General features: G+C 41.1%; 3 protein-coding genes across 4 annotated transcripts; 2 read left to right on the forward strand and 1 right to left on the reverse strand.

Annotated features, from left to right (window-relative positions):
- Positions 1-771: 771 nt before the first annotated feature.
- dtx3lb.2 (deltex E3 ubiquitin ligase 3L b, tandem duplicate 2) lies at positions 772-4,438 on the forward strand. Its single transcript, XM_074667339.1, has 9 exons — positions 772-832; positions 1,119-1,156; positions 1,251-1,292; positions 1,615-1,798; positions 1,982-2,118; positions 2,195-2,320; positions 2,409-3,593; positions 3,680-3,897; positions 4,000-4,438. Exons 2-9 carry the CDS (start codon positions 1,130-1,132, stop codon positions 4,067-4,069), a joined length of 1,989 nt encoding a protein of 662 aa, XP_074523440.1. The 5' UTR covers positions 772-832; positions 1,119-1,129; the 3' UTR covers positions 4,070-4,438.
- Positions 4,439-5,396: 958 nt separating this feature from the next.
- On the reverse strand, positions 5,397-109,056 carry LOC141788454 (low-density lipoprotein receptor-related protein 1-like). Of its 2 annotated transcripts, XM_074667337.1 has the most exons (90): positions 108,427-109,056; positions 89,989-90,111; positions 73,907-74,044; positions 69,341-69,460; positions 68,630-68,758; positions 68,253-68,516; positions 58,433-58,595; positions 57,001-57,223; positions 54,908-55,097; positions 54,662-54,805; positions 52,709-52,945; positions 52,374-52,554; positions 50,021-50,243; positions 49,249-49,438; positions 47,771-47,896; positions 47,145-47,285; positions 46,567-46,692; positions 46,362-46,478; positions 45,503-45,583; positions 44,409-44,576; positions 43,128-43,310; positions 42,840-43,037; positions 42,478-42,723; positions 41,592-41,789; positions 39,938-40,142; positions 39,593-39,757; positions 39,191-39,435; positions 38,865-38,996; positions 37,801-38,028; positions 35,506-35,680; positions 31,636-31,730; positions 31,406-31,555; positions 31,121-31,261; positions 30,799-30,924; positions 30,558-30,689; positions 30,288-30,422; positions 29,870-29,999; positions 29,641-29,767; positions 29,397-29,548; positions 29,157-29,281; positions 28,675-29,049; positions 24,793-24,982; positions 24,490-24,694; positions 24,101-24,293; positions 23,046-23,171; positions 22,460-22,588; positions 22,241-22,360; positions 22,033-22,146; positions 21,799-21,948; positions 21,439-21,561; positions 21,225-21,341; positions 20,833-20,961; positions 20,557-20,679; positions 20,297-20,437; positions 19,762-19,949; positions 19,471-19,654; positions 19,304-19,389; positions 19,078-19,197; positions 18,598-18,785; positions 17,318-17,523; positions 17,035-17,223; positions 16,793-16,941; positions 16,608-16,701; positions 16,384-16,500; positions 16,169-16,288; positions 15,528-15,650; positions 14,796-14,921; positions 13,597-13,713; positions 12,875-12,981; positions 12,649-12,781; positions 12,403-12,525; positions 12,167-12,289; positions 11,890-12,030; positions 11,664-11,801; positions 11,447-11,566; positions 10,304-10,569; positions 10,019-10,200; positions 9,775-9,881; positions 9,557-9,676; positions 9,188-9,364; positions 8,954-9,094; positions 8,689-8,862; positions 8,348-8,509; positions 8,011-8,194; positions 7,814-7,921; positions 7,613-7,686; positions 7,421-7,514; positions 7,232-7,270; positions 6,326-6,470; positions 5,397-6,236 (listed from the first exon to the last, which is right to left on the reverse strand). In XM_074667337.1, the coding sequence occupies exons 1-90, from the start codon at positions 108,521-108,523 to the stop codon at positions 6,096-6,098; spliced, it is 13,710 nt and encodes a 4,569-aa protein (XP_074523438.1). In that variant the 5' UTR covers positions 108,524-109,056; the 3' UTR covers positions 5,397-6,095. The 2 variants fall into 2 exon arrangements, with proteins under 2 accessions (XP_074523438.1, XP_074523439.1); XM_074667338.1 differs by lacking the exon at positions 7,232-7,270.
- LOC141788497 (somatostatin receptor type 5-like) lies at positions 27,007-28,068 on the forward strand. The gene has a single exon (XM_074667340.1). The coding sequence runs from the start codon at positions 27,010-27,012 to the stop codon at positions 28,030-28,032; it is 1,023 nt and encodes a 340-aa protein (XP_074523441.1). The 5' UTR covers positions 27,007-27,009; the 3' UTR covers positions 28,033-28,068.
- Positions 109,057-112,020: the final 2,964 nt, after the last annotated feature.

A 112,020-nucleotide genomic window follows, 5' to 3' on the forward strand; every position in this document is an offset into this window, starting at 1 on the left:
AACCGATAACCGATATTATATGGCTCAGCTGACGTGTGTGTGTGTGTGTGTGTGTGTGTGTGTGTGTGAGTGTGAGTGTGTGTGTGTGAGTGTGAGTGTGTGTGTGCGGGGGTGGGGGGTGGTATCCTTTTAATTTTAACAAAGCAGACTATCCAGGTAGCTCCTGACCTCTTGGCCCTCTGATGACAGGAACTCAGAAATTCGCCTTTGGTGAGGTCACTACCCAAATAATCCAGGTTATGGGAGCATACAAAACATACCACAATTGTTGATATGTAAATGTATTAATGTGAAACATTTACTTTAAAACTATAGCACGTAAAAGTGAGGCTCACCTGAACAATTGCACATTTTCTCCACTGCACCTGGTTTTCTTGATGTCTATGTAGACTGCACTATTTAACTCAAATGTAAAAGAGTCCATTCAAACATGTTTCTAAATCCCTTTTAGTTTTGGATATTAAAGCGCGAGCGCGTGTGTGTGTGTTACGCAGGTGTCAAGATTCTTGTATTTTTTGAAAGATACCTAAAGGCCTTTCTGATTTTGAACGGTGGTTTGCTGCTACTTGAATGATAGGCTATATGTATTGTCCTAAAGCTTTCTGTGTCAACCCTATTTCAGAAAAAAACGTGATTATCTCTCAAAAACGGGGCGTATCAAATTAGAGTAGATGAAAGTGCAACATTTGCACTTTTGGTCGGCCTTTCTCCGGCTTGTTTTCTTAAAAGGGTACGCCTACAGCGTGACGTCACATGTCTCGAGGACGGGGCTTTCGCTTTCATTTCAGCGGAAGAGTCAGCGTTTACAGACAGCGGTTAAAGCCTGGTGAAGGTAAGAACGTCATACAACCATTTCTGTTCATTCGTAAGTTTTTATATGATTCGATAAAGCTGTCAGAATATGTTCGGTGCATTGTCGAGTCAAACATGTTTGATTTAAGAAATTGTAAAGCGAAGTATCCTTTAGAAGTTTGTATCGGCCTGTCCTATAACCGTAAATCCAGCCATTGCTTTCACTTCTTCGTTGGTGTTTCATCGAATTTTAAAAGCAGATTTCTATAAGACAATTCACTTACACAGGATCGTTTTATTTCACTGACATTGTATTTGTGTTACAGTGACTGTCAACATGTCAGGCGGTGACGAAGAAATGGAGGTAAGTGTATCCCAAACAGCAGAATGACGGTTAAAAATTTTATTTGCTGAAGCGATTTTATTCATTTTAAACATCTTATTGTGTCTCATAACAGTGGACCCCATCACAAGAAACTTCTGGTGACCCCAATGCAGTGGTAGGTTGTATTTGTTTTTCGTGCATTGCCTTCGTCAAAGTGAAAGTATAAAGTAATACTTCAGGTCTGTGTTAGGGCCAAGTTATGACAGCTTCCTGTTGCTCTCTGCTGCACTGAGGCTGTCTGTGCTGTTCCTAATTGTCACAGAGGTTCTTTCAATACATTGTCACACAGCAATGGTGTAGTCCGTCTTTTATTATCAGTCTTTACGCTACCAAATTTAGTTTATTTACATCAGCTATTTGATACGGAGCATTTTTAGCTTGTTTGGTTTTAAAGTGTCATTGACTCTAACATGTCCCCAAAGTTTGTTTTACCACAGACCAAAGACGAAGTTGAAGTCACCGTATCCTTTAGGTGGTTTGAGAGTCCTCCACCACAGAAATGCCGTGAAAAGCTGGAGATGGCTGTTCAGACATGGGCATCCAGAGCATTCAAAGGAAACTGTGATGTCACAGACGATCCGAAAAATGGAAAGGCGAAGATAAAGATCGAGCCTGCTCCAGGTGCAGTATGACTCAATACCAAAGTGATAATTGAATTGCAAGTCTGTCATTACAGGATCAACTGTAAACAAATGCTTTCTAGGATCATTTTGTTAGTTTGTTGGTTTGAATACTAAGAACAATACTGCAACTTCTTTCTAAGGTGGGTTGATTCTTCTTTTGTGTCTGTTTTTTTTATTCCAGACTTGAAGATTCTTCTGGATCTGTGTGGAAAAACACTGACAATCAAAGATAAGAAAACCGTCACAATCCTGAGTGTTACTCTAAGTTCGCCAGAGTCAGAGACACAGATGACAGACAATGCTCCAGAACCCCAAAACGTATGTTAAGTGCAGTTGGGAATTGAGAGTGAATCACTCTAATTAAGTTTAATTAATTCTCTGTATTTGTGTCTAGGGAGCTGGACAACTGGTGGAACAAAAGGATGACATGACTACAAATGTCCCTCCACAGCCAGAAACACCAAGTGCAGCCGATACATCAAATACTCCTCCCTCTTCATCTGGGTCAAAGTCACAAGATGTGTGTAAAATGTCATTAAACAGTGTTTATTAATAACATTCAAGATCAAAATCGTTAAGAGGTAAAAATGTATCTGTATTTATTGCAGGAGCAACATGTCAAACAAAATAGTTCCAGCAGTCCAGCAGCAGGTGAAAAAACAGAAACCGGTATACTCCCAGTGAGCCAATTCATGTATTTGAACAACATGTACAAGAAAGAGATCGATTACATTGTGAAAAAGAATGGAGTCACCATGACAGCAAACACACATGTGGCTTTTTCAGCTGCCAAGGAAGCTGGAAGCCCAGTAAAAGCTCTAGGTGAGTTCACTGATCTTGTCCAGAAGGTTGAGTACAGTGGTTCAGACTCCACTCTGAAGAACAGAAATCCCTTAGAGCTCATGGATGCTCTGCGAATCATCCTGACAAAGGAGAGCAAGCTTATGCTTACTTTGTCTTCAGAAGAGATTGCCATATGTGGGCCAAGTCAGAGTCAAGATGTTATCAAAAAGTCGCTGAAGATAACAGATAACAACCTCTCTGCTGATGAGTCCACAGTGACCCCGACCCCTCAAGACTCACCACCTAACATTGACATGAGCATCAATGATCCTTTTCTCACCACTGGGCTCATCTTTGAAGAAAACCACTGGAAACTGATGAAGACTTCCTTCCATCAGGAACTGAAGAATATCGAAGCAAAATTTGGAGTAAACATCAAAATGTCAGAGATGAGTCGTGGTAAAGTTGAAATCAAAACTTCCTACAAAAGATTTGGAGGGAATGTGTCAATGGAGAGCCATGCTCTCAGAGCTCTTCTTCATCTGTACCAAAAGATTGCCACATCCCCTTTTAACTTCAACCAGCCTCATGGTGCTGCAGGATTCAATGGCTCTTTGATGAAATTAGGCGATGTTGATGAGTCAAAGGGGGCCTCTGGTGGAACTGAGTCAGACAGCAAACCAGGATACAACATACACTACCCTGATGCATCCAAGGGTGAGGGAGCCACAGCAGGTGACAACAAAGAAGAAACCTGTCCTATATGCATGGATACAATCTTGAAGAAGACTCAGCTCAACTGCAAACATGAGTTTTGTCAGGAATGCCTGGAACAATCAAAGAAAAGTATGGGACCAATGTGTCCTGTGTGCAAACATGTCTATGGAAAGATAGAGGGAAACCAGCCTCCTGGATCGATGACATGGAGGTCTTGTGGCCAGTCCCTCCAAGGATTTCCAAACTGTGGCCATTTAGTCATCACCTACAATATTCCAAGTGGAATACAGACGGTAAATTCCTGAAGAATAATTCAGTTTCGTAATGCTTCATTTCTTTTAGAAATGTCAGTTTTTGCTGATGTGTCACTCCTCTGCAGGAAAATCATCCAGATCCTGGGAAGTACTACCACGGTACCACAAGAACAGCATTCCTGCCAGACAACAAAGAGGGCAGAGAAGTGCTGCACCTGTTAGAGAAAGCTTTTAATCAGAAGCTCATTTTCACTGTTGGTACCTCAAGAACAACTGGGGCTGAAAATCAGGTGACCTGGAACGACATTCACCACAAAACCTCGATGACAGGAGGAACAACAGGGTACAGCAGCTAAATCTTTATTGTTTTCATTTCATCTGTGTTATGGTAAAAATGTTGGTTGCACTGAAATGTTAGACACTAACTTATTCTCTCTTTGAACAGTTTTGGGTATCCTGATCCTCACTACCTGAGCAGAGTCAAGGAGGAGCTAAAGGCCAAAGGCATCGAGTGAAAGCTGAGAATATGTCACAACACCTCCCCAAACACTCAACAGAGTCTATGTGATATGACTCTGTCCAGGCTTCTCTTCCAGGCTTTTCTTTAGTCTTCCTGGGTTTGGAAGTTGTGTTTAAGCATGATGTACTATCTTTACAGATCAATCAAATTTTTCTTTGAATTTTTTTTGTGTTTTTCATTTTAAATGATTGAGTTTCTAAAAGTAAAAGGATGATATTAAGATACACTGATTGAACGTTGTATTCACACGCTATATTTGCATGTTTAAATGATTATGGCCTCCTAAATTTTCATCTACTAATCAGCAAATGTGGAAAAAATACAAAGCAAACTGTTTTGTTTTCTGTACAATTTTTAAAATTTTATTTATAACAATATCTGTTATTTAGTTTGTAAAGTACTCCAGCAAAAATTAAACATTATTCTCTTTCCAGAAGAAAGACTGAGCCTCCATGCATTGTGTACTATAAAAGCTATGTGTCATTTTTCATTAAAAAACAAAACAAGGACTAATCAGGAAAAAAACAATTTTGAAAATGCATGTATGATTTAGCAAAAATGTTCTTTTGATAAAATGATTGTACTTATCTCTCAATTAAAGACAAAACATATACAACAGCGTAAAATAACACTTGCTGACAGGTAAGCAAAATAAAAACTTGTTACTGTAGTTATATCAGAGATTGGTGTTACTTTTCACATGCATTAAGATATGGCTGACACATTTTTGACAGAAGCAGCATTTTGGGACAGAGGCTGAGCGTAAGGACGTGTCAGAGCAACCAGAATGGTAGCATTAGCAGCAGCAGGGCACAGAGGAGAGAAAGAGATTAGAAAGAGCAGAGAAACGGCAAAGAATGAACATAATGCACTTAAGACTGAGTCATTACGAAACTGTGAACAAACAGACACTTCCCTCTACAGGTAGAAAGATAGAACTGCTCACAAAGTCAGATGTCATCTGGTCTTCACAAAGAAATGGACAGGAGAAATAAAAGACAACCAAAAAAGTCCAATGTTGATCACATTTCCTTCAGTTTTTACCGTAACTGCAGACAACTTCCTGTCAGAAACTAACCGCAGACTCAATATTAGACTTAAAACTGAAGCAACTCTTCTGTTTTCATCACTTTCCAAAAGTATCATCTCTTATCATCTCTACGTTTGTAATCTCTACCCACCACCCTGCCCGGAATGTTTTGACCCATGATCCACTTCCTCACTTTCTGCAGTCTCAGACTGAAACATCACTCATCCTCTCACGTCACGAGCTTCAACCTGTCATACACGGTGATTCAAACAAACATGCCTGTTATACACCTTGCAGTATAAAGCCTTCAGTTTACACTATACCATGAAGTATATAGCCTGTGCAAGGAAGACAACACAATCATTAGATGAACATTGTTCTCTGAGGAAAAAAAAATATGTGGAAATACTGTAGTTGCCATCTGGTATTGACATTGTACATGTGCTATACACAAACGGTGCTATCACAAATCTGTCTCACACAATCTCGCTAAGACACCCAGCGAGACATCATATGTACCGATTTAGAAATCTTTGAGTTTTACCTTCCCCACTCAAAGTCAACACAAACAACAAACAGTTGGCACTGGTGAAATGGAACAATGTTTTTTTCTTTTCTATACAATTCATACAAAAATAAAAAATTAAAATTGCTCCAATGATAGCATCTTTTCTTCTGATTTTTCTTGTTTCCATTTCATTTTGCACAGAGGTAGTGGCTATTTAGGTAAAGGGTAAGGGACAGAGAGTAAATTAAAAATCTCTTATAGAAAATGTTATTCATTTTTGACCAGAGGAATCTCAAAAGAACAAAATATAATACTGCAATCACATACAAAAGTAGTCCTTCATTTTTGTACATTTTATACAGTGTTCACACTTTTTATCAGTTTTCTCTTACACTTTTTGAAGATTTTTTTTCTTTTTTTTCTTTTTTAAAAGGCAAGAAGAAGGGTGTGTTTGGAATATCGTGAGTCAGGCCTATGGACAGTCTATGCCAGGGGGTCCACGAGGGGCTCCTCGTCTCCACGTGATAGCAGCTCCTTCTTCTCGTCTGTGCTGGCCAGAGAGTTGCGACTGTTCTGAGCTCCCATATACAGAGTGGCATATACTGGGTTTGTAAAATTGGTGGGCTGGGGAGGGGTGAACAAAAAGTGAATTTCAGTAATTAATATCTACAGAACCACTGATGATTGTGTACATATTGTTATAATGCACTCACCTTGTCTGGGTCCAGCGTGAAGTCTACATCTAGCAGCTCTCCTGCATCATCATCAGGCTCTCCCTCATAGATCTTGTAGGCTGGATTTCCAATCTCAACATTCATTGCCCCGTTGGTCATCCTCTGGTGCTGGAAGCCCTTCGCCCTGCATGGTGATATCAAAAATAGAGTTCAAAATTTTGTCTCTAACAGGTTTGAATGAGCCAAAAAAGGGCAAGCAGGGACACAGCCACATTATATAGAGAGCGAAGAGGCATCACATGACTCTCACCACTATCCAGGCTGAGAAAAGAAAGCCACGGCACAGAATACAAAACCAGCATTCATGTAACCCATAACATAAACGGTGAACCTGGATCATTTTGTTCATGTAACACACTTTCCAAAATAAATCCACAATAGATCATCTAAGCTGTTAACACTGACAATGGTATCAGCCCCTGAGTAAATGCTGGGTTTTTCACAATGCATTCTTCAATCTGAGCTTGAAAGAATGTTGTTACAATTTTCATTTCTACCACACTTTCACAATACAAACCACAGCACAAAACAGGAAGTAAAATATGGCACGATAAAATGGGCGACACTATGGCACATTTACGGAACCAGTAAGTGCATAGACAGATCTATTTAATGCATCTGTTCAATAGATCCGCACAGCAGCAGCCCTGGAGAGGGCCACTGGACAGAGGAGACTCTGGGAGGAGCAGGATGAACTACAGTTCCCATGAACTGAGAGAATGGTGCAACATTCACCACAGGACCAAACACTGCACAGCAATCAAGACTTATGGGTAAAGACAGAAACAGAGAGAGGGAGAGAGACAGAGACAGAAAGAGAGCATAAGGATGCAGAATTGAATGAGGTTGTGGAAAGAAGGAGAGAGTAACCCTGGCAAAAGTTACCGCAAGCGTCTGGAGCCGGTTTTGCCGGATCGACTAGACCTATGGAGCAGAGGAGATGCCATTACAGGGAGGAGAGGGAGAGAGCAAAGAGGAAGCAGAAAGGAAGGAAGGAAAAGAAGAAGGGAATCAAAAGGCAAAAAGAATTCTTCTTGACTGCAGTTTTTTTTTAAATGTGATGCTGAAACTCACCCTCTGATCCTTTTTCTGTACCAGAACAGCGCTCCAGCTGCCAGCAGAACCAACAGCAACAGCAGCAGCACTGGGATCACTATGGAGGCTGTTCCTACAAACACACACAAATACATGATTTGTATCAAAGTCCTCATTAGTCTTTAAAAAGAAGAAATGTCTGTTATTGATGTCATTAAACAGTTTACTTACGTCCACCTGAACCCGGTTCAACATCGATGCTGGCCACAGACTCACAGCGATGCCCCGACCAACCAGGTGGACATCTTCACAGACATAAAAATATGCATAAAATAAACTAGATTAATACAGATTTGAGCATTCTATGCTGACAAAACCAAAACTTAACTACAATAAATATTACGAGTCACTGAAGAAAACTTTTCTCCTCACCTGCACTCTGGGAGCCGGGTTAATGTGTTGATAGAGCACTGCCCGTTTGCACAGTACTCATTTGTATCACATGTGTAACAGCTCGGTTGAATTCTACCATTTGAGCATCTTCAGGAGACAGAAAAAAGATTTAGTTGATATAAAAAAGAAAAATGACACATCCAGATTTGTTTGTGTGTTCCTGTGTGTGCTCCTACCGGCAGGTAAAATCTCCTGCAGACATAAAACTGCTGCTGGGTATACATTCTCCATCTCGACAGTAGTGACACTTGTCAATCTCACACTTGCTGCCACTGAACTGAGGCAGGCAGCGGCACAGTTTGGAGCCATCTTCTCTCTGCAGACATGTTCCTTTGTTCAGGCAGTAGCCTTCACAGCCCCCTGCTCACACAAACACACAGAAACACAAAAGAGAAATGCTGATGCTTCACATTCATTAAAAGCAACTTGATTAGAGTTTTCACTTATTAGACGGCATGTTGCATGTTGCATGATACATTAGTCAGACTTTAGTGGGACAGCAAAAACACTCACTGTATTGGCACTGGTCACCCTGGAATTCAGCAGGACAGCGGCAGATGGGCTGGTTTCCGGGGCTGACTGAGCAGTTGCCATCGTTCTTGCAGTAATCCCCACATGTGTCCAGGTTACAGTTTGGTCCTGTGAAACCTATCAGGCATCGACAGGTAGGAGAGCCTATGGGGGAACAGAAATATGTATGGTGTAAGCAGATAGAGGCTCAGCAGGAGTTCAAGAGAGAAATCATGAGCCATGCAGAAACCAACATGTGAATGTCTCCAACTATAATAACACCTTCATGATCGGCAAATATTAGATTGTCTAAAGAGGAAAAAACCTGGTCCTCCTCTTCTTACCTGTGGGGGAGGGTGTGCATGTGCCTCCATTCTTGCAGTAGTCCCTACACTGATCAATCTCACATCGATCTCCTCCATAGTTTGGCTGGCAGCGGCACTTGGGCTGTTTGTGAGCATTCAGGAAACAGCTGCCACCATTCATACACTGTACCAAGCAGGGACCACTGGGTGGAGCTGTGGACGACACGTTGTTTCAGTCATTCAGACTGGTTTTAAAGACCAGCACCTGGGTGTATTTTGAAGGTTGAAACCTGTGTTTACTCACAGATAGGTGACAGTGTGGGAGGGGGCAGCTCCACACATGTGCCGTTGTCCAGTGTGCGTCCATTGGGACAGATGCAGACAGGTCCACTGGGGCTCAGCAGACAAAGCCATTCACATTTCTTCCTGTCGCATGGATTAGTCACTGGGGAAGAAAGAGAAAGGTACTTTAAATGAAGAAAAAACTATCCACCTGCTGTTTTCCTTTCTTTTAGCTCTCACTGGATGTTTTACTTACTCTCAGGCTGCTTATAGCGGTGGTAGAGAACTATATCTGTGGCGTGGTTCATCCCAGTGGTCAGGTTCTCAACCGGACCTTTACCAAATTTATTCACTCGGAAAACATAGTTGTTGGAGTAGGTGACACCATAGATGAAGTCCTCAAATACATCAATGCTGAATGGGTGTTGGAGCTCTGCATAAAAAAAAAACATAAAATCACATTAAGAAAACAATGCTCTGTGCTGGTTTATTAAAAAATATCCCTCTCATGTTCATTTGAAAGTTCATTGCTGGGCTTTATTTTTTAGATGCTTGGCTCAAATTATTCTCTAAGAAGTCAAAATTTGTAGTCCGTGTCCAGGACCCCCTGGATATACCACTCAACTGTTCTTAAAGCTGTTAACCGCCACCACTGCATCGCTGCCGTTCAGCCTCACACTGCAGATCTGGGAGAGTTTAGCGTCAGCCCAGTACAAACGCTCATTGAAGTAGTCCACAGCAAGACCTATAATGTTCAAGACCAGCACAAGAAAAGCTTCAGAACATTAAGAACTTTAACTCTTTATGTGTGGTTTTTTTTTTTTTTGTATTTGTATGTTTTACCAGTTGGCCACTGGATGTTTTCTTCCACCAGCGTCTCTCTCATGGTTCCATCCATTGCAGCTGTCTCGATCTTCGGATGGTTCCCCCAGTCTGCCCAGTACATTTTCCTAAAGAAAGACGTTATGAAAAGCTACATGAATCAGTGCTGTTAAAACCATTTATTTGCATACTGTTAAATTTTACAAGTAGTTAAATTTGCTGATGTCACTAGCTCTTAGTCTTCCATGATCCTTGATCCTCTTACCCTCTCACGGGGTCAACTACAATGGCGTAAGGCTCATCTATCATGCCTGAGATGAGAGTTTTGCGATGGCGACCTCCACTCAGCTGAGCCACCTCAATGACGTCTCGACCAGAGTCAGTCCAGTACAAGTTCCCAGCAACCCAGTCCACCGCAATGCCTCGAGGCATCTTCAGATCAGGGATCTGAAAATATACAGACATAATAAGTAAACATAAAAACAGCAATTAGAGCTTCACACTTGAGACACATTAGCTTCTTTGGAGCTCATTTTGTTTACGTGCTCACCTCAACATTTGTGACCCTTGAGTCACTTTGACGGCGGTTACGGTTGTTGTTTGGGGAAGAGGATGAGGGTGGCAGTTCATAGGAGGAAATTCGTCCTGTGTGCCAGTTTGTCCAGTAAATGCGGTTGGTCTTGACGTGCAGGTCCATGGCATCAATGCGCACATTGGCATCGCCCTGGAAGATCTGCTCATAGCGCCAGTTAGGCATGGAGGGGTCCAGGCTGCGGATCTCATTGTCATCAGCGATGTAGAGCACTTGTCTCGGAGCTGAGGATGAAGAGCAGGATGATATGAAGAATGACGGCAGGTTTGAAAATTCAGTGACAAGAGGTTCATTATCTGCACAATCTGATGGGGACTCCTGAAATTTTCAAAAAGCCTCCAGAGGATAGACAGGGAACTGAAGCCTTTACCCCATGTTGGGTTAGTTTTAATTTTCAACACCTAAAGTTAGAGGTTGGTGAGTCCAGAAAAAATGTATTTAAGTTCAAGCAGAGAGCCTGATGTAAACCTCAGTTCATGGGAAGGTTAGCTATGTTGTACAACACAGCTACATCTGCTTGCGGTGGAGTTCCCCCTTACTTGGAAACCTGGGTTAGCCTCAGCTTAAGTTAGTTTACAAATCATGTTGAGCACAAGGTTCATAATCACACTAAGACAAAAATGTTTCAGTGATGAAAAATAAAGCTGAATGAAAAATGCCCACATTTGGAGATTTTGTAATTTAAGGCATGATTTAACCCCAAAATACAGCATAAATTAACCCTAAGTGACACAAAATGGGGACTGCAAATCCAGCGATCGTTGCCTGGATTGTCTCTATAAATTGCAGTGATCCATCAGTTTCTCTTCTCTTTGTCTTTCAGTAGCCTGTCAAAAGAAAGCTCTGACTGCTTTTCAAACATGTTCGTTCAATCATCACGCAGCTCTTCCCCATTTTTTTAATTTTGTTTAGGAGTTTAGACGGTATTTAAGCCAACACTGCTCTCATCTCCCTCTTTCTTCCACTCAGTGGGCGAAACCGCAGTGACTTCCACTTGCTGTGACATCACGTGCATACCCTCTATACTGCATGTTGATGTATATACATACATTAACATACATAAAAAGGGGAACATATGCCACTTGTGGCAGAGGTACCCACCATCAGCCTTGCAGGTGTCGTTGATTCTGATAAAGTACTTGTGGCAGCTGCACTTGTGGGAACCCTTGGTGTTGTTGCAGATGTGGGAACAGATTCCAAACTGCTTACACTCGTTCTTATCTGTGAAACATCCCAAGGCCACATGATGAGTGTACTCACTTCAACAATCTCAGTTATCAACAAGCAAAATAGTTCACAAAGCAGCACTGAAATGTACCTGCACATCTGTTTCTTCCATTGGACTCGAAGCCGGGTTTGCAGGAACAGAAAGAGTCTGTGCCATTCACCACGCAGTGAGCTTCATCCCCATCTCCACAAACTGTCCTGTTGCTGCGACAGTCATTCAGCACGGTGTCTGCGAGCAGGCAGATCAACATGCTGTCACACTTGTGATCACACTGAGTACACTATAATTCAAACAGCCACACTGATGCACAACACACCTTTCTTATTGCAGTTGACTTCATCAGAGCCGTAGTCCTCACAGTCGTTGAAGTAGTTGCAGCGAAGCACGGAGCTGATGCAACGGCCATTGGAGCACTTGAATTCATCTTTCTGACATATTGGTGTAGAAGGAGGGAGCTCTGGAGGAGTACAGAGGTCAAAGGGAGGTTAAAGCTTGTGCGAACATCATCATTAAACATCATTGAGAGTGCAGAGAGCATCTAAATGCAGCTTCAAAAAAATGTGTCAAATTGTCATTTTAACAAACAAACTCACGGCAGTTGACTTCATCGCTGTTATCGCCACAGTTGTTGACACCATCGCAGCGTTTTGATAATGGCAGACACACCCGATCATTGCGACAACGGAACTGCCTTGTAGGTGGGCACTGGAATTTAGCTAAAAGACAGGAGTAAAAAAGAAAAATGACACAAATCAGAGTTCGATCAAGTGTTAGATCAATCCTCAGGGACCTCGAGAGCAGGGGAAGTTTTCAACAAATGGATTCTCACCACACTCCTCTGAATTCTCATCCGAGTTGTCGCCACAGTCGTCCTCACCATCACACTTCCAACCCAGAGGTTTACACAGAGTGTTGTTACACTGGAACTCATCCAGGGGGCAGTGTCTACCCACTGAAAATTACAGTGAGAGATGAGAAAGGAATGACTTCTGCATTATAATCAAGTGTTAAGTTCATCACATTCCTCAGCATAACACTGTTAGCTTTTTTTCCTTCCTCTCATTTTTCCTCTTACCACCACTGTCACATTTCTCCTCATCGCTGCCATCCACGCAGTCAGCATCAGCATCACACCTCCAGCGGATGGGGATGCAATGGCCGTTTTTGCACTGGAACTGATCACTGTCACATTTCACATCACAGCCGTTCTGGATCAGAAACACATTATTATTCTGTTAGTGCCCCCAGTGTGTCAAATTCAAAGCAGATGGTTCATCAGGGAGGAAACGGTTGAGTGATACCTCATCAGACCCGTCGGCACAATCGTGGTCCCCATCGCACTTCCAGCGCCCAGCAATGCAGCGGCCGTTTGTGCAGGAAAACTCACTCTCTGAGCATTGACGAGGCACTGAGGACAGAGAGAAGACAGCTTAGAAGACAAGCGTGGAAAGTTAAGGCAGGGAGAAAGGAGAGGTGGAAGGGAAAGGAAAAGAGAAGAGAAAAGGGGGAATAGAGCTGACTGCTAAAAGAACACATGATGCTGTGCTGAAGGCATAAATATAAGAGCAAAAGGAGATTGATTATTCATACCACAGGACTGACTCATGGGGAACAGAGGTGGGGATGGTACAACAGACTGCAGGATAGCGGAGGAGCTAGTGGGATTTCGAAGGAAAGAAACGGAACAGAAGACAAGCTGGGAACATGGGGAGGACTGCGTAAGCTGAGGTTGTGGATGTTGGAGCTGAAACTGTGAAAACACCTACCTCTGGCTCACATCAACAGGCCAGTGTGAAATGCAAAATAGACATGAGATGATGTGAGATGTGCAGATGATAGAACCAATTAACGCAAAAAGAAATAAAGTCTTAACAGATGAACACACAGTGATACAGGTGACACAGTTGATACAAAGCTTACCACTCTGACTCCATTGCATGTGGACATTGTGTATCTAAATCTGACATCGTGCTTTTCAGATGGACAGTGATAGTTTTGTGTGAGAAAAACAGAGGGAACATACCACACTTGTCTTCATCAGAGTTATCCCCGCAGTCATTGTCGTAGTCACACTGCCAGCGCCCTGGCACACAGCGGTTGTTCTTACAGCGGAACTGGTATGGCTCACATGTCCTTTCATCTGAGCATCAAACAGAAACAGTAAGCACAGAAATGGCACTGTTTCAGGGTATATGCTGAAATCCTGAGTTTAAATTCAATAACTTTTTAAGACTTTTTTTAAAAACCTTTCAAAAGTCTTAAGACCTTATCGTGGCTTTAAGCTGTTGTAAGCAACCAATCTTTGATGATTGTAGTTTTCATTTTAACATATATTAGGTAATCTGTGAAAGAATAAAGCTTGAAAGAATAAATGAAACTAAAGGCAGGTTAATTGACATTCCCATTACCACAACATACAACAGTTATTTAAGGCCAACTTGCATAAAATACATATGGATGGCTACTAAACTACTGTATGAACTGAGTTTGTTGTCACATTAGCCTACGGATATGTTAGGCTGCTATCGATACATATACCCCGCACCTCACAAAATTGCAACTTTGCTTGTTGTCACGTCTCAAACAACAGCGCTTCATAACTGTAATGGTAAATACCTTATCTCATTGCGTTGTATCCAGTAAAAAGGTGATTTTAACAAAGAAAATTTGTTCCAAAACAACTGAGATCAGGGGAAACTGGGGGAAGCCTTCTCTAAATCGTAAGAATCCAAAATCCCAGGTCATCAAAAGTCCGAGAATTTTTTTCAGGAGGCTTGAGAAACTCTTATAATCTAGAGTGAAATATTTTGAGATGCTAAAGCTTTTTCCAGATCCTCACGCTGGTCTGTGATGAGTGTGACGAGCAGAATGATCGTCCAATCACCAGGTGTGGTTATTTTTGAGAGTTCAGACCCTGAAAACATTTTCAAACCAGATGGACTATTTCTGTGGCGGATATGTGGAATTGTCTGTCTGTCGTGTCAGGTGAGTTGGTAACAGTCGCAAGGAGGAAAATAAATATTCATGGATACTTTTGGAGTCAAAGCTTGAATACCAATAAAATTTAATACCTCTTAACATTACGATTAAGACTTTTTAATACTTTTTAAGGGCCTTAATTTTCCCACAATTGATTTATCAACTCTTAATACTTTTTAAGACCCAGCGGACACCCTGTGTTTCCAGTTTCCGTTTTTTCTCCAAGCAGCACTCTGTCCTTACCACACTCCTCCTTGGGTTCATCTGAAGCGTCTCCACAGTCGTCCTCCCCGTCACATTTCCAGCGTGCTGGTATGCATCGGCCTGAGTCCTTACAGCGGAACTCATCCACCCCACACGTCATTTGAGCTACAAACAAAAAGATTTATCACATCGAAGAGCATTGTAACGTTTGATCTCCAAAGCCTTGGTTTAACACAATTAGTGTTTTATATTTTTTGTAATAATTGACATAGTTTAGCATTTTAATCTAGTCATATGCTGAGTTCAGGGTTGATGTATGTTTATCTGGCAGATAGAAGAATAGCTTCTGTCTCCAGCTTTTGTCTGTGGGGTCTCTCCGACCTTGTAAACTCCTGACTCCATGCTCTGATTCAACAGTCACACACTACGAGAGCACATATCTCTGAAAACTGACACCAGCTGTGGGTTGAGACAGTGGTGTCAGTCATGTTTTTTAGCTGATTACTCTCTGGTTTTTAGTTTAACTCAACCTCTGTAGAAGCTGTTATAAAACTGTATTGCTCCCCAATATCTGGGCTGATTCGTTTGTGACCAGCGCTGTAAACTTTACCCGTGATCAGTGTAAATGCAGAACTGAGAAATAGCTCCTCTTTGGGTGATTTTTGGTTAGTGTACGACTGAAGAGCTGGGTGGGTCTTCAAATGTTTTCATGCTTTACATGAGGCATAGTTCTTGTTCCTGTTTTTACAGCAACACAGAGCTGTGTCTTACTGCAGTTGGCAGGCTCATCAGATCCATCCACACAGTCATTGTCCCTGTCACACACCCACACCCGTGGGATACAGCGCTTAGTGATAGCACACTGGAACTGGTTTGGAGCACATGTCACTTCCGCTGCAATAAAAGGAAAAAAAAAACAGACAGGTATTTCAATCAATACTGAAGGCACACAATTACACAAGCTACAAATGTAACCCAAGTGCTGAGACCTTCTTTACAAAATAAACATGCTGTTTTTGTTATTCTACAGCCCTGCCGTTAAAGGTGCTAACATGTAAATTTTGACCTCAGGATGGCACGATAAAACAGTTCACGTATATTCCCTCTGTGGAGGATGAATGTGCACAGCAAATGTCATGGCAATTATCTTCTGCATCATCATCCGGCCTGAGGGTGTCCCTAAAGGAAAGGTCAAAACGGGCAAACATCTTCTGGGGAGAGTTTTCATCAATTTCCCATCTGCTCAGTACAATTTAAGGGAAAGTATGCAAGAGGAAACTTTTGCTTTAAGGAGATGATAGCGGGATGATGATGAGATATCTTTCACCGGACAAAAGTGTTTATACTCCTCAAATCTGCAACGAGAAACGGAAACTAGGAACCTGAGAAACTAGAAGTGCACAGAAACTCACGGCAGTCTTTCTCATCCTCGCCCTCTCCACAGTTGTCCTGTCCATTGCAGCGGAAGATGCCGGGGATGCAGCGACTTGGGTGAGAACATTTAAATTGACTTGGCAGGCACACATGGATGTCTGCAGACAAGCCAGGGGTAACAGGGAGATAAGGTTATGCTGGGCACACCAGAGAGACGGATTTAAATGATGCAAAACTGTCTCACTCTGCTTACCGCAGTTAGCCTCATCAGAGTTGTCTTGGCAGTCGTTGTCTCCATCACAGATGTAGGCTGGGTTGGTGCAGATACCTGTACCGCACTGGAACTGGCCCGGTCGGCATTTAAACTCAGCTACAATGTCAACACACAGCACATCATTAACCAGAACTAACAAAAGTAACATCTTTCTAAAAGATTAGAGATGTCATCAAGACTATTAGATTAAAATCATCGCTCACGGCAGTCTGCAGGCTCATCTGAGCGATCCCCACAGTCATCCTCGGTGTCACATTTCCACCAAAATGGAATGCACTTGTCATTTTTGCAGACAAACTGAGGAGAAAACATTCAATATGCATTAAATTAGTTTGATCAGGTTGTTATTGAGGTAAAAGACTAAAGAACAAGCTGAAAAGTATCCCACCTGGCTTGCAGTGCAGTTTGACAAGCACTGTCTGCCATCAGCTGCAAGATAGAAGTTTGTGGGGCAGGCACACTTGTAGCCGCCTCCAGGAGAGAGCAGACACAGATTACTGCAGCCTCCATTGTCCGTTTGACAGGGGTGACCGGCCACTGAGGAAGAAGAGGAAGAATAGGAGCTGAATCAGACAGGAACAGAGATGAATGTTTGCATGTGTTCATGACTGACAGGTGATGTGGTTTTACCTTCAGGTTGGCGGTAGGGGTGATAAATGTGGACGTCCATGGGTCTGTGCAAGGTGCTGATCAGCACCGTTTTGTTGATTCCCAGAGTTTTGTGAGCTCTGTTGATTGACTTTGTCTCCCAGTCCGTCCAGTAGATGTACTCCTCAAACAGAGTCATAGCGAAGATGTGGGGGATGTCTTGAACTAGGACTACGGAGGGAAAGCAGTGTGAACAAAAGCGACGACAAAAGAGCTGGAAGAGTGCACAAAGGAATGATAGTTATGTTTTAGCAGTCTGTGTCACCTGTGTGTCTGTTGGTCCCATCCAGGCTGGCAAACGCAATGTAGTCCTCACGAGCATCAGCCCAGTAGATGCGGTCGTTGACAAAGTCCAGGGTGAGACCATTGGGCCAGGTGATCTTATCCTCTACAATGACGCTCCTGTTGGACCCATCCATCCCAATCCTCCCAATGTGGGGGCTGTCACCCCAGTCTGACCAGTATAAGTACCTGTCAGGATAGTGCTGCATTAGTTTGGTAATATGACCCAATAAAGCAGATCCACTGGATGCATGACATCCTAAAGGTAACTAAGGTCAAAAGAAGAACAAGTACTAAAGTAGAAAGACAGTCTAACTCAGCACAGATAGGGAGTAGACATGAAGGCACTATGGCTCAAATGCCTTAAAAATACATTCAAATGCAGTTTCTGCAAGTAGTCAAATTCTATCAAACCACATGAATAAACTATCTTCTGTTTATTCTTTTTGCCTTTGGTCTCCATCAGTTTGATATATATGGACATTTCTTAAAAAAAAATCTGACTTTAGAGACAAAAATTTGAGAAATCAATGTCAAAATTCTGAGACTGGAGTCAGAACTTACAGAAGTTGAAGTCAGAATTCAGAGAAAAAAAATAGCAAAGATTCTGAAATATAAAAAAATTGAAGTTTTTCAAACCAGAAAAGTAGTCAAGTTTTTTAGTCCACCTCTTTTAAAAAGTCCATGGACTGACTGTCTAACTCAGGAACTTTTGATTCACATGGATTTTTCACCCCTCTCTGGACAAAGCATTAGGTCTTATCTCTTCACTAGTATTGTCCTCTACATGCATTTGCTGATTTTTTTTCAGGGGTGCAGTGGGAAGACATGTAGCACCTACCACTGCACCTATGACCATAGCCTACCTACATGGGGTGTGCCTAAACTGTGAGGCCAGCTGCACTCTTGTTTCAATAAAAAAATCCTCCTGCTGTTTTTGACAATCCTGTGACTTCTTAAGAAGCTATGATGTTGAAAATGTAAAGAAAAGCATACATCTTTCTCAGTCTAATTCCTTTTGTTTGAAATTTTCGACATTTTCAGTCACAATAATATAAAATACTGACACAGGTGGAGACATCAGTATTGATTCCTTTGTTTCATAACCAGCAGAAAACTTCTCACAGCAGCTTTCCACCATGCCGTTCATGAGTTAATGGTGTTAGTGACAAACACATTTGACATTTTAACAAGATAAAAAACTTTCCTGAGCTCATAGAAATTCTGCTTTAAGACCCATATGAGGGAAGTTCACATTCTTACCCATAGCGCACGTCCACAGCTACTGCACGAGGCTCCCTCAGGCCACTGTTGACCAGAACTGTCCGGTACGCTCCATTCAGCTTTGAAACCTCAATGGTATCCCGCCCCTTATCACACCAGTACAGGTTTCCTCCAACCCAGTCCACTGCCAGACCATCAGGGTTGCTGAGTGATGTGCGATGAAGAACCTATGAAATGAGCAGGCAGGAAAAACTCTTCATCTCTTGCTTCAAAGTTAAAAAGTAAACTTTTCTGGACTTGCAACACACACACACACACACACACACACACACACACACACACACACACACACACACACACACACACACACACACACACACACACACACACACACACACACACACACACACACACACACACACAAGCAGGTCAAGATAAGGTAACCAATTTAAGCTTTGGGATGAAAACAGCCCCATCACCACTCACTATCCACCTCTGATGAAATGTTCCAACACTAACCTGAACATCGCTGCCGTTGATGAGCATGCGCCGAATCATGCTACCCTGCGTGGTAACATCCGTCCAATAAATCATCTGCTGTCGGTAGTCAAAGTCCAGAGCCACAGCATTGTTCAAGCCCTGCCACAGAACAGAAGCTGCATCACACTGGGCCAATGATAAGCCCTTGCAGGATCGTTTGCAGGATTTACAAGCGGCTTGGAAGAACCCTATCTGCAGGTCTCACCTGTTTGAGCAGTGTATAGTTGGAGCCGTCCAAATTAAGCTTTCTAAGGTAGTAACGGTTGGCGAAGATCAGGAAGGGTTCCTCCTCTGCAGGGAGAGAGAAATCACTGTTGGGTGGATTTACGTTTGAAACCCCCTGGGAGTCATAAATCTTGTCATGTTTCTTACCAGAGGTGGATTTACATATGGTGGGGTTTTCAGGACTAAGCCTGAAACCCTCCACGCACAGACAGTGGAAGCTGCCGTGTGTGTTGATGCAGCGCTGCGTGCAGGGATAGGTGGTTGTGCACTCATCTATGTCGACACATGTCTTCCCATCATCCTTCAGCCGAAAGCCAGGGTGACACCTGCACTGTGAGGGGGCAAGGCACAGACAGAGCAGGTAAAGGGCACAGCGCGGGCAGATTCGACTTCCATCTCTTTCCGGAAAATTCAAGTCGGAATTTTCTGCTCGCTTACCTTGAACCCAATCTTTAGGTCTTCGCAGAGCTGGGAGCAGCCGCTCAGTTTTCTGTTCAGACACTCGTTAATAAAGCAGTTCAGTTCATCTGAGCCGTCGCCGCAGTCATCCTTGTGGTCACAGAGCAATGTCTCGTTCACGCAGTTTCCATTATTGCAGGCGTATGCTGTGTCATTGCATTTCTTTTCTATTCCACAGCAGGAAGAAATGAGATGAGGAGAAAATAAAGAGTAAATGTCAACCAGTGCAGCCAATAAAATTTCACTGCTTCAGGGATTTACTTCAGTCACAGCTATTGACAAAGCTTTCTGGTTACCAAGATAATAACAAAAATGGTGATATATATTTCTAACTTTTTTATTTCTGTATGTGAGGTCTTCTTTGTCTTTTCGACTGGCTGCATTTTACTTTCTTATGTCATTATGCTCAAGGAGGACAACAAAGAAAAGTAGCAACAAGAGGAAACAACATTTATTTCACTCTAATGTTGATCCATATTAGTATTAGGATTAGGAAAGTCTGTGTGTATCTAACCTGTGCCAGTGCAGCGAGGGTTCTTTGGGGCTTCGTCTGACTGATCGTGGCAGTCAAAGTCTCCATCACACTCCCATGAACTCTGGATGAGGCAGCGCCCGTTGGCACAGCGGAACTCATTTGCTCCACATGTCGGGTACTCTGCACACAGAAACATGGCAATGGTGATGGAAGAGCGTTGTTTTTAAAAGCAAGAGCGAGGAGGAGAGAGCTTTTTAAAAGCGGTCCCATCAGGACCAAGGGGTCACGGCTCTACTCACCACACTCCTGGGACTCGTCTGAGCCATCGCTGCAGTCGTTGTCATGGTCACACACAAAGTGTTTGGGGATACACTGCCGGTTCTGGCACATGAACTCATTGCTGCCGCAGGTGTTGTTGAACACTGAGACATAAAAATAGTGAAGTGAGTGAATGAAGGAAATAAGTTTTACAACTCATCTGGTGCAAAATAGAATCACTTCTCTCTAATTCCCCTTTGGGCGATTAAATGTAGTGTTTAGATTGTTGATCCAATCCAACCAAAGCGAAAACTCACAACAGCCAGCTTTGACGCTTTCGTCAGCCCCATCAGGGCAGTCGTTGTCTCCGTCACACTTCCAGCGCTGAGGGATACACACATGTGATCCTGGGCACTGGAACGCCTCAGGGCTGCAGGTTTTGGTTTCTAAAGTGTACAGACATTGAAGAGATTTTTTCTTTTTTAAAAAGTGAAACTTGATGGTTAAAGTTATGAAACACTTTGCATAAATGCCAATATGCACACCCATATTGCATTGCACCAAATAGGAATACCACCTTGTTAAATTGATATTTAAATGAGTAAAACATAAATCTTTATATTTTTAGTATCTCCAAAGTCTGAGTATAAATATATATTTTTTTAATCATAGGTATTTTGACAGTCATTTGAATAAACACAACACTTACTGCACTTGCTGTCCTCATCACTGCTGTCGCCGCAGTCATCAGCTCCGTCACACACCCAGCGGTTGGGGATGCAGCGATGGTTCCCACACTCAAACTGAGAGGCCGAGCAGAATTTATCTGGAAAACCCAGAAAGAATGTTTAAAATGCAAAATAAAACCATAGTTTCAATCTGTGGCAGCTCAGCTCGTCTAGGATTTGTAAATCCAAACTTACCACAGTGAGCCTCGTCTGCACCATTCTCACAGTCGTTCTCCTTATCACAGGTCCAGCTCATTGGGATACAACGACCACTCGGACAGGCAAAGAAAGGCGCTGGGCACTTTGTTTTTCCACTCCCTGACAGAGGGGAATAAATGAGAGAGAAAAACAATGATAATGTAAACACAGAGATTTAAAGTGAGAAATCGATGGAAACCTCAATTTAAGGGATGGGAAAGTTTTTCATTTTACTTAATTTTAAATCATCCTCTTTAGCCTTTGCTCTAAATTATTTCTGAAACAACTGCCTCGATTTTTTTACAATGGAGGAAGTAAAAACAAAAGTTGTGTGTTTTCCAGGATGTGCTAAAGTACCTGGGCAGTTCCTTTCATCTGAGAAGTCTCCACAGTCATTAGCTCCGTCACACAGCCATGAGGGGGCATAGCAGAGTGTGGTGAACTCACACTTCTGAAATGTCACTCCCTTCACTCCCAGGTGGAAATAGCTGGAGCAGTCGGTGGCAGCTTAACAAAGAGAGCAGCACTATTTAACACCTCAGCCAAGGAAGAAGATGTCATTCTGACTCAGTCTGATCACCCTGAACTTACTGCAGTTCATCTCATCACTGGCATCCTCACAGTCCACTTTCTGGTTACACTTGCTGGAGTTTGAGATGCAGCCCCCGTCTCTGCACTGGAACTGATCAGCTGTGCAAAGTGTGGCTGAAGGGAAGAAGGGAAGGATTGAAACTTGAGTCAGTCTTCATTTGAAAACCTGAGAAGTCTGCAGGTGAGATAAACCGGTTTCATGACTCACTGTTACAGAAGACTTCATCAGAGTTGTCTCCACAGTCATCCTGCCCGTTGCACCACGAGCTGTGCCCAACACAACGGTCATTCACACACCGTCTATATCCCTTCTTACACACACGGTTTGCTGTGAACAAGACAGTAAGTGATTCAAAGTCAAATTAAATATGTCAGTAACAGGAGAAATTCAGCTTTTGTGTATTTCAGTGACAAAGATCTCAATTACCACAGTAGGACTGCTTCTCATCAGACTTGTCTTTGCAGTGGGCCCTGCCGTCACAAGTGAGAGTGTAATTTATACAGTCTCCATTTCCACACTCGAACTCGTCGATGTTGTTGCATGTTGTGTTCAGAGCTGTGAGACAAAAACAAACAGTACATTTAGGAACAGTTTCCACAGAAACAATCAGCATGGGAAATATTCAGTGATCGTTCTGATCTATTCAGTTTCTGTTTTCAGCCCTAGACACATTTTTGCATCTCTATTTGCCGACAGCTGTTGTGAGGCACCATCAAGTTATGTTGATTTAGGCGCCCCCTGTTGACAGAGCAGAACAATTCTTGCCTTTGTGTTATGCCAGTTACACACGAGAAAACTTTTAGGTATTAACCTTGAGGACACATGGATGCACTGGTATTCATTTCAGTCTGTTAGTTACCAGTTGAAACCTCCTCACAAAAGCAACTTTGCACAACAGTTTCTGCAATTTTAGTTAAAATATCCAATACATTACTTTGGTAAAATAGTGTGCATAGTTGATGTGGTCCCATAACACCATCTCTGCACAGCTTTATTTCGTCTCATATGTTACCTATGCATGTGTTGTCTTCCAGTAGTTTCCTGTCTCCACGGCAACTGCAGTTGACCCTCCCCTCAGAGGTCAGCAGACACAGATCCTGGCAGCCACCGTTGTTGACACGGCACAGAGAGAACTCACCTATGCAGGGGATGATGTTAGGAAAGGTCAGCTACACAAACAAACCAACACATGCACACAAACACACATGAGAGGCAGGGATTGTTGATGCACTGACCTGATGCAAAAAGCCACCCCTTACCCCGAGAGTGTGTATTCGCATGAGCAGACAGATACGTCTGTGTGGATTTGCCTTCACTGAATGCATAATTCAATAGGACTCCATCTAAATGGGATTTGCAGTTCTAACCACAGACTCTCGACGTGTATAGTTGCTGTGGGCATTGGAGTGCAAGAGGATACGAATGAGGCAAACTAAGGGAGAAGATGTCTGGAGTTACAGACGTGAAAAATGCACAGTTGGGTCGATTCACAAGGCTGAGGATGATGAGAGCTGAGAACAAGAGTAGTTGAAGGCAGAAATTAAGACGTACAGAGGTAGTGTTGCCCCTGGATTATTTGTCATCTCTTAACTGCTTTTCTGGGGAAATAGATCTTAATGATCTCTGTTTTTGTGTTTGTAAAGAAATTTAAAGGCAACACTTAATTTAAGAAGTTTGTTTTTATGACTTACTTAGATTTGCCACGTCCCACCCTGATCAAGATGTTATCATAAGTCATGTAAGGCTCACTTTTTGTAAACATTTCTTTTTGTATTCTGGAAAATTTTGACTTTCTTGAAAAGCTACAGTCATTTAAAATTACTTTATTCTTTTTTAATCTTCCTGGCTTTCAGTTTTACTTTAATAATTTGAAGAAATTTAAAAGGTTTATTTATTTATCTTGCATCTCTGAAAAGATGGTTTGATGCCTCCCTTTTATCATCATGGCTGCAGCACCCTTAGCATCCCTGCTTACCATTGATAAAAAGTAATAACCTGCACCATTACCAACAGGATATAAATCTATTTTCAGTCATTATGGATCTCTTGCACTGTGTTCAAACTTACAGTTGTTGGTGTCGTTGGCTACAGCAATGATGCCCATTGGCTGCTGAGGAATGTCGGCCCGCAGCACTTTCATGTCTCCTCCAGTGTACTTGTCCGCCCTGAGCACAGCCCTCCTCACCCAGTCAGTCCAGAAGATATAGTCCCCATACACAGCCAGGCCAAACGGATGCACGGGCTCATTCTTCAACACCACCTGCAGGGGGAGACACAGCAGCAGTCATGACCTCACCCATTCAGGAAATTCCAGCCTTGCAATGAGCTTTAAGGGATAAACAAAGCTGATGGTTGTTATTAAGCAACATCAGAATACAATCAAGCTGCAGTACAATACTTTTTATCAGGCAGCTTGAGGTGCTCCGTGTGAATCAGTGTGTGTAAGCCTCACTCACGTAGCGTCTGGTGCCGTCATATTCGCAGCGCTCAATCTTGTCCAATGTGGCGTCGGAGAAATAAAGCTTTTCAGCACGGTGGTCAATGGCGAGGCCATTGGGTGTTCTGATGTCACTTCCAATGATCACAAGGACATTTGCACCAGTCAGGGTGGCACGCATGATACTGGGGGACTGCTCGTTCCAGTTGGTCCAGAACATGAGGCTGTAGGACAGAATACAAGTCAGTGATGTGCTCGTGCAGAAATGTGTGAATAAGAGGCAGGTGAACTCTGAGTTAACATGTGAGAAGTTGAATCTGACCCCTGACACTCGTCCAGGACAAAGGCTCTGGGGTGGTCGTCTCCAGACATGGTGACCACAGTGTGTCGGTCCACGGCGCCCCAGCGGCTCTGATCAACTGTGTGCCGGGTGATGGTTGAGGTGGTGTAGCTGGTCCAGTACAGCATATCCCAGCCTCTGTGGTAGGCCAGGCCCTCCACTGAGCCCACATCTGACAAAATACGAGGGGAAAGGCAGAGGATAAAAGCGAAGATGAGTACAGATAAAGGGAAAGAAGTGAAAACAAAGAAGAACAGAGGGACATTAAACCACAAAGAGCACAAACGCAGGCGTCAAATACAGAGGAAGGAAAAGAAGCACGTCAGTCCCAGTGCTGTGTTAAAAGGCCAAGTGTGGATTCTCTGGCGGCAGCTCAGTGCTGGCAGACTGTTATGTTTCAGCACAGAGTCAGGGCTGTGGACTTGACAGCTTGGTATTAATGACCAAGAACACAGTGTGATTCAAGGCTTTTATCCAGCAAATAGCTTACTAAAAAGGTCACATTAACAGTTGCCGGCTATCGTATTATTTTCCATCACACTACCTCATCAACAGATGAGAGGTAAGAAGTCATTCTTTCTGATCCTCAGCGATGAAAAAGCACTCTCTGCCTTCACAGAGGCAAGTGAACGGACAAGAGCAAGCCAAAACAAAAGAACATCAAGTTCTGTCAGGGCATAAAGACGACAGCTGCTTAAATGTTGAGAAACTTACAAACAGAGGAGGTCACTAAAAAACAGAATGAACAGTGAAGGTCTAAAGATTACAACAACAGCGCTTTTCCAGGCATGTATATGACCTCACTCTATCCCAGATGGGGCGCAGGTTCGGTGAGGTTCACCACCAGGTGGGACTCTTAACACTACACCTCAACATCTCTGGTGCAACGCAGACCGGCGTGCATGAATCAACATTTGTCTGGCTTGTGCTAAGAGGCTGTGAATGAAGCAAAGCATCTGGAGAGTGCAGCAAAGGCATGCAACGCAAAAAAAAAAAAAAACCGTGCTCATAAATAAACGCCTTTAAAAAAATCAATGAGGAGCAACATGTCATCCATTCACCCCTGTTTCCTCTTTCTTTGGAGCTGTTAATGAATTGTAAATCACCACTACAGCTATCTCCACTCAAATTCTTAGTTTTCAGTTCTGTTTATGTTCACTTTGTTGACCTAAGCCAATCTCAGTGCCTCTCCATTTTTTGCCTTTTTGTTTACTACAAACAGAAGAGCTAGATTTATAGCTCTTGAGCTCAGTTGGTTATACTGACACTGATAGTTTTTATTGCACTTATCTACAGTAGGTGCGATAGCAGTGCAGTGTTCGCTGTCAGTTAGGTGGTCAATAATTACCCTGATTTCTGAAAGCAAACAGTACTTTACTCAGTTCTGTTTTTATATCTGCACAGATGACACTTCCAAAAAACCTCTGGATACTTTCAGAAGGAAAATAGAAATATTGGACCATGGGAAAACTATGTTTGGCTCTAATAGGCCCTCCCACAGAGAACAGGCCGGCCCATCCCCTGCCTGCACTGTGATAGTCAGTCCAGAGTTCACCTGCCGCTCACTCCGTTTATCTGCTCCTACTGTCGAGCTATTCACCTCTCTTTTTCCTGCTCTGCAACACTATTTTTCTGAGATCTCTTCCTCAGAGGCTGATTGTGGACTGTTGAGCACCGGTCTGATTGAGATGTCCTGTGGAGTAGCTCCCGTCTCTGAGGTGACAGGAAATCACACAGTCGGCGCTGCTTATCTCCCATCGCTTGGGTCCAGAGAGAGGGATGAAAATCACCAGCAGCAGAGAAATCAGGAGGGTCTTGACTTCTCCTAAGGCGTCCGGTGTTATTTCCGTCTCGACACCACCCTTCGGCCAATCGGAGGTGGGGCTGATTGTGAGGACTGAGGATTCACACACCATTCACTGAGAACTGCTTTAAATCAACTATATAAGTCAGTTTAAAAGTCAGTATAAGCTTTTTCAGTCCTTTTTTAAGTCTAATTTACCACTGGCTCAAAAGAAACTAAAAGAAACCAGTGTGCTAGTGATTTATGAGAAAAATGCTAATGACTGTATGACTTATCATTCCCACATGATTTATCAGCAGTTTAATGACCTGCTCAGACATATTTGACCAACCCAAAAGCAAACTGTGTTTACAGTAGCAGTATGACTGGGAGAGATATCAACAGCTAAACACAGGATGCTGCTGAGGAACTCTACAGGCTCAGAGGAGCTGTTGGGAAACAGCAGCGACCCCGGGCTGAACAATGTGGAGCAGGTCCTGGTGCCAGTCCTGGATGTTTTGATTCTGCTGCTGGGGGTCGGAGGACACACCATGGTGATGGTGATTCTGTGTGGGAGGCGGAGGAGAAGGGCAGGACAGTCTGCTCAGAGCTCCCTGACGGGCACAGGAACAGACGCCCTCCTGCTGGCTCTGAGTGCTGCCGACTTGCTCCTGCTCGCCATGCTCCCCTTTCACACCGTTGCCATAGCAATGCAGCAGTGGCCGTTTGGGGACATTATGTGTCGTCTGGTGGGATTCTTGGGATCTGCCTGCTCATCGGCCAGTGTTTTCACTCTGGCTACACTTGCAGTTTCTCGCTATCTGACTGTGGTGCACCCTGCCAAAGCTCACAGCCTCCTCTCCCTTCGCCGGGTGTCTGTTGCTGCTGCACTCCTCTGGGTGCCCGCCTGCTGCCTAGCTGCTCCCCAGCTGGTTTTCCGCTATGTGGGGACCCCAGGTCGAACCCCTGATGGCCTTGCTTGCTTTGCCTTCTTGTCCCATCGAGACCAGCTGATCTACGGATTGGTTCACTTCCTGGTGGCCTTTGTGTTTCCACTAATCACCATCGCAGCGGCGTATGGAAGGATCTACATGTTTTTGTGGCTGAGTAAGCAAGCCGGCAGAGCCCCTCAGGTGGAGCGCTACCAAAAAAAAGTGACTCAGACGTCAGCCATGTTAGTCTTGGCTTTCACGGTGTGCTGGCTGCCATCCTATGGCCTCACATTGGCCTTATTGGCCGATGAAAGCTCAGGGGCCACAGGCTCCTCACCACGTTATGGCCCCTTCAGTGTGTTTGCACGTCTAATGGCGTCTTCCTCGACTGTGATGAACCCCATTCTGTATGTATTGATGTCCCAAAAGTTCAGACAAGACCTGCTGGGGCTGTTCAAGAGGGGAGAGCAAGGGACCAGTGGGGCTGTGAATATGGCTGCTGCCTGACTTAAAAACTATACAGAAACACTTGACAAATGAAAACTTTGAATCATGACAATCTGAAACTAAAATAAAACACTAATGTTGCTTCAATAGAGAACTGGTATGAAAATAGCTGAAACAACTATAACCCTCATGAAAAGAGGCTTCTCAAAATGTTAAGAACAGGATGTAGTCTTTGTCTTTGCATCACTTCTCACTGAAAGTCAGGATTAATGTACGAAAAGATCAAACCAGTAGCTCTGGGACATGGGGGATCACGAGACAGATAAACTTGAATCACACTTTTCTTGTAAAACAGTTAACAGTAAAGGCACTTTGGTAAAACATTAACTGTGCACCTGTGTTTTGTTGTGCTGAGACAGAGGGAATGCAGATCCATCTGTGCTCAGAGCACACATGAAAAAAGGTATTTCATTTTGTTTGTAGCTTCAGAGTAAAAACTTCCTGGTCTGGTTTAGATCATTGAGAGTGTTTTTTGGACTTCTAACTGTTTTCTTCTTAGGGAAAACTCACCTGAGGGGTCTGTTATTCACAGAAAAGTGTAGGAACAAAAATTAGAGACTCACTATCAAGTATGGGGATACGCTGGTTGATCACTGAGGGAAGAGTGAGTGTTTAAAAGTGTTAAGTAGGAGGTACACTCACTCTCAACCACCGTCTTCCTGTCCGACCCGTCATCACTGATCCGCTGGATGTTGCCAAAGTGAATATCACTGAAGAAAATCTGGTTAGCGCCCTTTCCTCCACCTCCTCTGTAATCAAACGTTAGCGCTATGACATTCTTCATGTGCTCCGGGTCCTCGAATGGTTTTATCGGTGCATTCAGGTTGTTTTCATCGGACAGGTGGACACTCTTTAATATCGTGCGTTCTGAGTAAAGCAGGTAGCCATCATAGTCACGGCAGCCACGGCCATCTTCAGCCAGCATGCCATGAGCACAGGCACATGTACGCCGACCGTTGCCGCTGAAAAGACAAAGCTGCTGGCATCCGCCGTTTCTGTCTTTGCACACGTTTGTTCCTGCAGATCACAAGCAATCAATATAATTATAATCATCAGTATTGATTTGTTAAATGTAAACTTGAGTTTTAACTTTTAAGTTTTACAATAAACCATTCAGGGCTTACCTTGCTGCCTTGCCCTGTTGAACACCTTAATGTCTTTGAGCTGCACTCCAATACCAGTCCTGAGAGACACAGAGTCTGTGGCGTTGTCCTTACTACCTCTCTTTATGGAGCCATTAGCATGAGTCCTAAGAAGAGAGACAAGAAAAATGTTAACAGAGGCTGAGGCTTGCAGATGAGATAAATATTAAGACTATGGTGGAGTATCACTCTTAAATAATCAAAAGAAAGAGTTTATCATACCTGTCACTCCAGTAGATGTAGCTCTCAAACACAGACACAGAGAACATGTCCATGTTGTTGTTGGCCAGCACCACTTCCCTGTTCTCTCCAGTTTCCAGGTTAATTCTCTCGATTTTGTCCGTCCTGGCATCACACCAGTACAGCAGATTCTCCTACAAACACACGCAGTAACGGTTCTCATAACGCCCACTGTTTGTACTTAACCGCAGTGATAAAAATGCAAGAATGGTCTGTTATATTGCACCTCGTAGTCAATGGAGATACCGTTGGGCCAGCTGATGCTGGCATTGACCAGGACAGCCCTCTGAGAGCCGTCCAAACGAGAACGTTCAATACGAGGGTACTGGCCCCACTCTGTCCAGAACAGGTAACTACACACACATCAACACACACAGAGCAGAGGTAACTTAGTGATCAGTAATGTGAAAAATTACAGAAGCAGAACAAAGACAGCCACAGTCGTTTCTTCTCACCCGTTCTCAGGGTGGACGGTGATGGCTCGTGGTTTGTCCAGGCCCTGTGAGATGACAACGTAGCGGAAGGAGCCGTTTAGTCTGGCAACCTCAATCACATCAAAGCCTTGGTCCGTCCAGTAGATATTCCCTGAGGTAGACAGATGTAAACCATTAAAGATCTGAAAGGTTTTCTGCATGGAATTCCAAGAGCTAGTATCCTTGTGTGACATCCGTTCTGTCAGCCAATACAGTGTTCTCAAAAAAAAGAAGCTCTCTCTTGTGCATTTCTTTCCTGTTTCTCACTTAGAACAATAGATACTCTTGTTACTTTTAACCTATGCTCCTTCCTACTCTCCTCTGGGCAATGATTGAAAATACACTAACAGCTGTGACTGATTTTGGTCCGTTACAATTTGGTCTGTAAGGGATCTCTCACCTGCTATCCAGTCCACAGCGATACCCTCCACCCTGCCGATTCCATTGGTGACTACGTCTTCTCTCCAGGTCTGGTCCCTCTTGGCTCTGCTGATTGTGCTCAAGCCCATGTCCACCCAGTAGATGGTGTCATTGTCTGTGAAATTTATGCACATAATCGAGAGTTTAGTATTTTTCACGCAGCAAAACTCAACAAAATTCAGTGGTAAATCAAACACTTTATGCTTTCATGCTGGGAGTATTTTTTATACATTAGAGGATCAAATCTTACCAGCATGGAAATCTATGCCCACAGCCAGTGATGTGCCTGACACTGGTACCAGGGCATCAGACTTGTCTGATGGATCCAGAGGAATACCTCGTATACCCTCGTGCACAGAGTACAAGAGGAAAGAGCCAACGCCTGCAGAAAACCAATCGAATACCCAAGTCTTTAAAAAGTTTGAGTTGCATCACACGTGAATGGTTTAACTATTAGCCTTATCATAAATGTTTTCTTGGCTGCATCTTACCCTCACAGGACTGTTGCCCTGTGCGCAGGCTGTATCCTGCAGTGCACATGCAGGCTCTGGTGGTTGGGGAGGTGGGGAGGCACAGCTGGGAACAGTCTCCATTGTTATTACTGCAGAGATTGGTGCCTGGAAACACAAAAGAACAAGAAAAAACATCAAAGAGGAACTAAAAAGGCATAAACAGGTGTGCTTTGGTAAAGATAAACAGGCTCAGAGTAGCTAGCCAAACAGAGCTTCAACAAGACAAGGAAATGTTTTTTTCTGCTGTTTTGCTGAATGATTTAATCAAAATCTTAAAAATGTTATGAGTATGGCTGCCAACCTTTCTGTACAGTTTCATTGTAGATTTTCATGTGCATCATTGGGGATGTGCTATTTCTAAGGATTTTCCAGCTACCACCATCCTTCTTATCACAGGTTCCGATCTGGTCAGTTCCCTGATCTGCCCACCACAATTTGTCCCCTAAGGCAGAAAACACCAGACAGAGGGTTAACATTTTCTGGAGTCAGACACAGCTGTACTTGAACCACAGAAGCTTGGTTGTTATTGACTGTTGCTGTTATATTTCAAGGCTCACTGGTTAAACTGATTACTCCTGAGACCTACCCATGATAGCCAGAGCAGTAGCTTTGGTCAGCTTGCCCTTTACCCCCTCGAGCACTTCAAGACCAGAGCCATCCAGTTTGCAGCGATTTATGGTGCTGTTTCCTGAGCTAATCCAGTACAGCTGCTCTGTGTCGAAGTCAATGGAGAGACCTGGAAGACAAAAAGAGCTCAAGTGTAGTGAACTGCCCTGTCACTAGGATGTGCTGTCTGTTGTGCAGAATGTGACTCACCAACAGGGCCTTTCTGGTTGGTGAAGAGGACACTGCGGTTGCTGCCATCTGTGTTGGCCATGTTGATGGTGTCCCCGTCAGTCCAGTAGAGTTTACTGGAGGAGTCAAGGGAGAGAATCAGCAAAGTTAGATTGTCATCTGTGTTTTCAGAACAGAACATTTCATCTTGATTTAAGAAAAATCAATCAATAAGCCCTCTGAAGACACTTATGAGCTGAAATAAAAAGCTCATTGCAAACTCACAGTCTGAGGTCCCTGCAGCTTTGAAGCATCACTTCTTTTTTATTTAACCGAAATCCATAGTGGATCTAAAATCTTCATCACAAACTGCAATCCTTTCTTAATCCTAAATGTCTTATATTTAGTCTCTGATCTTATCAGAACCGGAAATAAGCACTGTGCAAATAACAGAAAGATAGGTAAAAATAGTGGAGCTCCCAAAAATCCAATTCTTCTATTTTTTCAGCCAGGCCCACTCTCTTCAAAAGAAAGAATGGGTCAGATCTGGGAGCTCTCTGCTGTTCCACATGTCTATGTGGAATGCCAATGACTGAGGTGGGGAGGGCACATCTACCCTCTACTTCCTGTATAGAACATACATTAAAGGCAAGTGTAGGGAGGGTAGCTTCAAAAACTCCAGAGTTAAACCTGAACAAGCATCAGTGACAATTTATGTGACACGGAGCTGGGATGGCGTCGGGTTGCAAAATAGTTTGCAAAAATACACAGACTAAGGCTGTGCCTGCCTGAACTAATGCTATGTGTAAGTTTTGAAATCCTTAAAACTTTTGTGACTCAATAGACTGGCTGATTTTTAGATGGCTGCATTAACATTTGTTGCCATCAGTTGTGGTTTCCGGTTAACATTAGAGTTTACCAAATATTTACCCCCTTAAAATATTAATCTGGGAGGCCAGTACTTCTAAGCTGAATCAGCCTCAGGTCCAGCATTCTTACAATATAGGGATGGGTACTGAATTAGGTATTTCAGGGTATATGCTAAAATCCTGAGGTTGATTTCAATACCTTTTTAAGACTTTTTCAAAAACCTTTAAAAAAGTTTTAAGACTTTATCCCAACTTTCAGCTGTTGTAGGCATCCACTTTTTAACAGTTGTAGTTTACATTTTTACAGAAATGCTGTAAGCTAAGGAGGAATAAAGCTTGAAAGAACAAATGAAACTAAAGGCACTCCCCCAACAAGAAACAGCAGTTATTCAAAATGAGAAATTATTTAATCATTTTTAAAAGTTAGGACACGTGCCGGACATTGTGTGATTTGCTTTAATGCTGTATCTAATTTCTCTTTATGAAACTAGAAATGGCGTTAATTTAAAGCTGGTGTTTATACCACTCACAATCCTTATTGTTGTATTTTATTGTAACTAGAGTCTTTATGTATTTTTTGTTATTTTATCCTTTTTTATTTTGTATTTTTCTACTGACTCCATCAATATCTGTTGTTATCACAACAATTTCCAGTTTGGGATCAATAAAGTAACTCTACTCTTTTCTATTCTATTCTATTTTAGAACTTTATCGACTGAATGTTCAACGTCCCAATCAGGGGACAGCTGCAAGGAGGAAAATAAATATTCATGATATTTTTTGGGTCAAAGCTTGAGTACCTATGAAACTTAATACCTCATAAAACCACAATTAAGACTTTTTAATACTTTTTAAGGCCCTTAATTTTCCCAAAATTGATTTATCAACTTTTAATACTTTTTAAGACCCCGCGGACACCCTGTATTTTTATAGGTACCGACCAAGTTCTGTCAAAAGTACAGATTCATGTAAAATCCAAAGGTACCATGTTTACCAAAATGCATCCTTGTGATTCTAAGGGAGTGGAAGAGTTGGGGATTTTCCATGCTGACATGAACACAGCATTGGAAGGTTATGTAGTTAAGAATAAATATGTTAATAAAAAAAAACCAACATATTTTATTATTAAACAAATTGATATTTTTTACCACATAGACACAAAAAAGTACCAAAAATTGGTACAGCGTACCCATCCCTATCACAATCCCATCCCCCCAAAAACGCTGAGGTCAACACTTATTTCTGTTTGTAATTTAACCCCTTGATGCCTGTTGTCCCAAATTTAAGACAGACCCTGCCAGGTCTTGATGCAGCAGAAATGACCTTTGTATCTCATTGTTACCTATTGATTCATATTCTACTCATACCAAAGATCATATCAGATCCACTTTGTCACAATATATTGGTCAGTGAATCAATTTCTCATATCCATTAATATAACTTGGTTATAGCTATTTTGTGTACTATACTTAAATTTAAAATCTCCAATTAATTCAACATCTGTAAGAATGCAAAAACACATAAAAACAATCTATTCTTATAATTGTTAATTATTCAGGCAGTAATGGGTGAATCTGGGTGCAAACAGGCGTGAAAGAGTTTGATCAACCTAACCTACCCTTCAAAATTGATTTCATTTACAAATTTGAGAATTCCAGTTCACAGTAAGACAACATGACGACATTAGTTAATAGATAAAATATCTAAGTGTTCACAGCATACTCCTGAATCTGTGTTGAATGTGGTGTTTACATGACACCCAACCACAATTGACTTTAGTGGGTCTTTAAAAAAAGGCTTTGTCTGTTTTTAACTTGTGAAAAGTTGTTCAAAATCTGTTGAAGCACAAATAAGCTGAGCTGGCAATTTAGGTGTTGAGCAACCTTTGATTAGACCACATAGCAGCTGAAATATGATCTCTTACTTGCCACCCATCACAAACACCCTTAACCTCTTGCCACACACACACACTCGCCTTCTCCTGAAGAGTATATGAGACAATGAGATTGTACTTCACTGTTTAGACTACATGAGGTCTGTTTATAGCTTTCTATCCTCTGCCCCACTCAACTACTTCCTGTTACCACATCCACCACATCCTTCATGTGTTTGTTCAATTGCCTTTAAATAAGTTTCAGTATCATTTAAACAACCACATTCTTCTGTTTTTGTGAAGCTGTCCCTCCCTGACTCCCTTTGCCCCCGCCCACCCCTTAGACGTAATCTGGGCTGTGTGCATGTGTGCTAGACAGAGGAGACAGCCCCAGCATATGGATCCAGCATCTGCTTCTCATTTTCCCCCTCGCCAACAATGCTCTGATCGGAAACATTCCTCCGCTTAAGTAGGCTAACTCTTTGAAAGAGAGGAAGGAGTACACAAAGAGGCAAACACATCTTAAGGAAATGTCCTTTCTTCATCCACCTTAAATATTCCAAGGACACATATTCCTGCAGGACAGAAGCAAATCTAAAAATACAGATGGTCTGTCTTTGCTCTTTGTGGACACGCTGAGGCCATGCTCTGTTTGAGGGGCTGAGGGGAATGAAGTTTCCAGAAGGGAGGCAAGAAGGAGAAATGGATATTTGCTAAACACGACAGAGGAGGAGGAGGAGGGGGAGGAGGGCAGGATGTAAGATCAACACAGGCACAGAAATAGCGACAGAAAGCGACAGAGATGCTGGCTGTGAATAATTTATAGATAGTCCAACCAGGCTCTAAAGCTATCTTTCAGAATAAAAGTGGAAAGAGGTGGTGAGAGCGTCAGAAAGAATGATGACACAGGGGGCGAAAAATTGGAAGCACTTCCTGAGTGAAAAACAGTCAGAGGTCAGTGATCATCAATAGCAAACTACTCCGTCTGTCATTCCTGAGTGCAAACAAAAAGGAGCCTGACAGCCCTGAGTGTGTGTGAGCTCAAATGTATGTGTGTGGAGGTTAAAGTTGAAATCAGGAGGGTGTGTGAGAGCAGTTTCTGAAAGCTTCATTTTGACAAAGAGAGGCTGCTGTAGTGTGTGACAGTGTGTCTGTGAGAGAATGACATACCCGAGTATTGGATGCAGCACCAGACAGTGTGGTTTGTCCAGGCCCTGGATGACAGCATTTTTAAAGGAGCCATCAAGTCTGGCAACATTAATCTGCTTCTTATTGGCATCATAACTGGTCCAGAACAGGTTTCTGGACACCCAGTCCACTGCCAGGCCGTGAGCGTTGGGAAGATCTGAAAATAGATATCAAATTATTCCAGTGATGATACTTTTAACTCAAGTTGTTGATAGTCTAATTTCAGAATGATGATGGGACAAAACTCACTGTCTGTAAACACAGTAAAACTTATTGAACAAAGGTATGAGCTGCCAAGCTGTGGTTTGAAAGCTGGTGTTTGGAAGAGGAGTTCAGCTGAGTATAACCAACTGTCCAGATTCATGAGTTCTTTTCACTGTAAGTCAGATGAGTTTTGTTATCATAATATTTACTTTTACGTGATTTTAATGCTCTGTGATGGCATTACAGCGTTCAAATTTGTAAATACTGAGTATATACAATACTGTACATACAAATTTCTATCTATCCCATGTTTCTAACGGTAGTTCAGGTAGCAGTAGGGCTGAGCCACTTTTTTATTTCCACATTTATTTCTCTAGTTTTCCATCTTAAAAGTAGGTATTAACATCAATTTTTTTATCTGGAAAAAAAAGGAATGTCAGTTACTTTGTTCTGAAGTTAGTTTTTGGATTTGTGTAGCAGCACAAAAAAAAAAAGTTACATTATTTGATGTGAGGATATTTCATTAATACAAGAAACTAAACCAGTAAGCTGTCATTGAGAGAATATTTTAACTCCTTACAAGCAATTCAGGCGTCATTTTTGTCTTTCAATATTTTGAAAAGGGACATTTTCCTTGACTTGTCAGGTGAATGTGGCTTTGTTTTTGGTCTAATGAGACATTTGTTACTAAAAATTAGGCAGAAACGCTTGCTTGGTTTTCTGTTTTTGCAGCGTAGATCGAGAAGTATCTCCATTTACTTTGAATTAGGGCTGTCATTTTGACGCAACAATTAGATTAATTAAATACACCGCAAATTAATGTGTTATAAAAATTAACAGGATTAACTCATTGGCTGCCAGCTTTTTTCAGAGCATTTTAAACAATTTTTCAAGACCCAAAATATATTGTTTTTAATAACTATGTAAACACCAAAATTACCTAAGAAGAGTCCGCTCTCTTCTTTTATGCTTTTCTTCTAGTTTTTGATCCAAAAAACAGACAAAACGTACTGTTTTTTGATCAAGTTCATCTCAGGCGCTCCATCCTTTGATTCTCTCTATGATCTCTGTCATCTTTTCTCACGATCGCACTGCTCTTTCTCTCTGAACTACCGAGACGCATCCTCATTTGGAGCTGCCTGAACTTTTCTGACTTGCAGCGTCTCTCTATGCCTCAGTCATCTCACAGCTTTTCCTCATATCCATGCTGAGCTCTCATCCAAAGAGCGCACCGCTCTCACTGACAAAAGTTTATGAGCATGATTTTGATTGTTAAGCTCTGCCAGACCCCTGCCTCCCCCAGCTGAATAACATAATTTACTTCTGTAGACGCAGTAAACAGTTGTACAACGTCAATGGCAGCGAACACGGACATTTTAATATCAGCCAGTTGAAAAAGATGTGGATTTACAAATCTTCTCTTCTTCGTGTTTTCATTTGATTAGTCATGCACTACATTTTTGTAATGTCCTAGAATTCAAATTCTTTATTTGGGGACCTTAAGCAGATATGTGATTAAATTACAATTAATAAGATTAATTAATTACAAATCCTGTAATCGATTGGATTATTTTTTTTAATTTCTTGACAGCACTACTTTAAATATCTTTAAAAAAAAAACAAGCAAGAAAATCAAGAGTGCTAAATTTAGGCGTAAATCTAATATGTAGTCAAAGATTTTAAAACGAAAACTGAAAACCATTGACAACCAGTTGCACATCTTGGTTTGTTACTCAACTTTTCTTTTTAGCAGCTGAGAACAGAAGTGTTTTTTTAAGAGTGGGAATTACACATTTCAAAACCAAATGACAAAAATGATCGCTGAAAGCTGTTAACACATACCTTCCAGTCTTTTGTTAACAGAAAAATCAGAGAACAAAAAGCCCAGACTCATTTGTTTTGACTGGCCTTTTCTGTTTGACTGTGCCATCAGCACTTCTGCTGTTTGTTATTTTTATGTAGCTGATTTTGTTTCGTTTTTCCCTGATGCTTTTGCAGTGTTTGTGAAGTGACCTAAAGCGACATGAAGGGCACTCATTGATTAAATGTTTTATTTCGCAGTCTGCTTTATACCTGCAGAAACGACGGTCTCCACTCCGGTGCCGTTTATGAAAGCCCTCTTTATGGTCTGTGTGCGGACGTCTGACCAGTAGATTCGGTGCTCCAGAGCATCGTAGTCCACAACAGTCACATTGTCAATATCAGGCACCGTGAAAGAGATGATATAGTTGTAGTATGGGTTGTCGATGTCCACCCCTCTGATCTCGATCTGGCGAGCGTACAGCAGGAACTGGCGGGACTCTGCAGGATTGGGAACATGTTGACATGCATCCTTCAGTAATTCAGCAAAGCTCTAGCCTTCAATTGGAGTAATCAGGAGTAAAATGCAACTTCAAGTCAAAAGTCAAATGCTTGAGTGCTCACTAATGCTAGACTTTGTAAGGATAGGTCTTTGCAGCACGGATGGGTGAGCCTGTGTATTATTACTGCCTCTTGAACAAACAGTTAATCCAATTGCATCGTTGACTCTAATGATTGTGTCTAGCCTGCTAACTCAATAGCACAACCATGACAGCGAGCGTGAATTCAATCAGTGCTGATGCATTACAAATGCATTGGTCTCAACAGTCCTATCATCATTCAACTGTGTGCAGCCTAAATGATGGACAAGAAGAATGGGAAAGAGACAGAAAGAAGATGAGAGTAATGACAGTGTCAGGCTGCAGCGGCTGGGGCCAGACTAGGTGGTGGATGTGGAGAATTGTGGCTGATGCCTGAATCAGAGAGAGCGAGGTTCTCTATTCCATTACCCCCAGAGATAATAGAAAGAGGTGCCCTGAATACTAAACTCTTAACTGAATAAACAGGCCCACTCTCTCTTTTCACAGACAGGCACTTCAATGTGCTCCTAAGCTGTCATGGCAATGGCACGTTAAAGTGAAAAAATACACATTGTTTTTCAACCTTCTCTTTTTTCCCTCACTCACAAGAAAACACAAACAGACAAATAGGAAAACATCATTCAGAAGGCAACACACAATGATATGAATATGACAACCTGGCGGAGGGGTCATAGTCTGCTGGCTCAAAAGGTGCTCAAACAGGATCTTATCAGATTCATGTGTCTTTTTGCTTACCGTAGCAGGTGCGTTTGTCGGGGCCCAGCTTCATGAGGTGAGGGCAGGCACACGAGAAAGTCTGATTGTAGTTGATGAGGCAGAGATGTGAGCAGGGCTCCTGGCCATTTTTTGCAGCACAAGGGTTTGGAGCTAGGGAGACATTTAGATTAATATAACTAGTGTAAATACCTCAAGAATCAATTCATAGCTTTCACAGAGTCATCACTCGTTCTTAAGCAACAAACTGTTTACTTCTGCAGCTACAATGACAAGCTCCTCTGAGTTTTAATCAAACTACTGCAGTTTGACAGTGAGTGAATGTTGATGAGAGTATTTCTCCTCACCCTGTGGCTGCCTGGATGGATGGTAGACCTGAAGATCAAAAGGTTGTGTGTTGGTTCTCTGGACAACAGTGACGTTACTTCCCGTCCACTTGTTTGCTTTGGCCAGAGTGTTGGTCCTCCAGTCTGTCCAGTAAACCTCTCCACCATACATAGTGACAGCAAAAGGATGCGATAGGTACTCGTGTCCACGCAGGACCTCGATAAGTCCAGAACCATCGTATTTGGCTGAATAAATGGCATCCGACCTGCATAATGAACAAACCTTGTTTAAATATTGATATTGTTTGAATCAGATCAGAAATAATTTATTAATAACAGGGGGGTATGGGTAATCCCAAGAGGAAATTTGGTTTAAAAAAACCCTAATGACCTTAAAAATCAATTGCATATTTATTTTCTTACCTGGCATCAATCCAGAGGATGCGGCGCTCCAGATAGTCCACAGTGAGTCCATTTGGCCAGCCTCCATTGCCTGTTTCCTTGTGGATGGTCTTCCTGCCTTCTCCGCTCATGGAAGCTGCTTCAATCCTGGGCAAGCTGGCATCCCAATCTGTCCAGAAGAGGATCCTGCAAACATTGATATGCAGTTATTTTAACACTACAGTACATCTCTGTAGGTTCACTGTCAGTGTGTGTGGATAGGCCTGTGATAAAGAAAACATTCATACTTTAAAAACCATTGCAGTAATTTATCTAAATGCCTTCTGTTTGGTACCAGCGGGGGGTACAGGGAGGACTGTTAGTTACCCATCGCGAGGATCCAAGGCAATAGCTCGAGGGTGCTCCACCTCTCCAGCTAGCAGAGTAGTCCTCATGGTGCCATCCAACTTGGCCACCTCTATCTGATCCAAGTTGCTTTCCACCCAGTAAATGTTTCCTGCTATCCAGTCCACTGCCAAGCCCTCAGGGGTCGCCAGCCCGTACTGGATTACCACGTCGAAGCTGGTTAAAGCTACAAGAACAGATAAAAGGAGAGCTTTGAGTCTTTGAAGCTGCCTCACTTTCTTTGAAGAGATCTAGACTTAGCTTTGTCCAATTCTAACAATGACAACAGTGGAGGTTTAATGTTTTATTGTGTCTAACTAGTTATCTTAACTAGAAAGGAGGACAAGCAGGGTGTTGAATTCAAGTGCAAAACTAAATGTAACGTAATGCCTGTTCTACACTTCTCTCTTCACAGTCAGACAACTCTAATCTCATCTTTTAATATATGATGTTACTCAATAAAACAAACAGCCCTCTGGGGCACTAAGTTTTTTAATTAATTCACACAGTGTTTCAATATGTACGCATGAAGGCTTCGAGGACTGCGATTTGCTCATGGCAACATTTCAGATCGCACTGCACTGATCTGCTTTGCCTCTGTGCTTTAAAGTTATGCAAATGAGATCAAACTATTTGGATTCAAACAGAGGCTTGCATAACATACTGTAATTCTTTAATCAGAGGGTTAGCTGATATTTTCATGATAAAAACACAAGTCAGTACAATGGATGGAAACATAAATACAGTAGAGGCTCAGCTGTGGGTGTTGTGCTACAATTACAGAGAGGGCTTTTAAAAAAATGAAGAAAAAAAAAAATCAAAAATAGACTAAATTTGTGGTGAACTGCACAGCTAAAAGGGCACATTTTCCAGCCTTGTCCTCTCTCTTTCATTTACTACCGGGGCCCTAATCAGAGGGAAATATCTAATTATTCCAGCTGAGTCATTATCCTGTCTGGAGCAATGAAAACACACATTTTACAAAGCCTGTTGACAAACGTGGCACACACAACAAACTGTACACACAAACATGCACACACATGTAATTGTTTAAAACACAAGTGCAGAGCTGTACACATAATTTTCTCATCATGACTGCTTCAGTGATGATAGAGCAGATTACTCATGACAGACTGGTTGGGCCTTTCAGAATCACCTGACACAGGAACAGGACTGAATGTTTTTAAAAATGTGTATGTCGTGCTGAATTTCCTCACCTTGACAAACATTTTCAGGTATAATAATGTGAACTTGACTGAAACTTCAAAAAGTCCAAATGATTTAAACTTAAATATTAAACCCCAGTGTGCAATATCATATTTGGAGATTAAAATGTTATGACTCTTAAAAGTCTCTCTAATCCTGTAAAACCCAATACAGTAAATTGCCCCTGACACTTCCAGGAGCTTAATTTTTTAACAGAAAGCCACCTTCACCGCAAGTCGAACACACAAAACATCAACCTGGACTAAATCTAATGGCTTTTGGTTTAAATTTGACAGTAAATTTGATGATATAATGTGCACTGATGTAAATGTTATCACTTGTGTGTGGTTTAAAACTTTAGCCCTCATCAGGTAAGTGGAAGCTTATTCTGAGTCTTAACACGTAAAGGAAGCAGTGTTAAAGAACTCACCTCCATTCTCAGAAAGCTTTCCGCGATAAATCTTGTCCTCCACCACATCTGTCCAGTAGAGGGCGCTCTGGCTGAGATGGAAGTCAAGTGCGATGGTGTTCCTCAGGCCTGGTACCAACACGCTGAACTCTCCTTTGTTCAGATCGATGCGACGGATCTCATGGCGATTTGAGAAAATGATAAAGGGTTTGAAAGGATCTGTGGGAATAAACAGGTAAGAACAGTGGTCAGGAGGTAAAGGGTTAAAACCTCGGCTTAGTCGACATTGATTATTACACAAAAGACTGCAGAGAGGCTCTGCTCCACAGCATGGAAACCCTCACATCTACGCCTCACTGCAGTCCAGTGAAAGAGGTGCTGCGTTCAAAGAGGCTCTGATCTGCGGTAATTAAAACACAGTGTAAATAAGACAGGAGATATCAGGAGCCAACAGGCAGCCAGACAGGCAGCAGGATGAATAACAGAAGGTGGTGACTGGGCTCTCAGACCTGACAGTGAGGTGCATGATCATAAATTCATGCTTCCTACTGGCTGATAGATGCAGGCAAAAAGCTAAAAGTTGATAATAAAATTTAATGTCCCTAAAGAGTGTCTTTTTTTGTCTTGTCCTCTAGCTGCATGAAAGACATTAAATTCATGCCTCATCCTGTTTCCATGTTAGCTCTTGTAGGAGTTTTGTATTTTGGCACAAACCACAGTTTCCGGCTCAGGCAGCCTCTCCTTTGCTTGATCCCAAACCCACATCACCCTTCTTGATTCTGCAGTCCTGAACCAAGTCATTATTCCTGATTCCTCCCTCACCGTACAGCTACCACCTGTAAAATGTTCAAATTCTCCAACCCTCGACTATAATTCTCCTTCTTGAGCTGGTTTCTCATTTTCTTACCAGTGCTCTTGCAGTTCTCCATGTCTGGCTCCAGCTCCCAGCCCTCGTAGCAGGAACATTTCACACTGAACTTGTCTTGTTCACAGCGCTGACTGCACTTCAGGTGTTTGGCACAGAAGCTTTGGATTTGACAGGTCTTGTTGTCGACCCCTAACTCCATGCCCAGTGGACAGGAACAGATCACCCCCTCGCCAGGGGCCACTGTGCAGTTATGGCTGCAGTCACCATTGTCCAGTGAGCACAGGTCTGTCAAAGAGAGAGTGCTGTTTATGTGTATGTTATGAGATCATGCTTTCAGAGTCTTGCTTGCTGTTTTGGCGTGCCCTGTTCTAAAATCTAGCCTGGGATCTGTGGTCTCTTACCGCAGAGTTTCTCATCAGAGCCATCTGGGCAGTCATAAGTGCCATCACAAAGTTTCTCTGCAGGCAGGCAGATGGTGGAGTCGTTGGCACACACATGATGGGACAGCTTACACGCCAGCGCCTCACAATTGTCCTCATCCGAGTTGTCCTCACAGTCACTGTCTCCGTCACACACCCAGGCTTTGCTGATACAGCGGGCTACAGCCAGACAGCAGCGATTACTTAAATGATAAAAAATTAAACCTGCTATGCCTTATTCACATGCTTTTTAGTTAGGACTGTTCTCACCAGAGTCTCTGCAGCCAAACTTGACAGCTGGATCGCACATGTGCGTGACGCCCTCACAGTTCTTCTCATCGCTCAGGTCCATGCAATCAGTGTCCCCATCACAGCGCCAGCGCAGAGGGATGCACAGGCCGTCCATTCTGCACTGAAACTCATCTGTGTGACAACCTCCAGGGGGACGTGTTGCTGTGGAGAGAGAGACATAATCAAACCTTAGGACAACATCTTCTTCAGTCTCCGCCTACTTTAATCACATCAGGACACAAGGCATTGTGCAACATCAAAAGACACAAAACTAATGAGATGCTTGTTATAAAACTGGATGGCAACAAGTCTTAGCAACAAGAAAGGCAAAACAAATTCAGGTGTCTATTCTTGTTGTTGTGGTCATAAACACAGCTGCCACTGACTTTAATTTCTTATTCTGTCAGCAGTGAAGGAAATATTAACCAATATAAAACTATAAGTGGTTAAATAAACCATGTGTCTTTATGTGAGAGTTATTTTTTACTAGCTTATATTGAGTGTTAACAGTATGTATAAGACAGGTCGGTGCCAGTGTGACTGTAAGCACCAAGGACCTTTTAAATCCAATGACTGTACATGAAGTCTGGACATGGTTTTAGTATCTGGTGCACGTCAGGAATTATATGACAAAACAATACAGAGTTGTAACCGTCCAGTAGTATGAAAACAAGCATGTGTTACAGCTGTGCTCAATATTTAATGTAAAATATGTTACCTGTGGCTTTTTGTGAGTAGCTTTAGTTTTATTGTTCTCCAAAGTGTTGTTTTCATGCACCAACGTAACAAACAAGAGCCCAGATAAACCGTCAACAGTCTAAAGCAATTGGAGCAATGTAAAGTCGGGCATTTCTGACCAATTTTCAATGATAAATAGGCAAAGGAAGTAAGTGGTAGGGTTAAGTCATGGTTTTTGTATTGAAAAGATATGTGTGTAAAAGTATATAAATAAAGTATGGAATAAAATATATAATAAAATAAAAAATGAAATAAAACAAAAATAAAATAAAATAAAAAAAAGAAAATGTATAAAGTATATTCTATTTGATTCTAAATCTCCAGAGAGGAGTTTTTGTCTGGTTATAATGTATATTAAAAATGAGCTTTCTCAAGAAATGTAAGAGTATAGTTAAAAGATGGTGGTCTTCTTTGAAAAGGTCTATGTTTATTTCTCACACATAAAACACCTGCTGCAAGGACAAGATTATTAACCGTAGGTAGGTTGAGTAAAACCTGACTGACTGTCAGGATAATACTGACCCTGATTGGTGCAATTTGCATGGGTCTCATCACTGTAGTCCCCACAGTCATTATCCCCGTCACAGGTCCAGTAATCTGGGATGCAGCGGCCGCTGTTACACTTGAATTGAGCGCTTGAGCACGAGTGACTACAGCCTGCCTCATCACTGTTGTCCCCACAGTCGTTATCTGAAACACAAACACAGTCAAACAACACTCACTCTCTCACATTATGAGGCACCCGCTGCCTCATGGGGAGCAAATGTATATAAATATGCAGACAGAGTCACAGACAGTGAAAACAATGAAATACAAATGAAAGTGGGTGTAAAAGGGTAAATAATGGCAGAAACTGCATAGATCACACCATGCACCATGAGGGAATGTACCGAGCGGTGATACATTGAGCTTGGCAGCAGAGCATCATAAGCACTTTGTACCCATACTAATGTGTAAGGGCAGCCTAATGTATTTCTTTAGCACTTTTTAGAGCAGTTTATTTCATATCCATCAGGGACAAGAAAATCTACTCGGCAGTAAAACTGTGTTCCCTCATTTATGATTTGATTGCCTACACATCTACACTTTGGGTTCCCCTTTGAATTTGGATGCTATTTGAAAGCAATGAATGCAAATAATCAAATTTACATTTTCTTCAAATTTTATTTCGCAGAAGCTTATTTATAGCAGCAGTTTTGGGCTCAGCTTGTGGCCAAGTGAAATTAGCAGAGAAGCAAGCCCTAACTGATGCTCTTAGAGCTCAGCTAGCGTCACGGCTGTTTTGGTGCATGTTGATCTATGCACTAACCGGTCAGGTTTGGACAATTCAACTCATCAGAGCCGTCCCCACAATCCTTTTCTGAAAGACAGAACCAACGGAAGACAGAAGAGTGGGCAAACAGAACGACACAGGACAAAAAAAACCCAACAACACAGAACAACAGAAAAGACAGGACCGAAGAGTAACAACGTACAACAACAACAAGGTGGCAAAAAAAAAAAAGGAAAGTGTCTGCAAAACATGCACAGCAAACTGTGACAAGAGGAGGCAGGGAGTCAGCACTCAAACAGGCACAGAGAAAGTGAAGAGGAGATAAGAAAGAACAGATACTAACCATTATCACATCTCCAGTTTATGTTGATGCAGCGGCCATTGTTGCAGGTAAACTGAGTGAGGGGGAAACAGGTGGGGTAGGCTGTGGACAGAACAACAGTTTAGACTTGTTGCTTATGCCTCTGGCTAAACTAAACACTGAGGAGGGAGTTCACTAAATATGGACTGAGGCCATAAAAGCATCATTTGCCTCAGCTATTTTCTTCTTTTCAAATCTGATTCACAAAGTAAATTGCTCTGATGATATTCAAGCACAAAAATGCCCACATGAGTTCTGCAACTCTGAGCGGTCTGTACCTACACCTCGGACTGAGATCGTTTGAGAGTCTTAACCATGAGTGGTGTTGATTGATGACCGATTTTACACAAATTATGAAGATTATATCAACCTGCCTATAGCGAGCAGGCAAATAACAGCTCATTCAAATTGGAAAATAAACAAATATGTAATCAAATACTCCATCTTGCTGACAGAATGCATGTTCAGATTTGTTGCTTTTAGGCCCTCCAGATGTGGAAGTGTTGTTTTAACAACACCTATTAACACTGTGGCGTGGTTACCACCAACTCTCACCTGGCAGAAAATATTTCACTCTTACTGCTCGTAGCTTTTAGCCCCAGTGTGAGTGAATTAGGTGTTATTTGCAGTGAGGCTTATTTGAATAAATAAGAGCCTGTTTGATGCGTAATGGCTTGTTTAAGTATATGTAAACAGCACTGACGCACAGAGGTGCCAACTGCTCTGTAGCGCAGTTTGTGGAGCATTAAACCCTTTGCACATGCTTTGTGAATCAGACAATGTCTTTTTTTTCCTCATATGCACTCATCCAAAACCAGACCACAAGTATGAATCGACCAACCGCAAGATGCAGGCTCATCTGAGCGATCCCCACAGTCATCATCCAGGTCACAGGTCCAGGAAATAGGGATGCAGCGCCCACTAGCACAGGAATACTGGTTAGGGGGACAGGTACGGGCTAGAAGACAGCACAGAGGAACTCATGAGAGCAAAGAACATCAAACAAGCAAGTTAGATTTCAATTTCAAACATATTTGTCAGGGTACCAGAGCAGGTGGTGTTTGATTCATCCTCATCGTTCCCGCAGTCATTGTCGCCATCACACAGCCAGCGCAGAGGGATGCAGCGGTTGTTCTTGCACTTAAATCTGTCCGTGGGGCAAGTGTGCTGGTCTGGAGAGAAGGGAAAACGCATTGAAGAGCAGAAAGAGAACAAAGAATATTCAGACATAGGAATGAGTCAAAGAGAAGAGTTGTTATATTTCATGAGCTTATTTCAGTTTTTCTCTCTGGACAGGCTTTCATTTTGTCTGGGACAGGAGCATGTCTGCACTTCAACCACAGACAGACACAGGGAGATTTTTCCAGACACACAGACATTGCTACATTCCTCCTTCCACAAACACTCACACACACACGTTTTCATATCATGTGCTCACTTATACACAAAATTAGTACTTGCAAACACATACTCACTAGATTTCTGCTCTTTCATTTTATTCTGGCAACACCAGACACTCAAATTCAGACTGCCAGAGATCATATGACTCAGTACCAACAGGAGGAGAAGCTGTTTCAAAAAACTGTCAAATGAAGGGTGTGCCTGTGTGTGTTGTGTAACTCACGGCACAGCTCAGGAGCCTCATCGCTGTTGTCCAGACAGTCATTGTCTCCATCACACTTCCAGCGCTCCTGGATGCAGCGGTTGTTCTTGCAAGCAAACTCCCCGGGCTGGCACTGAGGAGGGGGTATGTATGACGGGTTGGCTGGTGGAGGAGAAGTAGAGGGAAAAAAGAATAGAAGGGATGTGAATAAGATACAGTTTTGAGTAAAATTTTGCAACAATGTAAACAAAACAAGAAGCCCACAACTCAAAACCTCCTCTTCAACACTGAGGCACGATGAATAGAAATGAGCGTGAATGAACACATTCACCGGTCACACAAAATAACAGCATCACTTGTACGGGAAAGCCATCATCTTGAATGTACCACGCAGGGGGTTTAACAGGACTCCCTTGCATAACACAGCTGCTTTTGCAATTTTAGCCCCCCTGTTTGCTCAATTCTTTGTCAAACACTTCCTAGAATCACACGGTCACATTTGCACAGCCTGACTCATCTCCTCCAACATACCAGAAATAAAACCCTTGTGTATGCAGCGGAGCAAAATAAAAGGTCATGAAAAATAACACTTGAGACTCACACACTCTCATGCACATAAACGGATTGAGTAAAAGAGGTGTTCTTACCTTTGCAGCTGGTGTTATCTGCCAGGTCTAGTATTTGGTCGTCTGCACAGGCACACTGCCGGCCCCCTGGTATGGCCAGGCACAGACTGCTGCAGCCTCCGTTGTACACACGACACGCATTGGAGCCTTAGTATGTGAGAGAAACATTCAAATGTGAAAGGGCCAATAAATTTTGTCAATACAAAAAGTAATGCTGATGTTTCATGTACTATATTTATATAGCCTGTATTTCTTGATTTACGTAAATGGATACAGTGCAAAAACTTGAAATCTAAACAAGTGTTTGTCATAATTTTAGTCTTTAGGTCTCAAAATGTTCAAATACAAAGAGGATGCCTGAAATGTTTGTACCGAGTAAAAGAAAATGTGTCAAAGGGGAAAAAATATTGGACTTGTTTAGTTTTTATTTAAAAAAACATGAAGAAACAAATCTTTCTTACCCTATCCTAAAATTTCTGGAAGTAAATCAGGCTTTCTTTCAGTCTTTAAATATGTTGAATTGAGACATTATTCTGGACTTATCTCACAAGACATTTTTATTGAAAATAAGACAAAGGCATGGAGGGAATATTGCTGGAAGAATATGGCTCGCTTTTTCATCTCTCTTTATCTGAAGGCTCAGTATGATAATGGTGGTGCATGTGGGTGTCTTGTTGCAAACCACTTCCAAATTTTCTGGGAATGCCAAAAAAATTCAGTATTACTTGAAAGAAATACACAAAACTATACTGAGCATTTTTAACATCACAATACCTTTTGATTTCAAAACTATGTATCTAAATCATATTTCCCCTAAAGTAAAAGGTGTTGATGAATACTTGATAACTATTTTGCTGACAGCAGCTAAAAAGGCTCTCCCCAAAAACTGGTCGATGCAGGCTGGACTTACAGTAAGTAATTGGATAGATGTGACAAATGAAATTTGTCGGGTGGAAAAGGTAACTTTCTCTTTAAGCTTAAAGCAAGACACTTTCAGGTCACACTGGGCAAAATGAGTAAAATATGTCAAACCTCTGAGACCTAATTATTTTGTCTGAATGCACTGTAGGAACATCAATTTATTCTTTTTTAAAACATTTACTCTTGTTATTAATTCTAATTTATTGTATCATAATAGTATATTTCATTGGTATTGTTTCAAGGTTTATCAGGCCAGATTGCTGATACTGCTTGATTTATTTTATTTTTGGTACTTTCTCTCTGGATGCATAGTTTTTTTAATTAAAAGAAAAAAAAAATAGTCCACAGAGGCTAAAATGTAGTTATAAGTTTTAAATAGTATTCAAGGAGATAAGAAAGAAGTTTACTTGTTATGTACTTAAGGCTTGAATGTTGTACAATTGTACTCAAAATGTTCTATGTCACAAATAAAAAGAAAATTTAATGAAAAATAAATAATAAATTAGAAACTAAGACATAGACCCTTGCCTAGATTTTAATTTTCACAGTGTGAACAAGAAAAGATTCATGTCTTGTACCTTGCTGCTGTTGGGGGTCGTACATGCGGATTTCAAAGATGGGCGGTCTCTCGTCACGCAGCAGAGTGGCAGTGCCAGTAGTGGTGTCCAGCTTGTAAATGCTGCCGCTGCGATACTCGTTCCAGAACAAGAAGTGTTTATAGTGGCAGAGGCCAAAGGCGTGGTTCAGCTCCTGACCTTCGTACACAGTCTGGTAATGTGAGAAAAGCAACAAAAATGGTCAAATGTGTCTTCAAAACAGACTCTGTGCCAAGAATTACAGTTCAAAACATTTTCAAACACATCCTGTAGATTAAATACAAGAGAAGATGAAATGTGATGCATGTATCATTTCATTATGCTTCATAAGTTTAATTACATTGTCAGAATGCCTGAGTTAATTTCAGCAAAGTGGCCATAAAGTAACCTCTTCAGTTTGAGTAATAATTTTTAATACATTCATATTAAATAGAGTATAAAACTCCAGACACTCTATTAGTATTTAAAGGCTGAAAACTTTGCCACAGAGCAACACTTAACCCAGCAAACACACTAGTTAAAACAACAAATTGCTAAAGGCTAAGATGTATTAAAAGGGCTAAAGCCCACAGACTTCAGCCTGAAAATGATGGACCACACACACAGTCCTCCACTGCTTTCAAACACATTCCTTATGAGCTCTCTCAGCACATGTCAGACCCTGTCAAAATAATCCCCCTGCCATGATTCCTGTGCACCACTCTGCCTTTATGCCACAGTAAAATAATCCCAATGATGGCGAGCCAGTGCTGACCTTGCGCTCTGAGCTGTTGAGGTAGACCATCTCAATGCGGTCATAGTAGGCGTCCACCCAGTAGAGGATTCCCTGTGGGATGTCCAGACTCAGGCCGTTGGGCCACAACACTGTTTTGCTGGTCAGGAATACATTTCTGTTTGAACCGTCCATCCAAGCACGCTCAATTTTGCCTCTTTTGCTCTCCTTAGGGTCCTCCTCCCAGTCTGTCCAGTACATCCACCTGAAGCAGAGGGAGAGAGCTGTAATGCTGACTGACATGTGACAGCAAGATAGAAAAGAGACTATATTTGTCCAGTCAACATGAAAAATCTCTTGGCATTAAGATAGGTGACAGCATTTTAGCTAGGTCCCCCTAAAGCGCAACACTCATCAGAGCATCCACTGAGGCAGCAGCATGGTTCCTTTCAGCCCATCACCCACAGGCAAACCAGGAACTTAAAGACATGTCAATCTTCTCCACTGATCTAGACGCAGCCTGTGAGCCTCAGCTGTCAGGAATATTTTGCAAAACTGAACACAATCCCCCTTACTGGAAGATGATTGGCATTAGCATTAACTTTTCATATTCCCCCTCTCCTTTCTTTTCTGCAGATTTTTCCTCCTTCTCGCTTCTCTCCCTGAGCCTGACTGATTACAGGCATTAGTGGAGGCAAGTGCCTTTCCCCTGGGAAGTGTGTGGACACACATCACCCTGCCACTAGCAATCCAAACAGTGTATGCGTGCTTATGGCAGCATTTTTTTTTTCACACTAGAGAGCCCATGAGGTCAGATCGATAAGACATATCCATACAGAGCAAGATTAAGAGCTATTTGAAATAGTGTAAGAAAGATACGCCTGTGTGCCCAAAAGCTTTGGAGGAAATACATCAGTTAATGCAGAAATGGTCCATGTGCTTCATTGAATAGTGGGATATGAGTGGGATGTAACAGCTTAACAGATTTCACAGAGATAACGGTCAACAAAAGATTCTTGAAAATTCTAAAAAATTGTGAATTAACATTGGTAGCAACCATTAAAAGTGGTCAATAATGAAACCAATGAACATGAGAGACAAGTCAAACTGCAAGTGAGGGATAAGCTGATAGTTAACCTGGAGATGGATAACCAAAAAAAACAACAGCTTAAGTCTCTACATGGGCTGTTAAGCTACCAGGCCTGGGCTGATAATAAATTTTGTCAGACAATATATTCTCCCACAATAATCGACGATGAATGATATTATTGACAATATTATTTTGAGACCAAATTAACCATTTATATAAGTATTTATAGACATTTTCATATAGATGTTTAAGTATGTAAGACATTCTTCTCTCATCCATGAGGCTTCATCAGCTTCATCCTAAACTATAAACAGTCCAGTTGTCTCAGTTTTAAGCCTTCAGGATACACTTGCTGTGAGCGCACACAAATTTGCACGGCCTGTTTGTATTAACTTTGTCGCTCAAACTCCTCAGTGAGTGTTGACTGTCGGGACAAAGGCTCTGCATCTGCAGGTTTAGTTTCTTCCGCAGCTGGGTTAGGGTTAGGGTAAAACTGGTTTGGGTGGTTGTATTTTAAATGGGTATAGGAGTTTGTTGTGTTGCCTTTTTTTGTTGCTGCACACTGGCTTGTCTGTGCTGATGGGCTCACCTTGCTCACTCGGTTTGAATCTGAAATATTTCTAATTTGAGGCTGTGGCATCTCACTTTACAGTCATCTTTTTTTCCTAAGAACTACCACCACCTCAACCTGTGTTGCCCCTTACACACTCACAAGGCTCACTTGCTGCCCTCTGTGCGTTTTACACTAGCCTGATGCTAGCAGCCCCGCCTCCCCTTAGAGCAGTGTTTCTCAATTCCGGTCCTGGGGCCCCCCTGCCCTGCATGCTTTAGATGTTACCCGAATCCAACACACCTGATTCAAATGATCAGCTCGTCATCGAGCTCTGCTCGAGCCTGATAACGAGCCATTCATTTGAATCAGATGTGCTGGAGTAGGGTAACATCTAAAACATGCAGGGCAGGGGGGCCCCAGGACCGGAATTGAGAACACTGCCTTAGAGACAATGAATTCAGATAACTGACAAGAGGGTTCACTCTGTTCATTCAGCTACAGGGGCTGTGAGCGATGCACATTGTGAACCCTCTTGATTCCAGCCTGTTTGGAGGCGAGGGATGACGAAAACAAACAAGCATGCACATGGCGATACACTGAGGTCAGAAAAATGATTGAGTTCATTTCATTTATCATATTATAAAATGATTTACTGACTATCGTCCCAGGCCTAACAGCTACCAATCTTTCACCAACAGTCATGAATTTTCTCTGAACTAAAATCACTCCCTCCACCTCTTCACCCTCCTTACCCATTCACAGGATCCACAACAATTGCGCGAGGGTGCGTCATTTTCCCCTCAATAAGGGTTTTGCGGGTCTGTGAAGCCTTCTCCAGCCGAGCCACGCTGATGGTTTTCTTAGGCCCGTCATCTGTCCAGTACAAGTTGTCAGCCATCCAGTCCACGGCGATGCCTTCTACCGTGTGGATTCCTGTGAAAAAAAACAGACTTTTTAGAGCCGATATGAGAAAACACAATAAACATCACTGACTGCAAGATCTTCTCATAAACCTCAACTTCACACTAAATATAGTCTACAGACTACTATCTTTGTTTCTGAGCCCCGTCAGCTGTTATAAGCATACCTTCTTTCACAATGGTATCCCTCTCTGTTCCATCAATCTTCTGTCGGCCGATGATGTAGCTGGTGGCGTCAGCAAAGTAAATGAACTCGCTCTCAGCGTGAAAGTCCAGAGCTCTGGGATTCATCAGGTTCTCTATGGGGATCATGTACTCATCTGGCACCTTCGCATTCAAATCCATCCCTCTGATGACCCCTGGGCGACCTTTACCATACACCAGGAAAAGCTCATGCTCAGGTTCTGCAGGAAAAAAGACAGAAGGTTAGACCTTAGTTTATGTGTCAAGAAGCTTTTAACTCTGAACCTTTCAACTGATTTTATCTTGCTCTCTACCACTTTAGTTGATGGTGAATCAGAAAACTAAACCCTGACTCATGATTGCCTTTTCCTTTCAAACAATGTATATTCATTCAACAAGCAAATAACATGCAAGGCCAAAAACTCGCAGAGAAAATAAATTGTTTGTTTTTTTTCAATCTAGAAGCTGAGCAGTAAAGAGAGGTGGAGCAGGAGGATGTGGTGCTGCCTTTTGTTTAACTGACTGTGTCATTCTCAAGGACAGTTAACTCTCAGCAGGTAGATTAATGTGATGACATTACTGGTTGATAGAATATTAAAACATTTTTCAGAACAAGCTGAATCAGCCTGGCGGCTTCATGTGGAGGTCAGCAGAGAGGTGGAGAGTCTGACACTGTTATGTTGTTGCTCTTCTTATTTTTGCATCACTCTCTCCCAGCCCAGAGCCCATGGGGGAACTGCATCCTTGATCCAACCCTGGCTGCCCTTGGCTTCAGGTCAGCAGAGCTGCATCACTGCAGCTCATCAGGTAATACTTACAGTTAGGCAGGGAGCATGCACACATCACATCTGGATGTGCTGAGTCTATGCTACAGTATAGGGGCTTCCAGTCCTCTCTGTCAGACATTTCCCCTAAATCCTACCAAATGAGCTGATTTAGGTTTGTTTGTCCAAACAACACAATACTTCTAGTATACACAAGAAGATACAACTATTATTACTGACAATTTTTCATTGAGCTAGTTATATTTAATAAACTGCTTTTGACAATTTATTCCATCTCTGACTGTTTTTATAGCAACATTAAAACCATTAGCTATCTACTAAATGATGAAATCATTTATGCAATAGGGTATTCAATATAAAAAGTGCCATTCTTAGTCACTAATTTTCACAATTTTTTTGATAAATGTATTCATTTTGGCAACTTTCAGATCATTTCAGTTCAGTGTCAACTACAATCTAGCCTTAAGGCTTTCATTGTTGTTCCACAAACTTGATACCAGATTTTAGACTTTTGGTTTATCCACTATTACTCATGACTTTCAGAAAAGTGTTTTTACTTTCTAGCTGACTTCTTTTAACTGCTCACATTTACTCTAACTCAACATTTACATTTAGTATTCTGTGTTGTGTTACCTCAAACTAAGGTCTGAGCCTACTTTCACTTTTTAAACAGCTCTTTTAAAAAAGGGCAGGCCTAAGATCATTTCTACCTTACTGTAACAAGGGCTAAGCTAGCCCTGACATTTCTCTTGTTAGTAATATATTAAATCATTTCAGCCACTGGGCAACTTTTAGCTGTCAACCACTTATAATGCAGCATAAGCACATCAATAAAGACTTCAACTGCATTTATACAACTTATAAATGGGTTTATAAGACTTTATTCTGACTCTAACAAGCATCAATAAGCGAATAAGCAAACATAATTCTTTATAGACATATGATTTAAACTAGAGCTTGCCATTAAACTAGAACTAGATTTGCAGCCTTTCCATAAAACAAGTGAAAACTGCAGCAGTACCCTCAGAAGTACATGTACCAGAATAACTGTAACTGCTGATGTGTAAAAGAGTATTTTGACAGCCCTCTCACAGTAACAACTGGAGTCCCTTTGTAGTCATCATTATTTCATTTCACTGTTGTCTCACTCACTTTTGCAGGACTTGCCATCACTGCCCAGACTGAATCCCGAGCGACAGCGGCAGGTTCGCGTCTTGTGGCTGTTTCCCAGCAGGCAGATGTCCGAGCAGCCTCCAGCCTTCCCAAACTGGTCCACCTCACATGCATGGCTACGCACTGAACACAAATACGGCGGGAAATTAGGTCAAGGGAGCTGTAGCTATTGTTAATGTATTTGGAACAGTGTGAGATATAAAAGCCTTTGTGTGTGCAGTCTACCTGGCGGCTGACGTCTCTGGTGGTACACATGCAACGCTCCTCCTTTGTCCACTCTGGTCACGACTTGGTAGTCTGTGCTGTTGAAGCGGTTGACCCTAATCACGCTGGTTTTAGGCTGCATGTTGGAGTTGTCTGAGTTGGTGGCATACAGATAGTTTTCAAACACTGTCAACCCGTACAGGTGCTCGATCTTGAAAAGAGTGTGGAAAGGAAGTAGGGAGATGTGGAAAGGGAGGAAGGAGAGAGTAACAGGGGGAGATGGTAATAAGTCATAGGCACTTAGTGACACTGTTTATCTTTTACCTTTACCCAGTAAACACAGAAATTTATTATGGAAACAAGACAGTTCCAAATTTATCTGTGCTACTTCCTGCTCTTCATGGCTTTAAGACAGATTACTGCTCATACTGTATAAACATCATACATCCTGAGCTTGTTGAGAGTTTTACATGCTCTGGCGGAGACTGTATCGGCCAAGATGCAACATTTTGGTTGAGGTTTGAGTAATAGAAGCTGAGGAAAAAAGTGAGAGAACTGCACAGATGTTCTTAGCTTTGTATTTTTAAACTTGATTACAAAGCAGTAATACCTGAAACTGCCAACTACTATGGAAAATGACGTGATTCATAATGATGGATAGAATTGCACTTTATCAAAGTGAGTCACTATTTTTCTGCTTATGGAGAGCTTCAGTCTCATCGTCCAATCATACCAAGACAACTAACCAAAAAAAGAGAATTATCCTTCATGTAACAATTTTTTGTTCGCTTTTCTCATGAGGTTGGTTGAATTTAACATGAGTGCTGAATAGTAATGTAGCATGAAAATGTATCTTTGTTGCAGGGATCTGCAACATAACACATAAAACCATTTACCAAAATTCTTTCTGGATGCTTTAATGTATTTATTTCTATTCCTTTGGTTTGAGAACCAATCTTTCTTCCTTTTCACATGGCTTGCAGCGATTTTACACTATGACACAGTTTTGAGAAACCAGGAGAACTCCTGCTGCTCTCAATAGAAACAAATTCACAAACCAACTTGCTTCTATCGCACAGGAAAAGAGGAAGAAAAGCAGGGCGGGGACCTTAGGATCAAGCAAACATAGACAGTGACTCAGTGTCCCATGCAGCAGCGGCAGAAAACCTGAGGTGTCATTGTGGTCTGTCACAGCAGGCTGCTAGGAGCTTGCTGCACCAGAGAGAGACACACACTCACAGGAAGATGAAAATGTTCTGATCATAGGTTAGAGTGCAGAGCTCTGCAGAGGAAGCACCCAGTATGGAAACCTGCTGCTCTCACACTGACAGGAAAAATTATTGCATAATTTGTCTCCTTTTCTCCCAGATCTTCCTAAGACCAACCAGAAAACTAAAGGCATGTGAGGAAAAAATGTTGCTTCTCTTAACATTACCAAACCCAAATGTTTTACTAGTATAACTCTCATAGATACTTTTTTTCATCATCGGGACCCCATGTGTTCAGCTTTGAACTTTAAGTGTGTTTTTACTCTTAGTTGAACTGTCAAAAGAAAGCAAAAAAAAAAAAAGCATGTTAGGCCTTGAACAGATATACACTTCCAATAAAACAGCCTGTACTAAGCACCATCAATAACTCACTTTCTTTTAACCTTTACTTGAAGGATGAGCATCTGCTAATGCCGTATAACAGGTGCTAACACACACAAAGCAAAACATGCTGGTTTGATTGTGTGTCCCTGTCTGTACCCTCTGGCTCAGTGAGTAAATGAAGCCATTACTTCTCCACAGATCACAGTAAAAGGTATGGTAACACATTTAAGAGCCACTGTGCTCCACCAACGCTGCAGCAGCTACACAACACACTCAGTATTAGACACAATTAATCAGCAGCTTTAATGAAAAGGCAAACGTCCAACATCTTGTCTCTGCTCATTAATCATTGTGCAAGAAGACATTACAGGAGCACACAGGAGAAACATCAGGTGTGTTATAGATGCATAGGGAACTCTTAAGCACTCAGGAGTTGTAACGCTTTATGAAAAGGCTACAAACACAAAAACCTAAAGAGAGATTATCTTTCTGTTAGTAGAACACAGGTGTTGCTGTTCTTACCAGCAGGCCTTGGATGATGGTGTGCCGGTTCTTGCCTTCATAATCCACAACCTCAATGTAGTCCAGATAGGCATCAGCCCAGTACACCAGCCTACTGACCAGGTCAAGCGTGATACCGTGTGGGAACACGATTTTACTGTCCACGAGCTTGGTTCTGTTCTGTCCGTCCATGTCACAGCGCTCCACCTTCGGGATCTGACCGTAGTCTGTAAAGAAAACCTTCCTATGGGAAACAAAGATGAGCCCTGATGAGTTCACCTGGAGTTATCATTGTTTCATTTTTACCTTATTTAGCTGTGCTATAGGTGACTTATCACCTTTATTTTATTTAAAGGAGACTTAATAATTAGGATTATTTAGCAAAAAAAAGACAAAAAAAGAAGGCCATTGTTGAAGTTATTCTTCACTGAGTTAGGCTAATTATTGGCATAAACAGTGATTTTTAAATGCTGAAATTTATCAAGATTTATCTCAAAAACAGTTTTTATGCAAGTACAATGTTAGTCAGGGCATTGTCCTCCTTTTCACAAGTTTTACACTTCCTAAACACAAACATAATAACATTCAAACACTTAGGGATTTCCTGTCTAAACTAAGCTAAACTTTACTCCATCCCATGGAGTCAGCCCAAGACCAGAAACTGGTGAACTGTGAGAAGCAGAAAATTAATCATGTTTCTTTAAATCTTTTGGAAAATTTCCTTTAACAATAAAACGCCAATGAGGGACGTCTTCAGAGATTTGTCTTCATTGATCTTTCACACAACAAACAAAGGATGACAAAGGAGAGCATAAAAAGATATTGCTGTGTTGCTGTTTTGCTCCACCTCTAATGACCTTGCAGACAACATCAAAAGAAAACAGCTCCAGTGAATCCACCTGACCTGGTTACTGGGAGACCAATTACAGCTATGGATACTGGGAGGTGAGCATGCAGCCACAAGCTAGTGTTTCCACTCACACTCATGCAAGGGCATTCTCAATTTCTTGAGTTTAATTTTTTTTTCCTCTCCAATATGCACGTACACTCACACAGGCAGGCATGCACCGCAGTTATACAAACACTTTCAGGAATTCAGTTATAAAGTCTGGTCCTAAACAAAAAGAGCTGTTACAAAATCAAGTTTTTTTTCACTCAAACTCTAGCGTCAGCATACCACAGAGCTACCAAACATCTGCGTTCAATTACTCCAATGTCAAAGCCTCCATTTAGTCTTCCCCCCACTTCAACTTGTTGTTTGAAAGTTAGGCAACACTGACAGATGACACAAATCTGACTCTAGATTACCTCTAATGTTCCTGAGAGTTACCAAAGATTCCTAATTACAAGTTTATCTGTGTGCATCTAATAAACTAGCACATATACATGGTGTCTCCATCTGCATCTGTCTGTGTTTGATTTTATGAATTTGATGGAAAGTGATCAAACTGACCCCATGGTAGGGTCCAGAGCAATGCCTTTAGGGTTGTACAGCTCCTGGTCCAGGAGGGTGACACATGTTTGCCCATCCTTGTCACACACAAAGATCCTGTCGTCCACGTCATCCACAAAGTAGAAGTTTCCTGTAAGCCAGTCAATGGCCATCTGCTCCACATCTGGAGGGAGAGAGGAGGCGGAGACATGATGAGAGGAGAGAAGGGGGTAAAAAAGGACACTGGAGACACAGGAAGATGAAAAACCAACCCCTAAACTGATTCTGTCTACAGGTAAAGAGGAAGAAGATTTGATAGGTGGCTCACACTTGCAGCATATGAGTAAGAAGTCTGACAAAGAGTCATGTGATGAAGTTTATTAGTCAGCAATACTGCATTGCAGCTACTCCAACAGCTCTGAAACAGCAACACACACATTCATATCCAGTTCAGGTTTTCAGGTTTGGACAGGGGGCAACTTGCTCAACTGTCAAAAGAGATGACAGACAACATCACTTAGTATGTGTCTAAGTAATGTGTCTGTCATTCAAACTCAACTAGACAGACAGAATATGACACAGCCTGTTGCTTCAAAGGGTGTGTTTTAACTCAGATGTAGCGAAGCCATGTTGCTGTTTTCTCTAGTTTTATTTTCCCAAGGCTTAGCTTACCATGCCCCACACATCAATAAAAATAAAACTCCTACACGTGTTTACCTGGCATCACACTCACAATTTATGTAACATTGACAGACTACAGTATTTCACTACAGACTAGACTATTAAAGAAAAAAAAAGAACTAGCATTGACCAGCTCCATGAACTGTTCTGTGTGTGGTGTAGGACCACAGAGGGTCCTACAGTAGAGAAAAAAATAACATGAGACGTTAACATACCCTTCTCCCTCATTCCCTCCTCCTCCTATTTCCTCAAACACCAGCTCAGCCACACTGGGTCTGAGCCAAGGATCGGAGACAGAAAGCTATTGTTTAAGCAAAATGAAAGGACATGTGAAGGAGTAAAAGATCCAGAATGATCAATTTACTGCAGCAAGCAGTGAGGAAGAACTGTGTTCATTTACCCAACTAATGAGCTTTTTAGTTTCTCACACTTTTCTGAGTATTCTTTGTGAAACTTTATACAACCATGTCAAAATATGTGATGGCTATGGTGAGTTATTCTTTGAAAATTCAGATTTTCAAGAAATATGTTATAGTTTGTGAAATGGGTTGTGATTCTGAAATATTATTCAGTAATGAAAAACAAATATTTCATTTTGTCACATCTTCCAAACATATTTTGTAACGGTTTTTGCCAGCACCGTATTGTAATGCAGTACATTAAGCAGTTATGACACGTCTGAAAATGTGTGCTAACTGTCCAACAAGGCAAGCAGCTAGCTAACTAACAGCTAGCTCTTTGATATACGCTGTAAGAATTGGGGAGGGAAAAAGGGTCAACCAGCTAGCAGCAAGCACCTAATGTCTGGTGTAAGCAAAGCTTAGCTATACCGAACAACGCTAGCAACTAGCCAGCAGCTAGCTCCTGGAAACAGTGAACTGGATGTTAATCTGTTGTAAGAGAAAAAGAATCAAGTATGTGCTAACAGCAACTTATCATCAAGAAAAAAATATGGCGTGTTGAGCTGGCAGGTGGTTTTTATTGCACTCAGGCCCGAACAATCTGTAGTCATTGATACATCGACAGCATGGAGTAACTTTACTAACAGATGGACAAATTTTACTTAAGTTACAACAAATAGCCATCTTGGGTAGCAAAACACATTATTTTCCTGATGAATACTCAACCCTATGTTTAATTTAGGCACACACATGGAGCTAGCTGTTAGCAAGTTGGTGACTTGTTTTGTAAAGTAGCATTCAGAGACTTTTCCCTTGAACTTCTGTGTATCGCCACTGTCACTTTCAAATAAAAGCTGACAACAGAAAGTAGATTCAAGGTGAGCACATTTTTCCAAGGGCCATAACTAAAACAAAACAACAAAGTTACAGCCATAAATCCAAAGCATCGTACCAGAGAAATTCTAAAAGGTAGTGTAAAACTCACATGAACTGCTTTTCCATGAAATGTCATTTAGACTGTAGTGATGTGAAAAACAGCCAATATAATGTTTTAATTTTTAAATAACATTTAAATGAAAGTCTTCATCCATAGCTCTAATTTTTGAATAAATAAATTGAATACTTCTTCAAACACAGACTTTTAAATAGTAATCTTAGCGATGGAAATATAGCACTATATGAACCAGAGAGGGGGTATGGCAAGTAAAGCTTCTGAAACCACAGGTTTTCTATTTTCTCAGCTGCCACAAGTTCTGCTCTGCACATTCACACACACTGATTCTCACACAAACACAGACACGGGGCCAGAGTCGTGCTGCAGGGGGTCTTGATCATGCAGAGACGGGTTGCGAGGGTGGAGGTCTGACTGTGGTGGTATGTTATGGGGTGAGTATGTTTACTGGGGTGAGTAGGTCACTGTGACAATTTAGGGGAGACTGGAGGATTGTTTTTTGCTACTGGAAAAAAAAAGCTTACTTTGGGTAAATGATAGAACAAATTCCTTTGTATAGAAGCTTATTATAGATGTGTGGAGCAACTTCCAAGAAATACCAGAGAAGTCATGGTTTCAAAACTAACCATCCTTTCAGGGAAGAAGAGACAGTTTAAAGAATGTTTGGTTTTCAAAAAAATGGAAAACAGTAAAAAATAAAATTTCAGAGGAAAGTAAGAAAGAGGAAAAGAAAGGTGAGAGATGACAATAAGAAAGAATGACCTTATTTCCTCAAGAGGGAACTTTGGCATTGCGTAGCAACATTTCTGAGGTGTATGTATATTGAGGGGCTGTGTGACCCATGTCACTCTTAATATTCAAACACAGAGTTTAACATCTGTCCGACACCACACTGATCCAACAGTGGATACCCAAATTCAGGGAAAAAAGAAGAGGTTGTGTAGTATTCATACGTTTTACAGAAAGCACTGAAAAAAAGTCCACACCATGTTTTTCACTTTCCAAAAAATGGCTCCGGTAGAGGCCGAAGACTTTTCTATCTCCTCCCATTCTCCTTTTCTCTCCTCCTTCATGCATCATCCCCCTATCCCTCCCCTATGTCTGTTCCCCAGAGGTGGAAAAACAGTCTGGATTCATTAACTGCAGCTCTGTCTGTCTGAAACTATGCTATAAAAAACAACACAGCATAATTGAAAAAACAGAACCGACTGCCTTCTTCGTTTTTTTCCCCCACTGCTTTCTCCAAACAACTTGTTTTCTTCGTGTGTTCTTGTTTGTCCCTCTGCTCCTTGTTGGATCAAGAAAAACAACAGCTGAGTGAGTTTTTAGAAAAAGTATTCATGATGTAGAGATGCTGTAGGGCAGAGTTTACTTCTTAGAAGAGTAAAATAGTGGGGCATACATTTTACAGAGGAACCTGCTGGTCTTAAGAGGCCACAGACACACAAAAAAACAATGCTGTAGTGAGACCACTGGATTTACATTTGAAGGAGTTGATATGAGTCCTGACATTTTTTAACTGTGATTGAAACTTTAACCACCCCAGCACCCCAACCCCCACTTCCCCTCGCCAAACTCCCGCAGTCCAAAACACTCCCTCAAGCATCTGGCGAAGGCGTCACATAAGAAAAACACAGGCGGGAGGAGGAAAAACAAAAAACACAAATTTAGTGTGTGGTTTTGTAAGGATCCAGGAGGAATACAGAGCTTGACAGGAAAAAGTGGATAACTTGAAGCACTTAAGGCAGAAATCTATTTCATACCTCAGTAGGGATGGGTACCAAAGGTACTTATATAGGTACCAACTGGATTCTGTCTGTAGCACAGAATACCAATTCATGCAAAATCAAGAAGTACCATTTTTGGGTACCTAACACATTCTTGTGATTGTGAGAGAGGGGAGGAGTAGGCAATTTTCCATGCTGGACATGAAACAGCAATTTAAGTCTATATACTAAGAAATAAATATGTACAATTGAAAATCTTTGAGTTTTTTTATGTTTTTTTACCACATTAACACACACAAAAGTACCGAAGATTGAGATAGGTACTGATTGCCAGGTACCGGGCATTGGAACCGGTACCACATTCTTTCAAATGTGATAGGTTCCTATCCTGAAAGCTCAGGGGGTGAGGGGGTTTAAAGCTGAATAAGGTTTTGAATTGAGGGAAGATTTGAAAATGTGCTGACTGGCCTGCCTTTTAACAGCACATGACCTCTTAAGGAGATTTCAGGCCAGTGTCTGTGCTAAGCAGCACGCTGTGGCTCACTGTGCAGGCAAGCAGGTACTGAAGCTCTTACAGTACAGGCAGAGAGGGAAGCTTAGTGACAGCTCTGGGATTAGGCCTTCTGTGCATAGTGTGACGCATGAGCTTCCACTACTGAATGTAAAGCCATCTCAGTTTCATTGCTAGGTTCCCCACAGGGAGCGCTCTCTCCGGCAATATGACAGACTGAATGAATAACTGATTAAACTGAAACTAGCAGAGTACCTCATCTGTATTTGAAGAACTATTTAACCATATGATGTCTGAACAATTAAAGGCATCCATTTTTCCACCAAATATTATGACAAAATTATGAGGAAATGTAGAATAGATAACATGAACCACAGTGCCTCAAAGTTATTTAGTAACAACAGCAATTATTGAAAACGCACTGTGATTATAGTACAAACATGGTTTTTCTCATCCAATCTGCCTGTCTGTCTTTCTAGGACTCAGTCAGTCCTCCTTTTATATGTGTTACCCTGAAATTTACGCTGAAAAGAATCTAATAAAGAAGCAGATCTGAGGAGAACACTGGGTCAAAGTTTGTTTCTCCCTCCAATTTAGGGAGGTATGAGGGCTCTCACGCTCCTGCATGATGTAACGTGGTGTGTGATCACACAGGAATACCAACATCAGGCTGTTTCTCGTGGAAGTGTACAAACACAAACCCTTGATAGCAAAACTAACTTCCAACGCTGTTGCAGAATTGCAGTGTTAGAGGCTGATTTGGCATTGTTTTATACTTGTATACATCATCTAATATTTTAATAGAGAGTGAAAGTGGTTGAACTACATTTTTTATTTTCACATGGGTCTCACATCACAACTTTTTAACAACTTACAAAGACTCTGAGTGACATGCATAATTGACTATGGCGAGAAACAGACACTGACAAATATAGAATGAGACTAATTGTATATTTGCAGAAAATCAGACAAAGAAAAAAGTCCAAGGGACTGTAATAAAAGAGACAAATAAAGAGAAAGGAGAAGAGAGAGTAGGAGGTGGGGTTGGGTTGGGACACATCTGGACATCTCCTGGTGGCATACAGAGGTCATGAGTCACTGTAACCACAAGCGCATCACTTCCTGTGTGCACACCCCTGCTATTGGTTGCTTTGGGCTTCTTCCACGCTGACTGTGGGCATAAACCTGCTCCTCCTGTACCGTCACACGCACACACCATCGACCAGACCTGAAGACCAGTTCTGCTGTCTCTGCTGTCACTCAAGATCATGGACAGGGGCAGATGACAAAAACCTGTCTATTTGTGTTGTCTATTTTCTTTTCTTGCTGACACTAAGCACGCTGTTTCCACCGGTGGATGCAGCCCCGCAGACATCACTTGTAATAGTCATCATAAACACAAAGGTTTACATTTTGTGTCAGACATAATACTCGTCTGTGTCTGGGGTTTGTTTGCTCTTACTCTGCAGAAAAAAAATCACTCCTGTTTTTTTAATCTTTGAATATATACGCTCTTTAACTGGAATTCTTTGCCTCACACCCATCAGTGTGGCTCTCATCCTTTATTATTGATGATAAGCATCCTGTTCATTCTCTTTAAGGCAGCCAGTTCTCTGTTTTATCCATCTGTTTGCACATAATATTTCTGAGTGTGTGTTTAAGAGCGAATGCTGCAGTGTGTGTGGGAGTTTGCATGTGTGGGGGACAGCCGAGGAGAACCCAGCTAAAGCTGCTGGAATTTCCTGCAGATTTTTCTGGTTCTTAAATAGTGTTGTCCAATGGAAGCTAAGATTCTGGGCAAAGCTGCACGATTATAGCACCAGTGACAATCCTTGTTTTTCAGTCAAGCTGATCATAATTACCAAGCACAAATACACGAGTCCTTTAACTGAATCTGTGTATTAATGTGGCACTGTCTCTGTAATTTCAAGAGGCTGTTATGATGCCAGTTATCCAGCATGATGAAGGGTTTTCTTTATAATGTGTTAAAAAGAGGCATAAATGCTCAAAATAGACTGAGAAATCCAGCAGACTTGATATTGATATAAATTATATGAAGCAAACCACAATGCCTCATGCTTTATTTTCACAGTACAAAGTTCGTCTGATGTCATCTGATCTCAAATGAAGATATTTCCAAATGACAGCTTAACCACATTGTGTGTGCTTATGCAAGACTTCCCGACTGTCATCAATCTGTATTTTCATTTCCTCTGATGGTCAGCACTGAGAAAGTCGTTTCTATTACAATAATGCCATCTCAGCTTTGTAAAAGAAGCAAATTTAACAGAGACAAGCTGCTGCACACTGAGTGGATGTGGTCATTAATAATGTGAGCAAATAAACAGCAAAAAAACTGAGCAACCTGACTTTGAGCAGTGGTAGAAAGTTGGGGTTACGCATTCAAAACTTTCAGCATTGATATCAAATTTAATCACTCATATCTTTTATGAAAGAAATGTTCAAAACTGTTTGAAAAATCTAATCAAAAAACAGTTCATTGGACTTCTAAAGCTCCTGTTAGTTCTCTTTATTCTGTGTTCTTATGAAAATTACTGGTGATGCTGTTTGAATACCTACTTAGTAAAACAAAACCCTCAGCAACAGGACTGCTGTTTGTTGTTGTGAGGGGGTAGCTGATGGCATGCTGAATACAAAAGAGTTAACTTTTTCCACCACAAGGGTTCAGCATTAATATGTTAAAAGACAGGGGGTCAAGATTTTTTGTCTTATAACAAGACTTAAGTATGTATATAATTAGTTTATTGAGACTGCAATGGGTTCCAAAATCAACACAAACTGAAAAGTCCTCACAGGAGCTTTAAGTGTTGGTTTAGCTAATGAAAAGGTTGATAGTTTTAAGTCACATACAAGTTATTTCATTTCTTAAAACAAACAACAATGCATTTAGTGTGTGCCAGCTGCTGACTATGACAGCCTACTTAGATTTTTTACTATGATGCCCCTTTCTAAAAGAATAATTTCAACACAGTGTTAAATAATGGCTCTGGTTGGAGGAAATGCTGCCTACTAGGGCTCCAATAGTTTCCTGTGTTAGACCATGCTAGCCTCAGGTTTTAGTAAGTAAATAAGTATATTAAGTTTATTTTAGGTCATATTCCAAGGGAAGCAAATACTGTTACAAGTCTAAAGACTGGTTTTCTTTAAGACCGAGTGAAAAATATCCATTTCCTCATGCATCCACTTTTTGATAAATGTCATTTTAATGTACACCATTTTAAGTTTTCATATAACTATGTGGACCTCAGACCTCCATTATGCATAAGTATTGTGATTCTCAGATCCTCCTTCCTGTGTGTTCGATTTATTTTGTGGGTCCTTCTTTCTGGTTATTTCTCTACTTTCCCTCTCCTTTCTTCTCCTTTGGGAGAAGTGGTTGTCTATTGTTTGGCTGCAGTTTGAATCCTTAACTATACTCTTTCTCATTGTAGTCTTCAGTGTGTCCATTGTTGCTTACCATAAATTTTACTGTTTTGCTTCATGTCAGAGTATTGGCTTGATTTAAATGTCTCCTAAATTAGTTATTTTAACAGCCTGTGAGCCAGGTTAACATATAAAGCAAGTAATGCTAACTTGTGTTGTATGCTTTACAGACGCTAGGATAGGCTTTGACCCCATATGTCTGTTCGTCTGTCTGTCTTTAAGTCTGTGAAAGGTGTGTTTAATTACCTTATAGTCAATGTTTGATGTAAGATTTACAATCACGCCCCCGGTGCCAGAATAAACGATGGTGCAGAAAGTGTGAGAGTCTCGGTCTCAGAGCATCATTCCAATCAGGATGCAGAAGCCAACCAATTACATACCAGACCCTTGATTACATGGTTGTAGGGCTATTGTTGATTTTGTTTTCTGCTGGCTTGTGTTTAAGTCAGAAGCAGACTGGGTGGAAAATATGAACATGATGACAGAGATGTCAAGAAATTAAATGTTTTATGAAGTCCTCTAATGAATACCTGCAGGTAAGAGTGACAATGCAGATAGTTTCAAACAATCTGAGTGATCAACTTCCAAGAAGACAGTAAAGTGACTCATTTTTATTGTTTGCTCAAATGTGTTGTTTCTGGAGCTGCTTTGCCTCAGACTAACAAAGAACAAAAGCTGCCCAAAAGCTAAAACATGGCCAGGAATATGGGTTTGAATGTTGTTGGAATAAGTGATGGGTGCACATATAAGCTGGATACGCAGGCTGTGGACGTGCAGCTAGTCCGTACTCAAGAGGAGCACACGCACACCTCATCTGTGATCGATCATGTTTCCTTAGAAGTCCACAGTCCACTTTTGGTTTCAGTTTAACAAGAAAACAGACAGAAGTGTTTCTGAAAAGAAACTGAAGTCATGGAAAAGTACAGCTGCTTTTAATGTGCAGCCACAACAATAAGCCTGACTCACAGTTCTTGCACAAGAGGAGCTGAGGACACATCTATTCCACAGGTGTTTATGCACAGTTCACTTCTGGATATATATTTTCCAGGAATTCTTTTTTTGCAAATCAGACAAACACAGGCATTCAAGGGAGCAGCATCCGAGGTCAGAAGTTTCAGGCAGAGCTCTGTAACACTACTTTCTAAAATGTGAGCCATACTTTGGAAAGTCAAGAGCCCAGTAAGTCTGAATTTTTTGGTTAGATGTCATGAGGCACAAGCACTAGACAGATACACAAGGCCACTATGATGAAATAATACCCACACAAATACACACATTTATGAGGCAACCTTTTTTGCCATCAAAGAAAGTTCGGCATGAGGAGTTTATCACATAGTTTACTCCTGCCTCTGCACATCACACCTTTGACTAATACCAGTTGAATGACACACTGTACATAAAAATGGGCCAGGTTCCTTTGTTCCTTCCCATTGTTCAAAAGTGAGGCCAAAACATAGCCGCTATGCGCTCACAATGATGAAGTTCCCCCAAGTCCGTACAGTCAACAGCAGAGCCACATTATATTGTTAAGTTAGTGCTAACCAATATGGACACTTCAATCACTCTTCTGTTAGCTTTTTTGTAATTTCTTCTCTCCTCTTTAACTCTTCTCTGCTAAAGAATCCTGCAGGAGCCTTATCTGTCAATCATGAAATCACAGCCCTTTTCATTTAAGCACAAAATAACAATAACCTTAAAATGTATCTAAAAAATACATACATACATACATACTATCTTTACAGATGGCCAAAGAGTCTAGGTCATCCCTCATACGGTTTGCACTTGAGTGGGACGCCGAGGTTTGAATATGGCCTGAGGCCTGTTTCCTGCAGGTCATTCTCATTCTCATCTTGTTTCCTGCTCTGTCAACTGTCATGTCCTCTCTAATTGAAGGCATAAAAAGCCCAATAATAACTTTAAAAAAAAAAATAAAAAACAAATAAAAAAATTCCTGTCATAACAGAGAGAATTCTTGACAAAAGTTTATCATCCCCTGTACTGCAGGCAGCCACTAGGGGGGAGTGCCAAATGCGTTGGCTTCACTTTAAGGAGGCTGTCGTTTTGTCCATCTTTTTACACAGAACATTAGTAAGCTATTTTACTTAAATGACCACAATGTACTCACGGTGCAGACTCAGTGAGATGTTGATCACTCTCTCCTCCGTGAAGCTCTTCAGGTTGGGGATCTTGGCACATTTGAGATGTGTGGATGAGGGTGCATCTCCCACGTGGATCCAGCAGACGGTCTCCTGTGCATAGAGGAAGTCCATGGCAGTAGTTTGTTTAGTGCTGGTGGACAGCAGGCTGTGAACAGTAGTGCCGCTCAGGGAGGTGGCCTGGATGTTCTGTGAGTTGGCAATCAACAGGACAGGCAGCCGGTCTACTGGCACTGCAAAGCAACATGGGAACAGTTGAAGCCTAACAGTAAGAAAGAAGGGGGAAAAAAACTGCTCCTCAAATCCAGCTGACGGTTTTTTGTCTATGCTGCCTGCAGCTACTCACCATTCTTGGCTTTGCAGGAGCGGTTGTCTGGCTGGGACAGGTAGCCCTCCACACAGGAGCAGGTGTAGGAGCCTTCAGTGTTGGTACAGGTCTGACTGCAGGTCCCATACACACTGCACTCATCAAAATCTACCCAACAGAAATAACAGATGGTCCTATTGTTAAAATAAGACAGACTAAACACACAAATAAAACCATCCAGCTATCCAAATACTTGCTTAAATTACCAGAGAGAGCCTGTTGCACTAGTTGACCAGTGTATCAATAGTTTTTTTGGTGTTTCTGTTGATGCCAGTCCATGACCTCAATGCCTGCTAATCTTTCAGTGTTTTTGAATGTGGGAAATACTCCAAACTCCCACACCCCCTGAACTACTGCCTGTGTGCTCTTCATTTGATTAACTTTTTACAGAATCTGAGTCAACGCTGGTACAATTCTGGGCCAACAAAGGGCCCAAGAACTAATTGGGACACAGTCATCATATAGGCAAACAGCACTAAGCTTCTTTTCAATGCATGAGAGCACACTGAGTTGTGAGTACATTACATCTCTTCATCCTGCAATTGAAAAATACTCCCCCTCCCCTTAATGCAGGAATAAAACGCCCAGATGTTTCATTTTTCCAGGTTTATCGGCAAAATTGCTGCAGCACATGCTTAACCACAGCTTTCACGGAGGGCCAGAGGGTGGCCAGTGCTTAGAGAAACTCACCTTTGCATGTCTTTCCATCTGGACTGATCTCAAAGCCGTTCTTACAGTAACAAGCAGGCCCAGCTGGAGTCACCGCACAGTTTTCCTGACACCCGGCAAGAGAACAGTTGGAAATAAACTCTGTAAAAAGACAAAGAAAAGGAGGAGTGAGGGGCTAAAGATGGGAGTAAGTATTCAGAGAACACCTTGTGATTTCTGGCTGAAGACACAGAGAAGTGTGTGAGAAGAGGCATGTGCTGCTAAAGCTGGGGAAGTTTGAGGACATAATGTTAAGCTGCTACATTTTAAGAATATTTACAGCTCAGCTTGGTGATGAAGTGCTTGAATATTTGATGTATGTGGCTAAATTGTTGACCTACACTCTCTTTGGCCTCCTCCTGCCAACAAGGCACACAAATAATAAGCAGTCATCTCAGGGACCCATCAGCTCTTCATTAATCAGCATTAAAACCGTCATGAGATTTGATCTACGGTTGATGTTGTCGAATGTGTTTGGAATTTATATCAGCAGTTCAAAAGCTGCATGTCTCTCACATTAAGTTTCTCTGTTCCTTAAAAATAAAAAGAAGAAGAAACATTTAACTGTTTCCGCACACAAGAGAGAGCGATGATTTTAGGAATGAGGCCCATCTAAGACAACAAATAGATCATAAGTGAGCAAAAGCTCAGTACAATAACAAAAGTATGCAGATATAGAAAAACACTTGTGTTTCCTTTTCCACATCTGCACACTGTGCTTAGTTTAACTTTAGTTAGTTACATCTGTTTAGAGTTACTGGCTTTAGTTAAAACTACCACAGAGCATTAAGAGGGTTCCCTGTGACTGCATACAACAAAAAGCTCTGCTGCATCACAAAACTGTGTTACCTAATCCTACATGTGCTCCCACTGTCGACCATTCCCACAGTATCATTGAAAACCACTCTTAAAGCACAGAACTTTCAAGTTTTTCAGGTGTTGTTTTACAAGAGAGGGATGCTTCAGAGCAAACCTACCACTCTACAATGGATGTGTCTGAAACACAGAGGTTATACGAAGGTTGAGCAGGACAAATTTAGCAGCAGACACAGACACACAGGTCTGTAATATAAGCAAAACACTGATCTACCTTCATCTGGAAAATACACAAGTGTCCTGAAATCTGAATCATAACTTTATCATGGCTTTGATGGTACTACAAGAAAATTGAGCCTACATTTCCTACACGCACCTCGAAGTTTACAGTTCAATCCAACTTTATTAGAAACTGTATCATCAATCGTTAAGCCATATATTTGGTATCAACAGATTTCTTTGTATAATTTTGGCTGAGCTATGATCATGCAACTGTTTAATGTCAGTAATAAGAACATCTACGTGTAAGAGTTGCCTCTGAGTTGGTGACATTAGTAGTGGATTAAGTACCAAAAAAAACATACTTCAGAAAAAATAGGGAGACTCTCACTCCAGAAAGTGATTTTGGCGGCTGTGAAATTCAGATTTTCTGATACTATTTAAGTAAAAAGTTTGAAATATCTCAATTTTTTTGTACTTACAATAATATTTCAGTTTTTCTGAAGTAGGGGTTGTGCCAGTTAAATATCACTGGTAATTGTGCTAGCCACAATGTGCTGGTCAAACTGTCTGAAGAAACATGCTAGGCTACAGTCAACTGCTGACTGTATTTATTCAATTATGAAAGAAGCTAACTCAAGCTCTCAGTATATGAAGGGGCAACACAGACATGCTCTTTCATTTTTAATTATCAATATATTATGACTGGATCGTATTCTGAGTTAGGCCTGCACAATATATCGTTTAAACATCGCCATCGCAATATGCGCATGCGCAATAGTCACATAGCGCATGTGATGCGACTATCGCATTTCCCCCATTTATTGGAGAAATGGAAAAAAAACAACTGAAATTGAAACCTATTCTATTTTGTACAGAGACATGGCCTCCTGGATCCCTTTCATATACAGCAATCTTCATCATTTACAGATAAACCCCCTTAGCCTGGATTAAACTGTATTATAGGAATACAGTGGTGTTATCGTGAGTCAACCAAATTCTTCCCAAACTGAGCTATTCAAGTCATCTGGTGATTTTTTTTTTTAATATCGCAATATATATCGCAATATATCGCAACCCCCCAAAAAATCGCAATGTCAGTTTTTTCCAATATTGCCATATTTTGAGTAATTAGGATTTAGGATTCTGAGGGAAATGGAATTTCAGTTTAGATTTTATTTAGCAAAGTCGGTTTAGTGAAAGTGGAAGTTTACAGGAACCCCCAGGAAATACTTAAGATCTCTATACTTTGTCGCATTACACTACTGGCAAACAAGAAGTCAGATTTTCCACTTTAATATTTTAAATCAATACATAAGATGGTTTTTGTGGGAGGAGGATTTTTATCTTACAGTGAAAAAAATATGAGATAAAAAGATTCCAACTGAAAGGCCAGAGCCACAATAGAGGTGCCACTGCCCTACCCTCAAAATCAATAGCTGCACTCCAACCCTCACATCTCAAGAGACACACACACACACACACACACACACACACACACACACACACACACACACACACACACAAACACACACACACACACACACACACACAGATCAAATAAAGCCCGGGCACAGACACTTAACGCTACAATCACACCTTCCAGTCAGCTGACTGTCACATAATTGAATGCAGAGTTTTTGACAGTGCAGTGCAGATCCTGAGAGATACGGTGAGTCATGGTCAAACAAACACCGTTGTGTCAACCCAGGCTGAGATCTATCAGTCCCAAGTGATTCACTTTGCCCATAAACCAAGGGGGGAAGATTCACACTAATGCAACACCTCCGGAGAGACAGAGAGGAGTGGGAGCAACAATTTCTCCACACTTTAAGGATGAAAGAACACCCACAGTGTGGTACTTGTGCTGTCCTGTGCCCACTTTATTTCTGAAGAACTGACAAAACACATTTTCTTAAATCAATAGCAAAGTTAAACTTGAGCTTGAACAGCTTCAAACTGCTGAACAAGAGAAAAGTAAACCATGAAACTCAGCAGATTCAAGCAGCCTTATCTGCTTGACAAGACCACCATCCACCAGAAAAAAAAAATACAGTTCCCTGATGTCAATCCACACATAAAGCAGAATATTATATAAGGCACACACATCTCCCTGCTGCTCCCCAGAGGCTCGCTGGGACAACCACAGGTCAAATTACAGACATGCCCGGAATTTTCCAAAACAAGTCTGGGCACTAAACCGAGATGTGTGTGCAAAACCGACATGGGCAGCAATGTAAACAACTTACAGTGACACATAACACTAAATGTTTGATTTTAGGAGAAAATGAAGCAACATTAAACGACCTGAGACATTTTGGAGAACAGCTTGTTTTAAATAAAGATATAAACTAAACACATTTCCGAGCACTTTAACCTCACTCTAACCCTGAAACCAAATTTGAACCCAGAAAGCGTTGCTGTTAGTCAGCAAAAGCATGGACGGATTTTTGTGTGTGTCTCTCTCTCTCACACACACAGAGACACACACTTGTCCACAAAAGTCCATTCCACCTCCAGTCAGCCTGAAAACACATGAAAAATTGATGCTCTTCCCATGCCTCTCTCCATGTTCCTTTAATAAATATTTTATACCAACTCATCTTTTATCTCGAGGTGTGATGCGGAAAATAATCAGATATTGAAAGGATGGTTGCACAAGCTGTGCCAATCAAATTCTTGGAGCCTGGGGATAGAATAATAATCAAATCTTCAGTTTAATTTCAGACAGTTTTTATTGGTGGGATTTGTTTTGGTGGAAGATGAGATGGGAAGTTTGGATATTGATAGTGTCAAATAGAAAAGTATCTTCTCCAGGGTGTATAGAAGAGGTGTAGGAGTGATGATGGTTGCTGGCTGGTTTGAAATTGATGAAACTTGTGGTTAGGATTTCATACTATTAGGACTCAGAGTTGCACTTCTTGTTGGACTGACATGACCTCATATAGAGGTTGACATTCCCCTCAGACCTTTACCCCTTTCCAGTCATAATTAATCACTCCAGTGCAGGCACAGTAGCACTCTTACATATTCAACTTCCTCCCACTGTGTTCAGCCAGATCAGCACTTTCTTAAAAGGGACACTGTATTTCTTCACCGCTTTATAAAATGCTTCCTAATTTCTGGTTTCAAAGTGACAGTGTTCCTTTTTTTATCGCCATGACAGAATAACTTCATGACCTGCACAGACAGCATATCAGATATTAAAGACCTATTATGAGGATTGATTAGAGGAAAAACACATTCAGTATCCTTTAACACATAACATACATCATTCAATATTTTTCTGTGGATGTGGTAAACCAATCTGTCACTGTGACTTCACCAATACTTCACAATGTGAAGACTTCAGAGGTGAGAAATTTGTGATAAGAAAGAGACAGACAGATCGACTGTAATACAGACAGACATCCTCCATCTCTTCCATCATGAGTCTGGACATTCTCTAACACTCGATTTGCATGTTATGAAAAATGCATGATTCTTTGTGCGGTGGCTGTCTGACAGTGATACCTCTGCAGTGAGGGCCCTCATCCCAGCCGTCTGTGCAGTCTGGAGCTCCGTTGCACAGTTTGCTCATGTGGATGCAGAGTTCAGTTCCTCCACACTGGTACTCATTGGGAGGGCAGCGAGAGATGGTGCTGTGTGGACCTGAGGACACAAACATGATATACAGAAAAGATCAGGACGGGACAGATTTAGATTTTTTTTATTCGTAATTAAGACAATGAAGGCCACTGAATTCTTTTTGGAAAGACAGGATAGTAGAAAAGAAATATCTTATATTTTGTTCTTTTTCTCCCACGGTTCTAATGTTAAAGTCAGAACCATGAAAAGATATAGCAATAATGAGATTTATGTCACAACACTGAGCTGTAGCCAAATCCATAGTTGTACCAGAGAACCAAATTCTGCCTCTGGTCTCAGATTTCTGTCAAAATTCTGAGATCAAAGCAGGGATGGTTATTGAAAAAAAATTGTTTCAACCATCAACATCAATTCCCTTGATGACTAAAGCAGCTGGACCATACGTCTTGCACAGAGATTTTTTTTTTACTTATTATCATTTATTTATATCCAGTGATATCCAGTGACCAATTCAATATCTATTAACTTATAAACTCAATAAAATGTTACTGACACAGAAAAACCAAAAAGCCTGCTTTTTGTACACAAAATATTCAGAGGAGGAAGTGATAAGGGAATCTATAAAGAATCAGATAAGCTGAACTGATAATGGCATTGGTATCAATGAACTCTTTTCAATACCCATCTCTCGATCAAAATCAAAATTTGAGAAAAAAAAGTCCAGGTTCTGAGATTAAATTCTGAGGTTTGACAAAAAGGTCAGAAATATCACTTCAGTTTCACCTTAAAGTGATACTCCGGGATGGAACAAGTTGGGTCCTATCACAAGGTTTAGGGCAGAAATTACCCCTACAGTATTGATTTTGTGCAGCAGAAGCCCAGAGTGCTCGCACCAAACACCCCCTCCCTGCTCGTCAGCAGCTTTCCTCTGCACTCAGACAGGGCCATATTTTTCTTGACCAAAACACAAATAAACGGACTCCCACCAAAAAAATCTGATATCGGTCTGCATTCACGCTTTATTTAGAGAATTTTCAGTGTGTTACCTTCATACAAAAACACAGCAAAATAAGGCTCTAGTTCTCATTGTGTCGTAAAACAGCGCTACATTCCACTGCAGAGCCACAGCTGGCACGAGGCGCTCGCCGCTTAGTGTATCAGTCCGCGCACGCGGGGTGCCAGATAGAAACAAACGCAGGTAGTCTGCCAGGACGAAGAGACACGATGAGAACTAGAGCCTTATTTAGCAGTGTTTTTGTGTGAAAGTAATGCGCTGAAATTCTCTAAATAAAGCGTGAATGCAGACCGATATCAGAGTTTTTTGGTGGGAGTCCGTTTATTTGTGTTTTTGGTCAAGTAAAATATGGCCCCGTCTGAGTGCAGAGGAAACCAGCAGAGGAGCAAGGAGGGGGTGTTTGGTGCGTGCGCCCTGGGCTTCTGCTGCACAAAATCACTGCTGTAGGGGTAATTTCTGCCCTAAACCTTGTGATAGGACCCAACTTGTTCCATCCCGGAGTATCACTTTAAAGAATTATTGTTCCTGGCTGTCACACAAAATAATAACTTAATGTCCATTAACTGTTCTGTGTTCTCCTGAAGCCTTTTGCAATACCGAATGTGCATTCAGATATTGTGTCTTCAAAAACTGTTTTGTTTAGAATAATCTATTGTAGCTCTTGTATTCTTTGTTTCCCTTTTCTTCTTCATTAGTTTGGAGAATTATGTTTGACCACTGCAAACAAGATAACATAAATCAAAATTTCACGACTGGGTTTCTTGCAAAACTAACTTACACTACGCTACAGATAATAAATACACTCTTGCAAAAGGCTTACATAACTGTATATATCTCCCAGTTGCACTGATTAAGTCATTTCAATGTTCGCAATTGTGACTGAATAAAAGTTGAACAAAATGCATACTCAGGCTGAATTTTAGAAATGTCTGTGTGCCTAAGTTCTTTTATCTAAATTAATTAGAGTTTTTCCTTCTGCATGAATTTTCTGTTTTCACTCTAACAGGCAGAGACTCAAGCTCAATGTCAGCAAAAATCCAAAACCACTCTAAAGCACCTACAATGTGAACACAGCTTTGGTTGTGCCTCTCTCTCTACACACACACAAACACACACACACACACACACAGACACACACACACACACACAGACACACACACACACACACACACACACACACACACACACACACACACACACACACACACACACACACACACACACACACACACGCACAGGTTTGTTTGTGGCTCTGAAGGCACGCATAGTACAGTACCATGCAGCTCTGATTCCCTATGATTGATCTCACCCCGGGATCCTTGTCATGCGCCTCCTCCTTTTGTCTCTTTCATCCATTTTGGCTTGACTTTTATCTGTTTCATAAAGCAGAAATGCTTCAATATCAGTCTTTATAAATGGCTGCCCTTTCACTCTGACAGTGGATGACAGACTCTGACAGGCAACGGGCTCTCTGTGTGGCTGACGACATATTTGTCAGACTGGAGCGATGCAGAAATCTTTCCTGACCATCTCCCACGGTGAGCACACATCGAGCCATCACTGCTGAGATATGTCTCATCACAAACCTTCTCACGCACAGATATGCGCCAGGAGCAACCTTCAGCTTGTAAGCTATGAATACAATCAAAACGAGCAAGATGGGGACCAAGTGAGATCACAGGTTTACCAGGGAGTAGAGGAAATCAATCGACCACTGCAGTCTTTCATATCTTCAAATATAAGAAAATCTTTTTAAAACGATCAGCAGTGCTTCTGGTTTTTAAGCCATCTCTGAGGAACAAATGTATCTCAATCACGCCTGTTCTCAGCACAGGTTCACTCTTGTGGCTATCATCTATCAGTTGAATCCTCCAAGGTGAAATGGATAACAGAAAAGCAAAGAGCAGGAGTAAAATGCATAACATAGCTTCCCCTATCTGAACTGAAATCTCTCTTTAGACATGTTTTAACAGTTTGAGTGTCAAATTTCATCCTTTTCCTGAAACATAATGGTAACCTCTAACTGGTTCTTAATGCAATCAAATGAAATTTCACAACAATGCTAAAAGGAGCAAACCATTGAAATCTACATTTTTTATTCTGTGCCATTGAATCCATATGTTGTTTATCTCATGTTGTGGCCACATCATAATGGGACAACCTACATTGTGCATGTGACTCAGCAGACGTATACTGAAGCTGTAATCAGAGAAGCATTTCACGCTGACAGAATAAAGAATATTTCCTGTTTTCACAAATGGGAAATCTTTGTAAGCTAAATGGAAATATGAATTCTGACTAACAGGATGCTCCGAAGGTAAGATAATACTCAGAAAACTAGAAGCCCAAACTGGAGCCCAAGTTATTCATGATGAGGTCAGTGTTGATATACCTGAACTGGACACACAAGCCCTCAGTTGAGATGTGATTTTTCAGTTTAACCAGACACAGCCTCCATTTTCCTGATCAGAAAACTGCCACACTGTCCCACACCATGAGATGCTAGCTTTCATCTGTGCTTGTTTACATCTGGGGAGTGGAGTGCAGAATAGCAGGAGCTACAGCTATAAGCCAACATTAGGCCTGTTTTTAGGTCTACAGTTATAAAATGAAAAAGAAAATGATTTAGCTGACCATAAATTCTGGTGCCAATGAGCATGTATGAGGACATTTAACAGTGTGTGATGTTTCACACTGCCCAGCCTCCATCCTCCAACTGACCCTTCCAGAAAAGTTACCTTCATGTCCATGCCATCAGACAGAACCTAGATCCAAAAATTCATCTCTCCAGCAATTCTTCCTTCCTCTTCCCTGTCTATCATAAATTTACATTCCTTCCTCCTGCCAGCTAGGCAAGCAGAACCACAAAGCACAAATTCAAAGAACCATTGTGGCAGCAAAAGATGGTCACTAGAGAAAACTAGCAGGGATTACAAACACACTATTATCCAGACTGGGCAGAGCCAAATCACTACCTTCACTACATCTGCAGTACACACATCCATCCCAAAGGCACAACACCAGGGAGCACGCCAGTGGAGTGGGACGCAGATGGGATTGTAGTCAGTTCTAAGAAAGCACTCCAGGATCCCTGGGAAAGAACACATATTTATCTTGGAGGAATCTGGGTCTGGCGAAAACTACTCCCTCCTAAACACTAAATCTATAGAGCTTTATTAAGAAGGGGCTTCTTAATAAAGCTAGGACCCCCAGGAATCCTAATACTAAAATAAAATCCACATAAACACTAATGACTTGGCACAAATTCTTCACACCAATTTGTCGATACATTGCATACAAGTTTGTCCTGTACCACTTAAAGGCTGTTTCTTGGTAGTGAGATGGTGCATGACTGGTAACATGCACACTTGATTAAACAAGTTACTAATGTTTTTTATTATTATAGGCCTGAGATTTGGGTCGTGTCTGAGCTGTAGCACAGCCACCCACCACTAGCTTAAGCTGTAACAGGCTGATGCCAGTTACTATCCTGTGGTACAAAAGTCCAAATGACGGATGGTAACATGTAGTACAAAGCTACTTGGCATTACAATGATTAAAAAAATGGGGGTGACTTTGTCTCGTCAGCCTTGACTGGAGTAGTGCTAAGCAAACACAATCATAAGGCTGTTCACCTGCAGGGAGGGTCAGGCAGCTCTACTGGACTTTATTCACCTGCAGACTCTGTGATCTCATAGCTAGCTGTGTGAATTTTGTCTTGACTTATGATGAGATGGCAAGTCCAGCAAATGACTTGCTCTTTTATTAGAAGTTCCCTCAATAACCATAACATACACAGCTAATAACACTTATATAAAACATATAGTAAAAACATTGACATGATGTCTAAAACCTATGAAGTAGGGCTGGGACGACATGCTATTCTTGCGATTCTATTATGATTTTTGGTGTGCCTTTTCGATTTAAATTGTGATTATTCAATATTAAAGATTTTTGCAATTTTTAGTTTACTTTTTACCATGTGAAAAAGTTAAATGATGATGATAATGTCTACAGACTATATCAGGAGCCATATTTTCCCATAAAATGCAGATCATGTGAGTCAGAGAGAAACATTTCACCCTCTGCTGGAGAAAAGTGGTAATATTTTTCTAATCCAGTTTGTAAACAAAGACTGAAACACAGGATTTGAATTGAAAAAAAAAAAAAAAGATTTTTTGACATAGAATCCCGATTTTGATATTGCCAAACAAAAAATCCTGATATATCGTATATTGTATTTTTCCTCACCCCTACAATCTACGAACAGCTGATATATATTATTTGTGATAAAAACCAACTGACAGGAGGACACACAGTGAAACATGAGAAAAAAGAAGCATGTGAAAATAAAAACAAGTCCAATGCATTAAATCTGAGTCCAGATGTGATTAGCTTAGCTTAACTAGCTTAGCATACCAACAAGGAACAGCTGGCTCTGTTCATTTGTGTGTTCATTATTAGCTCTAAGAGATCACTCGATGTTGTACGCTGTGTTTTTTGGGCAAACAGTCTCTGCGCTAACTTCTTCCAGAAGTGTGACACAAATGTTTGAGCGGTACTTCATTTTATATCTATCTTTCAGCACAAAAATAAACAAGCTTTCTTTGGCACAACCATTCCATTAAACAACAGACCGGCTGTTGTGTCATTTAACCAGAGAACAATATCTACATGATGCAGAACGGGAGATTCATGTCAGTTTGCACATGCTGTCTATTTTTAACCAAGAAGAAGATAAATATGCTAGCAAGATGCATAGTCTTCTTTCCTTTTCCTTTTATTCTTCAGTACATGAACTTTATTGAAGACTGCTCATTCCTCTGCACAGTTCATCTTTCTCAGCCAATGGTGTAAAGTCTGTCTCTCCTCCTCCTTCTCTTCACCCTCTCGCCTTCTTTATCTCCTCCCTACATTTTTTTTCCTTCCACATCTGTTGACCCATTTACAGTCTAAGAGCACAAGAGGAGGAGGGCGATGTGTGGAAAAGAAACTCACAGGGAGAAACAGATTGAGAGAAACAGAGGGAGAGAGCGGACGGAGAAGACAGCGTGGAACACCTCATCCACAGGAAGTGGACGGAGCCCCACAAGGCTTCATTCTTGTGCTAGCTGGCAGCAGTTGGCGGAGCTGCAGTGGAAAAGGCATTGCTAATTTGAATTAAACAGGGTCTTTTATTCAACATTTCAACATTCCTCTGGAGTGAGCCAGGTTAAAAGGCCCAAACTTATTTTTTTTGTTTTGAGACGTTTCTATTTGCTGTTTCTTTAAGGTCAACACAGGCTGGGTGGTACAGCTCCAACTATTCTGTTCAGCATCCAAGTAAAAGGAAAAAGATCCTGGTGTCTCCATCATCAACCCGTACCTCATGACAGTGCTAGTGGCTGAAAACAGATTTGACTATTCTTTTCCTATAGAGAAGTTATTCCAAGGCTCAATTTCTCTGCAATGGACGTCATGTGGACGTCAGCAGATAGCTGGACAGATCTCAGTTCCTCCATGGGTCTACATGACTCACCAAATTGTCCTGAGGAAGTGCAAACACACACAAACAGTTCCAGCCTTTATCAAAATTGCAGTGTAATCACATGGATTGGAAAAAATACCTACATTTTATTAAAGCTGCCTTCCTGTAGGCGGCAAAGTAAGCACTAGATCCAAACAAAGACTTTTTTCACTAAGCATATGTCAAAAGTTGATTGCGGCATGCTGGATTGCAGACACCTTGCACGAGTCTTTAAGCCGATGCACATACATCACATGCACTTTTCCAGTTCGAGGACCGTGAGGGTAGAGAGGGTGGCTAAAGGAGGGAAGGGGGGCCGACGAGAGAACTGCTGCCTTTGTTTGAATCACACAAATCTGCGGTGGCCCCCTACAAAGCAGGCTGATCTGCAGTCCTGTAAGTGGAGTCACGTGCCGAGCCTGATCTGAACTGAAGAAAAGCCAGTGGCAGGGGGAGAGCTGGGGCTGCAGTCAGGGTCAGAGGCCAGTGATAAAAGGAGAGTGGACGCTCTGACTTTGTGCTGTTTAAGGATTTTTATTCTGAAACACCTCAGCCAAGACTTTGCTTGGACTTTTCATACTTTCTTCAAGGTTTCAACTTTTGATGCTTCAGTGCTTTGTGATACCTCCTTACTTAACATTGGCTGTTAAACAAGTGATTTCATTTTCTGTTGTCTTTAATTGTATGATTGTCGTAAGTTACCTCATGATTAACCACAGATCTTCTTTTTTCCTCCAAATGTATCTTAAAGGGATATCTTAACATGTGTCAACATTCATATCAAGGCAGTAAGAGCAGCAGTATAGAGCCCCAGAGGTACAGAAGAGAGCAGAAATCATTGAGATATGGTACTGGTTAAAACTGACACAGCATCACTGGAGGACCAGGGGTGGAGGTGGGTACCAAGCTTGACTTATCAGAAATTAAGAAGAAAAAAAATATGAAACTTTTGGTGCCCAGTCATTTGTTTTGGGGGGTATAGAAGCAGATATCAGACTGTGGTCTGATTGTCTTAGTGCTGTGTCAAAGTTTAATATTCTGGTGTTGTAACAACCACATCTTTCAGATGATCCCCTGAGTTTTGCCTCTTTCACAATTTCTGAGCAGAATTACTCATCTTGGAAAGTGACTCTTGATCTGTGTCTTCTTTCCAGAACTTTAGAGTTCAGATCTGGGTCTGGTTCACTGAGCCCAGAGCTTGTTAGGCTGTGGGGATTTTCCATTCACTAGTTCAGGCTCCCCCTGCATATGCTGGTAAACCCAGTGCTTATTCACCCAACAACAAACACACAGACAAATAAGATGCTGCCAGTGCTGGAGCGAAACATAAAAGAGACTTTATTGGGCCCAGAATGAGGCCAACTGTAACGAGCAAACAGCTACGCACTGCCTCCGTTTGTTTCCATTATGCGAAACAATGTCAGAAAGACTTTTCCAAAGTATTACCACACACTCTGCAAACAAGCAATAGATGATTAAAAATAGTCCTGCTACTTTTCACAGACATCATCCATCCAGATTGGGATGAATAATTTAATATGTTGATCCAAGAATACACCTCATGAATTAATAGTGCTGCACTAGTTTACTGCCAGCAGCTCTTAATGACACACTAATACAGGGTTTCTTGACCACTAATGGCAGCGTTCTCACTAACCAGCTGGCCCTCACTGTGGATCTCTCAGCACACATGACACACTGTTGGATGGAGCACCTGAATCCTGACCAAGCAGCCCTGAGGTACCCCTGTACCCCTGCTCCTTCCCGCCTTCTCTGCTGCCCTGCCAACATTACCAAACTACACACAACTAGGACACAGCATCAAAAAAGAAAACAAGATAGGACAGCAGAGCTTCACTGAGGCCATGAGAGGACATGGTGGCTGACACAGGAGTTTGTATTTTGATGTTGTTACTTAACACAGTCTCATCAAAAAGATCACAGGAAGCAGAGGACAGCTACCAGCACACTGTCAAGCCAACAATGACTGCCTTTAATACTCCTCACTTACAACAGCTATCCTCTTAACTCTTCACGGTGCAGGTGAGAACAACACATTAACCTGGTACTCCAACCCAACCTCAGCGCCTCATGAATAACAGAGTGGTTTATATCTGGGGCAGCAGAATAAAGAGTATCTTTTTTAATTTGTGAATTCAAATCTAATTTTGAAGCTAGAGTGAGCACTGGATACAAAGATCACGTATTCTCTGTTCAAAAAGATGGACAAACTGACATCTCCAAAAAAGTAGAGCCAAAGCCTGTTGACTATCCCATACTGATGCGGATACTTGGCTGTAGTACAGGTCATATAGCATGCCTCCTGTATGTTATGGGACATAATTCAAACTATGAATTTAAGTTACTCTTAAGTTTGCACAGCAAACAAACACCATGGCAACAGAGCAACAAGTCTCATTTTTGGAGGGAGGAGGAAACGGCTTTCCTTTTAACGCAGCTCAAGGAACTCAACATTCTTAAATTCATGGATGGTGGAAAAGAACGAAACACTGTTTAAATAAAGTTGCTGATCAAGTTAAAACAGCTTGTTTTATCCGAGGACACAGCGCCACCTATCGAAGCAGACTGAGACGTTCTCGGCCAGGAGTCCAATTCTCTTTTCTGCGTACAGACAAACAGGACTCGATACCTCGCTGTAACTTAATGATGGAGCTATGACCCCTGCCAAGATAGAAGGAGATGGATGTATGACAGCTGTCTTTTATACAGTCAGCAATTTAGATAAAAAAATAGAAAAGCACTCAGAGAGCGCAGACCTCCACCAAGCATATTGTGATTGTCACGCAACACTTAAGTCCTCCTTTAATGTTATACTCCCTTTCAACAGACCGTCTGCTACAATTTGGTGTTAGTCGCAGGTTTGTAGGATAATTTGTTACCTGATGGTGTTAAAAATGATAATGACCCAGTTCATATTTCATATTCTAGATCTTAGTATCCAGAATATTGTCAGGATCTGGATCATACTTTTACATCTGTCAGAAATTATCGTGACCTTGTCTTGAATTCTTTTGCAAAGCAATCTAACCATTTATCGTGGTGTTATATATACATATGGTGAAAACTCTCACAATGATAAAGAATCCTTAAAAAAAATCCTGGATCCAGATAGTGATCTGGATCAACTCCAAAATGTAATAACTTCTTCCTTATCCCAATTTGAACATTTCCTAAAAATCTCATCAAAATCAGTTTGTTACTTTTTGAATTATGTTGTTCACAAACGAACAAATAAACAAACAAACAGAAAGACGGACAAACTCTCCCAAAAACTTAACCTCCTTGGTGGAGGTAATTAATGTATAGTGAAGGTGCTCAAGCTTAACAGAATCCTGATTTGTTAAGACTCAAACTCGACCCAAAAAGTCACTCTGTTTCAATTCTATTCCTTCTTGTAACCCAGCTAAAAACTGTACAATAATTGTGAGAACATATTTTGCTCTACTAATGCACTTATTGACTTAAATATGATCCAAATATTCTGCTTAAAAAAACGTCACTTAAATATGACAGTCTGTAGCACTTCAGGTCAACATTATTCTCACCAACATTTTCACTTATGTTTAAGTCTTCACACTATTCTGCTCAATTGTTGAAATCCCACTCATCATTACATATTTACTCAGTGGGATTGTTTTTTTTATTAAGCTGGCACATTTCCCTCAGGTTCTTGTGTATCTTGACATCTTTCACTGTTTTCTGCCTATCTTATTATCTCTTCTGGTGACTGGTCAAACATTTGCCAGGACGTTTTGTGCTCTCAAAATATATTGAGAATAATATCAAAATTATCCTAAGAGTTGTTTACCATAACACTTGGCGACATTTTGAACAGGGAGAGGTACAACAATAAACTCTAGAACTCAGAACTTAGTGCTGTTTTAAAGAGTTGGGCCAATCAGAATTAAGTATTTAACACAGCCAAGTAATCAGTAAGTAAGCCAGGTTGTAAACCACCGTAGCCCAATCTAGATATCACTTAAGCTGCAGTTTGACCTCTTTGACATAGGTTTTTGTCAAGGCTCCTGCTAATTTTTATTTCTTTAAGTTCAAGAGACAACTTGTTCATCACTGCTTCAAATTAACACATGCTGCTCTTTTGTTGTTTCACTTCATTTTGCTCTGAATTTGACCCCAGGGGCAAACCTTAACCTCTCCAGCAACCTTTGGTGACTCTTAGGCTTCATGCCTCCTACTCATCCTTTTCCTTCCAAGTTATCAGCATCACATTTTTTGTTCCCTCCTGGGGGGCTTCTGGGGTGGCTGGCAGGGTGACAAGCAAAGCAGGAAGGCTAAATCCAGCTCTCGAAAGCACAACAAACTAAGCGTTCTCCAAACACAGCAGCACCGCTGCTCCTCAGGGCAGAGAAACCACAACGCAAACAGTTCTATCAGCAGAGTAAATTACAAGATTCATGTAGGACGACACCACCAGATACCTCGAGCAAATAAACAGATTGAGCATATATGGGGACTGGTAAAAATAAACAAACACACAAACAAAGGAAATCAAAAAGTTGTACTATTCACCCAGGGTAAATCTATCGCGTCAACGATAATTAAAGTTGCATCACTGCTTTCACACTCAGTTGCATTGAAACACTCTAACACTTCTTTTTTCTCACAAACAAAAAAAAATGAAAGGAGAAAAATAGACTTGTACGGACTGAATAAGGTTCTTTCCCAGAGACCTTTTTTCAGAGGCTGAACAGACTCATTATTTGATTCATTCGCCTCTTATTCCCTCACAAAGACCGAGGATTAACTTAAAACTATTAGTATTGTGCAAGATTTTCTTCCTTGAGAAGGGACCATACTGCTGTCCCAGAAAGACCAAATATCTGATTGGCACATAGTCTGCTTTGGCTTTCATTTCTCATCCAGAGATCGTAGACTCACTTTGATCACAACAAATTAAGCACAGAGCCCCTCTCCAAACAGCTATCTTCATTTGTTACAGAGATGTTTGTCCTTTGAATTAGTTTTCTAATTATCATATGGCAAAAAAAAAACAGCCATGCAAATGACAGGAAAGGCCCAAGGGGGTCGGAGAGGAAGATGAGAGTTATCGTCATTGTGAGTGCCAAGAAACCCGAGGAGACCAAAGTTAAATTAGTGCTGCAGCAGACAAGCTGTGTGTTCAATAATGCAGACTCTCAAACAGGAAGTAGTCATTTATAAAAGCTACTAATCAGACACAAGCTAGTTTGCCATACAGGGAGGAAGATTAGCCACAAGCCACAGCCAGGTGTTCAGCATCTGTGTGTGTCTGCTTCAGTTAGCACATGGTTATCATCCATGCTTAGCAATCTCCCGCATCTGAAACCCCTGCTCTATCTCTCTTCATGTCCCAGACTTGCTCCTCGTCCCCCTCTAAGGGTGCCTCTTGTCTGCCCCGCCCCCTTCTGCAGAGACAGCCCTGCTGAGATTACATAATGCTCTTTTTAAAATTTAAACCCCTGACACGCTTTTCTTGGCTGAACACTCTCGTCCCGCTCCAAGGGGCCAGCTTTACCCTCTCTTCTTCCCCACTTTCAACTCCCAAGCTAAAAATGTCCAGCTGGTGGCCGGCAATTCACATCCCAATCACCACACCCTTAAATAGACTGGTATACACACACACAGCTAAAATATGACATCTCTCATTCTATACATCTTTTCTGTTACAGCTGAAAAAAATCACTTTCAGTCCTTGAGGTGTATTTTTTGTTTTGTTTTTCCAAGAATGAGCTAGAAAAACTGATGACTTTAACTTTGATCTACACCTATCCATGACAAATAAAAACTGAAATTTGAAGCACACTTAAAAAGAAAGGATAATTGTAACAGAATACTGCTGTGAATCCATGAAACAATGATTACCTTTATGGCTCATTATTATGTCAACAAATTGTTGCTAAATAATGAATATGTGTGAGAAATCATCTTGGTGATAAACCAACAGAGGTCTATATCAATGTCTTAACCCATGAAAGTTTCTTGATTCCAGACTGAGATTGCTGTAGTAATGATTTCTGGTTAAGAACATGTTTGAGCTGAAAATGTATATAACCTAACCCTTTTTGGATTGGTAAATTTTTCATATATTGAAATGTTAGTGTTTCAGAATGGAGCTCCCTTAAACCAAAAACGTCATAAAAAAAATCAACAGTGAGTCTGAAAATTTTAACCAACCAATATATCTGTCAAGCTCTAATTATAAACCAACTCTGGATTTTTATCAGCTAAACAATGATTCAGCATTTTTTTGTTCATCAGTCAGGATATAATTTCACAACTCACGATACCATGTTTTGGTACCTTAACGCATCTTTGTGACTGTGAGGGAGTGAAAGAGTGGGCAATTTTCCACACTGGACAAAACTCGGCATTGTAAGGTTACATACTGAAGGATGAATACGTTAAAATGAAAAACTTTGAGATTTTATTATTAAACAAATTGATACTTTTACCACATAAACACAAAAAAGTACCAAAAATTGGTACCTTGGGTACTGATACCGATTCCCAAGGTACCAAGCATTGGTAACATATTGTTTAAATGTGACAGCTACCCATCCCTAGGTACAAGTACTTCATATCTTGGGTATTCTGAAGTTCTTACATTTCTCTGATTCAGTCAAATTGCCATGCACCAAACTAAATACCCCATGTTTTCATCTTGTGAAGTATGAGCTGATTTGATATCAGAGTCGTGCACACTCATGGGAACAAACCTCCTCCTCTGTTGATGTGTTATGTAATGCTCACATGAAAAACTGAAAAGTGCTCATACTGGTAGCGGCTTTGGGAACACGCTTTGAAAAACAAAGTGAAACATCTCTATTTTAGGACAATTGTAACCATTACTGTCAAAATGAGAGAAATGTAGAGAGGAGATGGTGGAGATCAGATTGTGTGCTCACGCTCTCACACCTGCAGCAGGTTCTTGCAGGAACAAGAGGCTGCAGAGTGACAGACTCTTTCATGTTGAGCAGAGGTTGTTTCCTTTGACATGTTGATGGTTATCTGGGCCAGGCGGAGGCTGGTTAAGACGGTTACAGGCTCAAACAGGTCACCTCTCCTACCTTATCTGAACAGTATAACATTTGGCTTGGGGTCAACTGTCCGCTGGTATGATTTTTGAGCTAGCAAAACAAAGACCAAATTTGATTCATGTCATTTTTTTCCTGTTTTTTTTAAGGGGTCACTGATGTGCTTTCCACTTGGAATGTGGGGGTGTCAGGAGAGCACTGTCTTTTAAAAAGATAACAGCAGCCTAGGTGGGAACTTCGTAAAACTCATTACAGGCCAGAGGCAGGGGACGTCATTGCAGCATTACACACGTATTTGGTACACTCACTGTACGTTGGAATACTTTACAACTCCAATAAAGTCTGCAGCCTGAGGTGACAGCAGCTCCGCTACAGCCTCCACCCTACCTGAAGGCCGTGGAGAAGATAAAGTATTTCCACATTTATCTCCACCCCCTTGATTTGTTCGTTCATTAATCACAAATGCGATCAAAGACCTACAGAGAGGTCATATGCCCAGACAACCATTTTGTTTTTGTTTTACTCATTCAGTATCCTTCCATGCCAGTCTGACCCAGCGCCCCGGGGTACAAAGAACTGCATTGTGGGGGTTACACAGCAGGGAAAAGCAGCTGCACTGGACAGTGGCTGACTTCCCTGGCCATAGCCAAAGCACTGACAAAGGCCACTGTGAAGCCCCGTCCACATGAGTGAATAAATAAACCTCTCTCATGCATCGTTCAATCAGATGCATCTGCAAAAGTGCTTTCACAAAGAGCACATTTATCACAACAATGAAACTGAAAGAGTTACAGGGTGAGGGTGGTGCACACAAAGCACAGTTCAAAATACTTTCTGATGTGAAAACACGCGAATTCAATCAGTTTCAATCCTCAGAACTTCACCAGGTCAAAAGCATTTTACTGTTAATATAATAGCATAAATGGTGAGCAAGAAAAACAGAAATCAATTGTAATTAATAGAGTTAGGATTCAGGAGGGGTTCCAGTTTTTCCTCTTTTAAAAAAAAAAAAAATTCTAACAACATGATAATGATAACAGCTGTTTGTAAAAGGGTTTGGATCAGGTGGGAGATAAAGGATAAAGGATGAAGTACTGTTTCTATCCCAGAATGATATGGGGAAGAGGGCTGACTTACAGATGAAGGGGGAAAGAGCAGGTTGTGAAAAACAGCAGGTTTCTCAATTGCCCTGGGCGAGTCCCTAATGACTTCCAGGCCTCCTCTCAAACAGTCTCTGCGTCTAGACTGAAGCTCCAGCCCTTTTCTCTGCCCTTCTATTCGCTCACTCATTCTCTCCTAAGCCATGCCCATCTTAAAGAAGCAACATGAACACAATCACACACAGAAAAGCACAGTGCCCCCCATCCACCCGAAGCAGTGTGTCCTTTAAGAAAACTTCAGGCGTTTTGGTGTGAGAGGCCGACCAAAGACACTGCTGCTTTCATTCCCTCCCCAGGGTTCCTGCCTTAAAGCATCTCAACTCTAATGAAGACTTAAAAAGGCCGCGGATGTCTTCTCTTAGATCCCTTTTCAGAATATTTTCTGTTAAAGCTTCATCCGCTTGGCTAGGAATGCAAAAGGAGATCAAACTATTCATACAAGATAAACTTTGTAAATCTTCTAATTGGGCATAACAGGACTGTGTAAATGCAGAATGACCTCTGTCACTTGCTGGTAAAACATCTCTTTGTTTTCTCTAGCCTGGCTGTGGTGAGCCAAATAAATGTAATAGGTTTCAGTCTGCTGAACCATGACTGCTTTGAGGATGTGTTTGGAAAGCTTAAAAGCTACAGTAGCACATCAGAATACCCTTGATGTTACAAAACACGTCTCTAAAAAGCAAGCACAGCGGGGTTTAGATTTATTTTTGAGAAGGTTGTACAGTTGGAGACTACACCTGTTGAAGAGTGTTCAAACCTGTTCAATTTACATTAATTACACAGTGTTCAAGAAGCATTTTGAGGTTGTCTGCTTCTATTCAAAACTTTTGTGGTTAAAGAAATGAATCAACTACATTAATTTGCTATGGAGCCAAGTCTGCCTTCCTGAGGTGTCATGGGCCTAACACTGGTTTAGTTGAGGTGTTAAGGAACATTTGGGGCCTTATGGTAGCTAATGTAACTTGTCAACAAAGGAAAGATGATGGGTTGGGAGCATAATGGGATGGATCTCCTTGCTGAGTGCCTGTCCATCCATTAGAGGGCAAGTTGCTTGTTTTTGGTTAAAATTAAAACAGGTGAATGAAATATTTCAATCAAACAGATGTGCATGCATCTCTACACATTTTCCCCTCCAGTCTCTATTTATCTCCTAGAGCTATGTCAGAGATGCCTCCGAAGTTTCACTCTGGTGTAAAAGTAATACGCAGTCATGAAAATCACAGATTTAACGATGTTCTTGATTTCAAAACTCAGCATTTTCAAAGACTTACAAACATCGGGCTCCTCATCAGAGCCGTCTGGACAGTCCTTCTCTCGATCGCAGCGCCAGCCCTTAGAGATGCACGTTACCCCATCTTTGCACACAAACTGCTTTGGGCTGCAGGTCTTTGGGGCTGAAAAGAGACAAAGAAAAAAGTAATTTAATTAAAAGATTTCTGAGTAGAATAAAGCTTCTTTTGTGTCAGTGATTTTATTGCCGAGGTCTCATTAGCAAGCAGGGTCTGTTGTGTTCAGAGTCAATAGTGGTCCTCACTGGCCCTAATTAGGCCCTGGAAAGTTGTTACTGGATGGAGGAGGGAGAGGTGGGCTCACGAAAACCACAACACACATTCATGCAGGACTGGAGAGGCTTTACATAAACCTTCTGCACTTCAATATCCAGGTCAGCGTTCCCAAGCCAACCTCAGTGATGCAACATGTCTGGAGGATATCAAAAGAACATCTTGTTCACTGAATTGCCCCTCCTCCCTTGCCCCCCACCCCCACTCCCCATCATCCATTTCCCCTCCAATCAAGAACTTACAGAGGACAAACTGCCAACTTCAGCCACAGCAAAACTTAGACCCACACTTATCCAAGTCTAAACTCCATGATTGGCACATAAAACACACACACACACACACACACACACACACACACACACACACACACACACACACACACACACACACACACACACACACACACACACAGACACACACACACACACACACACACACACACACACACACACAAACACAAAAAATGAGTCACCCTAAGGAATTGGAGCTCTTGTTTTTGATTCAAAAAGACACACATGTGTAGTCCTTAACTTCTTTATTTTGGAACTTGAAGAGAAATTAGATCTTGCAAAAAAGAAAATAAATCTAAGATGAAAATAAGATCCTTTCACTGGCACCAAATACTTGAGTTATTCAAAGCTTTTTGGATATGCGAGAGATAATATGCCTGGAGCTAACAGCTAGCTTTAGCCCTAAAAACACATTTTTAGAAGATATATCATCTCAACTCCTAAGGCTTTTGCTCTGAAATAAACACAGCAAGCTAATGACTCTAAAGGAGGTCACAAGTTAGCTTTCTTGCTAACCAGCTGAGCAACAATGTTTATAAAGAGAGCTCTTTAAACACTTTCCTTTTGGTTTTTTTTATTGAGTTGTCATATTCAAGACAAATACCTTTTGAAGTGCACTTTCAAAGTTGATTTTTACATTTTTATTAACACAGTAGCAAACAAGCTAGCTGCTCAAAATGTTAGCCAAATAGCAATACTGGAAATAGCTACTTTAATGCAGTCAGGTATAAAAAAGTAATTTTCTGCACTGCTAGCAAACATTGCTAATAAAATGCATTACTTGCTAACTCTAAAAATTCCAAGGCCTGTGAACTCTCAGGCTGGTAACATAAAAATGACACTTTGTATTTATAATAATAATAGAAGAGAACCATTTAATAAACATAAGGCCATGACGTGGTTATATTGTGGTTTAAAGCAGTGGAGGTCATGTGGACACTTGAAGCCGTGTTGCTGAATACAGAACTTTCAGTATTCATCTCGTTTTGAAGCTTTTATCAAAACTATTCATTTGTTTAAACAGCAGATTTAACCAGCTGACATTTAAAAAGAGCAGCCAGCAATCCTGATCTATAATTGGATTTCAGTCTTGGATAGTTCAGCGTGTGAATAATTATTCAAGGCTGTGATTGAATAAATGTTTTCATAAAATTTGAGCCTGGGTTTCTCTCTAAGCTGTATGTTTACATTCGGTCTTGTAAAAGGGTATTTTTATAAGCAATCACCTTTATTTTGTGCTTTCATAACTAAAAAACTATTGGTCTGAGGGTCCGTCTGTTAACTTAGTTTAATGTTATTTCACAAAATGTTATATCTGGAAAAGAGTCACAAGCTTCCTAGAACAGTCTTTCTGACATAAGTCTAATACTTTAGTTTGGATTGAGTGCGCTGATTGGAAATAGTAATGTTATGGTAACTTTTACATTCTTAAGGCATACAGCATGACGAATAGGACATTAGGAAGCATGTGATAGACTGGGGGTGAATGATGGGATGAAGCAGGATAAACAGGATGACTGTATTTACATTTAAACCTAGCCTCCAACTCCTGCAGTGAGGGGAATGGAGCTCAACCCAAATACCATGAATTCAAGCTGACATATTGCCGCACACATTGACACACTCCCCACTTATCCTCCTCTATGTACTACTGTGATCAATGTGTGAATGTGTGAGTGCGTGTGGGTTGGTGGATGTGTGTGAAGAGAGGGGTGCCGTTTCCTCTCTCAGAAGTCCCAAGGATCTGAATTATTCATAAAATGCAACCAAGCTTGTGTTAAAGAATTTCCTCAGTGCTCCTCATCTCTTCTTCTTCTGTGCTCGCAAGCATGTTTATCTGTTGTTTGTTTAGTGGTGTCAATAGCAGGCAGCTAGTTGTGGTGTGCCGCTCTGTCATTTATTGTTTATTTAGATGCTGACATGCTAGGACTGGACGTGTCTGTAACTTGACTTTCAATAATGGTTGTGGGAAGAGTGCACGTCCTACTCAGACTCAACCACAAGATGCAGCTGAAAGACGCATATGAAGGAGCAGAGGATGTAGGTCAGGAGGTTAGATAGCTAAAGGTGAAGTCAGGCAATGATAAGGAATACGAAGAATCACCAGATTAGCTAGATGTGGGGGTTTCAGAGAAGTAGACAGAAAACATCTTCACAGACATTCAAACAAAGTTTCAGGTCCTCCAAATGACAGCTACAGTGCTAAATATGAATTATTTTAATACAAATCATACGCTATTAAAGTTTCACAGCCATTTCTTTACATATTTCCCTTTTCTTGTTCATAGTTTTTTTTGACCTTTGCCTGATTTTCACAAGTCTAAAAAATAAACAAGAATTCCGAGAACCTAGACACCGCAAACCTATTTGGAAGAGCAGAAGGGAAGTACAGGTTGGTGTGTATCAGTTCCACATTTTTCTTTGTTGCTCTCACTGATGGAGAGGTTCAACAAAATATTAGGGAAATGGTGGGAATATTAAGATGTCCTTTTCTATCAGAATACTTCAGTTTATGAGCTGTCAGGCTGCTTTCACCACTTTGCAGTCCTCTCTGATGCCTCAGAGTTTCTTTATGAATATACTATCCAGTATTAATAATGCAAACCTCTTGCTTTGCTCCTCTTGCTGAGGTCACATTTTTTAACTTTCTGATCTGTATTAGAATATTGTTTTGAAATCACAATTTAGAGGCTTTACTGCCTATAAACTGGATGGCGGTAATATTCCTGCTACATTAGATACATCTATTAAATATTATTTAAGTTTCATGTTTATTTTTGTGAATACAGTATTAATTTGTTGCTGTATCCCACCAAAGGCAAATAAAATCATACACTAAGTGAATTCCACATAAAGTACACAAATTCTTGTAGGATGATGCAAACAATTGAATAAAAGTTATAAATAAATAAAGTTTTCACGGCTCAACTCACTTTGTTTGCTTATTCACACTGATTGTAAACTCTGAACTTCAGCTCATCATTTCCGCGATAGCAAATGAGCATGAAGATCCTCCTGTGATGCTATGACTGAATGGACCAGCAGAGCTTTATTAATGTGGTAAATACAGAACAAGTTGCAACTGTCTGTGAAGGGGTGCCCCAAACACTAATGGGATCAGGAATAAAATGAGCACGCTGTGAGGAAAGGGATGGAGAAGATCAAGTTTTCCACTGAGCTGTGAAAACCCACCAGGTCTCGAATTATTCTTCAGTTTACAAAGGCAGAGATACAGGACTGAACTGACAAAGTAAAAAGATGGTAACTGTTCAGGTCACAAACACATGATGACATAAGAGAGACCTCTGGAAGAGCTGCAGCTGTATAAGAACAAATGGAGATGGGGGTAGTGAACTACAAGTCTAATGGGGGCAGGGCTCTCACAGCTGGGTTCTGGCCTGAAGATCTGAGAACAGACTAGACCGAGGTACTGAGATGGGATGGAGGAATGTCACACATGGTATCAATGAGCTGCCTGTGTGTTTACCAAAGCGGTGGCTGCGTGAAAACGCCTTGGGTCATCGCCATTTTGACCAGATTACAAATGCACTGGCCTCTGCCCCCGCCGCTGTCTGCAAGTCATCTAGGATGAGCTCAGTCTGGTTTGGAGGAAAAGTCCTCCAAAGAAAAACACAAGCCTCGCCCCCGGCCACAGCCCCATTTCCTCCAACACCCACAACCTGGGCTATAAATAAGCTTAAGGCCTGCCCTCTGAGATCAGCCGGGGCATTACAAAGCCCCAGCAGACACCAGCGCCTCATCACACAGCACTCAACAGTGGTTAAAGTGAAGGTTGACTTAAAGTACTGTAGACAGAGGTGATGAAGGGAAGCTTGGGTAGTACGGAGTCCAGACTCAGATATGTGCACGGTAGCACACTGACATTCCTTCAACATAACAGCCACGATTCACGTCCTCTTGAGTGAGACAATCTGCCCCAGCTTCATGCCTGCTTCTCCAAAACAAACTTTGCTTTCTAACTTCAAAGTAGAGATAGACAGTAGAACCAATTTTTAACTAAAGTGGTGCTGTCAATTTTGTGGAACTGAACTTGAACTCATGCAGGTAACCTTTTACCACCTCTCAATGTATCAGTGACTGAAAAAGTGAATGAGAAAATCAGAAAATGAGAAGAAAAAACTCAGCTGTAAATCAAGTTAAACTACAAATTTAAAAAATGAAAAGCTACTGTTAATTGCACAAAGCTACCACTAGGAAACTGCTAATGCTAGCATTCAATCCAGTGTAAAAATATTCCAGTATAATATTCAATAAACAAACTACAACTTTGTTACGATTGGTAACCCTTGAGGAAAAGTCAAGTAATCAGCAAAGCCATTTGAATTATCCTCAAAAAATTACAGTCTGTATAATAAAACAGAACTGGACATAGATTGCTGTTAATCTATTAAATGTGGCAGAAGCTGCTATTCTGTATTAAACCCAGCTGAGAAACACTTTCTAAGCTGTGTCCACACAGTTTAGGAGAGGTGAATCTATCTAGCTTCAGGAGCGTCATAACTGTTACTGATTCATCTGAAACTGTTGAGAATAATAGAACTGGCAGGTCACACAAAAGCACCAGGTGGGAGTGTTGGCTGAAGTGAGTGCAGAGAGAAGTTATTCATAATGGTAACAGAGATTGTTGCAGTGTCTGCTGGGAAAAACAACAAGCAGTTTGGTCTACTGAAGATAGTGTGTTCTCAGACCAATAACACTTCAGCAGTTTCTCAAGGAGAGAGGACTTATGTGCTTCTTACTCCAGATACGCCTGACTCTTGGACACGATAAAGCTGCATTATCTTTTTAAATATTTAAGAACAGGAGGTTTATGTACGAGGGTGAAACACCAACATAAAGTGTGTGTAATTTATTTTCAACACTATTACCTCCTTGGCAAAACCTTGACTCACAGCTAAATATTTGGACAAAATGCAAAATGAAACATCCAAACCCAGCAGAAAATTCAAGACTAACAATTCAGACCAGTGCTAAGAAAAAAAATATTTTAGCTCTGCTCTGGCTCTCTATAGATGACACATTCAGTTGGCGTGGTTACAGTTAGGAGGGAGCAGATTGTTAACTACAGTGCTAATGCTAAGAAGTTGTCATGTTTTACATTGAGTCATTACAGTTAAATGATTAAGAAGGATACATTAATAAACGACACAGCGAAGGCTCAGATTGTTGTGCATCTGTTACAAAAGACTAGATGCACGATCCCACTACATTACAAAATGTAATTTCCTGATATCTTTGGTTAGCTGGTTGAATCACCTGGAAAGAGACAATACCACATTTGCTATAAATATGATGAAAGGTGCTCAACTTAATTCTATCAACTCCAAATAGTACAGAATGTTTTGGTGAACTCTGTGTGCTTGACTATTACCTCCGCCAAGGAGGTTATGTTTTGGGGAGAGTTCATCTTTTTTTCTGTGAACAACGTAACTCAAAAAGTAACAAACAGATCTTGATGAGATTTTCAGGAAATGTTCAAAATGGGATAAGGAAGAATTGATTACATTTGATCTGGGTCACCGACTGGATCCAAGATTTTTTTATAAGTATTCTTGATAGGGATGTACGATATTATCGGCACAATATCGGTATCAGCTGATAAAAGCTTAAAAATACGTTTATCGGTATCAGCAGATATGAAAATTTCTGCCGATAGGCACAGCTGATAAATATTATTTTCCATCTGAAAAATAAGCTCCTTTAATAAAATGTAGCACTTCATTTATTTGCACTGCAGAGCTCTGTGTCTGTCACCAGGTTGTTACAGTAGCTCTAAAATAATCAAATGCAACTTGGTTATGTTTAAAAATGCATTGTACATTCAAAGTTCATGTGATCTAAAGAAATTATTTTTCTGTATTCCAATACTGAATGTCTTGAGTTTGAAAAAATAATACATTTCTTATTTATGGCAAAATCAAATGTTTTTTGTCTTGTTTTATGTGTGTTTCTTAAACAAATAAGACCGTCACAATAAGAGTAACATATAAATTCCAGTACAGGATAGACTTAGCTTTCTTTACAGTGAAAAAAACAAACAAACTTGTGATTATCTGTATCCGTATCGGCCAAAAGGGGTTTTGATATATTGGCATATCGGATATTAGCAAAAATCCAATATCGTGCATCCCTAATTCTTTATCATTGTGAGATTGGGCTGTTTTTGCCATATGTGTAAATCCACGATAAATGGTTAGATTGCTTTGTAAAACAATACAAGACAAGGTTACCATAATTTCTGACAGATGTGAAAGTACGATCCAGATCCTGACAATCTTCTAAATACTAAAGATCTGAAATATGAAATGTAATATGAAATATGAAATATGTACTGGGGCATAATTTTCAACACTGTCAAGTAACACATTTTTGTACAAACCTGCAACTAAAACCCAAATTGTAGCAGACAGTCTGCTGAAAGGGGGTATAACATTAAAGTAGGACTTAAGTGTTGCGTGAGAACCACAATAGGCTTGGCAGAGGTCTTTTCTGGTTTTTATTAGTGATGATGTGATAAATCACACAGAGATTCATAAAAAGTGCAGCCTTAGACACCAATGTGGTGCATAGAAAGCTACTCAGTTCACAACTCATGGTTGTGTAGTTCACTTGACTTTTAACCACTGATCCAACACTCAGGTTACAACGGAAATAAGTTTACACTGTTTGAACCAAGTGAACACAGCAAGTTAGTTGAGTGCTGACATACCCATGTTCAGTGACCAAGAAAGACATAAAACTTCATTTTCTTTTTTAGAGTATTTTTTGTGCAGATGAGCCTACAGCAGCCCTTTAGCAGTGTGACAGAGTGTGATATGGATGTGACATTTTCTGAGCACTCATATTGATGCCAAATGTGTTTATTGCCCCATGAGTTTCTTTTTAGATTTAAATACAAGACAAAGTCTGGCCTGTAACAAAGGAGTAAAAAAAAGATGATGAACAATAAATCCAGGGCAGATAGGAAGACAGTTTTGGGGGAGACAGTTAGTCTATTTTGCCGACCTCTGGGCTGACCTGAGGGGGTTTCTGCAAAGGGCCAGAAAAGAGGGAAGAGTCTATATTGGGTTGTTTGACTCTGGCCTGCCGCCTCCTCATCCTCCTCCACAGCCCAGGCAAAACCACTAAAGGACTTTGTAATGGCAGAGAGTGAAGAGAAGGAAGGGGGAGGGAAAAGAAAAGTTTTCCAATTTGTCATGTTACAAAATAGAAGAAGAAAAAGACGCCCCAGCTGGGCCTCGTAAACAGGTCCTGAAAATGGGCTTGAAGAAGCTCTGGAAGTCTAGCTGGTGGTAAATGTTGATAGAAGAAGTTATTGCTAAATTTGGATATGATCAAAAACCTGAACCGTGTTTGAATGCTGATTCTTAGCTCAAAGTATTGATTTTTTTTCTAAGGTTGCAACAAATGTCAAACTGTGGGGACAATTCTGCATGGTAAAAAAATATAATTTTGTGTGGTTTTAAGACAGTCTTAATCTTAAGATTCTGTTATGCATGCATTTAGAGCTGAGGAGAATTAACATCAGGAATGTTCTCATGTCTGGTGCAACTTGCCAAGTAAAATGGAGCTGTAGCTAGCAGGATAACAGCAGTAGGGGCCTATGACTGTTTATGTTCTACAGGTCACATCTGAGCACAAAGTCCTCCAGCCTTTGTGGTATCAAGAGGCAGAGCCCATTGAGCAGAGCAGAGTAATCAAATGTGAACTTAATTAAGAGCTATTTGAAAGTCTGGCTGAGATTTCACCATGTCTCAACCCCAGGGTGGTAATCAGCCATGACTGCTATTTGTGCTAGAGTCAGTGCTAGGGCCCAGAGGGAGGAGACTACAACCTCCTCCACTTGCACAGATGGTTTACATCAAATTATACAGCAAAATGAGAAAAAATAAATAAATAAAATAAATTCATCGAAATAAAACAAATAATAAAACACAAATTGCAATCCACCTTGATCAAGCTAGTCTGTTTAGACAAATCCCTTTGCCACACTAACACCAAAGCACACACTGTTCGTAGCTGCAAAGGAGAAAAATGACAATTAAGCCTGCTTAGCATGTTGCTGAGGGAAACATATTAAAGGAGATTATATGAAATTCTTTAGTGCTTTTTCATAAGACCCGTGCAAGTTTCAAGTCTCAGTGCGACTCATGAGCTCAACCACACTCTAGAACATTCTCTCAAACTCAGTGTTCATGCACTAAAGAAAGCTGAGCATCTTTTTCTCTACATAAAACCAACAGCCAACAAAAGGTAGTCCATACTCAAACTCTGTGACAATGGAAACTTGAATGTAATGAATAAATCATCTCATTCTCATCACTGACCTTGTGAAAAATCTTACCCTGACGTAGACTGACTGTAGGAGGTGGAACCATTTTGCCTCAACAAAGTTATCACCATCAGCCTATCACAATCAAAGGGACGCCACTATTTAGACAAACAACTGTTAGATGTTTATGAGGGTCATGGCCACGGCACTGGACTCGATACACTTAGTGGAAAAAAATAGAGTCACAGCCTCCAGTCAATAAAACATCCCATAATTCTTATAACAAAAGTCAAGTTTGGCTCACAATGCATCAGCTGTTCTTTACATCAGCCCGTATCACCTGACAGTGCAGCTGATTTTACTTACATGTTTAACTAGCAAATAGCAAAATGAGCATTCTATTCAAACGGCTTTAGTCAGCCTAGTCTTGCTGCCTTTATGGCAAACCGTCCTTGGAACCAAGCTCCACCTCTGCACCTCCTTAAAGGTTGGGTCTAATTTTAGCAGCGTCAGATAAATTGTCAGTGATGTGATTCTCAATGATTGATCTTTGGAAAAATTAACAGTCAAATATTGTTTGCTTACAAATAAAACTTTGACATTTCCTATATCCACAACAATACTAAATACAGTTTGTCTCTTGTATTTTTCAACATATATATATATATATATATATATATATATATATATATATTTATATATATTAGGGCTGGGCAACGATTAAAACTTTTAATTGTAATTAATCGCATGATTTCCCTGATTAATCATAATTAATTGCATTGTGAAAGTGCCATAACATCTGTCATGCAAACACTAAAACAGTACTTGTTATACAGTAATAGTTAAATCACATATTTAGTGCAAATCAAATTTACAAAATGTAAATGCAAAATTAAAGCTTATTGCCACTGTCAGGGCATTAAAGTGATACTCCGGGATGGAACAAGTTGGGTCCTATCGCAAGGTTTAGGGCAGAAATTACCCCTACAGCAGTGTTTTTGTGCAGCAGAAGCCCAGAGCGCTCGTACCAAACACCCCCTCCCTGCTTGTCTGCCGGTTTCCTATGCATTCAGACGTGGCCATATTTTACTTGACCAAAAACACAAATAAACGGAGTCCCACCGAAAAAGTCTGATATCGGTCTGCATTCATGCTTTATTTAGAGAATTTTCAGCGCGTTACTTTCACACAAAACACCGCTAAATATGGCTGTAGTTCTCACCGTGTCTCTTCGTCCTGGCAGACTACCTGCGTTTGTTTACATCTGGCACGCTGCGCACGCGGACTGATATACTAAGCGGCGAGCACCTTTAAGTTCTGTGGCGTTGCCCCTCTTCTCCATGCTTGTTTCGGTTACTCATCTTGTTTTTCCGCCAATTTCACTTCCGGTTCCACCGCGTTCAGCAACAGACATTTACAAAATAAAAGCATGTGAGCAACATGCACTAATGTGCGATAAAATATTCAACGGCATTAATAGATTGACAGGTTAACACGAAAAGAACGTGTTAACTTGCCCAGCACTAATATATATATATATATATATATATTTATATATATATATATATATATATATATATATATATATATATATATATATATATATATATATATATATGTGTGTGTTTTTGCACACTTGGTATTGATAGAGGAGAAGTCACTACTCTCTCTTAAAAATTGTCTTGAAAGTCAGTGGAGTATTAACTTTACTTTTTGTTTTATTTAATTATTTTTAAAAAAAATGTCTATTTAAGATTTTAAGTCATAATCACTGGGTAATTTTGTCACCATTTTGTTGGCACAGGCTGTTAATCCATTTCTACTCTTTGAGCCGAACTAAGCTCAGCTAACCAGCTAGGGGCAGTAGCCTTATAAATAACACACAGAAAACACAAACATGTTTTCTGATCTTACAGAAAAAGACTTGATCATCTCAGTACTGAAAACAGAAACTCTGATGTCTATGTCCAAAATACATTCATGTCATCATGTGTTGGGAATTAGGATATACCAGAGGAAGATAACACACAAATTAAGAGGAACCATTCTGAACACAGAAGTGCAATATGTGGAAAATCCTCCAAAGTATATGAACAGATAAATTGGCTGAAAATGTAGTAAAATGTCTAGAGCATTTATAGTTTTACTGAATGTGATACATCCACGTGGCTTTTGCTCAGGCAGGCAGGCAGAAATACCTATTGTGTGTCCACTACAGGCCATGTGAGGAGATTTCTGCCACCGAGTGAAGGGTGAATGCCTGCTTGAGGGATTATTGTTACAATTAGGCTTATGTTAAGGTTATGGTTGGGTACTTTGTGTTTAGGATTAGAAGTTCAAGAATAAGTCTAAATCATGGTTGCATGAGTTGTGACCTTGGTGCTGATGTGACTGAGCGCGTGTATCACTGTAGCATGTAGCATATCTCAGTTAAAAAAAAACACCACTAATCACAGACTTTCCCAGTCTGGAAAAGGTTCAACAGAACAGACACTGGGAATGGGAACTATTATTAAGGATGCTGAATTGGTGCAGGTCTGCTCTGTAACACTTCTGTCACTGAGAAGAATGGATGTCAGTCAAAAAAGCCCTTTTGCAGGGGCTTTGAATTTATTCTGTGGGATCATGCTGAAAATAAACTTTTATCTAGCAGAAGGGATGAGGACTGAAAACATGCTATGAACTAAAGCTGACATGTTCATCCTGGAATTAGCCTTTAAAATAAAGAATGTCCACAATGCTCACTCTTGGAACAGTACATCAATAATGTAATGGGTATGTTCAGTTCCCTGCACCAACAATGCACGATATAGCCTCCATTGTGCATTGCACAAAGCTACAAATAAGGGTCACAGCTCCATGTGCCAGTCATCAACACAAACAGATCCCTCAGTCTGACACAGGACAGCAAGTTGAAGCCATATTAGCTGCTGGGGTGAAAAAAAAGAAAATCTTGACTTTGCATAGTCCTTAACGTGAGGGATGTGAGTGCTTCATATATGGATTATGTTTCCTCAAGTTTGTAATACACTGGGAAAGTTTGATTAAATACAACTCACAAGATTTGAAGTAAAAGCAACAAATACAAATTCTGGTGTCATTCAGTGACACAGCTACACAATTATTAAGCAGACTGAAGTCATTAACTTAAACACACTAAGTGTAAATTTGACCATGAGGTTTGGTTTGTTATTTTTAATCAATTGTCAGACGTGGGCTGAAGGAGAGTCACAGAATACTATACGGTAAATACTATACGGTATCTTATGAAGAAAACTTTCTCCACCTCGTGTGCACTTTCTTCTGTGTAAATTCAGATTTGCTTGGAGAAAATATCAAATGAATATGATATCTCATAGATATTGTATCTTGAAAGACAATTGTGACTGCTTACGTGACAAGGACGTGTCTGTCACTTACTTTCTGGGCTTTTTTCTGATGAATAGCCTCTGGATATCTTACTTAAGTGCTTTTTACATACACATAAAGTGAGTCACGGCAACGAACCTGGAGTTATCATTACTAAATGTTATGAGCTTGAGATTTAGGGCTGCTTCTTTTAAAATATTCAAATGCTTGATAGATCAAAAGAATACTTGTCTGTGAGAGAGCTTGCTTTCAACAGTGAGTTAAAACCAGACAGTGAACACTCCTAAGCTCTACGGTGCCTCAGTGGAGTTGAGCCAGCAGCTTCACAAGGTCATTTTTTAAAGCTCTTCACTGAATTGACCAGTTTATCAAGCTTGATGTGTAAAAAGCCAACTACTGGCAAAAGTGTTTGCTGTTACAATTTAAAACCTGGATAAAGGCTGCAACACAGCGGGCAAAAAAGTCCAACACTGAAATTTTCACATATCTGCCTGAAAGTTTTGTTTTTATGTGGTTTTTATTGATGCACTTTTCACAAGTACCAGCCATCCCAACAATTGAAAAACAACATCAAAACTAAATTCACTGTATGCTGTATGCAACAGTAGACACCACTGGAGCTGCCAGGTCATATTAAGAGAAGTGAAGTAGAGTATCTTAAAATAGAATGTATGTTTCACCAAAGCACTACAGACAGATTTGTCAAGGACAGTCACATCTAAGGGCTGTTCAGCATAACGCTGGTTCTGCTCTGGATTTCTGCCGATCAAAAAGAGGGTCCCCCCCACCACTGTTACTTGCAGAAAGCAGCCTTGTGCTTGCTCATGGTGGCTTTATGTTGTGTTTCTATCAATATTACTATATATATTATTACTACAATAATAATTAGGCTAGGCGCTGCCCAAGTAGCTGCCTGTTGCAGCAGCTCTCTCGTCTTTGTCCGTTTCTTGTAATTTTTTCGTCTCTTTTTCGTCATCTTTGTATTTGGAGTGGATCATCACTTTGTGTGGTTCATCGTTGGTCATGGACACCAAACTTTTTGTGGCTTCAGCGATATTTTTACTACTTTTTCTCCTGTGTTTGTCTGGAGATCCTACATGTAACCATGGCTGCATTGTTTACATGTGAAATTAGCTGTTAGCAGCCTGTAGCATGTCAATGCTAACTGGTGTAGGGCTTGATGATTTCCCTGGAGCTGAGGAGGAGGAGCCGAGGACGATGTGCTGGTTCTCGGGTGTGAGCTGGGAGGTGATGACGTGGACCTGTCCTTCCATCCATCTTTGTTGGGAACGTGGGATCTATCTCTGGTGGGATGGACGAGCTAGCCGTGCTTGCCCAGCGGCATCGTGCTGTTCACGGACATGGCTGACGGAGCTGACGTGGGACACCGGCGCCACATCAGAGGAGCTTCGCCTGCTGTGAGCAGACAGGATCCAGGAGACAGAGACTGAACAGACTGCTGGGGAGGCCTAGTCCTGGACCCTGTGGAGGTGGAGACTGGCTGGGCTGGAAAGTGGTGGACGGGATGTCGTCATCTATTTTCTTTTGGACCTTTTTGCACTTTCTATACACTTTCTTACTTTTGTTTTCTTAAATGCTGCTGTGACTCCTGAATTTCCCCTCGGGGATAAATAAAGTATTATCTATTCTATTCTATTCTATCTATTCTATTCTATTCTATATATACTGTCAATATTACTACAATATTATTATTAAGGTCAAATCCTGTTTTTTGGCTTTTGTAAAGTGGGTTGAATTCACATTTTTTAATAAATTGACACGACACAAATAAAGAACAACCATTGAAATAAGCACTGATACAACTGCTCTGAATATGGCAGGTTCTGTAGGCTCCACAATGTAAAAAAAAAAAAAAAAGGCGTCCATGATTTAATGTAAAGCCTTTGGTCACCATGTAGGAAGGATTTGTGTCATTTTGAAATAACACCTAACTGGGACAGATTGTCCAGGCAATTAAACCGCAAACTGAACAGCCTCAGTTGAAAACCTCCATCAGAAAGGACAAAGCAGGTTCTCCCCTACCTTCATAAACTGATAGCTTTGGGTCAGGCTTTTGCTAGTTAATTTACTGTGAATCCACTCTGGGATGTTAATGATATTCTCAAACAAGTGTCTGCTCATATTCCTCCAGAGAGTCTCTTGGGACCATCCTCTATCTCCTGTCTCTAAATAGACTAGTTTCATCTTGATAGTGGATCTCAAACAGTGGGTCAAGACCATAAAGTGGGTCACAAGTCTGGACTGAATATCCTGGCCACAAAGCACACTGGCTGTAAAAAGATGTCAGCTTGTTGAGACTTCACTAAGATTTTTAGGCATTTTTGAAAATTCTTTTAATCTTTGATTTGAGATCAACAAGTATGAAGAAGTTAGAAAATCGATCAAAGGGCAATACTACTTTAAACTCTGTGTGAACATAAACGCTTGAGCTTGGAAGGAGGACTGAAAACCAGGGGTAAACAGCTAGGGCTTATCTAATCAACTCAATTTGGAAAAGCCTGAAATAACCAAATCATCTTTCTCTTTCTTGTACAAAGGAATAGAGATTGCACAATTAATACTAGAACTGGAATTGGATCAGTGTCATTTTATCCAAGGTATCAGCCAAGCACCCAGAACGGAACCATAATGGTAATTTTACCTTAATGTGTGAGGATAAATTGTTTTCATGAGAGTGATCCTAACCTAAACACACACGGGTAGTCCTCCAGTATTGTTCTCCTCCCACTCTTGCATGGCTATTTGGCTTGTAATGTAATATAGTTGCAAATGGGACTGTATTGTCACCTTTTCCAATAATCCGTGTATCACTTTATTTTTTACGTGGTGACCAAAGTGGTTGTGATTTTCAGAGATTCCACTCTGTACCCCATTTTTAAGAGTTAATGATATGAGCTGCACAAAATGCCAAGCTGAAGCTGAGAAGGCCACCAAGCTAACTTGCTGTTACCAGGCTACAGTAAGCATAAAGATATGACTGTGGTATCAGTCTTCTGGACTTAGTCTTTGTGGGAAGTTAAGCCTAAAATGTCAAACTGTTCTTACAGCTCAAAACCCCGTATTCTTTTAAAGGGCAGTACAAATGAAACATGCAGAGAGTAGTTTATATTGTACAAGTACCTACTGTGACAGTTACAAAAGCATAACTGCAGGATACAATTATTTCATTTCCCAAATGTGACCTGCCAGTTATATTGTCTAATGTTCAGACTTCTTCAAGTTTCTTTTGACTAGTTTTCTTTTGCTAATGCCATATAAACTGTCAGTGTACTAATGTGGTTGAACTCTGCTTCGCCTCTGAGTTGTTTTCCTCTGGGAAAAGCTGCCAACCAAAGTACTGGATTTTATATCTGCTCAGCTATGCAGCCGTGGCTGGTTTTCAGAGTGTCATAGAAGATGTTGAAGCAGCAACCAACATACCAATTATTGCATGGATCTGAACCACTAATTCATGGCTGTGCCAAATATAGTCTTACTTCTTTTATTTACATTAACTGCTTTTCCACTGTTAAATCTGACTGCTGTGACATTAGGTCAACAGAAAGAAACCCATACCCCCCTCTGTTGTCATCAAACAGTGAAGAGGTAACCCTTTGGCTGTGAGGATGCCCCTGTGTCACACCCTTTGACGGCCAAATGTTGGGCCAATTGTAAGACCTCCACCAAATGTTGCAGCTGAAAAGTCTACAGGGTAAAAACGATAGAAAGAGGGAATCACTGGAGAGTGAGGAGGGGCCTTGGACGTCTGTACCAACAAGTCAGTGTGTCTTTTGAATAGGAAAAGCTAAAAAGTAAAAGCAAAAAAAATTAAGCATTCTAAATGAAGACCCAATGCCAAAAATAAAGGATAAACTAAACATGGGAACTAAAAACTAACAGGATCTTCAACACAGCTCTTCTTCCTCTTTTTACTCTGAAAGTATCAACCACCATTTTTCTGTGCAAGTTATCTCTTTGCAATGACATTACTGTTCCTTCACAGACTGGAACAATGTGAATTCTTTCATTAAGGTCTTTTTCCACTGGTCCTCCAATTAGCAGTGGCCTCTGAACAATTCGAGACTGTTGGTGGGGGTCCCCTCTGGGAAACAAAGAGAAGTTTAGACCCAATTAAAGTCAGGGTTGTTGGTGGCCCCAGGACTTTGCTCTGGCTACAGTACTGAGACAGTGAGAGATAAATCTTCAGGGGTTTGGAAAATGGAAGAAGATAATGAGTCTTTACCAATAACATATGTGGATCAAAGAGGCTCTAGGAATTAAAGAAGCAATCAAAGAGGTTACAAAAGCAATTGAGCCGTGCTTTAGAGAGGCTGAGAAGCCACTAGTTGCAGCCTCCACGACAACAAGCAACATATCAGATGAGATGTCAGCAACGACAGACCCAAGTTTTTGAACTGATTCATAGGTGAGTCAGCTGTTGACAAATTTCTGTTTTCTTTCAAGGCTCAGTCAAGCACAGCAGCCTCTACATCCCAGTGACTTTTCCAGTAAAGAAAGCAATGGTTTGGCCATCTCTGGTACACTGCATAAAGCTGACTCATCAAATGAATGCATTAATACTGACAGGGAGGAAAATATCACTAAAACAATAACCATGAGTCCAGGCAGAAGACGGCTGGGTTTTTCAGCTGCAGACTGAGGAGGAGGCAGACACTGCAGGTGATTGCAGGCTATCCAAGTCTATCTCCGAGGTGGTAATTTATGTGGATTTTGCTCCCTAAGAACCTCACAACACTGATTTGCCAAGCCAATGAGACGACTTCAAAGGCAGGAGGAGAAGCTTTTACAGACAGACGATGAATCTCACAAAATGCAGCTCGTGGTTTAAATCAGTCATGCATGTTAGAGTCACACTGAATTTAATGAAACGTCAAATTTAGAAGCATGATTAGCTTTACAGCAGCTTGCACTTCTCTTTGGAAACATTTTCCCAGCAGTTAAGCTATCTAAAAATACTCTCTGGCCAGACAACCCTGAGACGACTGGAAGGCTGTATATCTTAGAAGAGGTGACAGTGTCTTTTAATTGTGTTTTTTTGGATCACCTGCAAAGAATTCAACAAATCTGTGTGCGAAAACTCTGTGATAACGCCCTTTTCCTCCTCTTACCAAACAGACGAGCATGTGAGTGGAGCTGTGGCTGAGGCTTAATAGTTTCCAGAAGTTGTTCCACTCTGTGAAGGTGTGCGTTCACAAGGTCGTGGAGGGGGGGTGTTTTGAACTGTTTCCTATCTGAGTACTGATTACACTATGAGTTTGGGCATTTTGGCCCATACTGCTCACTACATTACAGCACACAAGTTTAAAGATGGAGGAAACTAGTTTTGTTTTAAAGTTTCATTCATCAAAAGTTGACACTGTGCCTCTGAAAACATATGAGACTAAAAAAGTAGAGATGGTTTTATTACAACCTCACTGACATCTGGACTTGAATATCTACTGATATCAAAACTGAATACTACTAATCCAACCATATTTTCTTACTGCTCATTACATGTTAGTCTATCTGAAACCTGTTGATTATCATGCTTTTGGATGTATGTAATGACAAGAGTATGATGCCCAATTCCACAGTATTTGTGTCGTTATTGTACCAATTTTGAAAGATCACCAGTTCACTCCAATTCCTCATCTGACACTGGACAGTAAGACTAAGAGGACTCATTTCGACAGAACACAGTTCAGTTAAATCTGATGAATTTGTACTGATACAATACAGCTCTACTAAAACTCGAACAGTGATGACATTTCTAAACACATGACACCTATTATGAGTGTGCCTCTTTGTTACCGGAGCAATCAACACTAATGTAATGTCAAAATCGAAGCATCGATCTGCACACTGGGGCCTATGCTTCATTTCCATCACTGACTGACAGTGTGAATGTAAGCTCCAGAGGGCTGGCGGAAATGTGCGATCACTGCTGTGACATTGCAAAATTCACATGTGGCAGTGGGAGATAGAAACAAAAGAGCGCTTTAATTGTCTCGCCGTGGTTTCATCCCCTCCACGTCGCTCCACTCAAACGAGCAGTCATTCCTTCAGGGTTCAGACTACTCTACTTGCACGCAGATACAAAACCCACCAAGTCCCGCAATGATCAGTGCACACACTCAAAGTTATCCCAAGCATTTTATACAAGAGTCTGGAAATGCGTGAATCAGCTTTGCTTACCATCAATAGCCCTTCCAGGAGCGATTACTTCCAAACTGTGCAACAATCCCAGGAAAAGCAATCCAGTTACCAACATGTTGGCTGTTGTGCGCAACATTGTAGCCTTTCTTAAAGAAAATTAGTCATCAATTGCTTCTTGGTCCTGTCAAACTGGAGGTTGCAGACAGGCGACGTGTAACCAAGCGAGCCCAGGCGATGATGCTTCTCTCTGGAAATCCGCTGTATGGGTGCGCAATGAGGCTGACAAGGATGCAGCTGTGTGCCCACACAGAAAATATTTTTTTTCGCAGACTGTCAAGGTAAAATAAAAAAAGAAAAAGAAAAGAAAAAAGAAAGAAAAATGAGCCGAGGCTTCTCCCAGCCCAGGGTTTCTTTTAGGGGCTCCTCGGATGCATGGAAAGTCCTGCCACAAAGGCTGCTAGCAGACTGAACCGAGCATCAAGCTAGCCCGGCGTGCGACGAGATGAAGGGGAGCTGGCGCCTCTTCTCATGCAGTTCTCTGCCTTTTGTTCTCCCCGTGTAGAAACCACAGGAGGGAATAAAGACGTGGATCAAATGTTGCCGCTCTCCACCCCACCAGCACCGCCGCTGCTGCTGCTGCTGCTGGCCGCAGATTGAGCCTCTAGCCCGCTGGAGCCCAGTCAGTCAGTCAGCTCTGAGTGACGTCGCAGCAGCAGCTCAGGGGCCCTCCCCCCTCACTCTCTCTCCAGCACCCAAACCCCCAAAAAACACCCATACACCAACGTGAAACCAACCATCTGACCTGCTTAACTTCCTGCAACACTGCTCTGGATTCTCTCAGCAACACCTCTAACCATGCAGACCTGTCCTTATGATATGTGGGGGTGTTTATGTTATCATTTAAGTTCAGCTCTATTTAACTTTGACCCAAACTTTGTTTCATGAGTCAAAACCTATGATGATTCACAGCAGAATTGTATTTTTTACTTGAAATCATGAACAGTAGTTTAAAAAAGGACATTTGGTTCTCTTTCAACTTAAAATGAGCATCAAAATTTTGTAATAGCTTATTTTGTAAAAAAATAAAAAAAATAAATACATTTAAAAAAGCATTGGATTTAAAATCAGTTACCTATGACAGTCATAATACATTTTCAACAATTCAGTTTAAATACACTCAAATTAAACTGAATAAATCAAACTGATTTAGATCTAACTTAAATGTCAGTATCGAGCCCATGAATCTTCACGCTAAAACACACAGTATGTGTGTGTCTTACATTTAGGACTAGAAAACAACAACTCGGTGATGTAATGTAGAGTTAAGAAATCAAAGACTTTCCATCTGCAGTCCCATGAACTCCCATCCACCGGTAACCTGGGTCATTTTCGAAATATTTAACTTCAATGGCTTATTAAAAAGGACAATATGAATTAATATTAAGTATAGGCCTTCAAGGACTGTCTACCGTCGAGGTAGTAGCCTTCATGTAGCCTTCACAGGATTAAAGTCTGACTGAATGTGTGCCTCAGACGAGATGAAACAACACAGGATTCAAACACAGCCTGCAGTCATAGGAGGACAAAAACTAGGGCCCAGAATGCAAATTCATTTGCAATGTTGGTGACAATTTGGATGATTCAAACTCAAGCAAAAATTCTGAATTACATGATTTAGGCTGAGGTTTTTGAACTAGGTTTGCCCATTTAGATACACATAGTCTTGAAATCCAAGCCGTTTGCTGTAATCTTATCCACGGTTTACACCCGTTACTTCACCTGTTCGTTTATGAGATATTTTTCAAAGCTGTTTTTGAGAGGTAGGGAAAGTGCCGAATGGATAAATGTTTTCACATAACATAAATGGCAGGGTAAAATGAGCCAGGCTTACTTAAGAAGTACCTTTCATTACTAAGGCCATCAATGAAAGAAGTAGGACAAGATATAAAAGAAATTTGATCCAAAACCAGCTTGTATGACTTCAATTACATGTGCTAGCTCATGCTTACATCTCTGTTCACTGTGGAGAGTTTCATGAGGCATCATGAGTGGGAGCTTCATACAGTCCCCCTCAGCTCCCTGTGTAATTGCCATGACCATTATATTTGATGCTATGCTGCAATAGCAACAACATTTTACAATATCTCTATCAGCTCATTGGATTTCCACTGATGACAAATACAAGTTATTTGTCTTTTAATTACTGGATATGATTTTTTTTCAATGGATTTCATTCAGCAACAATGGCAACAGTTGTAAAAGAGCCAATCTCTTGTTATCCTTATGCCAACCCCTCTACCCTTCAATCAGCTCCTTTAGAGCTGGCATGAATTTTCGCTCTCATGCTTCACTGAGAACATTCAACAAATCATATAAACTATTAGACCCAACCTCAGAAGTATCAGGTCTTTTTCTCTTTTGTAAGGGGCGCTGAGACTTCCAACTAAAATGTTGATGGCAGAAGAGCCATAGTTTCTATAATGCATTACATCCCACAACCAACATACCCTCCTTGAAACAGCTCTCCAAAACTGTCATAAATCCTGGCTTAAGGTTTGGCTCTTGACTAGCCTTTCTAAACCACATGGAAAATCCCCCTTCAAACATTTCCAGCACGCCTCTGCAAACAGAGGAGCTTCATGATAGTTAGGATGATTGAAAGGTTAGATCCCCCTAACATCCTTTTAAGTACCATTACCAACCTGTATATGCGGCTGCTGCAACCCAAATGACTTGATCCCTTACATGATTTCCATTCACAAATCCTGCAAACACAAATATTCTGTATTATAAAGTCAAGACTGTTTAAACTAAAGAGACGTCTTAAATATATGTTGAAGTCCATGTAAGTTTTCAGCCTGAATCGAAATTGATGGTTCTCAGTGACAGAAGTGAAAGGGTCCATCAGCAAGAAGATGAACAAACATAAACCTCATTTCTCCAAAGCTCGACCAGGATAAAGGACTGAAATTAGCCATGGCTGGAAGTTCTACAGTGCATCAAATGCACTTTGATTAGACAAAGCAATGTCTAAATGTGTTGTTCCTCTTAAATGCTTTGCTGACGGCACCCAGCTGTAGTAATAAAGCTGAGCCAAAAATGATCCCCTTCACTTGAAGAATAATGAAGCACAGACCCAAGCTTCTGTCTAATCCTTATTTATTTATTATCAATTTTAAATGACATTCTTTGAACATCTCTTAAAAACTCATAGCTAAAGGTCTGGCTCTGTGAGCTCCCCCTAAAAAAGAAGCCAAAAATAAAGCTACAAAAACAGAAGTCTCATTTACTTCCCTTTTTTTAATAAAGAAAAAAAAACGTGAATGCTTTCAATTCTGCAGTTTGCAGATTTCTTTGTAGATTTCAGATTTCTGGTAGCTGTTACTTATACAAATGGTTCATTGTGGATACAGTAATGCATTAAAGGATGAAACAGAAAGGAACTTAATCAAACTCAGCTTGATTCTTCGATGTCTCGTTCACAGTAGATTCCTGGCTCGTATTATGTTTAATTCTGAATTAAGAACCTTTTTTTAAGTTAAGTGTCTGAGAGATACGAAGGGGTAATCTTGGCATGCATCTTGACACCACTGATGATATTATCCTAAAATTACAGTATGGACTTTGAAAAAG

The sequence above is a fragment of the Halichoeres trimaculatus genome, unplaced genomic scaffold (assembly GCF_033239565.1).
Source record: "Halichoeres trimaculatus isolate MK-OKI-2021-1 unplaced genomic scaffold, fHalTri1.1 fHalTri1_scaffold_1, whole genome shotgun sequence".
NCBI lineage: Eukaryota > Metazoa > Chordata > Actinopteri > Labriformes > Labridae > Halichoeres > Halichoeres trimaculatus.

What these genes read in the sequence shown, in the direction of transcription:
- LOC141788497 (XM_074667340.1), top strand. Translation starts at nt 27,010, where the DNA reads ATGCTGCTGAGGAACTCTACAGGCTCAGAGGAGCTGTTGGGAAACAGC.
- LOC141788454 (XM_074667337.1), bottom strand. Translation starts at nt 108,523, where the DNA reads ATGTTGCGCACAACAGCCAACATGTTGGTAACTGGATTGCTTTTCCTG. An exon ending in CGCTGTGGACTGGATAGCAG is followed by an intron (nt 30,000 to 30,287) that starts GTGAGAGATCCC and finishes TGTCTACCTCAG; the next exon opens with GGAATATCTACTGGACGGAC. An exon ending in GTAGTTGACCCCGTGAGAGG is followed by an intron (nt 9,882 to 10,018) that starts GTAAGAGGATCA and finishes GTCTTTCTTTAG; the next exon opens with GAAAATGTACTGGGCAGACT.
- dtx3lb.2 (XM_074667339.1), top strand. Translation starts at nt 1,130, where the DNA reads ATGTCAGGCGGTGACGAAGAAATGGAG. An exon ending in ATGCTCCAGAACCCCAAAAC is followed by an intron (nt 2,119 to 2,194) that starts GTATGTTAAGTG and finishes ATTTGTGTCTAG; the next exon opens with GGAGCTGGACAACTGGTGGA. An exon ending in TTCCAAGTGGAATACAGACG is followed by an intron (nt 3,594 to 3,679) that starts GTAAATTCCTGA and finishes ACTCCTCTGCAG; the next exon opens with GAAAATCATCCAGATCCTGG.